The 105,660-nt window shown below is 43.4% G+C and overlaps 10 protein-coding genes across 17 annotated transcripts; 5 read left to right on the top strand and 5 right to left on the bottom strand.

The window, feature by feature from the left end:
- Positions 1-2,532: 2,532 nt before the first annotated feature.
- On the top strand, positions 2,533-3,474 carry LOC310746672 (olfactory receptor 5F1-like; the record flags this gene model as incomplete). Its single annotated transcript, XM_083580653.1, has 1 exon — positions 2,533-3,474. The coding sequence occupies one exon, from the start codon at positions 2,533-2,535 to the stop codon at positions 3,472-3,474; it is 942 nt and encodes a 313-aa protein (XP_083436779.1).
- An 11,808-nt stretch (positions 3,475-15,282) lies between these two features.
- LOC310746666 (olfactory receptor 5F1-like) lies at positions 15,283-16,368 on the top strand. The gene has a single exon (XM_083580647.1). It carries the CDS (start codon positions 15,332-15,334, stop codon positions 16,277-16,279), a length of 948 nt encoding a protein of 315 aa, XP_083436773.1. The 5' UTR covers positions 15,283-15,331; the 3' UTR covers positions 16,280-16,368.
- A 1,943-nt stretch (positions 16,369-18,311) lies between these two features.
- LOC310747401 (olfactory receptor 5AP2-like) lies at positions 18,312-19,247 on the top strand (the record flags this gene model as incomplete). The annotated part of the gene is made up of 1 exon (XM_083581764.1): positions 18,312-19,247. One exon carries the CDS (start codon positions 18,312-18,314, stop codon positions 19,245-19,247), a length of 936 nt encoding a protein of 311 aa, XP_083437890.1.
- Positions 19,248-23,359: 4,112 nt separating this feature from the next.
- LOC310746702 (olfactory receptor 5F1-like) lies at positions 23,360-24,286 on the top strand (the record flags this gene model as incomplete). The annotated part of the gene is made up of 1 exon (XM_083580683.1): positions 23,360-24,286. The coding sequence occupies one exon, from the start codon at positions 23,360-23,362 to the stop codon at positions 24,284-24,286; it is 927 nt and encodes a 308-aa protein (XP_083436809.1).
- A 4,925-nt stretch (positions 24,287-29,211) lies between these two features.
- On the top strand, positions 29,212-30,168 carry LOC310747400 (olfactory receptor 6M1-like; the record flags this gene model as incomplete). Its single annotated transcript, XM_083581763.1, has 1 exon — positions 29,212-30,168. One exon carries the CDS (start codon positions 29,212-29,214, stop codon positions 30,166-30,168), a length of 957 nt encoding a protein of 318 aa, XP_083437889.1.
- A 2,448-nt stretch (positions 30,169-32,616) lies between these two features.
- LOC310747399 (olfactory receptor 14A16-like) lies at positions 32,617-33,501 on the bottom strand (the record flags this gene model as incomplete). The annotated part of the gene is made up of 1 exon (XM_083581762.1): positions 32,617-33,501. The coding sequence occupies exon 1, from the start codon at positions 33,445-33,447 to the stop codon at positions 32,617-32,619; it is 831 nt and encodes a 276-aa protein (XP_083437888.1). The 5' UTR covers positions 33,448-33,501.
- A 2,730-nt stretch (positions 33,502-36,231) lies between these two features.
- On the bottom strand, positions 36,232-42,479 carry LOC310747398 (uncharacterized protein; the record flags this gene model as incomplete). Its single annotated transcript, XM_083581761.1, has 3 exons — positions 36,232-37,137; positions 37,196-37,802; positions 42,121-42,479. The coding sequence occupies 3 exons, from the start codon at positions 42,477-42,479 to the stop codon at positions 36,232-36,234; spliced, it is 1,872 nt and encodes a 623-aa protein (XP_083437887.1).
- A 6,719-nt stretch (positions 42,480-49,198) lies between these two features.
- Positions 49,199-51,987, bottom strand: LOC310747499 (olfactory receptor 14C36-like). The gene is made up of 3 exons (XM_083581939.1): positions 51,765-51,987; positions 51,587-51,677; positions 49,199-50,428 (listed from the first exon to the last, which is right to left on the bottom strand). Exon 3 carries the CDS (start codon positions 50,264-50,266, stop codon positions 49,409-49,411), a length of 858 nt encoding a protein of 285 aa, XP_083438065.1. The 5' UTR covers positions 50,267-50,428; positions 51,587-51,677; positions 51,765-51,987; the 3' UTR covers positions 49,199-49,408.
- Positions 51,988-52,685: 698 nt separating this feature from the next.
- LOC310747498 (olfactory receptor 14I1-like) lies at positions 52,686-69,231 on the bottom strand. Of its 6 annotated transcripts, none has more exons than XM_083581933.1 (5): positions 69,148-69,231; positions 65,348-65,639; positions 62,871-63,098; positions 61,480-61,606; positions 52,686-55,195 (listed from the first exon to the last, which is right to left on the bottom strand). In XM_083581933.1, exons 2-5 carry the CDS (start codon positions 65,507-65,509, stop codon positions 54,243-54,245), a joined length of 1,470 nt encoding a protein of 489 aa, XP_083438059.1. In that variant the 5' UTR covers positions 65,510-65,639; positions 69,148-69,231; the 3' UTR covers positions 52,686-54,242. The 6 variants fall into 6 exon arrangements, with proteins under 6 accessions (XP_083438059.1, XP_083438060.1, XP_083438064.1 ...); XM_083581934.1 differs by having other exon boundaries at positions 65,348-65,634; positions 69,148-69,193; XM_083581936.1 differs by lacking the exon at positions 52,686-55,195 and adding an exon at positions 59,703-61,016.
- A 2,407-nt stretch (positions 69,232-71,638) lies between these two features.
- On the bottom strand, positions 71,639-90,583 carry LOC310746608 (uncharacterized protein). 3 transcript variants are annotated; one of them, XM_083580534.1, is made up of 15 exons: positions 90,515-90,583; positions 88,518-88,875; positions 87,469-87,645; positions 87,135-87,188; positions 85,500-85,568; positions 84,964-85,191; positions 84,437-84,526; positions 83,671-83,760; positions 82,253-82,597; positions 81,384-81,494; positions 79,684-79,917; positions 78,455-78,499; positions 77,898-77,990; positions 75,547-76,200; positions 71,639-74,793 (listed from the first exon to the last, which is right to left on the bottom strand). In XM_083580534.1, the coding sequence occupies exons 2-15, from the start codon at positions 88,861-88,863 to the stop codon at positions 72,803-72,805; spliced, it is 4,527 nt and encodes a 1,508-aa protein (XP_083436660.1). In that variant the 5' UTR covers positions 88,864-88,875; positions 90,515-90,583; the 3' UTR covers positions 71,639-72,802. The 3 variants fall into 3 exon arrangements, with proteins under 3 accessions (XP_083436660.1, XP_083436662.1, XP_083436661.1); XM_083580536.1 differs by lacking the exon at positions 90,515-90,583 and having other exon boundaries at positions 87,469-87,551; positions 88,518-88,655; XM_083580535.1 differs by lacking the exons at positions 88,518-88,875; positions 90,515-90,583 and adding an exon at positions 88,109-88,474.
- Positions 90,584-105,660: the final 15,077 nt, after the last annotated feature.

Genomic DNA, 105,660 nt, shown 5'->3' with positions numbered 1-105,660 from the left:
TCAGAGCATATAGTTGCAGATGTGTTTTACTTCAGAAGTTGCCCATCTACTACTGTCTTTTAAGATAGTATTTCCAGTTCAAATTATCAGACGTAATGTGTGCTCCTGACTATTGAAATTAAGCTATCTTTGTTGCACACAATTCCCCTTGGGCATGCTTCACTGGAATATTTACCTAGCCTGGTGTACAAATGATTGGGGACTGTGACTTGAAGGGGGCAGAAGCAGAGCAGCCACGCAGGTCCGACTTTGTGAGCAATTTAACAATATTCCTCTGTATCAAGATCATTTTCCAGGATGGGGATTCAGAACGGATTACAGTCTGCAGTGAAATATAACAAGCAACACTGAACAGTAAGATTACAATGAATGCATGGTGTATAAAGAGCTTGATTCATTTTTTCTGGCACATAATATTATTTCATACATTTCTCAGTTGTCAAAAAGACACAATTGAGTCACATTCCAGTTTTAAAGATGAGGCATCTGAGATTGACAGATAGTGAGTTTCCCCATAGCCACTGTGTGAGTCCTTAAGCTCAAGACTGAATTTGGCTTCTCCTCAGTCCAAGCCAAATGTTTACTTCAGACATGCATTTTTCTCTAAATGATTCCACCATCAAGCACTGACTTGCCATATTCTGATTTTTAAAAAACAATCAAACTTGTTTTAAAGCTTTGGTTTTTACTGACAGTTCCAATGTGTTTAGAGGTTTTGTTTACAATTAAGCAGTGTGTGTGTGTGTGCGCGCACACGTGCATGTGTGTGCATTGTTAAAGAAATAAGTCACAATTCAAACACTAGAAACAGAACAATTGAACCTCCAGATGTATGGGCAGTATACTGCTTAATAACAAATGCTGGTAGCATAGAGCACCAGCTGTATCAAATCCTGTTTATGAATATCTGGCTGGCTGGGAACAGTGGGAGACTTAATGTTGAACGAAAGCACAACTAACTCAACTTTTCGTCTTGCTGCTTTCAAAATCCAAGGAGACTTTGGAATGTTTGCCTGTGCTCCATTTTTGTAAAAAGGGATTCATTACTGCTATATATTGGTCTTTCACACAAAAGGTAATGCCATTTACAATGTCACCCCCAAATTGTTTTCTATCGGCAGAAGGGGAGCTGTGACACTGCAGATGTTGCTGAACTACAACTTTCATCATTCCTGAACTTTGACCATCATAACTGGGGCTGATGTGAGTTGGAGTCCAATAACATTTGCAGGGTCACAGGTTCCCCACCCCTGTTTAAAATTCAAGTACAGTGGTACCTTGGGTTAAGTACTTAATTCGTTCCGGAGGTCCGTTCTTAACCTGAAACTGTTCTTAACCTGAAGCACCACTTTAGCTAGTGGGGCCTCCCGCTGCCACCGTGCCACCAGAGCACAATTTCTGTTCTCATCCTGAAGCAAAGTTCTTAACCCGAGATACTATTTCTGGGTTAGTGGAGTCTGTAACCTGAAGCGTCTGTAACCTGAAGTGTCTGTAATCCGAGGTACCACTGTATTTGAATTTAACTGAGTTGTGGATCATGCTAGTGGATTACATGATCTATTGCAAGAAATTAGACAGCAGCATACAGATAGACACTGAAATGATAGGTCTACTTCTTTCTTTCTTTCTTTCTTTCTTTCTTTCTTTCTTTCTCTTTCTTTTTTTGTTTGTTAACTTGGGTATTCAGAGAAAGCTGCAGTTAATTTGCTTTTGACTAACATGCAGTAGCCTTAGCAGCAAACTTCACAATGCTTCATTTTTAAATCAGAGAGAGGAGACAGACTGCATAATGAAGTCATCCTTGAAAAGCCAAGCTGCTCGGGAAAGTGGGATAAGAGGTCATGTTGCAACAGAATATTATGCTAGTGCTGTTGGATAAAAGGATAGTGCATGCCACAAAAAGTGGTGTAGAATATTTAGAGAAATTCTGCAATGGAGCCTTCTAGGGGATGTAACAGGTCAGGCATGGTGGGATGGGAGCCACTGCAGAAAGTGGGAGAACATTCAATGAACATTTTCCAAAATATTTTTTGGGAAGAGAAAATGAAAAAGATTATTGTTCTCAGAAATTTTCTCATTAAGAAATATCTCTTCGGGGAGATGTGAGGCAAACTCTTCCATCTGTGATTGTTCCTGTCCCCCTTCTGAACTTCTACTCCTTAAATGCCCTTTAATTCCCCAAGAACAAATATAGCCCCTTCCTTCCACAAACCCTCAGACTAGATCAGATATTCCTATGCTACTGAGATTTATTTGAGGCTTCTGAAAAGAAGTGTTCCATTTATTCATGGAACACTAAAGAAATAAAAGAGCTAAGAGTTTAGGATGGGGAAATGTGGCAGAGTTGGGAAAAGTGAAAGAGAATTGAAATCAGCCTCAAGGCTCCTGTGTATTAACTAATCAGAGCTGTAGTGCACTGAAAGTGCCTATACTTGTACAGGTAATTGTGTGGCTAAGTCTTACATTTCAGATCTCCAATTTGGAAGGAAAAACAAAATAGCTGAAAAATGCTACATCCATGTTTCTTCACAGATGACACTGCCACCACAGATGATCCTGAATGAAACAGCCGTCACAGAATTTATCCTTCTAGGACTCTCTGACAATCCTGAGATCCAGGTCCTTCTCTTTGGCTTCTTTCTTGTAATTTATCTGGTGGCTCTTATTGGAAACATTTTAATTTTTCTCATAATCAGTTTGGACAACAGACTTCACAACCCCATGTATTTCTTTCTGGCCAATCTTTCTGTAGTGGACATTGGGTACACAACTTCCACAGTTCCTAAGATGCTGATGAATTACCTCTCTCAGGACAAGAGTATTTCACTGGCTGGCTGCTTCTCTCAGATGTACTTCTTCATCTCCTTTGGTGGCATTGAGTGCCTTCTGCTGGGTGTCATGGCATATGACCGCTACGCAGCCATTTGCCACCCACTGCACTATAGTGTGCTCATGAGCCGAAAAGTGTGTGCCTGGCTCGCAGCAGCTGCTTGGATCCTTGGCTTGTCTAACTCAGGTGTGCACTCGGGCCTGATGTCCCATTTGTCCTTCTGTCGGGACAATGTCATCCAGCACTTTTTCTGTGACATCCCACCCCTATTCCAGCTCTCCTGTTCTGACACTCAGGTCAATCAGATTGCTACTTTTGTGGTGGGTGGAGGTGTGATCATGGGTTCCTTCCTGGTTACTCTGGTGTCTTATGTCTACATAGTCTTGACCATCCTAAGGATCCGCACCAAAGAAGGGCGGCTCAAGGCATTTTCCACCTGTGCTTCACACTTGACTGTAGTCAACATTTATTTTGGTACCATCATCTTCACATACATTCGTCCCAACTCCACTTACTCCCAGGAGCAGGACCGGGCATTGCCTGTGCTCTATGGGATCCTCACCCCAATGCTTAATCCAATCATCTACAGCTTAAGAAACAAGGATGTGCAAGGGGCTTTCCGAAAAGTCATGCAAAGGACTTGATAGAAGAAGGCGCTGAATTTTCAGAACCCACATGAATGTCAGTTTCCCATGCTTTTTTCTTTAGATAGGCCTTGGTTACACTTCACGACAAAAATACTGAGAAATCTGTTTTGCTTGGAATGCCAGTGAGTGGGCACATTAAAATATTAAGCAATATTTACAGTGTTCATAAATATTGTTGTCATTGACTAAAGCAGAGAAGCCATTTAGAAGTGTGAAAGTCTATTTTGCTCTTGGATCATTCCATACGAAATGCACACAAGCCTCCCTTTGTGAATAATGACTAGTGTGTAGACAGGTATGTGCACCCATGCAACTTACATCGAGTATAAACAAAAGAGAAAGAGAATGTGGAAAGATGAATTATGCCATAAGGATTTTTTAAAAAGATAGTTATCCATTTTAAGCAGATGTGAATGGGTATGGCCCAGCCAAAGTTAGCTACTTTAACATCTCATGGCTGTGAATAGGAAACTCAGATCTCTTGCTTAATTTTCCCCCTTTGAAATCAATATAATTTGCATGCTCCTCCAAAATTCTAAATGTCTTTGTAAAGGGCCCCTGAAGAGCTCCCTAGAGCATTCCTGCAATATTTTGCCAGCTTTCTTTTTTATATGTTGCACGTCAAGGTCCCCAAGACACCCCCCCCCAAAGAAAAACACAATTGACACTTAATTTTTGTTTAAGGTTTTTGGCATAATTTTGACCACAACTTTATTCAAATTACAGCAATGTGTGTGGTTGCTTAGGCATTGGTAGCACAAACTGACCCCGCCTGGCGACAGCTCTGACATTCGCACCCCCCACGAAGTCAGCAAGGGTAAGTCACCTGGGGAGAGAGACGGGACTGGGAACCATGCCTCACCTCTCCCCAGAATGCTCCCAGGGGCTTGCGTGGCCCTAGCCCCTTGCCAGGGGGTTTCGGACAAAAGCATGGGGAGCCCCTGGGTTCCTTTAACGGAAAACCCTTGAAGCAGCAGCAGCAGCAGCAGCATTTTGGAGGGGCAGGCACAGCCGAATCCATACCCCTCCACCAACCAATTCCAAGACCAATGCCTAATCGCAAACCTTACAAGTTGTGATGATTTGCTACACAGTAGGCAAAAACCAAGTGGCACACACTAATCAGCCAAATGGACAAAATTCCTACCGGGCCCCTGCCCCAAAGCAGACGACCCCATGACAGGCATAGCAAGGTCAAGAAAACAGCCTAAAATTAGGGAAGGGGGGGCGGGTGATCCGAAGTAAGCAGCGAAAAGAGGAAGTTCCTCGCTGCGAGCATTGTATTTAACAAATAGGGCTGTCAATCAACAAATGGCAACATCTAGATTTCCCCAGTAACAGTCCGCCCCTGTTTAAAGGATGGCCAAACCATTTGCCTAGTAACAGTGAGGTGTCTTGTCAGCCCCACCCGCAACCTGTGCTCTCCATGAGGGAGAACACACTTTCTCAGAATATAATGGGAAATCAAATGGATTTTCCACAACAAAAACATGCTTAGATTCAAGCTTTAATTAACCCAAGGTACCACTGTACCTGAAATACTATCCAGAATAATAGACACTGCTAAATTATGCTTCAGTTGCCATTTCCTGGTGTGGAACCAGAGGGTTGGGGTCTGTTTTCTAAGCCCATGCAGCTCAGTTACACGACGTGACAAGCTGGCATAGGACACTATTTGGAAAGGTTGTTTTCCCCTCTGCCAAGCTTTGGCAGAGCAGCAGCGACAACATCCCTGATGCTGAATGGGGTTTGGCTCTGCTGTAACTTTATGCCAGCTTCATTACACTGACTTGCTTTATGCTAGTAAAACTGTTGGCTACTAATGCAGTGTTAAATTAATTTATTTTAATACAGTTATACCTTGGGGTGAATACGCTTCGGGTTAGGCAAATTTGGGTTGCGCTCCGCGGTGACCCGGAAGTAACGGAGCGTGTTACTTCCGGGTTTCGCTGTGCACTCATGCGCAGACCATCAAAATGACGTCATGCGCACACGCAGGTGCGCCGTTGCGTCTTGCGTTCCATTCAGGATGCGAATGGGGCTCCGGAACGGATCCCGTTCGCATCCCGAGGTACCACTGTATTTAATATTGGAATGTAAACTTTTAAGTTTATTTTAATAGTTTATTATTATATGGCTGTAAACTTACCCTGGGATCTTATGGTGAAGGGTGGATAATAAATCCATTAAATTCATAGGTGTAAACTGTGTTCTGATTTCTGGTAAAATAAAATAAAAATAGCCTTACAAGACTTTATAATGAAGGGGCAAGAATCTGTGATCTCCAAATGTCATTGGACTCCAACTCCCATCAGCCCTAATGATCAGGAAAGCAACATCTGGTGGACCACAGGTCCTTGTCAGGGCCTTCACTGTATGGCTACTCTTGGTAGTGTATCATAAAACCCATGTGACACCATTGTGTTTGGAGTTTCTCCAAAACTGTATGCCCCTCTCCCATGCACAAGCTGTCACCAATACACGGAGATGGGATTGGGAGCCATTGAGCAAAATGACATCATAAGGCAGTGCTGATTTAAGTACATACTACTGTGACACCATGGGAGAAATCAGTGAGCAGCAGCCACACATTTAAAGGAAGATGTAGTCCTCTTTGATTCACAGTATCCCCCGGGAGCAATTATTGACAAACTCGGCAGCCCCAAGTCTAGTTTACTTCCAAGGCGACAAGCATTATTTATTATTATTTATTATTTCTGGATCAACTTATTTCTCCGTCTCCCAAGAGGCAGTGCTAATGATCATACATGTGCTCTCTTTTTCTTCATGCCCATTATACCTTGCAGCCCCAGAGGAAATAATCTTGGTTTTCAAAAAGAAAAACAGCAAAAGGATGGCTGTAGTAGATATTCAATGGCAGAAGGGAAGAGATGAAGGTTCTCAGATAATAGATAAAAGCTACCCCAGAACAACTGGGGCCTAGGGCAGGAAGAACTTCTCAAGGTGATGAGAATTTTATTGTTATTCATGTTTTTATACTGTATTTTATGCTGCTTTTACAATTAAGTATTTTAAATTTGTTGTTAGCCGCCCTGAGCCCAGTTTTCTGAACCAGGAAGGGTGGGGTATAAATAAAATATTATGATGATGATGATGATGATGATGATGATGATGAGATAATTCCAGTACCAAGAAAGAAGCACCCATTGGAAATGGCTGGCAACACTAGTATCTCTTTTACATTCTGAAGCAGCATACATAGTAACAGATAAGAAATGAGGCTCTTACCTGTTCAACTATGGCTCATGTTTTCTGGACTGTGAAAGCAGCTCAGTGGGCAGCTTCAGGGATTGTTCTGAGATATAAAATGTGATCCTGTTTAAGGTGTCTGTTTCTATTTTCACTCTTCTACAAATGCCACCTTTTGTCTTATTAATAAACATACTTCTTCTTTAACTAATGGCCAATATAACAGATATTTTAATAGTTGGAGACAGACTTCTTGTAGTGTGTACAGTCGTTTATGGGCAAAGGAAATAAAGGTCTACTCCAGAGATGGGAAACCTGTGGCCCTCTGGAGACTGCTGGACCACAACTCCCATCACCCTGACTAGGGCAGCAGATATAGGCTGTAGCCTGAGTCCAGTGCCAGATTAAACCCTGTGGAGGTCCCTAGGCAGTCAAAATCTCAGGGGCCCCACACAAATTATCTCCTAATATGTTTTTGATTTTACCAACCAACAATTTTAATAAACCAATTTCAAGATCAAATCAATATTATTTTGATCTGTTTTCGCTGAGCCCCTAACAAGCATGGCGCCCATAGACCGGCAGCTACTCTGCCTATTTGGTAATCCCGCACTGCCTGCACCATGAAAAGGAAGGGGAGAGGCAAGCTAACTAACCCTTCCTTCTTCTTAACTTCAGTGTTGTCACCAAGTAGACATACCCACTTGTCAGGGACTGGGCAGAGGAGGAATGGTGAAGACTGCCTCCCCTTCCTGACCCTTCCAGGGAGGAGGAAGGGGAAGACAGTATAGATTTACAACAGTGGTTTGCGGGAGGTCACAGCTCAGAGGCAGATGAGGGGGAAAGTTGGGAAATAATGGGAGAGGAGGAGGAGGAGGAGGAGCGAAGGGGAATGGCGGCTGGCTGACACAGTGTCATTAGAAAGCATCCCAGACCATCCATCTCTCAAAACCCGGTGAGCCTTGAAAGTAAGAGAGCAAAGAGCTCAAAGACAGAGGGCACATAGCAACACCCGTAGAAGTGCCGAATGGTGAAGTGAGAGAGACAGGGGGTGGAGATTCACTCAGGACAGTGCCATTATCCAAGAAGCTGGGTTCTATAGCCTCTCTCTGTAAATATTGAAATAAAAAAGGATGGTAAGAAACCTTTCCTTGTCTTTATACTTTCCTGGGCAACCAGCCAGGAGCTGCTGACAGCATCCGGACACCACACCACCCATTAACACTGGAGGGAGGGAGGTAGCATCGTGCTCTAAATAAAAGTTATGGAGTTCATACCAGAAAAGCTTATAGGTCTCATATGCACTTATCCAGGGAACTGCTCCTCTCCAGTCCTGTCCCCCCACCAAACCCTCATGAACAGCATATTCATGTAATTGTGGAAGTGGCCTGTCTTTGGGTTCCTGGAGAGGGACATATGGCATCTGTGTCAGAAATATGGAATGCCTTTTTGTTCTTGGTAACAACCGGTTGTGCATTTGTAGAAGTGGGTAGGAACCATGCAGAACTTGTTCTGAACATTTTAGCTGCATACCAACCCATGACTAGGAATGAAACCTGCCTCTACAAGTACCCTTTTAGCATCCTATGTAGCAGTGAAAGGGGAGTTGTTCAAATATGGCTTTCTGGCACTTAAGATTTTCTTAATAGCCTTGGAATCATGAATTGTTTATTGATTATTTTTTACATTTTAAATGTTTCCTTGTATTTCTAGTTTAAAGATTTGTAAATGTTTTAGGTTTGCTTTATAATATGCATAGATTTCTAAAGTAATTTTACAGAATTATCCTGTAATCATCTTTCCTGATTTATTTAGCATTAATACTTTTTATCCTATGGGGAAACTGCATTTTAATGCTCCTATCAGTACATTGCCATAGGCATACCTATCAGTACATAGTCATACCCAGAAAGCGTGTTCTCCCTAACAGAGAGCACGTGTTGCGGTTGGGGGAACAGGCCACCCTGCAGTGACTAGGCAAATTTGGTAAGGAACCCAAGCCTTTAAGTGGTTAAATTTGGGTTGCTGGGGAGTTTTGATTGTTGCCAATTTGGAGGAGGGGTCAGAGTCTTTAAATACAGGGGCCAGACGTTAGACGTCCTCTTGGCCGTTTTGCACCGGATCACATGGAGCACTTGGACAATCTTCTCATTGTCTGGTTACATTTCTTTATTTCTGTATTTCTCCTTTCTTTTTAATCCTCTCTAGTCACTTAAATAATTTAATTCCCCCCTTTTCCTGTTCGATTTCTCACCCCACCCCTTACCCTGCCCTGTGGGAAGATTCTCCCTGTATCTATGGCTTGCCTTTCCCAATAGGGAGAGAGCCCCCGTTAGGGGCTTTCTTTCGCAAAAAGGTTTCCCCCATTTCTCTTGTTGAAATTGTGGGGCTAGTTAGGGCTGTTCCCAGCTTAGCTGGAATCACTTTCGTTTATAGTATCCCCGAAGGTTGGCTTTATTTTGAGTGTGTGCAGCGCTGTTAGTCAAATTTTAAGCTAGCCTTGGGTGGGAGCACTAATTTGAGTTCTTTTAATATTGCTATGAGACTAAGATTCTCAAGAGCAGAAGCAGGGAGGCCTATTCGGCCTGCACATAACTTCCAAGCCTAAGTCTGCTACAGGTAGCAGTTAATTGTTAAGTATCTGACACGTGACTCATTCTCACTATAGGAATGTATCTGCTTGCAGGCCCAGTTGCTGCTAATGTATATCTGAGGCAGACAGAGGGCCCCAGAGGCTCCCTGTGCCTCCAAGGACTATGAGGACTCTGTATATGCTCTTAAACTACGCTGTTTCTGAACAAGTTTATTTTCTTAAGTTTGTTTTGCCCGGATAGTGGCGACTGCCATTTTAGAGACGAGCCATTGTGGCTTAGTGGCTAAAGTATAGGACTAGGACCTGGGAGACAGGGTTCATATCCCCCTCTTAGCCATTGTTATAACAAAACAAAACAAACTGCTCCTTTTGGGCTATTCTGTTGCTGGGTAGTTCGGCCCATTTGTGATAAAAGAACTTTGGGTTTCTTGAAGGGGTGCTTCCCTCTAAAAGGGCAAGCAGGGGTACCTGGACAAGCTGTGGGCTACCTCAACTCTGCTATTTCACTGGAAACATTTATGCCTGGCCTAGCAGGTGATCCTAGGGCTTTGCCCTAGAATTTAATGGCCTGGAAGCGTGTCCGGCCTGAATAGTGTCCCCATGTGGTCCATGAAGCATTGGTTTCACTGGGTCAGCGCATAGTGCCGGTAATGCCTAGGTTGCAGGATTGGTCCCCGTATGGGACAGCTGCATGCTCCCCCATTGCTCTACCTGGACACTTAGGTCCTTTTGGTGGTTACCTCACTGCGAGAGATGTAACGGGCGCCACGTTTGCAATATGCAAGTGGGAGAAAGCACCTTTGCGTGCCCGCATTACAGTTTGCTCTGTGTGTTGCAGGCCACGGCGCTGCACGGGCTGCAATTGCGTTGCATTGCATTGCGTGAGAGATTTGCAGTTGCATTGCACGGAGGGTGTGTGCATTGCACGGAGGGTGTGGGTGCATTGCACGGAGTGTGTTGTTGCATTGTACGGAAGGTGTAGTTGCATTGCACGGAGTGTGTGTGTGTGCATTGCACGGAGTGTGTGTGCATTGCATGGAGGGTGTAGTTGCATTGCACAGAGTGTTTTTTGCATTGCACGGAGTGTGTGTGCATTGCACGGAGTGTCTAGTTGCATTGAACGGAGGGTGTGTGCAGTGCACGGAGGGTGTAGTTACATTGCACGGAGTGTGTAGTTGTATTGCATGGAGTGTAGTTGCATTGGATGAAGTGTGTGTGCATTGCAGGGAGTGTGTTTTGCATTGCACGGAGTGTGTGTGCACTGCACGGAGTGTGCTTTGCATTGCATGGAGTGTGTAGTTGAATTGAACCAAGTGTGTAGTTGCATTGCACGGAGGGTTTGTGTGTGCATTGCACGGAGTGTGTAGTTGCATTGCACGGAGCGTGTTTTTTGCATTGCACGGAGTGTGTTTTTTGCATTGCATGGAGTGTGTAGTTGCATTGCATGGAGTGTGTGTGCACTGCATGGAGTGTGTTTTTGCATTGCACAGAGTGTGTGTCTGAAAAGGATGCCCAAGCGGGGGCTGGAAGCTGGCAAGCAATAGCTCAATACCTTTTGCCCATATTCCCATTTTATTTAGGGATCCAGTTGGATATCGTTGCTAAAACATACCACTTGCCTATGGAGAAGCTGTCTGCCTTGAAGGAAGTTATTTTGTAATACTTCCTCTGTAGCAAGTGATGCTTCATCAGATCCGATCTTGCTGGGTCACTTAATTAATCTTCCCACTAGGCCAGGCTGCCTGCGGCCTGAGGTCCCCTTACCTTTGTGTACGCCTACCAAGTGTGGTGAAGGCAGATATCAGGCGATAGTAGCAATTCCTGAATGTATGCAATAATAGTTCGCCATGGCAGGATACCTTGAACCCGCACAGGGATTTTCAGGTTCATGCTGGTGCTGCTGGATCTTTGCCCTTTGGTTTTTATTTCAAGGGCTGCTGGTGTGCAAAGCTATGGCCTCAAGCCCGGTGTGGTGAGGCAATCATGTGACATAACTTTTCTTGAGTTTTCCCCATTGTAGTAGCAGTTCACATGTGGCCCGAGGAGTTCAGTGACCATCGGATCTGCTTTTGGTTTGATAACCAGGTAGTGGTGAGCGTCTTGGCAAAACAGTCCTCACGCTCTAGCACAGTCTCTGCCCCTCCGCTCATGCTTTCGAGCTGCGCCGCTTAAGGTTTAATATTGTGCTTTCTACTCTCCAAATTACGGGATCCTCTAATGATGTCGCTGACACTCTATCCCATTTTCAGATGAAGCGCTTCAGATCCTGGGCTCCAGACTCAGCTATTGCCAGACTTTTCCAGACCACCTGTGGCATTTTGACAACAATTAGTAATTACAGAGAGCAGCAGCTTCCATTTCCCCTTCTGCTTTTCGCTCTTATGGGAAGGCCTGGATGGATTTCTTAGCCTTAAGCTGGCAGTCCTCGGCCATTCAGATGAATTGGCCCCCATCCTCTGAGCAGATCTGGCAGTATTTGGTCCACCTGCTGCAGATTGGGCATGCGGTTATAACTATCAGAATTCAGTCCGCTGCAATGTCTGTTACACTGAAGCTTTATTTTTCAGAGACCTTTGTATAAAGTTTGTAGTGCGCAGGGCCTTGGAAGGTTGGAAAAGGCTCCAACCTCATAGGACAGTGGGCAGAAAGTCGGTCAATTTACCTATGCAATATCTGCAACAAGTTAAAACTTGTCTGCTGGTTAAAGATCAAGGCGAGACTCCTTTCAGTAGTCCATTGCATTTTTGCGCTGAGGGTTGGGAAAATGGTTGTTGGAGCCAGCACAGGGCTGAGAGTCTGGAGGCTTATTGCTTCAGGACTTTTCCTTATCCTTTGGAGCTTGTCGTTAGAGTTGGGAACTCTAAAACATACTTAGTGGGCAGGAGTGCCACAATCAGGCTTCCCGCCACAGGTGAGGAGGGCCCTTGCCCGGTTATGGATAACAGAATATTTGGCTTTTCGTTCCCCTGGGGGCTGGCCTGCTCCTAGTGCATGAAAATGGGTTCCCGTTAGCCAGGCATCAATGTGCTTACGTCGTGCACCAGTTATTACAGCCTATGGCTTGCTTACCGCTGAACACACCTCATTCCTTACGATTAGGTGCTGCTGCAAAGGCTGCACACTGGGGGCCTGTCAGGAGACAGGATTGTGAATACGGGTCATTGGAAGTCTGACGCTGACAAGGGTTATATCAGGAAGTGTCACAATGATGTCTGTGCTGATGCTTGTCTGTTATTTCCTATTTTAAAAGGAGCAGCTGTGCACATTTGGGCCACAGCATTATACACTAGGCTGGCAAGCATGTTGACGAGTTTGGACTGGGGCGCCATCTCAGTCTTCCTGTCCATGTGAACATATGCTGGATGTCCAGATGGGGAATGCTTTGTGAGGAGATGCTTCCTTTGGTGCGGTCGAGGTGACCTGTGCAGGTCCTCCCGCAGTGCTGGTAGTACAGCTGGGCGAGAATGTTTGCTGTCTTCCTCCAGCATAAGTCTGCATCCCTGCATGCAAGAGGGCTTGGATTGAGTTGATGGCAGCTCTCCCTGGACTCAAAATAATTTAAGGCATTGGTTCAAGGTGGTCTGGAGGGGGGGCGGTTGGAGCACCTGTCCCCTCCAATGCGCAAAGATATTCCATTAAGGGAATCCAAGGATTCCCCATGCTTTTGTCGACCCCTTTCGAGGGGTGGGGCCACGCAAGAGTCCCTGGGAGCATTTGGGGTGAGCTTGAGTCTGATCCTGGTTCATTGCTCCCCCACGCTGTTTATTTGTACTGACGATATGGTGGGGCCCAGTCGTCAGTGCTGCCCTGCTGAGGTCAGGTGCAGCTAGTTGGGAACCAATGCCTAGACAAACTACCACCGAGCAGGCCAGAAAGCATGTTAATAAGGCGGTGGACAATAGAATAAAATAAATAAAGTAAATAAAATAAAATAAAATAAAATAACAAATAAAATAAAATAGGTCCTTGCTTTAGGTGGTTCTGTAATATTGCACCCTGCTATTTTTCTTCAAGGCTGTTGCCCTCTCTAGGGCAGATGGGGCGCATCTTTCCCCTATGGGGAATGACACCTGGTGGGATGCGATTGCCTTGGGATTCATTGCTCCCCCACAATGTTTGCTGGTACTGACAATATGGTGGGGCCCAGTCGTCAGTGCTGCCCTGCTGAGGTCAGGTGCAGCTGGTCGGGAACCAATGCCTAGACAAACTACCACCGAGAAGGCCGGAAAGCATGTTAATAAGGCAGTGGAAATAAAATACAGGTCGTTGGAAATTGAATGCATTCAAAGGTTATGTTCGTTAACATTATTGGTGTCTTACAATTTTTTGCTTGTTTTATCTTAGGTTTAGCAGCTGTCCACATCTGGATGGTGGAGCACAGCCTCATGCATTGGGCTGGCATCAGTGCACGGCAGTCCGGATTGGGACCGGGTCTTGGCCTTCCTCCACATGTGCAGTTGCCTTGGCTGTCCAGACGGGGAATGCGCCGGCCAGAATTCCTGCCACTGATTCGGAGGCAGGTGCTGCTGGAAGGGCCGCCCACTGCTGTTGGGGTGCAGCTGGGTGAGAACGACCTGGTTTCCATGGACTGTTTTTTCACCACGTGCTGCACTTTTGGGTGACCTGGAGAAGCTGCGGGCAGTGGTGCCGACAGCAAAAATATTTTGGTCAAAGCTTTTGCAACGATGTGTTTGGAAGGGTAGTCGTTGCCCAGCTGCCACTGAAAGGGCCAGGAAGCGCATCAATTCTGCTGTGTCTAAAAAGATTTTTGAGCTGGGTGGAGATGTGATTTCCCATCCTGAGATTCTTTTTCAGGCTGCATCCTTTTTCAGAGCTGATGGCGTGCATCTTTCTGCCTCAGGGAATGAGGCTTGGCTGGGTGCAGTGGTGGCCAAGCTGAGGGCTTGGTTGGGTCTGTGAGTGGTTTGGCGGTGAGCTGAAGGCTCCATGGCGGTTAGGCATTGGTTAAATTGGTTCTTGGAGGGGTAAGTGCCTATCCCTCCAAATGATGCGGAAAGGGAATTCCGTTAAAGGAATCCAGGGGCTTGCCATTCTTTTCGTCCTTGTCCCCGGAGTCGGACTTGGGCCGTGCAAGCCCCACAGGAACATGAGGGTGAGAAGTGAGGGTCTGTGGCTCAGCTCCATTTTCTCACCCAATACTTGTTTCCCACGCTGGCTTCCGTTGGTGTCCGGAAGGCCAGCTCTGTCCTTGAGGGCAAGGACAGATAGTCATAACCAATGCCTAAGCAACCACTCACATTTTTTGTATTTTGAATAAAGTTGTGGCCAAAATTATGCCAAAAACCTTAAACAAAAATTGATGTGTGAAGTGTGAATTTTTGGGGGGGTGGCATTGTGGGACTCGACACGCAATAGATCCATTGAGATCAAGGAATGAAGTTACTTAATGCCATTGATTTCAAGTAGTCTACTCTGCATTGATACAGCAGTTTATTTTATTTTCCCTTTGCTTCACTAACTATTAACTGCTACATTGTATTGGACATTTCACACAACATAACAGCCGCTTCTGGAAATATGGTGGAATATATTGCAGATTTAACACATATTTTCATGTTATTTGCCAACAGATTTTTTTTCTGGAAACAAATAACACCAGAAGAGTATACAAAAATAGTGATATAGTTCTAAGCACATGGTCTGAGTTTTTAGAGAGCAAGTTCAATCACATCCTATCTTGATGAATTCACATGGTGAAAGCAAGTGAAGAAGGAAGTTTCACTTCACCAGAGGTGAGGGGGTGTGACCTAACTGAGTCTAAGAATACAATTCTATGGTCTTAGTCCATTCATGCATTAACTAGCCCTAAGCTAGCTAGTTATATCTGACTGCAGTTACCCACAGGATGCCTTCTGCCCTGGCCTAGACATTCTGTGAAATTACAATGACAACTGTAGGTGAACAATAAAAGCTTATTTGCAAACAACCTAACTGACTCACTGCTTCTTATTTACAGAACTACCAGCATTAACAGATCAAACTGCTGTGACCTCCCCTCCCACTTAGGAAGGATCACTATCCTGACCAAAGATGGACTCCCTCAAATCTATGGGAAGACAGAATACAACAAGTGTCACAGAGTTTATCCTCATGGGATTCTCTATTGATGTGAAGAATCAGATGCTTCTCTTTGCCTTAGGACTTTCAGCCTATCTATTGACTTTGTCAGGGAATCTGGCCATCATTGTATTAATTCGGGTGGACCAAAGCCTCCATACACCCATGTACTTCCTCCTGGGAAACCTCTCTTTTATTGAGATCTGCTACACTTCCACCACAGTCCCCAAGATGCTGTGGGATCTCTTGTTGGGAGACAAGAAAATCTCCTTTGTAGGATGTGCACTGCAGATGTATTTCTTTGTCACGTTGGGGGGCACAGAGTGTGTGCTCCTCTCAGCCATGGCATATGACCGCTATGCAGCTATCTGCCACCCATTGCACTATACTCTGCTCATGAGCCCACCAGTACGTAGGAGTCTGCTGGCAGTTTCATGGGCTGTTGGCAACTTCAATTCCATGGTCAACACAGCAATGGTCTTTTCCTTAAATTTCTGTCACTCCCATGAGATTGACCACTTCTTCTGTGACATACCTCCCCTTCTGCACATCTCTTGTTCTGACACATTTGTCAGCCAGCTCATAACCTTCACCATCTCTGGGTGTGTTATCATTGTGCCATTCTGCCTGACCCTTCTCTCCTATGCCTTGATAGTCTCCTCGGTGCTCAAAATCCACACAGCTCATGGTAGAATCAAGGCATTCTCCACCTGTGCTTCCCACCTCACTGTGGTGAGCATCTTCTTTGGTACTATCATTTACACCTACATACGGCCCTCCTCCACTCATTCTATGGAACAAGACCGCCTAGTTTCTGTGCTGTATGCCATCATCACTCCCATGCTCAACCCCCTGATCTATAGCTTCAGGAACAAGGAAGTGCAGGGAGCACTTCAGAGAGCACTTGGGAAGAACAGATAATAGATATGGGACCAGTAAATTGAAAAGTTAAGATCCACCACAAAATTCATCAGATTAGTTTAAAAGACATTGGGTGATATCCTAAGTCAGGGGTGGCCAACATGGTGCTCTCCAGATATTGTTGGACTACAAGTCTCATCTCTGACTGTTGACCATGATGACTGTGGATTTTGGGAGTTGGATTCCAACAACACCATGATGACATCACTTTGACTACTCCTGTACCAAGTCCTACTGAAATCAAGGAACAAGATATTTTTATTAGATATGCCAAGTGTGACATGTAGAATAGTTAATAACATTTACAAATCAGAAGGTAGGTCTAAAAATTCAACGCAGTACAGAATTCCTTTTGCCATGAGCCTTATTGGACAAATTAGCCTAATGCTACTGAAGTTATATGTACAGGATATCCAGCTATATATCTTCCAATTGTTTCTACAACAACAAAGTTATCATGACGATACAGGCTGATGGAAAATCCCAATGTCAATTTTGTGTTTCGGTGGTTTGCAAAAGGTCTAATAAGATCCTCAGTGCTGATTGTACAGCATATTAAGCTGTCCTTAGAGGAAACCTTCCACGAGTAACTACTAATTCTGTCTGTAGAGATCAAGATCTTATGTGGTAGACATTCACACAATCCCCTAGGAACACCTCGCTGCATTATTTACTACACCTGGTGTAATGTAGTTTGCAGCTGCATCGTGGAGGAGGCAGAAGTAGACCAGCAAGCTACTGAAACTAGTCTGTGAGATTTAAGAAAATACTATCTTTATCTACATCTTTTTCTGGAATGAGATTACAAAAGGGATGACTCCTTGCAATTAAACAAAAGCATAAAGAGCATGGCACAGGTAAAGACGTACTTAAAGCTTGGTGAGATCTTTAGTATTGCACTTTGTTATTTATCATTTTTTGGTATTTACAAATGAAATCATTTTTTAAAAGTAACTCAGTATATGGTAAGTAATTTTAGATGACAACAGTATATCCACTTACCACAAAAGAATTTACTTCAGTGGAGACTTATATGAGGTTGCACTGTAACAGAGCACTCCTCTGTAGGAGGGGAGGGAGAATCTGTGATTCTGCCAAATCCTGAGCTCTACTGGTCTTGCATCAGTCATGACAGAAGATGGGTGGCTAGAGTGATGGGTGGCTCTCTCTCTCTCTCTCTCTCTCTCGCTCTCTCTCTCTCTCTCTCTCTCTCTCACACACACACACACACAGAGAGAGAGAGAGAGAGAGAGAGAGAGAGAGAGAGATATGGATGCACAAACACACACCAGAATGTTTCCTTTCCCCCTTCTCCACCATTAGTGCACCAACTGTGGCACTCTTTTCCACAGCAGCTAGGAACAGGCTTTCAAGGACAGACCTCTCTCTCTCTGCTCACAGAGGGAGGTGTGCAAAATCCAGTGATCCCTAAGATAGTCCTTGATTTTAGGGAGTTCTCTCTTTAAGAAGCTCTTTGATCCAAGTCTGGTTTAAAAATTTAAAGAACCATAATAAGAACAGCTAGGGGTCTTGGAATCATCTGGTCACAACCTCACTCGTTATGGTTCTATGTGACCTCTTTGCTTTACATGCTACAAGTCCCTTTTAAAGCAGCCTTGTTAGACAGGAATCTTAGATTTTCTAAAAAGGTGGGGCATTTATATATTTGGATGCTTTATGTTTCATTTCTTTTATGCTTAAAAAGATGCTTACAGGGCAAGTGGGCACACTGTAAAGAGCATTGCCAGTGAGATCCCAACAACCTATGATATTATTTTGCCCAGAGGTATTGTTTACATTTATGCAAAATGGTGTCACGGGTCTCTCTGTCCTTAGTGCTTTAAGTACCTAGCAATGCCCCTGCCGGCTACAATCAGTTCCATAATTCTCCAGAAATTTATTTGTTGAAACCTAGAAAATTCTAAATTAACTTCTCGATGTTGTTTCTCACTAATAGTGTACATTTATAACATCTGCTGTTGTGCTTCAGGTACAAGGAGTCTTACAGCCCTATCATAAAAGATGGTCAAAGATGAGCAGAATGAAGGTGAACCACACAGTTGTCACAGAGTTCATCCTCCTGGGCTTATCCAGTGATCCAGCCCAACAGAAACTTCTTTTTTCCTTAGTACTTTTAATCTATCTGCTAACTTTAGTAGGAAATCTAGCCATCATGACTTTGATTTGTGTGGACCGGTGCCTCCAGACACCAATGTACTTCCTCCTTGGCAACCTTTCATTCATTGAGATCTGCTACACCTCTTCCACTGTCCCAAAGATGCTCTGGAACCTCATGTCAGGAGACAGGACCATCTCCTTCACTGGCTGTGCTCTCCAGATGTATTTCTTTGTCACTTTAGGAGGCACAGAGTGTGTACTCCTCTCAGCCATGGCATATGACCGTTACGCAGCCATCTGCCACCCGTTGCGCTACACCGTTCTGATGAGCCAGCCAACCTGTAAAGGATTGCTAACAATTTCATGGACTGTTGGCAACTTCAACTCTATCATCAACACAGCCTTGGTTTTCTCCCTTGACTTCTGTAATTCAAACCAAATAGAGCACTTTTTCTGTGACATTCCTCCCCTTTTGCACCTCTCCTGCTCTGACACAAGACTGAGCAAACTGGTGACCTTTACAGTCTCTGGATGTGGCATTACCATGTCCTTCTTCCTAACTCTACTCTCCTACATCTTCATTGTCTTCACTGTGCTCAAAATACGTACATCTCAGGGTCGGATCAAAGCTTTCTCCACCTGTGCATCCCACCTCACTGTGGTGAGCATCTTCTATGGAACCATCATCTTCACTTACCTAACTCCATCCTCCAGCCATTCCACTGAACAGGAGCAGCTGGTCTCTGTGCTCTATGCCATCATCACCCCTCTGCTGAACCCTCTAATCTACAGCTTCAGGAACAAGGATGTGCAAAGTGCTCTTCGTAGACTGTTTGGAACAAACACATAGAGAAAATAGGCCTGGAATCTTGAACAATTCAGCAAAAGAAAATCAATAACACAGGTTGAAAAATATTTGAAATGTTTTAGCTGTGTGAACGTTTACACATTTTGTTATATTTATTTGTCGCCATTAATGCTCTTTTTTATTCCTATCAGTAACAAAAATAGATAACCCAACCCAGCAGAAGTGGGCAACCTGTGGCCCTACAGTTGTTTCTTGACTACAAATTCTATAGCCTTTTGATCATTCTATCTGGGACTGATGGAAGTTGGAGTCCAGTAACATCTGGAGAGTCGTAGGCTCCCCACCCCTGCAATACAGCTTAAGGTCCAGGATCATTGCCCATGGAAACATGAGGCAGTTTTCCTTTTCTGTGTGTCATGGGTTCTCCCACTCCTCCAACAACACTCCCAACAAGTCCAACAACCTTCTCATTTTTGAGGAGGAAAACCAGATAATAGAGTGCTTTGCATGTATAATCAGCGGCTTTGCATGTATAATCAGCGGAGTCAGCCCACCGTCCTCTATGGCTGAAAAAGCTGGAGAGCTATTAGCATGTGGAGAAGTTTGAACATTGGCTTTGGTATGTAGACCCAACAGAATCCACCCTGAACCACTAGATACAGGCATTGAAGAGTTGCTGGTTATCACTCTGAAATTGGGGTGGATGTTTCAGAAGAATTAAATCACTTTGAGCTTCCCCTGCCATCTCAAAAGGAAGGATTTTGCTGCAACTTTTCAATTTAGACCTACAAATGAAGAGGTGCATCCAGTGTTCGTCATATGTGGAACTGAGCCTTTGGGCTTAATTGATTTCAATGGGTCTGTGCTGACTGAGACTTGGCTGGATAACCTCAAAGATTGTGGACAAGCTCTCAAAACACCAAGAAAATAATATATTCAGCTCTTGAGATGCTTATTTTTATGGGGCATTTGAATTGTGAATTCCTTTGTAGCAGCTAAAATTGTATTAGCTCGTGAATAGAAATCTTTTTCACCTACATTGATGAAATGGTGGTTGAAAGCATTAGATATTGGAGATTAGAAATTGATAAAATTTGAAGACACAACGCTGGCTGATTTCTTTCAGAAATCTCTCTCATTTATTACACACTTTAATGTACAATGTACTAAAGAAATTTGTTTTGTTACATATTTCTCTATATATAATAAAAATGTAAGGCTGTCATCATTCACCCCTATTGGAGGATTTGTAGTACCTCTTCATAGTCCTGAATTTTCATGAAGGCAGAGTAGGATAGGGGAGCAAAAATGAAGGCAGATAGTACAACAGCAGTGGCTGTGGTACAGGAGCGAGAATGGAAGATCACTGAGAGGGGGGAAGTTGTGGTTTAAAACAGCAGAAGAATTTAAAGCAGGAATGTAGAGAACTTAGAGCAAAGTGTCAGTTTTAAGCAATGGCAGAGGTTTGAGTAAAGTACTATGGAATATTTGAGGGCTCCACATCCTTTATCTATCTCACATGAGGCAGCTGATAAATGGAAGAGGGAGAAGTTTGAGTACAGCAAGAAGGAAGGGACTCTGAAAGAAAAAAAAGTAGCCATTTTAAATAATGGCAGAGGTTTGAGTGGAGTTTACAGAGGATGACACTGAGAGGGGAAGTGGTTGTTTAAAACAACATTTCAGTACAGTAAGAAGGGTGTTTGGAAAGGCTCAGTTGTTTTCACTTTGTGGTGTTACCATTTGTGTTATACTTCTCATTGTTAAAAACTGTTATGTTTGGGGGGGGGGTTTCTAAAAAAAAAAGACAACCTCTCAATGTCCCTTCATCGCTCCTTTATTCAAACCTTTTGTGATTGTTTAAAACCACCATTTTCTTCTCAGTGTCCTCCACCCGTGCTTTACCCAAACTTCTGCCATGGCAATAAATGGCAGGAAGGAGAAAGCATTTTTGCTGCTCTACTTACATTACAGCATTCCAATTCCGCTTTTTAAAAACAATTCCGCTTTTAAAAACGAAAACAATTTAGGGACAAAAAGTATGAAAATACATGGCATGGCATATTTGCTCTTCAAACATATCATTAAGGATTTCTGAACTGGTCATAAACCACATTTTTGAATGTTTCTATTAGAATTTTGGCATGCTTTAAATTAAGATTGGGAAATGTAAAAACACAAAATTGTCTCATGCCCTTTCTGATAGATATCCACTGTACTTATTCCCTCAGCTCTTTGAGCTGCTCCCACTTGAGAATATTTTAATGACTCAAGTAGATTCTTTACATTCCTCAATGGGACTAATTTCAACAGCCCCACGGTGAAATAATCTGAAGTTAGCATAACACAAGCATCTTACTATGCAGTTGTCAACAAGAAGAGATGCTGGACAGCAAATAAAAAGGCACCCAAAATGAAATGTTGATTCGTTTACTGTATGACTTCAGAATTGACATCTTAGCAATGGAATGAGAAGGTTTGTTTCTCTTTCTCTTTTAACTCTCACAATTGGACTTCCTCCCCCTGCTTCATATGATTTTAGACAGACCCTTCCCCCACTGAAAGGGGTGGATCTGGAGCCTTCATGTCTAGTTTGAGCCTGAAGAGTTTATGAATAGGATCCAACCGGGTTATTTGGGCATGTTCAAGAACTTGGACACACTAAAGGGAATGTTGGCTTCTCCTCCCCCCCCCCTTTGAACAGTAGATGCACTGCTTTATCCCAATATGTGCTTGATGTGTAGTAAGGGCTCCTGGGATGCTCATGAAACTGAAATGAGTGTGGGTTAACTTGATCTGAGATGCTGTAGCTTCGAAACGTATAGCTTTCAAATGTGTGTAGGAGTTTCCACTGTCATAATTTGAAGTACATCAGTGTAACTGGTAAATCAAGAATATTACAACACATGGAATAGTAGGCTCATTAATAACTCAATATAGTGTTGAGTGAATCCCTGATAACTGTAGAATAACACGGATTTTAACAATAGTGGCTGGCTTGTGTAGCTGCAAAGTCCTTTGCTTTCATTCAGTGGCAGTTGTTAGGCCAAAGACAAACTAACAAAGGGGTCATTGGAGGAATTTATATGATATATGGGAAAATAGAATACAGAAGGGATAACCAATATATCAATACACATTTGTTCTATTTAATCCAAACATAGAGAGGTAGTGCTGAGGCAAATGGTCTGCTTCTCAACTGGTCAGTCAGGAAAGACCAGAAGTCGGAGGCCATGACATGGTAGAAGAGAGGGAAGGAACAAGAGGAGACTGGGAGAAGCAGAGCGGGCAGCCATTGCAATGGAGGGAAAGTAAGAAGACCGAGAAAAAGCTGGAGAAGTCTGATAATTGGTAAATAAAAAGCTGGTAATTGTCTGAGGCCAATTACCTCAGTGATGACTTACAGGGAGAAGGGAGAAATGCATAGCGCTAGGCTGGATGTAACAGTACAGCAAATAAACAAAACAGGATGAGATCTAATGATAGCAAAAGTCTGAAGCTCAAAGAGTAAGGGCTCACCAGGAGGTCTCTGACACTACATTTTTGAATCCATAGGTCTTCTCAGTTGGAAGGAGGGAAGTGACATCTCCTTTTGTGTTATACTCACACTAACCCTGATTTAGCTCCAGTAGCACAGTAGTTTGTCTCCACATAATTGACAGGCATAGAGGAAATGAACTTAGAGAGATTTGGCTTCCTATTTCCTTCTTTCAGAACCTCATAGATCAACACATAATGATGGAACACAAAGATAGAGAGACACAGGTGCAAGACAGCACAGTGCCTGGAGAACAAAGTGTTCACATGACACAAACAATTAAGCCACATCACTTGTTACAGGACAAGGATGTTTGATAAGTTGTTATCCATTCTGCTTTGGAGGGAAATATATCTAGCCCCCACAATCAATCACTCAGCATGATTGAAAACTATCCATGGAGTCTTCCCAATAGCCATTTTTATGAAGTGCAGTCAGTGCTACCTAACATTTTATCAGTAGCTGTGTCAGACTTTAAAGTCCTGTTAAACAGTTGTCAACACTTAACCCTTCTTATTATGTCCCCCCCCCCACTCTCCTGAATGTGCAGTTCTTTGTACAGTGAAGGAAGCCCTCTGAGGAGTCCTGATGCCTTCTGGAGATAGAAATCCATGGCAGAATGGAAAGGAAAAACCAAACCACTCTGAAAGAATTCACCTTTTTGGGACTGTCAGATGACCCTAAACTCCAGAGCCTCCTCTTTGCTATTGGACTGATGATCTACGTAATCACCTTAACAGGGAATCTAACCATCATTATTTTAATACAGGCTGACCAGCACCTCCACACTCCTATGTACTTCTTGCTGAGCAACTTGTCATTTACAGAGATCTGCTACATCACCACCACCGTGCCAAAGATGTTGTGGGACCTTCTGTCCAAGGACAAGACCATCTCCTTTGCAGGCTGTGTGATCCAGATGTATTTTTTTCTAACCACAGCTGCCACGGAAGGCGCCCTCCTTTCTGTCATGGCATATGATCGCTATGCCGCCATCTGCCACCCACTGCGCTACACTTTGCTCATGAGCCAGCCGATCCTCAGGTGGCTTTTGGCTGCTTCATGGACCATTGGAAATATCAATGCCATTGTCAACACATCTTTTATATTCTCCCTGAACTTCTGTGGCTCCAATAAGATTATGCATTTCTTTTGTGACATCCCACCTCTCCTGCACCTCTCCTGCTCGGATACCTCCCTTGCTGAGTTGGTGACTTTCATAATCTCCGGAAGCATAATGATAGCAACAGTCTCCTTGATTGTACTCTCCTACATCCTCATTGTCTCAGCTGTACTCAAAATTCATTCAGCACCGGGTAGGATCAAGACATTCTCAACCTGTGCTTCCCATCTTACTGTGGTGAGCATCTTCTACAGCACAGCCATCTTCACCTACATGTCTCCTTCCTCCAGCCGCTCCATGGAACAGGAGCGCTTGATCTCTGTGTTATACACCATCATCACTCCTTTTCTGAATCCCCTCATCTACAGCTTCAGAAACAGGGAAATGCAAGTTGCATTTCTGAATGTTCTTGGAAAGAAATAACACGTTGCATTCTGAAAGCTCAGATTTTTCTCTCCACAGACAAGTTGGGGATTGTGCTAAATTGCGAAACATCAAATAATCAGTTAATAAAGAAGATTTTCCATCTATTATTTAGCTCACTTTTCAAAGTAAAAAATGCTAAATTCTCCTGAACCACTATTCAATAGTGACTATAATATTAGTAACACCCCAAAACTGAGATCTGCAGATATTGTTAAATATTCAAAGAATGAGTGAAGATAGAGGGAGAGGAGCAATATTATTATATTCCTGTACTCCCATAACTCTTACCAAAGTGTCAACCATTCCTTGCTGTGGCTAGCAAGGGAAAGACGGAAAAATAAAAACTCAGCCAATAAATAACAAACCCCATCTTAGAGTTATCTTACTAAAGTCTGGGGAGTAGGGGAGTAGACAGCTAAGATCACTATCAGGGCTTATGTGTAACTTAAACATGTGATTTCACATCACATGCATCTATCTATATATCATCCATATCTACAGTGGTGCCTCGCAAGACGAAATTAATTCGTTCCGCAAGTTTTTTCTTCTTGCGAGTTTTTCGTCTTGCGAAGCACGGTTTCCCATAGGAATGCATTGAAAATCAATTAATGCGTTCCTATGGAGACCGCCTTCAGACCAGGTCCGGGGACAGTCTGTCCCCGGACCTCTTCTGAAGGCTGGCGGGGGGAGAAGGACTTTTCTCCCCACCACCAGCCTTCAGAACAGCCTTCTGAAGGCTGGCGGTGGGAAGAAAAGCCCTTCTCCCGCCGCCAGCCTTCAGAAGAGTTCCCCCAGGGCTGCCTAGGCTGCGGATAGCAGCCTGCTGCCCCGCGCGAGGGGCGCTCTGCTTAAGAGCGCCCCTCGCGCGGGGCAGACATTTGCAGCTTGGGGAGCCCTGCAGGAGTTCCCCGCAGGGCTCTCCAAGCTGCGGATAGCAGCCTGCTGCCCCGCGCGAGGGGTGCTCTTAAGACCTTGTGGTCTTAGCAGAACTTTGAAAGAGCAGCATTCAGAGGAGCAACAAGCAAGTTCATATTAGGCATAGGAACTTGTGACCATGGGTGTCTGCAATATTTTTCAAGTAGGGAGCAAGTTCTTCCAATTTTCAAATTATGCTCCCGTCCCAAGTACTATTCCATGGTGCCTTCAACTCCCTTCACCTTAATATTTTGTATCTGAGGGACCCACTCTAAACATAAATCCCAAACATGGTGCATTACAAGTGATTTAATTCCTCCCCCCCCCCCATTTTGCTATCATGGGGACTCTTATTTTAATTTTATTTTTTGCCCACCTGAGCCTTCCTGATAGGATATACATCATTAATTTAAAAATCAATAACCACAATCCATGACAAATGTGACAAAGGCTGTTGATCTCAGTGGGCTTAAGCACGCTTAACTCTGCTTTGGCCACTGAAAAAATAACGGGTTGCGTCCAGACTAAGGGCCCCTCCAGACTGGTCTTTTATTGCAGGTGTATTCTGCAACATATTCTTAACACAATAATTGTGCATTAGTGATAGAGCCATTCTGCTTTAGTTGGTTCTGCAATGCTCCCCAGTACTACCATATTAAGATTAATTAGGCTGTCTCTTTATGATGATATTTCAGCTGCATAGAATAAATGGATATGAAGTGCAATAAATACTAGGTGGAATTATATGGTAGACATGAGGATCTACAACTTAGGTTAAAAGGAGGTCCATGCTGCAGAAATATGTATAAATGAATAGAATCTATGTAACAGGCTTGGTCATTCATTTCTTTAATTCAAATTGTTTTTTGCTCTATACCAGTAGATAAGAATATTCAGACTTAGGGTCAATCACATCCAAACACATGCATTTTATTAATTTGATTTTCTTATAGGTAATAAGATACATTTACATTTATGTAACTAGTTTGTCTCCAGTCATTAGTTTGGGGTTTAGTCAATCAGCTAGCTACAAATCCACCTAACAGTTATGAGAAAGTTGCACTTCAGGTCACCACCTTTGTAGAATGTGGTCAAAGCAAGGAGCTGTGCAAAACTGAACTTTAGAAGGGAAAAGTCGAAACAATATTTTATGCATTATTTTGGATGCCTAAAGGGCTTTACAAATGTTATTCTTTTCCTTCACAATAAGCCCCATTTTACAGCTACTACAAATTGGAATTGCTCAAGGTCACAGTATGGGCCCTTGACAGTGATGGGTTTGAACCCATCAAAGTCTAAGTCCAACATCCTAACCCTATCCACTTCACTGTATCAGATCCAAAATAGCAGCTTGGGGTGTGTGTCTGCTATTGTTGTTCTTTTCTCCCCAGAAAGTTGGGAGATACCTATGTTTAAGGAGTCTCAATTGGGTTTCTCCCATAGGGCCATGATGCCACTGTACAAGTTTCCTGATCTCCCAACTTTAATTGGAATTGCTTCTGTAAACTAAATGAGGGTACTAACATACCAGGATGACTGCTAAATAAAATACATAGCACGTTAGGTGCATATAGCCCTACATATTTCACAGGATATATATTTGCTCAGGTTGCTTTCAATTTAATGTCCATTTAGCTTCACCACATACAAGCCTGAGTGAGCATGTCATGAGAAGATGGCTGAGGAGAGATTGCAACCAGAGACTTCCAATTATTATTGATGTTAAACTGAGGGAGACTGGTTCTTCTGTAAAAGTTATGTGATCCATCTACATCATTTAGCACAGCAGCTGACCTGACTGATTGACTGAAATTTCCCCAGCAGAGACAAAAAGATAGGATCCATTTCAGGGATAAAAAATCAGCTCTTCCATGACTGGCAAAGCATGTAACTACAGAAACACAGCATCTGCCTTTGACCTGGGACTCACCATAATGAAGGAAAAGTGTAAGTAGAATAGGAAATGCTACCATGGACACTCAATATGACATTGGAGAGAATCCTTTGGAAGGCAAAAGGGGCATTGCAGAATTAAGACTTTAATGAGCAAGGATTATGATATGGTGAGGGGAAAACATGACTGTAATGGGTATGAGTGTTGTGAAAATATGTTAAAAGAAGGAATAAAAATAAGGATGAACTATTAAAGCTAAAGAATAACCACAAATTTATTATGATCACAAAGTATAATGTTATCAGGGGCTACTAGTTGTGATTGCTATGATCTAGCTCCAGCGTTAGAGGCTTTTTTTAAAGCTGGAACACACCGGACCTCAGTTCTAGTACTTCTCAGGTGGGTGCCATTGCCACTATAAGAGAACAAAGGAGGCATTCATGGTGAGTTCTGGCACCTCTTTTTCTAGAAAAAATAGCACTGAGTTTGCCTTTGGATACCAGTTGCTAGGGTTCAAAATCAGAGAGAGCAATGTTGCACTCAGGTTCTGTTTGGGAGAACATAGTAGAAAAGGATGGTGGACTAGGTGAGCCTTTGGCCTTGGCCTGATTAACCAGGGCTAATCTATTGTTCTTATATTATTCAGAGTGCACTATTAATATATTGTACAAATCTGAAAAATAATAATAACCAATGATTGAATAAAAGTGTGTTTTGAAATAGAAAGTATATCATTGCCCTCTGATTACCTGTGCCTGCAACTATCTATTTAAAAATAATAAAACCTTGAGGCATTACTCCATGAAGACTAACTCAATTAAGATCATCTGCATGAGTAATGCATACTTCCAAAAATTAAGAGTGCTTTGAAAATTCTTGATTACTTATTGTTGGGAGTGTACACATTTACAATGGTACATTTTTCACCCATCAATTTTTTCCATCAAAATCAAATACTGACCTCGCTGATTGCACTGCAATCTGTGACAAGGAGAATAGGGCCATCTACCTTTGGGAGCTGAGCTCAGAAATTCTATTGTAGGTATCGGCTGGTGTGCTGATATGTATAAGCAATGATCTGGTGAGAGTTGGAAGGAAGAGGGCTCTGTTAAGAAGGGGACATTTTGATTTCATCAAATCAGATAAAAGATCACAATGATGTTTCTGGAGAATGTCCCAACAGACCAACTTGGAAGCCATAATTGGAGTAGATGTAGTAAAATAAACCATTTGAAAACAACTGAAAAGCTTCCCATTTCCATCTAGCTCCTGAATGAATATTTCAAGATTTGGAAATGTTTCAGCTGTTCTAGCAGCACATGTGTTTAGCAGTCTGACACCACAGTCAGTTATTGCTACTGTTCTAAAAGCCAATGTGGTGTCATAGTTAGACTGACATAGTTAGCGTTGGACTGATCCTTGGATAGCAGGATTAAAATCTCCACTCACCCGTGAAGCTGACTGAGTGACCTTAAGCCACCCACAGTCTCTTAGCCTCACCTGTCTCATGTGGTTGTTGTGTGGATAAGATGGGAACCATTTATGCCACCTGGAGTTCCCTAGAGGAAAGGTGGGATATAATTGCAGTAATAATATAAAATATAATGAGTAAAAGGAAAATTAACTAAACTAGTATATTTTTCTGTGGACTTATCATCTTTAAACTCTTTCCCCAAACTGCAACTCTTTCTTCATGCTACAAAGGAAAACTGAAATTAGGGGGGTTATAGCATTAGTTATATTTTTAGGAGCATCGGAAGGATGTGAGAAGTTGCCTTATTTTGAGTCAAACCACTAGTTCATCTAGCTCAGTGTTATATACATTTACTGTCAGTGGTTGTCCAGGATTTTTTGGGTAGGAAGACCTCCCCAGCCCTACTTGGTGATGCCAGTGACTGAATTTGGGAGCTTTTGCATGGAATACAGTTATTCCACTACTGAGCTTTGACTTTTCCTAGAAACCTAGGTCTTTAACTACTGGAGCTCTTACCAAAATAACAAATTAGTCGTTAAGGAAACATATCACTGATTTTTCTAGAATGATTTTTCTTAATTTATTTTAATTATATACTAAATATTCCACTTTCTTTCAGAAGGAACATACGTTGGTAAGATGACCTTCAGAAACATCTCTAAAACCATTGTTACTGAGGTTGTCCTACTTGGCTTCTCTAATCTCCATCAGTTTCAAAAACCACTCTTCTTCCTCTTCCTTGTCATGTACATACTGACTTTGATTGGGAACACTTTAGTCATCGTCATGATCCATGTGGACCACCGTTTGCATACACCAATGTACTATTTACTCAAGAACCTCTCCTGGCTGGAGATCATCATCACCACAACTGTCACTCCGAAGATGCTCACCCTACTTATCTCAAAGGAAAACACCATATCTTTTGTTGCCTGTGCCTTGCAAGGATATATCTACTTTGTTGCTGGTTCCACTGAAGTCCTCCTTTTGGCTGCTATGTCAGTGGATCGCTATGTGGCTATCTGCAACCCTCTGCGGTATACTGCTATCATGAACTCCCGTGTCTGTGTGCTAATGGTCCTGTCTTGTTGGTTCTGCAGCTTCTTTTCCATCTCTGCCTCCATGGTGCTGAAGGCAGGACTGCCTTTCTGTGGCTCCAATGTTATTGACCACTTTTTCTGTGACAGTGGCCCTCTTTTGGAAATGATCTGTGCTGATGTTCGCTTTCTCCAGGCCTTAGATTTGGCAGTTTCCTGCTTCATGCTTCTCAGCTCTGTATCTGTAACAACAATCTCTTATATCTGCATCATTGTCACTGTGATTAGGATACCCTCTGCTAAAGGCAGAAAGAAAGCCTTTAGCACATGCACTTCGCATATCACTGTGGCATCACTTTATTATGGCAGCTCCATCTTCATCTATATCAAGCCAGCTGGCAGCTCTTCAATGGAATTCAACAAAATAGCCACAGTATTCAACACAGTAGTGACCCCATTGCTAAACCCTATTATTTACAGCTTCAGGAACAAGACCGTGAAGGAAACACTGAGAGATGCATTGAGAAGACTGCAGGCCATTTTAAAAAGTGAGGCCTGAGATTGTTGAAGCATACTTGGAGAGATGGAATCTTGATTCATTTTTCCGAATTGCCCCTATATAGAAGAAGAAGAAGAAGAAGAAGAAGAAGAAGAAGAAGAAGAAGAAGAAGAAGAAGAATAGTAGTAGTAGTAGTAGTAGTAGTAGTAGTAGTAGTAGTAGTTTGGATTTGATATCCCGCTTTATCACTACCCTAAGGAGTCTCAAAGTGGCTAACAAACTCCTTTCCCTCCCTACCCCACAACAAACACTCTATGAGGTGAGTGAAGCTGAGAAACTTCAGAGAAGTGTGACTAGCCCAAGGTCACCCAGCAGCTGCATGAGAAGGAGTGGGGAATCAAACCTGGTTCACCAGATTATGAGTCCATTGCTCTTAACCACTACATCACACTGGCTCCTACATGGGGAGAAGGAGCGAGAGAGAGGTAGAGCTGTTCTGCTTGTCCCCCACTTCTAAACAAAGTATGCAGCAGACAGGAGAGGCCTATAATGGGTATGGGAATGAACAAAGGTTGAGTGGAAAGAAAGAGGTTGTTGATTAAACTAGTTTTCCTCATTATATTTCAGAAAGCAAAACCTGTTGTGGAGTGACATTGTGTGGGAATCCTGAATTCTTGCCTAATATCACACTGAGGTTCTATATCTAAGCTTTATGCAAGGAGCATATGTAAATCTATCCCTGACAGTCCCTTTACACATAAAAGGAATATGCCTAATTACAAATGTGTCAGGAAAAAGCAAATCTTTCTGTTTTTAGAGGTTTGCAGACCCTTATGTGTTCTGCAGAAGGTCGAGGAATGACCCGTCAAGTAAGACATTAAGCAAGTTGCAGTCAAAAACTTCTGCCACCACCACAGAGGAAGAAGAGACATTGGAGGAGGATGTGCCTGGTGCCTATCGCTGGGGCCATGCCCTCTGCACCAGCCCCTGAGGACTCCGGGGCAGCTTGTGTCTGAGTTTCCTACCTGCTCAATGCCTGCTTAGTACCTGTAGTTTTGTGCAACTTATAGGGTGCTTTCAATAAACTATCTTTAGGATTTCTCTGTGTGTGCTGTGCATTCTTGTGGAGTGGGATTGCAATGCTGGATAAGGTGGGTGTTTGGGGTCTGTGCAGTGGGTGCAATGTGGGTGCAACATGGGTGTTCTGGTGTGCTCCCATGTGCTTGCTTACCTGGCCACACTGTCCCATGCTGTTGGTGCACATACCTGTGTGATAAGAGCATGTGCTGATGTGTGGCACACACATTGTGCTGATTGCCTGCCCCAATGAGCACTGCTAGAGACTCTGTGTGCACTCTGTGCCCAGTTTGTTTGTATTCCTGTGCTAGCAATTATGAGCCATTGTCGGTGAGCTATCTGTACAGTTCATACACACCTGATCAGGAGACTTGAAAACTCTCCTTGTGTGTCACAAGTGCACCCCATTCCCTGGTAGGTAATGCCAGGTGAGCTGGCTCTCTGGGTTGTGGTACTTTCCTTTACCTCGACTAGGCTAGTGCTGGACATTTACAGGGTGTGAATCTGGCATAATTTATACAGGCTTAAGTTCCACCAGCTTGCTGCATTCAAGAATGCTCAGTTAAGTCTCATGTGCCACATATGTGACAAATAATAATGTATGGAATGAATAAAAAACAACATTCACTGAGATATATCCACTACCACACTGCACAAAACAAAATAAATTGAAGCAAGGGCTCATCCACACATCTGCTTGTCTCCTGTGCAGGTTAGAGTGGTTTTCCACTTGTCCCATGCTTTCGAGGATATAGGTCTAAGCAATTTTGCCATGGCGTGCTGCTTTCCCCCAGAAAAACCTTTCTTTAACAATAGACAAGAACAAAAACAAGAACAAACAGCCATCTGCAGAATGCACAGTTTCTGTTTGTTCCGATTCAGCTCTAAAGATTGGATTTTTCTAGGAGAATGTGGCAGGGCGAACAGAGGTGTGGCTGAGACCTGAAAGTATGTGCCTGTGTTGATGAAGGAAGGCAAAATATTCTGAATATTCTGAAGAAACAATATCTTATTTATTTCTTATGTTTGTATTCTAACTTTCCACCAAATATAAATTAAGTAGATGTCATCAATAATGCAAATACAATAAAATATAATAAAAGATGGCAGAACAGTAATAAAATACACAGCAAAATAAAGCCATAAAACAAGTTAGTTGAAACATTAATAAGCATCTAATTAAAATGCTTTAAGATGCCAAGAAGGTCATCAGAGATTAAAATAGCTAGGCCTCCCTGGACAAGGAATGCCTAAACTATTATAAACCAAACTATTGTAAAAAGTAGCAAAGTTTATTGTTACAGAAAACTATTATTATAGGGAAAAGCTATGTAAGGTGAGCTCAGTGCTTTTTTAAAAAAAGCTGTATTGCAAGAAGAGATGAAACAAAAACAGGCTTATAGGTGAACGGGAGGCCTCTTTTTATTATTCCTACAAAAAAATAAAACCCAGCAATTTCCACAAGGCAGTTTTGACATCTTTGTTTCTCATGCTGTAGATTATTGGGTTCATCAGTGGAGGCACCACAGTATATAACACAGCAAGCACTTCATCCAGATGGTATGGAGAATTAGAGGTTGGCATTAAGTAGGTGAAGACAGAAGTGAATAATAATATGCAGACAACTGTGATGTGGGGAATGCAAGTGGAGAAGGCTTTCTGCCTGTTTGCCATGGAGGGCATTCTAAACACTGCAGTAAAGATCTGCACATAGGACATGACAATGAACACAAAGCAACCAAGACTTAACACAGCAGTAAATAGAAGAGCCCAAATTTCATTGAGGTATGAATCAGAGCAGGAGATCTTAAGTAGGCGTGGAATTTCACAGAAGAACTGGTGGATGACATTGGAGCAGAAAGGAAGTGAAAAAACAATACCAGTGTGCAAAGCAGCATTGAACAAACCAAACATCCATGCTCCACCTGCCATTTGAATGCAGCTGCTCCATTTCATCATAGATGCATAGTGCAAAGGGTGACAAATAGCTACATATCGGTCATAGGCCATGGCAGTGAGGAGGAAGAAGTCTGATGATGCAAAAAGGATGAAGAGAAACGTTTGAGTAACGCACTGTGAATATGAAATCAGTCTTATGTTCATGAGAGAATTTGCCATGGATTTGGGAATGATGACGGAGATTGAGCCAACATCAAGGATTGATAAGTTGACAAGAAAAAAATACATTGGGGTGTGCAGATGACTGTTGACAGCAACCAGGGTAATGATCAGAAGATTTCCCACCAGGGCAGTCAGGTACATTGCAAAGAAGATCGCAAAGTGTAAAATCTGCAGATGTCGACCCCCAGAAAATCCTAGAAGTACGAAATTTTCAATCATTGTTATGTTGAGAATGACATGAATCATATTTTGACTGTTGGAAGAAGAGAAACAGTATTGATTAATTCATTTGCACATAGAAGAAGGTGTCTTTATTATAAATTCTGAAATGTCTCCCTGTAATTTGCTACTTACCCCATCCCACCCCCATTTCCTGGTTTTAGTTTGTTTTTGTTCGTTTTTTTTGTATTTTGCACCAGCAAGAAGGCACTTCCAACAAACAGCACCCTCAGATTCTAGTGATTCCTTCAAACAGCTGTAGCACGCTTGTTCCCCATCCCACCCAATGTCATTTCTTAATTGTCCTTCATCCTGAGATGTCAGGAGTTTGCCATGGGGAGAAGAAGCCCCACTATGCAACCAGTGTTTCATTCCCAATTCTCTGGGTCAAAACTCTTTAAGGCAAAACTCACAGTCCAGATTTGTGTAATTCTAACTCTGTGTTCTTGTGCTTAGAAAATAACCTAAATGTGTGTGATACAGCTCCATGCCTGAGGCTAAGCAGGTTTGGTCATGAATGTTATCATGATGGAAGAGTGCCAAGGAACCATAATCACTCTGAGATCTTTGGGGGGCAATCTGGGGCATACAGGTCAGAAATAAAATTATAATGCCTTGGATCCTATGATAACTTCATTTTGCCAGAGGAATTTTCCCATCCCTACCTCTCCCTAGCAGCCATCAATTTGTTAGCAGCCTCCTCCCCAAACTTCCAGAGAGGCATTTCAGGGGTTGCAAGTGTATATATTGGGAAGGATAGAAGGATAGATGCTGCTTCTCTGAACTTCAATTTATTTATCCATCTCAGAAGAAATAGATTGAAAATAAGAAAAGGTGCATGATTAAGCCACTATTCTAGTAGGATAGAGCAGGATTGGGGATACTGAACATACAAATGAGGGGATAATCACCTAGAAAAAGAAAACAACAACAGCAACAACAACATAATAACAATGTAATAGCAATGATATTTTAAAAAATAAAGATGGACAAAAGCAAAAAAGTGGAATAGAATTAAGTGGAAGGAATTAAAGGAATATCAAGAAAGGAGATCTGAGGACACAAGATTGAAGGACACAGATAAAATGGATACTGTATTTTTCTATATATTTCTTTGGCAATTCTGCTTCAAATGACTTATCAGCAAAATGGTTCCTATTTACCTTCGTTGGTCTAGGTGTCTCTCCCTTTTTCTGACACCTTTTAATCTTTCACTCAGTAAAGTGTGAACAAATCAGGTGTATATTTTCCATTTTTTCCTCAGATTTGCCATAATTCTTTCACATCCCATGCAATTGCGAGTGATTCCTCTCTTTTTTCTTCTATCAGATCACAGCAACTCATCTTGGGTTGACAGGTGTGTCTTGGAGAAAGAACTTGTTTCAAACAGCAGTAAAAGAGGCAGGTTTATGTGATAGGAGACATATCTACCTGAATCATTTTGTTCTCTAAAGATTTACTCCCTGTTTCCCTGAATAGCTCAGCATTAATGGCACAGAGTGGCTACAATGCTGACTTTTCTGACTACAACAGCCTACTTTCAAAGTTTGCAATCTAAGGCTATGTTGCATTGCATTTTCCAGTTGTCAATATTCAGTGAGACCCAGAGAGCTCCTCTTTTGAATTTCCAAACATCCCCACATGGAATAGGGAGGCAATGTTTAAGTCATCCACCCAAGGGAACAAATGTAATAGCTGAATTGTAGCAGAGGCTGAGGCAATGCCAGCTCTTTAGCATCATTCTAAGGAATGAAAGATTTTCCTTCATCATTAGGTAAATTGTTGTATACCCACAAATAATCAAAGATACTAGGTAACACCAAGAAAAATTCTGATAACCATTTAGTTTAAGGTTAGCAGATGTCCCTGTTTCCCGGGGACAGTCCCTGGATTTACAAATCAGTCCCCTGACAAAATCTTATCATTCCTACTGAAGTTGAAAAGTGTCCCCAGATTCATTGAAAAAAATCTGGTAACCTTAATTTAGTTGAAACACACACACACGCACTAAAGTAACTTGGGGTAATAGCATCAGAAATATCCTTCCCCTCAAGAGAATATAGGAGCAAAAGAAGATTTTATGTGGATGCAACCAAAAGTCTATTTAGGCCAGCATCCTATTTTCCAAAGCAGACAACCAGATGTTTTTGGAAACCCATAAACAGAACCCATTCATGCAACTGGTACTTGAAAGTATCTGAACATGCAAGTTGTGATGGACATCATTACTAGTAGCTATTGAGAGAAGCTATTGAGAATAAGAAGGGACAGCTTCTGCATCCAGAAAGACTAAAAGGGGATGGGAGTAAGCCCTGTTATAATCAGTTGGCCTGCTCTGAGGTAAATGAGGTTCTGATTGCAGCCATAGTCATGTGTAGAGTAGATACCGTATTTTTCCGTGTATTGGACGATGCTTTTTTGACACAAAAATCATGTCAAAAAACTGGGGTTGTCTACATATAGAGGTAGATAAAACATGTATAAGTCATAATGCTTTCCAGGGCACGAAATACAGAAAGAATGATCTCTCTCAGGTTTCTGTTTGCAAAATGGCAATATAATTTATTACTGCAGAAAACTGTTGTTACAGAGATAAGCTTCTATAGCAATAATAATATTGTATTATTATTATTATTATTATTATTATTATTATTATTATTATTATTTTAAATCTGCATTACAAGATAAGATCAAAGAGGAGCAGGATTAAAGGCAAATGGGAGGCATCTTTTTAGTTTTCTTACCAAAATTAAAACTCAGCAACTTCCACAAGGCAGTTTTGACATCTTTGTTCCTCATGCTGTAGATTATTGGGTTCATCAGTGGAGGCACCACAGTATATAACACAGCAAGCACTTCATCCAGATGGTATGGAGAATTAGAGGTTGGCATTAAGTAGGTGAAGACAGAAGTGAATAATAATATGCAGACAACTGTGATGTGGGGAATGCAAGTGGAGAAGGCTTTCTGCCTGTTTGCCATGGAGGGCATTCTAAACACTGCAGTAAAGATCTGCACATAGGACATGACAATGAACACAAAGCAACCAAGACAAATTGCTGTACTAAAAAGAAGGGCCCATATTTCATTGAGGTATGAATCAGAGCAGGAGATCTTAAGTAGGCATGGTATCTCACAGAAGAACTGGTGGATGACATTGGAGCAGAAGGGCATTGAAAAAACAGTACCAGTGTGCAAAGCAGCATTGAGCAAACAACACATTAATGTTCCACCTGCCATCTGGATGCAACTACTCCATTTCATCACGAATGCATAGTGCAAAGGGTGACAGATGGCCACATATCGGTCATAGGCCATGACAGTGAGGAGGAGGAGGTCTGATGACACAAAAAACACAAAGAAAAACACTTGTGCGACACATTGTGAATATGAAATCAGCCTTATGTTCATGATGGAATTAGCCAGAGATTTGGGAATGATGGTAGAGGTTGATCCAAGGTCCAGAATTGATAAGTTGAGAAGAAAGAAATACATTGGTGTGTGCAGGTGCCTGTTGACAGCTATCAGGATAATGATCAGAATATTTCCCATCAGAATAGCCAGGTACATTGCTAAGAAGATCAAAGATTGCAAAATTTGCCATTCTCGGTCCTCCAAAAATCCCAGAAGTTGAATAGCCAAGACCTATTGTGAAACTCAAAAGAAGAGCCCAAATCTCAGTGAGGTATGAATCAGAACAGGAGATCTTCAGTAGGTGTGGAATTTCACAGAAGAACTGGTGGATGACATTGGAGCAGAAAGGAAGTGAAAAAACAGTACCAGTGTTCAAAGCAGCATAAAGGAAGCCTGCCATCCAGGCTCCACTTGCCATCCAGATACAGCTACTCCATGTCATCATAGACGAATAGTGTAAAGGGTGACAAATGGCTACGTAATGGTCATATGCCATGACAGTGAGGAAGAAGAAGTCCGATGACAGGAAATGGATGAACAAAAACAGTTGTGTGACACACTGTGAATATGAAATCAGCTTTATGTTCATGAGGGAATTGGCCATTGATTTTGGAATAATGACAGTGGTTGATCCAACATCAAGCACTGATAGGTTGACAAGAAAGAAATACATGGGGGTGTGCAGGTGACTGTTGATGGCTACGAGGATAATGATAAGAAGATTTCCCATCAGAATAGCCAGGTATATTGCTAAGAAGATCACAAAGTGCAAAAATTGCCATTCTTGGTCCCCCGAAAATCCCATGAGTAGAAAATTGTCAATGATTGTTATGTTGGACATGTCATCTATAAGATTTTGGCTGCTGAAGGAAGAGCAGAAAAATAATGATCCCGTGCACATAAAACAATGTGTGCTCATTCTAAAGTCTTATCCCCCCCCCATTAATTTTACAATTATTTACTGCCATGTATGATGCTTTTTATTATTGTTAAATGAATGACCTCATAATTTCAGTTTTCCCAATACAGTATAGTATTTTACTGGACCCAAACAAATTTTGTGCCAACAGAAAGGCATTTCCACTAATAAGTCCCCAACCACCTGCAGCCTACTTGAGTCTCTTCAAATTGCATTTCTAAGGGTCCTTCAGTACAGAGAGTGTGGTGTTAACAGTGTGGAAAAAGGCATAGGAAAGCCCTATTGCACAGATCTCCTTGCACCTCAGAAAGCTGAACTGGTTTCGCTAGGAACACTACCTGGATGGAAGAGTGTCATTGAACCATGTGTTGCCCACCCAGAGTTCTTTCACAAAGGCAAAAGTGTCATGAATAAATAAAATTAGAAAGATGTGGGACCCATGTTGTTAGGGGCCCCTTCTACAAAATGGCGCAGAGGCTTCTCAGGGGTCACAGACAGATGCAAGGATAGCCATATATTTCTTATGAAAACATATTAATTTTATCTATCTTGAGGATCCAAGTCAATATGATTCTTGTGAGTTTACTTTACCATATGATCCTATGCTGCAGGTGATTCCTTAACCTCCTGACTCACAAGCCATTATCTCTGTCCCCAATCTTGCCTCATCTGCCTAACAGGGGATATTCAGTAGTACCTCAGGTTACAGAAACTTCAGGTTACAGACGCTTCAGGTTACAGACTCCACTAACCCAGAAATAGTACCTCGGGTTGAGAACTTTGCTTCAGGATGAGAACAGAAATTGTGTGGCGGTGGCAGCGGGAGGCCCCATTAGCTAAAGTGGTACCTCAGGTTAAGAACAGTTTCAGGTTAAGAACGGACCTCCAGAACGAATTAAGTACTTAACCCGAGATACCACTGTATCACATTTGGAAATAAATAGTAGAAATTCCATACTATGTACAGGGTTTAAAACAAAAGTAGTAGAAGTCGTGTGGTGTGTATGGGGTGTTTGGAGAGGGAGAATGTGTCTGGTGGGGGACACGTCATGCTCCTTTCTGGGGTAGTTTATCCTCCTTTGGTCCCCTCCATGTACTCAGCTCTCACCTGTGGCTCCTTGATGCTGTCTCATCACATTTCATTCCAGTATGAGAGATCCATCGCAATCTCTTCTCTGTTGGATTCACAGCTCCTTTTGCTTCACAGGTGCATGTTAGAGGAAAAGCTTCTTTTAAAAGCACTAAGAGGGGAGACTTATGTGATGGTGGAAGTATGTTGCTGACTTCTGTTGGTCGCTAAAGATTACCTCCTTCTTTCCCCGAATTGCACAGCACTAACTGCCCAGAGCTACTGCCAAAATAGGTCACTTTTCTGACAGCAATAGACCACCTTCAAAGTTTTCAGTCTTAGGCTATCTCTCATCATGAATTGCTACTGTCTACCTTTCCCAGGCTATCTTTCTCATGCTGCACATACAGTGAGACCCAGGCAAGGATTCCTCTTCTGTTTCTTATCATACCCATATGGAATTGGGGCGGGAGAACTGCAATGCTTAAGTAATTAAGGGAATTAATGCAACAGTAACATGGTTGCAGAGGCTGATGCAATGGCAGCTCTTCAGCATCCTTGCTAGGCATTGGGGAAATCCCTTCATCATTAGGGAAGCAATCATAGGCCTGTAAAACACCACCGTTGTAGGCAGGATCCCTCAAATTGCAGATAACCATAGAATTGCAACATGCATACACTACATGTCCAGCATATGGAAGAGCACCACTTAAAAGCAGTTTCCACCTATCCTACAGTATGTATCTCCCCACAGAGATATATGCCACAATAAATTTCTGAATGTTAAAAGTGCCAAGAGATTTTTGTAGGTGTGTGGGTGGATGAGATGCTCTTTGACAATGAAAATTATACACCATTATACGGGTGTGGGACTTGATATTAATGGGGAAAAATCACTCACAAGGATGAAAACCCAGGAAAGAACACAAAATCAGAAAAGTTTTGTAAAACATGTTTCAGCTTTATTTCCAATTCAACTTCAAAAAACATGGCTATAGTCCACCAGTCATGATAACATTTTGGAAGGTATTTGTATTTGAAAGAGAAATATTCATATATATTTTTAATTAGAGATTTCTTGGTTTACAAAGGTATGTGCAATGTCTCTTTTTCAAGTTACATTTTCTACAGATTAGTTTCATTTGTTGAGACATTAGTGTTATTTAAAAAGCACTGGGACTGTGCTCAGTGGAAGGCTCTTTTTTTCTTTCTTGTGTTTATTATGTAAATGATAGATGAACCCCTTTAAAAAGTCAATAAAAAACTCACACTAACTCTGTTTTGGTTCAGCTTTAGGCACTGCACGTGTCTGTCAATGTTCTTTCCTTCAGCAGAGCATTGTGATCTTTTTTTAAGATATAGGGGCACATCTTAACCTCACACAGGCACACTGTAATCCTTGGTTCTAGATTCAGGTAGGTAGCCGTGTTGGTCTGACATAGTAGAAATATATATTTTTAAAAAATTAAAAATTGTCCAGTAGCACCTTAGAGACCAACTAAGTTTGTTCTTGGTATGAGCTTTCATGTGCAGGCACATTTCTACAGAAGTGCAATCCTGTTGCAGATATAGCCAAAGGCAGCTCTGAAACCCCCAAAACAAATCCAGGCAACTAGCCATATGTTGTGTCATGCTATGTCATTCCCCACCATTGTCTAAGACCCAGGATAAATTGAAGGTTCCTCACATCCCTGGCTGGTGGGCAGAGTTCAGTTTCATAGGCCACAAATTGTGTGCAGAGCAGGTCTGATATAAGAAAGTCATGAAGCTAGATTTCTAGCACACCAGAAGACAGAAGAGGATATAGCTGGTTTAAAAACTACATTTTGACTATATAAAGGTACTATGTTGTACTCAATATATAAGGCATAAACCACACTAATAAAGATAAAACGAGGCCCAAGTAAACAATGTTAGAAAATAGAAATATAAATCTGAAGGTCGAACACCAGTTGAAAAAAATCTGTTTCAATGGCACAGTCTTTTTCAATTCTGTCAAACAGGAGACTGCATGCCAATAAGAACCACTATATGTATATATTTATGAATGAAATGCGGATGCAAGCAGGGGATGGTCACTACCATTACACTTAAATGTTGTCACATAGGGTTGCCACACTTACTATAGTAGGTGGAATGTGCCGGAAGCAGGGTGCCTTGTACGGATGTCAAAGGCAGAAATTCATCATCTACATCTGTAGCAAGGGATTGGGAAAGTGGCTAACCTGTAGAATTCTTGCCTGGAGATTCTCTACAATTGTGATTGTGGCAGGGAAGCGAAGTGCCTTAAACAGATGTGTTCAGGCAGGAATTCATCATGGCTATACGAAGCATGTGACTGAGGAAGCTGCTGCACCTGTGGATTTTTTTCTGGATACATGTCTCCTCCCCCATCCCAAAAGCCAGGACAAAGCATCGATGCATGGTACCAAGTTTGTAAGCAAGCATAATAGGCAACCCTTGAGAAAGTGTTCCCTGTTTAAGGGGTGTGTATTGTTAAGGGGTGTGCATTGCCTTAACCACCCATTTCCTTGATATTTTAAGCAGGTATAGAAAGGACATACACCTCAGTGGTAGTGGTGGCATGTGGTGGCAGTGGTAGTTTTTAAACTATGGAACTGATTTATTGTTTGGAAGTGTCTGGTAAAACAGCTTCCACAGGGCAGTTTTGACATCCTTATTCCTCATGCTGTAAATTAACGGATTCATCATTGGAGGAATCACTGAATATATCACAGCAAGCACTTCATCCAGATTATATGAAGGGCTGGAGGTTGGCATGACATAGGAGAAGATACCTGTACTAAGTAAGAGAGAGACAACAGTGAGGTGGGGAATGCAAGTAGAGAAGGCTTTCTGCCTGCTTGCCTTGGAGGACATTCTCAGCACTGCGGTAAAGATCTGCACGTAGGATGTGACAATGAGCACAAAGCAGCCAAGACCTAAGGCTGAACTAAAGAGAAGGGCCCACATTTCACTGAAGTATGGATCAGAGCAGGATATCTTCATCAGGTGTGGGATTTCACAGAAGAACTGAGTGATGATGTTGGAGCAGAAGGGCAGTGAAAAAATGGTACCTGTGTGCAGAGCAGCATTAAGGAAGCCTGCTGCCCATGCCCCACCTGCCAGCTGAATACACCTTCCCCACTTCATCACAGAGGTATAGTGCAGTGGGTGACAGATGGCCACATACCGGTCATAGGCCATGACAGCGAGGAGGAAAATGTCTGATGACATGAAGAAGAGGAACAATAGCATTTGTGCAACACATTCAGAATAAGGAATACGTGTTGTGTTCATCAGGGCATTAGCTATTGATCTGGGAATGGTGGCGGTTGTGGATCCAAGGTCAACAATTGATAAGTTGACAAGGAAGAAATACATTGGGGTCTGAAGGTGGGTAGTTCTAGCTACCAGAATGATGATGAGGAAGTTTCCAATGAGAATTGCCATGTACATTGCTGTGAAGACTGCAAGGTGTAAGATCTGGAGTTCCCTTTGCTCTGAAAATCCCAGTAGCAGGAAATCTCTTATGATGGTTACATTAGACATGTCTTCTCAGTCTGTTGGGGGAATAACAGAGACCATTATAAATGTTGCTTGTGCAAGAATATGGTTCCATCCAGTATCTAGCAATGGCCAACTCAATACCCACTGGAAGTCTCAATACCTATTGGAAGTCAAAAGCACAATACCATTGTACCACTCATGTTCTTCCACAACTGGTATTCAGAGACACATATCTTCCAACATTTCCCATTGAAAATAGTGACTTCCATCATCATCATTATTATTATTATTATTATTATTATTATTATTATTATTATTTTGTTATTTTGTTATTTTGTTATTTTGTTATGTATACTCTGCGCCTCTGACTGGGGTGTCCCAACCACTCTGGGCAGCTTCCCACATATATAAAAACATAATAAACTAGTAAATATAAAAATGACTTCCCTTTACAGGACTGCCTTCAGATCTCTTCTAAAAGTTGTATAGTTCATTATCTCCATGACTTGGTGGTCACATAATTCCATACCCCACAACATTTCTCCAATGAAAATAGGGATGTCCTAAGGAAAAGCAGGAGGGATGCAGGTGGCGCTGTGGGTTAAACCACAGAGCCTAGGACTTCGCCAGAAACGGCTTAGTCATGCTGGCCACATGACCCGGAAGCTGTACGCCGGCTCCCTCGGCCAATAAAGCGAGATGAGTGCCGCAATCTCAGAGTCAGTCACAACTGGACCTGATGGTAAGGGGTCCCTTTACCTTTACCTAAGGAAAAGCAGGACATTTCAGGATCAAATCAGAAACTGGGACAGCTTCTCTAAATCCAGTGTCACTGGAAAATATGGGCACTTGGAGGGTCTAGAGACATATTCTAACTTAGTGATATTTTTAGGGGCAACTGTAAGGTAGAGGTTGCAACATGCTCACCATTTGTGTAAAAAAAAAAATCCCTAAACTGAACAGCACAGCTAAATAACAAACAGTTTGACCCCCAATTTTCACATACTGTCTCTTCCTGAAATCTCCACTTTCTGTAGAGCAGTTTGAAAACCCTCACCACATCTACTCAGAAGTAAGACAACAGGGTTTATTCCCTGGTAAGTGGGGTTACTTCCTGAAAGCTAGGAATGATTTGCTTTATATTCAGAAGTAGTATAGATCTGACAGTCAGAATGAAACAAGAGGGAATATCCATGCCTTTCATAGTGTCTGTGTTCATTTCTCATCTGCATCAAGCTTGTTTGGGGCAGAGGAGAGACACTATGCTGAGCTGAAGGCATCACTGCTCTGACCCACCATCATTGTTCATATGCACCTGCAGTTTATCTCTCTTTCCTACTATCTGCCTCTGATTTAATGCTAATATATATATATATATATATATATATATATATATATATATATATATATTCTATTAAACACTGATTCAATCTAATATGTCGTTAAATCAGGGAAATCTATGAAAGGCTGCATAACAGCATTTGTTTAAATTCACATGGGAAATATTAAACTAAGGATTACTCAAAGCAGACTCACTGAAATTAATTCACCTAATTTGGTCATCCCACGCATTTCAGCAGGTCTAATCTGAGGAGGACTAATTTAGGCTTGTCATATTTCCAGAGGTAAAAATCAGGATACCCCATAGCCCCTCTGCCATGCCAGAACCAGAGCCAGAGCCCGGATTGCCTGCACCAGAGTCCCTGCCTGAACCAGAGCTGCCCAAGCACACACAAAAACCCCAAAAAATCCAGGACATTTGCTTTAAAATGTAAAATTACCTTGAGGGGGCATGTAGGACCCCAAAAAGTGAACATATCCAGGAATTCCCAGACATATGGTCAGCCTAATAAACATTGAATAATACCCATTGTTTCTGCTTCACTCGGGTGCAGTTTGGGATGAAAGAGACTATAGCCAGGATCCAACTAAAGTTATACAATAAGCAAAGGTAGCCATAGTTAACCATGAGAAAAATCCATACTAGGGTAATCATTATCATCATCATCATCATCATAATTTATTTATACCCCACCCATCTGACTGGGTCTCCCCAGCCACTCCAGGCGGCTTTGAGCGGCTTTGAGTAAAATATTAAAATACAATGATCTGTTAAACATTAAAAGCTTCCCTAAACAGGGCTGCCTTCAGATGTCTTCTAAGTCAGATGTTTATTTCTTTGACATCTGATGGGAGGGTATTCCACAGGGCGGGCACCACTACCAAGAAGGCCCTCTGCCTGGTTAATAATAATAATAATAATAATAATAATAATAATAATATTTTATTTATACCCCGCCCTCCCCGGCCAAGACTGGGCTCAGGGCAGCTAAGACTGACTAAAATACAGTAAAAATATTTTAAAAATAAAAAAGTTGATTAAAATATAACTTAGAATATAGTTTAAAATGCAGCTTAAAATGCAGCCTCATTTTAGTGGTAGCCTAGAGATCACTGCCATAAGAGGAGAAAAAATCAACTATTCACCAGAGCCAAACTATCCATGCTGGTCCTACATGGGCCAGCAAAAAGAGCGAGGAAAATTTTATATACAAATCCCATATAAGGGGTTCCATCAAAAATAAATAAATGAGGAGGGGGGTTAGACTGAATTCAGCCCAAAGGCCAGGCGGAACAGCTCCGTCTTGCAGGCCCTGGAGAAAGATGTCAAATCCCGCAGGGCCCTGATCTTTTTGGTAGGGCGTTCCACCAGGCTGGGGCCAGAGCTGAAAAGGCGCTAGCCCTGGTTGAGGCCAATCTAAACTCCTTGGGGCTCGGGACTACCAAAGTGTTGCTATTTATGGACCTTAAGGTCCTCCGCAGGGCATAGCAGGAGAGGCGGTCCCATAGGTACAAGGCTCCTAGGTTTCCTGTAACTTTACTTCTTGCAGTGAGGGAACCGCCAGGGTAATACCTTAGATCAGCCTTTCTCAACCTCTGGGTCCCCAGATGTTGTTGAACTACAACTCCCATCACCCCTAGCTAGCAAGGCCAGAGCTCAGGGATGATGGGAGTTGTAGTCCAACAACAAATGGGGACCCACAGGTTGAGAACCGCTGCCTTAGATGAACCAAAAGTTCACAAAATAGTTGCACTCAAGTTTCACTGTAACCAACAGTCCTGTTCAACTGTGACAGTATTAAACCTTGTGATTTCAATAGACGTAAATGACTGGTTCTTGCTGTATCAGAACTCTCACCTATAGTCAATTGGCAAATATTGCACCATGGAGAGCTGGACAGAAATAGCTCAGGATGCCTAAGAAAGGAAAACATGCTTAGCAGAAGTATGTATTGCTATCCATTACTATCCCCACAATATTTACACAATACATGTGGCCATGCTGAGGCATGAAAGGAAATTGCATGGTAAATGTCACATGGAGCATGATGTCTGCTTGGCTGCAGTTTGCAAACCCCACAAATAACATGCCGTCTGAGAACAGGCACTCACAAAGGAGTGAAAATACAATGTCAGCTAAATGCACTTATGTCTGAAGAAGATCAAAGTGCATGGCAGGGGATCACTAGGGGATTAGAATCACACAATACATTGATGTATACAGTGGATCTGGATTGATTAGAAGTGAGGGGGGTTTGCGGGGGATCAGAAATAGACATGTACAGAAATGCAAAAGTAAAATTAAATACTGAGGCAAAGGAAACCATAGAGAAAGAAAGAGAGAGGTTTGATAACAGTTTTAAATCTGTCTTTCCCTACAAATATTTTCCAGCTTGATGCTGGAAATTCTCCCTGAATCTTAACTTGCCATATAACATACTATTTATCATTTTTTCCATCCATCCACTCCTTCAAACATCCTTTCATCTACCATTCATCATTCAGGGCAGCAAACAGAATGTCCATATTTACTTCATGTACTTACATTAAATTCCTTTTTCTTTGAGATTTGAAGGAAGCAACCTGTCGTTGTACAAGCATAAGCTGTGTGCCTTGCTGGGTACAAGCAGAACTAGAAGTGCTAAGGGATGTGAGCAAAGGGATAAGAAGTGTAAGAATGGTTCCTAGGGATTAACTACCTGAAGGTTCTGTGCAACTCTGCAGCAAAGCCCCAGAGACAAAACAGTGTCACTCTTACCTGCACTCCTTTGAAACATTTTTCATCATACAAGGCCCTTATTCTTGCATTGTGCTGAAGGAGCGGAACCACTGTATAACGGTGCCCCCAGCTTCCAGCTGCTCTAGACTGTCCAGAAGGATGTTATGATTAATGGTATCAAAGGCTATTGAGCGAGCCAGCAGAACTAGGAAACAGCTTTCACCTTTGTCCCTAGGCTGCCAGAGATCATCAACCAGCGCGACCAAGGCAGTTTCAGTCCCCTGATGAGGCCTGAATCCTGACTGGAAGGGATCCAAATGGTCCACATCCTCCAGGCATGCCTGGAGTTGTTCAGCAACCACCTGCTTAATCACCTTGCCCAAGAATGGAAGATTTGAGACTGGGCGATAATTTGCCATATTGGCCAGGCTCAAAGATGTTTTTTTAAGAAGTGGCTTAATGACCGCCTCTTTCAGCGGGTCTGGGAGTCTCCCTCACAGAGGCAAGCATTCCCCACCCCATGGAGCCTATTGCCCAGCCCTTCCTGGCTTGCTTTTAAGAGCCAGGATGGGCAAGGATCAAGGAGACAGGTGGTCGGCTTCACTCGTCCAAGCAGCCTGTCCACATCCTTGGAGGTAACAGATTGGAATTGATCCCACGCAACTTAACTAGACAGAACTCTAGCACTCTTCCGCCCCGGCCCTGTTCCCATGGTGGAGTGTACCTCTTTCCAAATCTAAGTGACTTTATCTGCAAAAATCTTTGCAAAATCATTGCAGGAGATCTTGGGGTCCTTACCAGGCCCCGGTGGCAAAGATGGTTGTGAACCTCCTGCAAGAGTCTCCTGCTGCTGTTTTCTGCAGATACAATAGAGGCAGTGAAGAAGATCCTCTTCGCCGTTGCTATCGCCACTTGGTAGGCTCGATGTTGAGCTCTAACCTGTGTCCAGTCAGATTCAGAATGAATTTTCTGCCACCGGCACTCTAGCCGTCTCAGCAATTGTTTCATTGCCCTCAGCTCTGGGGGAAACCATGGAGCTGTCTGGGCTCCATGCAATCAGAGAGGGTGCTTCGGAGCCAAACAGTCGATAGCCCTGGTTAACTCCACATTCCAGCGGGCCACCAGGGAATCAGCTGAAAGGCTATTAACATGGGATAAAACATCCCCTACCTCTCTCTGGAAACCATTTGGATCCATTAAGTGGCAGAGGCAGACCATCTGAATCGAGCCCACCTCCCTGCAGAAGGGAAGGGTCATAGAGAAGTCCAGGTGCACCAGTAAGTGATCCGACCATGGCACTTCTTTTGTTTTGCTTTTATTTAGTGTCAGATCACCCACATCTATAGAGGTGAACACCAGGTATAAGGCATGTCTGCAACTATGAGTTGGGCCAAACTTATTCAGGGACAGCCCCATGGAGGCCATGCTTTCCACAAAGTCCCGAGGTGCCCCTTGTAAGGTTGTGTCGGCATGGATGCTAAAATCCCCCAGGACAACCAAACTAGGTGTCTCCAGGAGCACATCCACCACGACCTGAAGCAGCTCAGGCAAGGAATCCTTGGTGCAGTGGGGAGGTTGGTACACCAAAAGGAATCCTGTACTGCCCCTATTGCCCAACTTCCAGAACATGCACTCAGAAAACTGGGTCTTCCCAATAGGATGCCTGGTGCAAACTAATGACTTCCTAAAACTCACTGCAACCCCCACTCCCCGCCCATGTGATCTGGGTTTCTGTGTATAATAGAAACTTGGTGGACAAGCAGTGGCAAGAACAGGCCCTTCTGCTTCATTCAACCAAGTCTCTGTTACACATGCCAGGTCAAGTCCTCCATCCCCAATTAAGTCATTGATTCCGTTATCCTTCCGGTCAAGGCCAGACCTGGAGGCAGGGATAGTCTTCAAACAACGACTAAACCCGCCTCCTCGGTAATGACATCGTCTGGTCTTAGTATAGCTCCTCCTCCTAAGCATGATCACTGAGATCGGATGTCCCAGCGCATCCCCCCCCCCCCCCGTGGAACCTGCCCCAGCCATTCTGTTGGCTGGGGCCCACTCCCAGGCAGCCCTGACCCTCTCCCCTTAAAAGCAAAACACAAACGATACTGAATAATAATAATAATTAGAAACTAATAATAATAAGAAAAACAATTTACAATTACATTAAAACTAAACCTATTCCCAGTCCCACCCAAATGTCCACCCCACCCTGCAACAGAGAAAAACACACACACAAAAACCCCCACAGTTTAAAACACCACAGATAAAAATAAATTTAAAGGACGAGCCCTCTCTGCTGAGCAGCCGCCACAGTCCTTGTGAAGCCTATCTTGTTGTTGTTGTTGATAATGATGATGTCACCATAAATTTGTTCTTATGTGAACTTTCTGAAAACAATTTGAAAACTATATAACTAGGTAGAGCAACAAGGATACCTACCCCAGGGGCAGCATAGACTCAAAGGTTATGTATTATATTTCCATTTTTTAAAATAATATTGAAATTTCCCCCCAATAAAACAAAAAATCAGAAAACAATAAAAAGTGGCTTTTGCATGAAAGTGTTGTCCCAGGAACAAATGCTTGTCCAATATGGAAATATTTCTTCCACTTTAAGTGATTAAGGGGGGAAACTACACTGAAGCAGAGTTAGGGTTGTGTTCAGTTCAGTTTTATTTGGAGTAACTCATTAAAATCAATTATGTTTATTACTTTTAAGGTGTCAGTTCTAAGTAGGACTTACCATGCATACAACACAAACATTTTACATTCCCAGTGATATTAATAATAACTCACAATTTGAATTCGATATATTATGCAATGCTAAAATGCAATACAGTGAAAATAAAGCGGGAAATGATGTAAGTTTTATGTTAAATTATTCCATAATTTAACACAAGTAAGCAGCAGGGTTATCAGTGAAAAGGAAGCATGGTGTTCTTGCTTGAAATCTTCCAGTAAAACAGCTTCCCCAGGGCAGCTTTGACATCCTTATTCCTCATGCTGTAGATTACTGGGTTCATCATTGGAGGAACCACAGAATATATCACAGCAAGCATCTGGTCCAGCTTGTATGAAGAGATGGAGGCTGGCATGAGATAAGTAAAAAGAATGGTGCCAACTAAGACAGAGAGAACAATGAGATGGGGAATGCAAGTGGAGAAGGCTTTTTGCCTGTTTGCCATGGACTGCATGCTCAACACTGTGCTGAAGATCTGCACATAGGTCAAGATGATGAATACAAAGCAGCCAATACCTAATGCGCAACTGAAGAGCAGTGTCCAAATTTCATTGAGGTATGAATCAGCGCATGAGATCTTCATTAGGTGTGGGATTTCACAAAAGAACTGATTGATAACGTTGGAACAGAAGGGCAGTGAAAAAATAGTGCCAGTATGCACAGCAGCATTAAGCAAACCTGCCATCCACGATCCACCTGCCAGTTGGATGCATCTTCCCCACTTCATCACAGATGCATAATGTAGTGGGTGGCAGATGGCCACATATCGGTCATAGGCCATGACCGTGAGGAGGAAGACATCCGATGACAGGAAAAAAACAAAGGAAAGCATCTGTGTCACGCATTCAGAATATGAAATCAATGTTGAGTTCATGAGCGCATTGGCCATTGATTTGGGAATAATGACAGAGGTGGAGCCAAGTTCTCCTATCGATAAATTGACAAGGAAGAAATACATTGGGGTCTGAAGGTTGGTGTTGAGGGCTACTAGAATTATGAGAATCAGATTTCCTGTAAGGATAACCAGATACATTGCTGAGAAGATTGCAAACTGTAAAAGTTGAAACTCTCATTGGTTAGAAAATCCCAGAAGCAGGAAATCATTGATTATTGTTATATTAGACATTACTTCTCCCTCATGCTCAAGAGGTACAGTAGCACAGATTACCAGTCATCAGAAGCAAGGAATCGAAACCTATAGAATGGGGGGCGGGGAATACCATTAATCTTCATAAATATTAACTTATATTGCCTGAACATTCAATACTGCATTTCTTTAAAGTGTGTTCTCGCTACAAAACAGCAACATCAGAATAGTCAGGTATACTCCTAAGAAGCTCACAAAGTGCAAAACTTGCCATTCTTGGTCCCTCGAAATTTCCAGTAGTAGAAAATTGTTAATGTTCATTCTAAAGTCTTATTTTTTCATTAATGTTAGAATTATAGTTACTGCCATGTATGATATTTTTTATTACTTTATTGTTAAATGAATGATATCACAATTTCAGTTTTCCCGATGTAGTTTTTTACTGGATCCAAACAAATTTTGCACCAACAGAAAGGCACTTCCACTAATAAGTCCCCAACCACCTGCAGCCAACTTGAGTCTCTTCACATTTGATTTCTAAGGGTCCTTCAGTACAGAGAGTTCAGGGGCTTGCAGTGAGGAAAACAACCTAGGAAAGCCCTACTGTACAGGCACAGATCTCCTCACACTTTCCTGGTTTCAGACTTTAGTCTATAAAGCAATACTCAGACATCAGGTTAACAGAATGCCTGTTGTGTTTTGGTGCTAAGAAAATACCCTGAAGCTAAACTGGTTTCGCTATGAACACTACCTGGATGGCAGAGTGTCACTGAACCATATGTTTGCCACCCTGAGATCTTTTCAAAGGCAAAAGTGTCATGAATAAATAAAATTGCAAAGGCTTGGGACCCATGTTGTGAGGAGCCCCTTCCAACCAAGTGGCTTCTCAAGGGTCACAGACTGATACAAGGAGAATGGAAGGAGCGGAAACATTTATTCTGGAAACTTATTCATTTTATTTATCTTGGGGATCCAAGTCAATACGATTCTTGTGAGTTTACTTTACCATATTGTCCTAAGCTGCAGGTGATTCCTTAAACTCCTGACTCACTAGCTATTATCTCTGTTCCCATTCTTGCCTCATCAGTCTAACATGCAATGTATCAGCTTCGGAAAGAAATAGCATAAATCCCATACTGTGTACAGGGTTTAAAAGAACAGTAGAAGTTGTTCGGAGAGGAGGAGTATGTCTGGTGAGGGACACATCATGCTCCTTTCTGGAGTAGTTTCTCCACCTTTGGTCCCCACCATGCACTCAGTTCTCACCTGTGGCTCTTAGAAGCTGTCTCCTCACATTTCATGCTAGTATGAGAGATCCATCGCTGTCTCTCCTCTGTTAGATTCACAGCTCCTTTTGCTTCACAGGTGCATGTTAGAGGAAAAGGTTATTTAAAGAAGCACTGAGAGAGAAAGATGAATGTGATAGTGGAAATATATTGCTGACCTCTATTCGTTGCTAAAGATTAGCTCCCTCTTTCTCTGAATAGCATGGCACTAACAGCCCGGAGGCACTGCCAAAAAAACAGAAGCAAAAGACCAAAGTTTACAATCTAAGGCTCTCTCTCATCATGAATTGCTGATACTGTCTACTTTTCTCATACTATCTTTCTCATGCTGCATGCACAGTGAGACCCAAGCAAGGATTCCTCTTCTGTTTCTTATCATACCCATATGGAATGGGGGCAGGGTAACTGCAGTGTTTAAGTAATTGAGGGAATTAATTCAACAGTAACATTGTTGCAGAGGCTGATGCAATGGCAGCTCCTAAGAATCCTTGCTAGGCATTGGGGAAATCCCTTCACCATTAGGGAAGCATTGATAGGCAAAACACCACCGTTAGTAGGCAGGATCCCTCAAATTGTGGATAACCATATAATTGCAACATGCATACACTACATGTCCAGCATATGGAAGAGTCCCACTGCGAGGACAAAAAGGGGAGATCCCGGGGCCGCGCCGACCTTAAGTGACCCAGGCCATGCCCCCGGGGCCAGCCAATTGGCTGGCCCTGGGACTGATGCAGCCCGAGGATTCCCCAGGTCACGCAGGGCTGTAGCCAGCCCCGTGCAGTTGTTGGGGGCGTGAGCCCACAACTCCACCTCCTCCTTATGTCGGAAGTGGCTTTAAAAGCAGTTCCCACCCATTCTGTATATCTCTCCACGGAGGTTGACACTTCATGCAAGCTTATGCCACAATAAATTTCTGAATGTTAAAAGTGCCAAGAGATTTTTGTGGGTGTGTGGGCAGATGAGATGCTCCTTGACCATGAAAATTATATACCATTATACCGGTGCAGGACTTGGTATTAATGGAAAAGATTCACTCACAAGGTTGAAAACCAAAGAAATAACACAAATCAGAAAAGTTTTTAAAAACATGTTTCTTCTTTATTTTCTATTCAACTTCAAAAGAACATGGCTATAGCCCACCAGTCATGAAAACATTTTGGAAGGAATTTGTATTTGAAAGAGACATATTCATATCTGAAAAGCACTGGGACTGTTCTCAGTGGAAGGCTCTTTTTTTCCTTTCTTGTCTTTATTATGTAAATGATAGATGAATCTCTTTAAAAAGACAATAAAAAACTCACACTTAACTCTGATTTGGTTCAACTTTAGGCACTGCAGCCAAAGGCAGCTCTGAAACCCTCTAGACAAATCCAGCCAACTAGCCAAATGTTGTGTCATACTATGTCATTCCCCACCATTGTCTAAGACCCAGGATAAAATGGAAGTTTCTCACATCCCTGGCTAGTGGGCAGAGTTCAGTTTGGTAGGCCACAAATTGTGTGCAGAGCAGGTGTGCTATATGTAAGTCATGCAGCCAGATTTCTAGCAAACAGAAGATAGGATATAGCTGGTTTAAAAACTACATTTTGACTATATAAAGGTATTACATTGTACTCAGTATACATAGCATAAACTACACCAATAAAGATAAAAAGAGGTGCACTACAACCCTGTTGCAGATACAGCCAAATGCAGCTCTGAAACCCCCAAGCAAGCAATGTTAGAGAATAGAAATATAAATCTGAAAGCAGAACACCAGTTGGGGAAAAAATCTCTTTCAACGGCACAGTCTTTTTCAATTCTGTCAAACAGGAGACTGTCCCCTCTGGGGCACCATAGCTTTGCATCCAGCTCAATACTTCATTTTGCTACAAGACACTGTCTGCCATACTGCCCCGAATGGCAACCAACTTGTGTCCAGCCTGATGTTTTATTTATTCACAAGAGACTGTTGTGTGTGCTGCCCCTATACTGGTATTAGCTATGTGAGAAATAGTCTCCTGATTAGTCTCATTTGCATTAGTCCAAAGGTTTAAAATCCCCAGTTCATCCATGCAGACTATCTTTCTTCATCTCCTTCCCAGAAGGCTTCAACTTTTCTTGTTTGTTTGCTTGCTTGCTTGTAGTATGGACATTTTCAGGATAAACCTATTGACTGTCTGCCCAGACACTTACCATGGTAGCTGGTATTTGGTGGAAGAAATGTGCCTTGTACAGATGTCTCAGACAGAAATTCATCATCTACATCTGTAGCAAGGGATTAGGAAAGCGGCTAACCTGTAGAATTCTTGCCTGGAGATTCTCTCTAAATTGTGATTGTGGCAGGGAAGCAGAGTGCCTTAAACAGATGTGTTCAGGCAAAAATTCATCATGGCTACATGAAGCATGTGACTGAGGAAGCTGCTGCACCTGTTGAATGCCTCCTCCCCCATCCCAAAAGCCAGGGCAAAGTATGGATGCATGGAACCAAGTTTGCAAGCAAGCATAATAGACAACCCTTGACAAAGTATTCCCTCCTTAAATGGTGTGAACATTAAGGTACTTTAAATTTCCATTTCCTTGATATTTTAAGCAGGGGTAGAAATGGCAAACACCTCAAATCACATGTGGCAGTGGTGGTGGTGGTTTTTAAACTATGAAACTGATTTATTGTTTGGATGTTTCTGGTAAAACAGCTTCCGCAGGGCAGTTTTGACATCCTTATTCCTCATGCTGTAAATTAACGGATTCATCATTGGAGGAATCACTGAATATATCACAGCAAGCACTTCATCCAGATTATATGAAGGGCTGGAGGTTGGCATGACATAGGAGAAGATACCTGTACTAAGTAAGAGAGAGACAACAGTGAGGTGGGGAATGCAAGTAGAAAAGGCTTTCTGCCTGCTTGCCTTGGAGGACATTCTCAGCACTGCGGTAAAGATCTGCACGTAGGATGTGACAATGAGCACAAAGCAGTGAAGACCTAAGGCTGAACTAAAGAGAAGGGCCCACATTTCACTGAAGTATGGATCAGAGCAGGATATCTTCATCAGGTGTGGGATTTCACAGAAGAACTGAGTGATGATGTTGGAGCAGAAGGGCAGTGAAAAAATGGTACCTCTGTGCAGAGCAGCATTAAGGAAGCCTGCTGCCCATGCCCCACCTGCCAGCTGAATACACCTTCCCCACTTCATCACAGAGGTATAGTGCAGTGGATGACAGATGGCCACATACCGGTCATAGGCCATGACAGCGAGGAGGAAAATGTCTGATGACATGAAGACGACAAACAAAAGCATTTGTGCAGCACATTCAGAATAAGAAATACGTGTTGTGTTCATCAGGGCATTAGCTATTGATCTGGGAATGGTGACGGTTGTGGATCCAAGGTCAACAATTGATAAGTTGACAAGGAAGAAATACATTGGGGTCTGAAGGTGGGTAGTTCTAGCTACCAGAATGATGGTGAGGAAGTTTCCAATGAGAATTGCCATGTACATTGCTGTGAAGACTGCAAGGTGTAAGATCTGGAGTTCCCTTTGCTCTGAAAATCCCAGAAGCAGGAAATCTCTTACGATGGTTACATTAGACATGTCTTTGCAATCTGTTGGGGGAATAAGAGAGACCATTATAAAAATTTTGCTATTGCAAGAAAATTTTTCATCTAATACTTAAAAGAACAGGTTGGTTGGAGCAGAACAAAGGCCTATCTAGCAATGACCAACCCAATACCCATTGGAAGTTCACATGCAGGTCACAAGCACAATACCATTGTACCACTCATGTTCTTCAACAACTGGTATTCTGAGACACATATCTTCCAACGTTTCTCCATTTAAAATAGTGACATCCTATTTAATAATAATAATAATAATACTACGTCCATCTGACTTGGTTGCCCCAGCCACTCTGGACTGCTTCCTTCATATATAAAAATATAATAGAACAGTAAACATTTTTTAAAAACCTCCCTATACAGGGCTTCCTTCAGATGTCTTCTAAAGGTTGTATAGTTCCTTATCTCCTTGATTGGTGGTCGCATAACTCCAAGCCCTCCAACATTTCTCCAATAAAAATAGGGACGTCTTAAGGAAAATTGGGACATTCCAGGATCAAATCAGAAACTGGGACAGCTTCTGTAAATCCAGGACTGTCCCTGGAAAAAAGTGACACTTGGAAGGTCTGGAGACATATTCCAACTTAATGATATTTTTAGGGACAACTGTAATGTAGAGAGTGCAGCATTCTGACTGTTTGTGTAAAATAAAAATAAAAATCCCTACACTTAACATTACAGCTACGTAACAAACAGTTTGACCCTCAAGTTTCACATATCCCGTCCTTCTGAAATCTCCACTTTGTGTAGAGCAGCATGAAAACCCTAACCACATCTACTCAGAAGTATGTCAATAGGGCTTATTCCCTGGTAAGTTGCTCCATTAATCCCTCAGATGAGTACTTTCCTTAAAACTAGGAATGATTTGCTTTGTATTCAGAAGCAGTATAGATCTGACTGCCAGAATGAAGCAAGAGGCAATAGCCATGCCTTTCATAGTGTCTGTGTGCATTTCTCATCTGCATCAAGATCGTTTGGGGCAGAGGAGAGACACTATGCTGAGCTGCAGGCATCACTGCTCTGACCCACCATCACTGTTCATATGCACCCACTCTCTATCTCTCTTTCCAACTACCTGCCTCTTATCTTAAGGATGATATATCTATATTTTCTATTAAACCCTGATTCTATCTAATATGTTGTTAAATCAATGAGATCAATGACAGGCTGCATATCAACATTAGTTGGACTCCACATGGGATATATTCTACTAAGGTTTACTCAAAGCAGACTCACTGAACTCAATTCACCTAATTTAGTCATCCCACTCATTTCAACAGGCCTTCTCAGAGCAGGAATAATTTAGGCTTGCCATATTTCCAGAGGTAAAAATCCGCCGCCAAAGCCAGGGTCACCCACACCAGAGCCAGAGCCCGGATTGCCTGCGCCAGAGCCCCAGCCGGAACCATAGCTGCCTAGGCACAAAAAACCCCAAATCCCATACATTTTAAAGTGTAAGATTACCCCAGATGGGCATGTAAGACACCATAGCCAGGATCCAACTAAAGTTATACAGTAAGCAAAGGTAGCCTTAGTGACCCATGAGAAAAATCCATATTAGGGCAATAACTAAGATGAACGAAAATTTCACAAAATACTTGCATTCAAGTCTCATTGTAATTACAGTCCCATTTAGCTGTGACTGTTTTAAGCCTTGTGATTTCAATAGATTTAAATGACTGGTTTCTGCTGGATCAGAAATCTCACCAATAGTCGTTTGGCAAATATTGCACCATGGAGAGCTGGACAGAAATAGCTTAGGATGCCTAAGAAAGGAAAACGTGCTTAGCAGAAGTAAGTCTTGCTAACCATGGAGTCTTGCTATCACATGGAGCATGATGTCTGCTTGGCTGCAGTTTGCAAACCCCACAAATAACATGCCGTCTGAGAACAGGCACTCACTAAGGGGGAAAGAGTAAAAATACAATGTCAGCTTAGTGCACTTAGGTCAGAAGAAGATCAAAGTGCATGATGGGGGGATAACAAAGGGATTAGATCCACACCCTACCTTTTTGTATAGTGTGGATCTGGTTTGATTTAGAAGTGAGGGAGTTTCTTTTGAGGAGGGGGAATCAGAGACAGATGCATAGAGAAATACAAAAATAAAATAAAATACTGAGGCAAAGGAAACCAGAGAATGAGGGGGGGAGGGGGAGGGGGAGAGGGAGAGGGAGAGGAGAGAGAGAGAGAGAGATATTTGATAAGTTTAAAATGTTTTTCCTTACAAATATTTAACTTGCCATATAACATGATATTTATCACTTTTTCCATCCACCCACTCCTTCAATTTTCCTTTCATCTACCATTCATCATTCAGGGCAGCAAACAGAATGTCCATATTTACTTCATGTACTTACATTTAGCTTCCTGTTTCTTTGAGGTTTGAAGGAAGCAATCTGTGGTTCTTCAAGCATAAGCTGTGTGCCCTGCTGGGTACAAGCAGAACTAGAAGTGCTAGGGGGATGTGAGCAAGGGGATATAAAGTGTAAGAATGGTTCCTAGGGATTAATCAACTGAAAGTTCTGTGCATCTCTGCAGCAAAGCCCCAGAGACAAAACAGTGTCACTCTTACATGCCCCTTTCAAAGCATTTTTTATGATACATGGTTCTTTTTTTAAAAAAAAAATCATTTGTCTGTTAGTTTAGCCAATTCTGCATAGTTCATCAGTTTTTCTTGCCATTGTTCCTTTGCTGGTATTTCTTCCATCTTCCTGTATTGTGCAATCAAGATTCTTGCCACTGTTGTAGCATACATAAATAATGTCCATTTTTCTTTTGGTAGCTCTTGATTTGAGATACCTAACAAAAAGGCGTCTGGATGTTTAACAAAATTCATTAACATTTCAAAACTTGACTTCCTTCCCCCTCTTTCTGCAGTTCCTTAATTTTTAAAAAATATCTTCTGCATATCCATATTAACTTAATTTGTTCATTTATTCATCTGCTACAAATATTTACTCTTATGAAACTCTAGGTTATTACAATAATCCTGTCAATGTTCTTAAAGGTAAAGGTAAAGGTACCCCTGCCCATACGGGCCAGTTGTGTCCGACTCTAGGGTTGTGCGCCCATCTCACTTAAGAGGCCAGGGGCCAGCGCTGTCCGGAGACACTTCCGGTCACGTGGCCAGCATGACGAAGCTGCTCTGGCGAGCCAGCACCAGCGCAGCACACGGAAACACCGTTTACCTTCCCGCTATAAAGCGGTACCTATTTATCTACTTGCACTTAGGGGTGTTTTCGAACTGCTAGGTGGGCAGGAACTGCTAGGTGGGCAGTCCAATGTTCTTATCTGTTTACAATTTTTCTGTAAATATTCAATAAACCATTTCCATTCTTTTATAAAAGAATTGATTTCTTATTTTTTTCTGGTAAGTTTCACTATTTCTGCATATTCCAGAAGTTTTTGTATCCATTCTTCCTTCGCTGGGACTTCTACCTCTTTCTATTTTTCAGCGAGTAAAATTATTGTCACTGTAGTAGCATACATGAATCAGTTTTCGTATAGTTTGGGTTGTTCTGTCCCTATAATTTTCATAAGGAAACTTCTGGTTTTTGCACAAACATTATTTTATTATTTATACACTTATTTGATTTAGATTTATTCATTTTTGCCAATTTACTCAGTGTTAAATACAATCGATATATCATTTTCTTATAATTTTCTCTTAGACCATAACATGCTGTAAATTTTATATCCATTTTCCACAATTGTTCCCATGCTTCCATGTCTGTATTATGACCAACGTCTATTGCCCAATGTATCATTGAGGATTTTACTTGCTCATCCTTTGTCTCCCATTCCAATAATATTTTATACATTTTAGACAGCACTTTTACATTACAGTACACTGCAACAGGTCTCTCTCAGTTGTAACATTTGTTCCCCAAACCCTCATATCCTTCTTAAATATTTCATTCAAATAATGATACTGTATCCATGTTGTTAATTTTTCTGATAATTCCATAAATTCTTTTAAATTATTCTCTCCTCCCTCTTGTTTTAATAAATTTCTATAAGTTGTCCCCCTTCTATCATATTCTTTTGCTTCACTATACAGTGAGGGGGGAAAGTATTTGATCCCCTGCTAAATTTGCCCTTTTGCGCTCTGACGAAAAAATGACCATAATTTTAATGGTAGGTTTATTGTAGCTGTGAGAGACAGAATAACAACAGGAAAACTCCCAGAAAACCAGAATTGTCCGACACTCATTGCACTCATTTAAGTTGCAACCAAAGAGACCCACATATCCAAAATACCAACATGCTTAAAGTGATTGATTATATAAATGTGCAGGAAAATTTCCCAGCAAACAAAGCCACAATAAAGCTGGCAACAGAAATTTTATTTTATTCCGAAAGACAGCAGATATATTATATAAAAAATAAATAGCAATGAATCCTATATTACAAATGCATTTTAGAGCTGAACCATCTAGCTCAACTCTTTTGTTGGCCAAAGATAACAATTGTCTATTGAACAGTTTCCCTACAAAAAAAGGTATGAAATTTTATTATCGACATTTTTGCATTATGATGTTTTTTTAAAACCAGAAATAAGCATACATATACAGCTTTTAAAAATGAGCATGCCATTGAAACAATTTTCTAAAAACCTTTCCTCAGTGACATTGTCATGATAGAAATACATCAAATTATAGGGTTGTCAAACCCATTTACCTAGATATAAGCATCATTGTGCTCCCTAGAATTTATATTTGAGTAGACAATCATAGGACTGCACACTAAATAATATGTTTTAAACTCGGGCATTGTTTTCAGTTTTCTGCAGTTGCTACCTCTGTCACAATTAAAATATCATTTATAAATACAGCATCATTCTGCTCCACTATTGGGGCTTAAAACAATCAACAGCAGGACTTCTGCTTAGACCATTATAGACATGCTTACTTATTTCTTACTAACATTTGATCCTTGCTATTCAGCTTGGGCCTCAGAATAATTATATAGCATTTTGGAAAGAAAATACAACCCAGCAATCCTGCACTGGAAGCCAGGATAGAAAAGATCTCCACAGACACCATATATTTTCCCTTGGTGCTCAGGTAGGTTGGCACAAAGGTCACCCAAACACTGCAAAATAACAGCATGCTAAAAGTGATGAATTTGGCTTCGTTAAATGTGTTGGGCAACTTCCTTGCAAAGAAAGCCGCAACAAAGGTTACTAGTGCCATTAATCCCAAGTAGCCCAGAACACAGTAAAACATAGTCACAGACCCTTCATTGCATTCCACTACAATTTCTTCAACTAGAGAGTGCATGTCCAAATATGTAGACGGAGGAGCTGTGACTAACCACAGCATACAAATCCCCACTTGAAAAATAGAACAAGAAAGAACAACTGAGTTCGCCAGTTTTTTCCCTAGCCATTTCCTCGTTCTGCCTCCTGGCTTACTAGCCATGAATGCGAGAACCACCGTGATGGTTTTGGCCAACACAGAAGAAATTGCCACAGAGAAAATGAGTCCAAAAGCTGTTTGCCGTAGGAGGCAGGTCAGTGTCTGAGGTTGGCCTATGAACAGTAAGGAGCAGAGAAAACAGAGCAGGAGGGAAATGAGCAGAGAGTAGGTGAGATTCCTATTGTTGGCTTTGACAATAGGGGTGTTCCGGAACCTAATGAAGATTCCAAGCACCACAGACGTGATCAGAGACAAAAACAGTGCCAAGAAAGCTAAAATGATCCCCAAAGGCTCATCATAAGACAGAAAGTTTAGAATCTTAGGAAGGCATTGAGTCCTGTCCCTCTTTGGATACAGATGTTCTGGACATGTGACACAGTCATTCATATCTGCAAGAAGGGGGGAAATCATTTTTCACTCTTTTAAACATACTGGATGGTAATCAGAGTTGCATGGGCAGAGTTCCTCTGCTGCATATTTTCCTATGTATAATGCAATGTATAGACCTACATTTGGTACTTACGTAAAAGGGACATGTTTCAGTAGCGCTAGTCCTCATTGGCTGAAAAATTACTTTCACTGTCAAGTGCCCTCTTAGTCCAATTAAGTTCTGAGGTGATGACAATGAAGCAGAATTTTTAAGTATTTCATAGTACAAATATACCAAAAATTGTAATGTCAAATCAAGGCAAAATAATCACAAAAAGGGGTTCATAGAAGAAATATCTCCCTTGCATGAGAGAATAGTGGCAGCAGAGATTAAGAGGAACCTTTTCAATTATGTTTTCTATTGGTCTTTCCCAAGCCCCACTCCACTTTCTCATATGTATAATCAACCATTTTGTCTCCTACCACTCTGGTCTGAAATCTTCCCTTCTGGACATGGAGCACAATCATAGCAGCAAAACGGCTTGTCCTCCTTCCTTTTTCTGCTGTAGCCTGGATAGCAGTTGTCATTACACACGGCAAGTGGCAGGGCCTAGCCATATAAAATGAAAGTAATATGACTCAGTTTTCTTCTAACTGCCTCTATTCATCTTTGAGTAACAGGATGCTGACTTCAAATGGCTGCCTAACCGAGGAAGAGAATTTTGTAGGCAGAAAGCAGTTACATGGCTCATAAATATGAATGGGGGGAAATTAGATTCAATATGCATTTAAAGCCAAATTTATCAACTTTGCACTTTCTGAAAGAATATGTGAACAGATACACAGCTATTCTTCGAAATTTGCACTTAGCACTGCCCTCCAGGAAGAACGTAGGTAATTACTTTTGCTGTGTGCATACTCCCTTTTACTTTGCATCCAGGGTACTCCCAAAGCTGGTTTGGAAAGCGGTGTACACATGTTAGCTACAATCCATATTTATCATGTCATTTCTTACAACATACTGCATTTTGATATGTTTTCCTCCAAACCAGCTTCTAACTAAATTGAGAAGATTGACCTAGCTGTGCCTTAAGGTGGCAACATGTGCACAGCCTATCATAATTGGGTGTAAGATAAAGAAAACAAAAGGAAAATTCACTGCAGGGTTGGTAACACATCCTAGAATCAGAAGAGAGATTAGGGGCAGGGGATGCATGCTGTGGAGGCACGAATTCCCCAACCACAATACTCCCAACCATTTAGAAACATCTAAGAAATAGTCATATACCCCCACAGCTGACAATTTCAAGCTTGCTGAAAACCAGCAAATGGCTGGGTGAACTGGACTGTTGGTTGGTTGGTTGGTTGGTTGGTTGGTTGGTTGAAGCCCAGCCAGATGGGCAGGGTATAAATAATAAATTGTTGTTGTTGTTGTTTCAATTCTTCCTGGATGCCACTAATGAGGGAGACAGATACAACACAGCAGGAAGGATATTCCACAAATGGGAAACCACTAGCAAGAAAGCCCTTTCATGGGTCAACACCCAACGGTTGAACCACCAATAGAGCTTCCCCTGCTAATCATAGGGTCCAAGATGGTCTGAATGGTTTGATGAGGAGCTCATTGAAGGGTTCACTGACTAGATCACCTCTGCTTCTGTCACACCCAGTGTTACTTGTGTGTGTTTGTGTGAGGTGGTTTGGAAGGTGGGAAGGGAAATGATGAGAGAAGCACACCACAGTGCTTTCAGGACCAGGTAGCTTGGCAGGCCCCAACAAAGAAGAAGAAGGGAGAAACTGAAGGGGAGAAACTGGGGTTGGAGGGGCTCTCCTCGGTATGTTTTTTGATTCTGTTACATGCAACCAGATCCCACCTGATTAAAATTCTTGTGCCATGTGATGATGCTTTCATTAATGGTGAACTCGGTGCCTGGTGAAGCGTGTGGATCCATCCTTCCCAATTTCACTCTTATGAAGGATTTGTTTGGGAAAGTAATCCAGTTGGTAATATCAAATCCAGAAGCTAGTTCATTTTTCTCATTAAAATAAATGGTGTCCCCAGCACTGTTGTTGAATGAGATGCTCCTCAGAAAAGGGTGAAGCTGGATTGAAAGAGGCAAATCTCAGAAAACGAGACTAATAAATATAATTAATAAATAATAGTCTCCTGTGTGCAAGATGAGGTTAATTCTAGTAAAGGTAAAGGGACCCCTGACAGTTAAGTCCAGTCCCGAACGACTCTGGGGTTGCGGCACTCATCTCATTCTATAGGCCAAGGGAGCTGGCATTTGTCCGCAGATAGCTTCTGGATCATGTGGCCAGCATGACTAAGCCTCTTCTGGTGAACCAGAGTAGCGCACAGAAACACTTCCCGCCAGAGCGGTATCTATTTATCTACTTGCACTTTGACATGCTTTCGAACTGCTAGTTGGGCAGGAGCTGGGACCGAGCAACGGGAGCTCACCCCGTCGTGGGGATTCAAACTGCCAACCTTCTGATTGGCAAGCCCTAGGCTCTGTGGTTTAGACCACAGCGCCACCCGCGTCCCCTAGGTTAATTCTAGTCTACCTTAAAAGGTGAGATGATCAAACGAAGGTCATAAACATTACAAAGGTTCAAGGAAGAAGCAATGTTCTGGGGATAACCCTCCCTAGGCGAACCCTCAGACCCTTGAGCTTTATAACATTCACCAGCTCATGATATGCAAGCTGTTACCTGCCAAGGTTGCTGGTGGGGAGGCTCCAGACTGCCTCCATCCCCTGTCACTGTCCTATGATTCTCTATGGCTGAGTACCTGGCATGTAGAGCTTGTGCTATGGCATGGACAGCATTGTAGATACTGTAGCTTTGGGCAGTCATACTCATTTCAAAAAATATCCCAGGAAGGCTCTCCAGTTTCTCCTCCCCAGTACATATGTCAACGAGCTCCTTACCCAGTTTGGTACCTGGCCACAAACAGCCAAATGCCTGTTCCCAGAAGACCCTAATGAAGCCATCTCCTTTCGGCCAATGAAAATTTAGAACTTGAAGGAAATTTTGGAAGCCAAACACTTCATTGGAGTTCAATGTAAATGACAAAGCTCCATGGAAAAAGTCGATATCCAAATTCCTGTAATATATATGTGATGAGAATTCCCACTGGGCTGTCATAACCCATACCTTACCCATTACTGCCTCTGTCAAGTCTTCTGTTTGTGCCAGGTATAGAAACCATTTCAGCATTAATATGGTAAAAGTATCAGCATTTAAGACAAATACATTGACTTTGGTGTTGGTTAGGAAAAGGGCCATGCTCTCTCTAGGTCTCGACAAATAAAAAATTTCTATCATGTTATCCGTGGAGGTGATGAATGGAAGTCTATCAATGAAGGCAGAACACATGCCATTCTGTGAAAGCAGTGGCAGTAGGTTCTGCAGAAATCTGTCTCCTTTTTCATCATCCAGTGCAATGATCCCAATCCATTTCCACTGGAAATGCAGAAATAGATGGACAATTCCATTGTATTACTGTGCTTCATTGGGAACCATCTGATAGACAAAAGGGAACTCGGTTTTATCATTCATCAGTGGAGCAAAAAAACAGTAGGTGACCTAAGCAAAATGAATAACATTATAAATTAAATGGGATAGTTACATTCCCCAGAATGTATCCCTTCTAAATCAGCCCAGTTAGGACACAATGTGTTCATTGACTGTGGAATGCTGATTGTTGGGGAAGGGGCATAGAAATTGAATAGAATGTCTGGAGTTTAAGCAGCTGTCCTCTCTCTCTCTCTCCCTCTCTCTCTCTCTCTCTCTGTGTGTGTGTGAGAGAGAGTGAGTGTGTGTGTGTGTGTGTGTGTGTGTGTGTGTGTGAGAGAGAGAGAGAGAGAGAGAGAGAGAGAGAGAGAGAGAGAGATGCAGTGCTAGTTTTACATTTTAAAGCACTAAATCATAGGAACCCTACTTGGCTAAAGGAACCTAAAGCCTTTAATTCTTTAAACCCTGTCTCCAGAGCACAATGGGGAACTTTTTTTCCACACAGAATATCACAGGGCCAACTCCTCCTGTACTTTTAAAAGGTTAGCAAATATTATTCATTTGCAGGCGGCATTTTCTATAAAGTGTTAGAATTGATCCGTATACTGAAATTGAGGAGTTTCTGCATGCTATGGAGGGTATGTATAGATGTCCTTTTTAAATATGTATTTTTCTTGGGAAACAAACAAGGCTTGTATATTTTTTGCCAATCAAATTTGTAGCTATCTCTCTCTACCCCAAAACAATAATTTGCACATTGAAATGATGACATGTGTGCTAATTTTGTGACACAGTTACTCTTCCCGCCATGACACTAACAAGTGTATCCTACCTGTGGAATCTTGTAGATGCTTAAGAAGTTGGCTATATGGAGAGAGGTTTCAGAATCAAGTCCCCCAATAACAGCTATCAAATTCTTCTCAGTGTCACAGCTGTAGTTAGGTATGGCCTTTTTCAAATTAAAGAGAACATTCAAGGTGTTCTGATAAGTCATTTTTGCATTGAAGTAGCTGTCATAAATATGGAATCCCAGGCTGACATTTGGTAAAACTTTGGGGTCATCATTTACCTCCTTCACAGCAAATAGGAAAGCCAAGACGTGTTGATAGTTTTTTGGCACTGCTCTAAAATAAGCAAGAGGAGAAGAAGAAGAAGAAGAAGAAGAAGAAGAAGAAGAAGAAGAAGAAGAAGAAGAAGAAGAAGAAGAAGAAGAAGAAATTATATGAAGCATTAAATACCTATTATGAACTTCCCAAACAATTTGCAAGTCTTTATGACTACTTTTTGAAAACCAGTTTCATGGCATGATACTGTATAGCATCATCACAGTTAAGATATTTATGTAGCAGAGCTACCTGGAGCTACCCCCACACCTATCATCTGTCACATTCACACATCACTAGCATTATTATTTTCAAGTTAAAACACACAGGAACCATATACAATTCTGGGTGTATGTGGGTTGTTGTTCATTTGAATACCTTTCGTGTCCATTCATATATATGCACACGTTTTCATGACTCGCACACATTAAGTAAAACTTTGCACACATGCCATCCACATAATACTTCCAAAAATACACAACTGACCAACTGTTTGACAGTGTTCTTTTACCCTTTATTGCTGCATCCTCAGTTACGCTAGCCCTTTTGTGTTGACCAGGTTCTTTGTCGACATTTAGAAAATTAGAAGGTTAATAAATATTCCACATCAGCAACAAACTAATGACTAGGAACATGAGATGCCATTCAAATGAAGCAAGAACTCCTGTGGTCAACAGTACAGAGGTTTCAAAAGACAGCAGTTGTGGATGCTTTCATCTTTTGTTTTAATTTGGCTCGACTTTGAACAGGAGTTATAGAAAACAAGCCACAGTTCTCTGCCATCCTGTATTTTCTGTGCTGTAATTTTAATACCTCATACATTCTCCACAACTGCAGCATGGCTTTGACCTGAAACCAGTATATAGAGATCACAAGAACAAACTTGTTACTACATTGCCTAATTTTATGCCGTAGAAATAAAAGTATTTCCTTACAGGATTTGATCGATAAGCTTTGTCCTTGGGTGCTCCATGAAGAAAATGGGTTCAAACAATAAAAAGAACTGAGACGTAATCTCTCCAATGATGAAATCACCTCCCTGATTATACTCATGTGGGACATAGAGAGGTTCTCTCATGCTGCACATAATATTTGCCTTGCATTCAATTTGAAGCAACAGCAACAATAAGAGCAAAGAAAAACCATCCATTTCCATTTTGAAGGCAAATCCTATTGCCATGAAACAGAAGCCCCCATTTCCATCTTCTTTGTGATCCAGCACCCTCCCATCAAAGAACATTCATTGTTTAGATGCATCAACCCTGCCCTGCATTCTCCTCAAGGGAGAATTTCCTACCCCGACTTCTCCACTGCACTGAATAGTACTATGGTCTTTTATGTAAGCTTTGAATCACTTGTTTACTAATTGTGCAAAAGGCCCCTGGAAATCCACATTGCTCACAGTGATTTGAAATAATTACAGGGTACACAATCACTCTACAATTCTATTATTTCTTCCTCCCCACAGGACTACTCACTGTGGCACCATGTGCAAGAGAGTCAGAAACAACCTGTTTGCCTGATCTGACCATGACTCTTTGCTGCTCCTTAGTGGAAGAGGGTATAGTTATCATATGCAGACTCAATGATATAGATTAATGCAACACCAAGGGGAGGAAATAGAATCTAGGCAACAGTAGAGTAGAAGCAAGGAAGTAGTAGTAGTGGAAATGTTTTGTATTGAAATGCTAATGCCCTGGACTCCTATCACATATTCTATGTAGAGTGATATGGCTGCAGTCACACAAAGTATTCTGTATAGACATGCTTTACAATAAGTATTCGGTTTTTGTAGGGGTATAACTCAATAGTTATATAACTCTGCAGCAGACAAATTCTGCTGAATCATGTGATGATGCATTTTAGTCAACGCACTAAGGCTGCAAACCTGGAAGTAAGCATTATTGAACTTAATAGGATTTACTTCTGAGTAGATACATAAAAGCATGTACTGCCATACCACCAAATCTTCATCTGCTCCAGCCATCACTTTAGGCCAGATGTGGAGACCTTTGCCCCTCCAGATGTTGCTGAATTGTAACTCCCATCATACCTGGCCATTGGTCATGTTTGTTGGGCCTTATGGAAGTTTACCAGCAACATCTGGAGGGCCAAAAGTACGTCACACCTGCTTTAGGCACTTAAACTGGAACAAATTTTAAAACATTTTCCCTGCGTACTTTGGGGTCAAAAGCATATTGGCATAATTAACACGCTTTTTTAAAAAAAGACACCATGGACTGGTCTTTAGTGCAAGCCAGTGGGAAAGAGTGCTAAGTATGGAGTTTCAAGGCTCCATACAGAAAGTATGAAAGGAGACAACAGAGTTGAGAAAGTGGATCCTCCGTGTTGAAAGTACTATGATAAAGTATTGGTACATTTGCTCAAATCCTGATTTGTGGGTTTCCCACAAGCATCTGGTTGGCCTCTGTGAGAACACGTTGCTAGACTAGGTGGCCCATTGGCCTGATCCAGCAGCCTCTTATGTTCTTACTAAAATTCTTCTATCACATCTTCTATTAGGGGCCATCCAGAGGCACTTTTCCTAAACAGAAGCCATATAATAGTTACTGTGCCTACTTACTAGCTCCCCTTCTTTCCTTGCCTGAAGCTTCTGTGCCCATGCTCTGCTGCCCAGACCTGCAGGGCCCATTGATGAGGCAGGGTGAGGAGCCTGCCTCGGGTGGCAAAAGTACAAGACGCAGCACTCACCTTGCCTCTTCTGGCTTCTCCGTGCCAGAAGTGTCAGCAAGATCTCACCTCAATCTTATGAGATCTCACCTGCTTTGCAGGTGCCACCGCCACTACCAAGCAAACAACACAGGTAAGAGAGACACAGTGCCATCAGCAGAGGGGTGACAGCACATTCCTGTGCCAAAACAGGATGTGACCCCCCCCCTGCAGCTTCCCATTTCAATAAGACACTGGTGGCTGTACACTGTTTACTGCCCAGCATAACAACAGAAAGTGGGTGTGGCGTTTGCCCTTCTAGGTGGGTCATAAGGAAAGGGTTAAATGAGTGGGAAGTGATTGGCCAGTGGGAACCCAAGGGGAGGGGTTAGAGTTGGAGATAGAGTTAGTGTTGTTAAAGAGTCAGTCGGGTGTTAGAGAAGAGAGAGTGAGGATAAGTCTGTGGGTTGGGATAGTTTGATGTGAGAGAGTGAGAGAATCTGTTAAGAGGAGTCAGATAGACAGTTGGGATAATCAGTTAGTCATTATTAGGAAGGTATAGGCCGATAAAGAAACTAAGATTAAGAAACTAACAAGAAAAATAATCTGAAACCATAAACTTGTTAAAGCTTATCAAATAAACTTGTTTGTTTGGATTAATGTTGGATTAATGTCTGGACTCCGTGTGTAGCTGAGAGAAACGGGTTGGTGGCAGCGGGGAAGCAATCACAGTGGTGGCACAGGGATAAATAGACCGTCAAACATCCAGGGACCCTGTGTGATCCCCACAGTGGGTCTGTCCTCAAGCTCCAGCATTTGCTCCTCTATGAGAAAAAAGTTGGGTTCACACACTTCTTACCTTTGCCTTCCGCACTGTTTGGGATGGGATGGGAGACATCACTGCTGCCTTCTTCAGTGATAAAGTGGTCAAGGTACTGCAGATTTCTGCCTTAAGAGAGGCTGGCCATTGTGACCTCACAATGAGTCTCCCTTCCCAGCCAAGTTGACCACTGAGAGTAGTTGACTCAAAACGTTGCTTAGCAACTTGGTGAGTAGGGGCTGGAATCACTTTACTTCTACATGGAAGAAGTTGGCCCCCCAGTGCCCCAGCTTTTCGGCTTTGCAAAGTCTGCCTACCCTCCACTTTCCCAACATTATCCCCCACACTGAAGGGGCAATGTTTTTTATTCCACTTCCTTAGAATCATTTTTTTAAAAAGCTAGTTTGTAATCAAAGGCTTTATTTCCACCACATATTACCCGAGAGCACAAGGGCTTGTTTTCTTCAGCTCTCCTTTGGATTGGGAACTATGAATTCCTCTTTTACTAAATGCTACCCTATTTGCATTAAATTCAAGAGAAGCTAAGGCAAAAGAGTTGCAGGAAACAGGCTCAGGGTAGAAAATTGGATGTATAAAGCTCTGCTGAGAAACTTAAGCTGCAATCCTGTGTGCATTTGGATACAAATGAGTCTCAATTCCATTACTCTGAATGATTTTAAACCAGTATGAGCTGGAAAAGGTTTCGAGGGTTAAAATCAGGGGATAGTAATATATTATTTCTTGCCTCGGTCACAAAGGTAACCTGTGACATCTCCCGTTTCCACGGGGTGTATGGGGTGTTAGGGGAGGGGTAGTATATCTGTGGGAGGCAGTGGATGACAGGAGTGCCTGGTGTGCTCTGGTCCATGGGGTCACGAAGACTCGGACACGACTAAACAACAACAAAAGTATCTCTAGTGGGGGACACACCATGGTCCTTCTGAGGTAGTTTCTCCACCTTTATTCCCCATCCTGCACTTGGCTCTCACCTGCAGCTCAGAGACAGCATCTACACCCTGGGAGAAAAGCTTTGACTGGCCAGCTAAACCAGATGAGGGTAGCCAATGGGTCTCCAACCCTCAGCAGCTTTCTCCTGAATGAAGTACAGTGTTTGAGGACCGCGACATTTGCTGGGAAATGCTCAAACTCAGGATAAAAGGGAGAAACATGCTAAGGGGAAGGCACACTTCGCAAACTCTCACCATGTCCCCACTGTGGAAGCACGTGTGGATCCAGAATTGGCCTCCAGTCACTTACGGACTCACTGTTAAAACCATGTTCATGGAAGACAATCTTACTTGGCTATGAGTAATCGCCAAAGAAACCCTCAGTGAGTTAGGAGCTTCCCTTGGACGCTAAGACAGGCTCCAACGGATTGAGTAGAGGAGGCCAATAGTGGGTCCAATGGTCAAGAAATGATGGGCATATGGGGCTCACCAACCTGGGAAGGTAGCCCATCCAGAAGGAAAACTGATCCTAAACCTCTGCTGCCTTGCAGCTATACTCATTCATGAGAAAGACTTCCCGAGTAAATCCTGAGGAAAAATCTGTACCTGTTGCATTGCAGGACATCTTTGGGTGAGGAAAAGGCTAAGGAGTAAACCCTACACAAATCTGGAGTGGAGTCCCTAAAATGATTGGGTGGGGCCTTGTATGCCTCCTTCAGGCAACTCCTGCAGCCAAGCTGATGCCAAATGCATTGCTCTGCTTTCCTTTGGACCAAACCAGTGAAGTCGAGGGGTATGTCTTGTGGTCTGGGCATCCCAGGACCTCCATACACAGCAGCAAAAACATAATGTAAGCAGCAGTTACAAGCTACTGGTCTCTGAAGCCACAGCAGGAGCTGTGATTCTCCAGCAGTTGGACTTCATCCCCAGCAGCACACCCCACTGTCCCTTGAGAAAAGACGGTGGCCAACAATTGGTAACTACCTACTTGGTTTCTTTGTGTCAATTATGGTGCTTTTCTTTTTATAGACTACTCTGTTTCATTTATATATTTTTATTTTGTTCTTAGCTATTGCGGAGTCTGCATACTTCCATCATTTCTTTAGTGATTGTAATTAAGCTTTCCAATTTATTTTACTCCTGGTCTGTTCCTAGTTCTTTCTGGTTAGCATTAGCTCAATGGAGTAAGCGTCATAGACCTAAAAGCTACAGCCTATTTTCAGAGTGTAGATGAAATTGTTGGCCATAATGATGGGAGTGTGCTAGTATTAATATTGCATTAAATTTGTGCACACAAGGGGGAGGGGTAATAAGCTAAACTGATCCTCATAATTTCATGCATAAAAGTGGTTTATCTGGAGTAAGTTCAAGTCTTTCTAAATATTTCCTGTGTACGCACATCTTAACCCACCAATCTTTTATGAGGCAGTTTCTCAAGGTTTACTAAGTGGTAAACTTTGACTCAGAAGAGGATCACTTAATAACCAGAACAGCCCTTGTTGCAGTTAACAAATAAATAGCAGTATCTCTTATACCTAATGAAGACATTGTTTTCAAAGTTGTTTATTTAAAGTACCACTTAATTCTCAGCAGTATTTCACTCTTTTATTCTTTCCCATCTACATTCCAAGATATTATTTATTTATGGTTGATACAAGTATTTCAAATTACTTCAGTTATTAAAATATGCATCAATGATACACCACTACCACCACTTCTTCCAGTGATTAGAACAGTTAATTGATGCTGCAATCTCTTTGTTTCCAGTAATAGGGTTTGAAGACGACCTAGTAGACATGCCTTTCAGCCAGGCTGTATATTGAAGACAGCATTTCATACCCTAAAAATCGAAAGTGGCGGTGTTGTTTTTAAAAAAAGAGAAGTTTGTAGTCCATATTGCTGTAAAAATAATATGGGAGAGGTGCAGGCAATGCCAGATAAAATCTCAGAAGCCTAAAGGGAGCTGACAAGCGTTTCAAGGGATCAGTACTCTGTTTCTTGTCCTTCCCCATCAACTGAGAAATTATGCAACATAAGCAACTCTGTGCTGTTTGCTTCATCCGCATAATGTATAGTCACGGAATTGAAATTCAGAGCACATTATTAAAAAACTTTTCTTATTTGATTTTTACCTTGCCTTTCCTCCAACTCAGGGCAGCACAGATATTCCCATTTTTAAAAAATCCTCACAACCATACTGTGAGGAGGAATGACTGGCCCAAGAGATTGTAACAACCTACATAGATGATTGGCAACTTGATCCTCGGTCTTTGTAGTTTAGTGGCAATTTGAACCTAGTCTGAAACTTTGAACATTGCATTATGTTGGTCAAGAAAGGAATACACACTGGCCTATCTATAAGACATTGTTTGTAAAAGAAGCCTGTGTCAGCCTTTCATCATTTTGGGGTTCAAGGTCACTCTGTCCCCATAGGCTCTTCCTGCACTCCCATTTTATGCTTGAGCACAGGATGCAGATAGGAAAAGCTGTGTCACAGGATGGCATTTCAGGAATTGAAATTGCAATTCCCTGGGAACAGATTGCCAACATTCAGGCACAAGCCAAGATTCCCTACACCTGGCATTTACTAGGTAGGCAAACAGGGCACAAGAGGTTTTTGCTTGCGGGTTCTGAATGCACTCAGCCCACCTGGTATGTCATTCCTACCATCCACCCTGGGGAAGGAGGGGGAGAAAAACACCTCTGGGTGTGAATGATTCCACAGAACACTTCCTTAATGCTTGCTATTACAGGAGAATGCATTTATCAAAGTTTTTGGGAGGAGGACTGCTTGGGGGAGTAAATGAATAAGTTGTTGGTTTTCCTAGCAAAGAGGCACGAGGACTGCCCTGCTTCTGCTCAGCTTCTTTGGAAACCATGGGCAGATTTTGGCTAGGAGAACCATAATCCATGCTGGCATGAAGAGCATAGGAGGGCTGCAGGGATGGGGTGCTGGTTTCTTGAGGGGAAGGTGGTGATTTCGCTGATTGCGGGCTTGCAGTGGTCACGGAGGAGCTCACACTAGCATGCTGGTGCTGGTGCATGAGGGCCTGAGACTTTGATGCATCCAAATTTCTGTTTGTTCCAGGTGAAGTATATGATGAGGGCTGCCAGGATAGGGTGGTCATAGTTTCCAGAGGGGAAGGGGATGGGTGTGCTGATCTTGTGCTTGAGGTCACACTAACATACCGTTGCTGGCTAATGAGGGCCCAAGACTCGGAGCACAGAGCATCAGAATTACCGTTGATCCAAGAAGAGGTGCCCAGTGGCTGCAGAGGTGGCGTGGCGGTGGTTTCTAGAGGGGAAGGTGGTGAGCTTGCAGGTCCTGTGCTTGAGGAGCTTATGGCATAGTTCTTGCTAACAATTTTTTGCTGATGCACCAAGGGCCAAGAGTCAGAAGGCAGAGTGTCAGAATTACTGCTGGGACTAACAGCAGCATAAGATCCAGAGGACCACTGGGTTGCGTTGGTAGAAGCAGACTGCGAACTGAGCGGCTGCATGCTTGAGGTTACAGGAGAGTCCACACCATCATACTTCCCCCAATGTGTGGATGTTGGAGACTTAGAAGGTACTTTGTCTGAGGGCGCAGAAACAATATTTTGATCTGCCACAGGGACAGAACTGTGCTGCAGACCATCTAGCCATGTATGGTGGTGGCATTCTGATTGGTAGACAGTCCGAGATTTGGGCGAGTGGAGGCTAGCTGTGTTTTGAGAAGGTAAGGAAGTAGGAAACGTCCCTGTGGGAGTCAAACTATGGGGGAGTCCTGCGGTTCTGGGTGGTACCTGCTCCTGAAAAATGGAATCTTGTCCCGAAACTGCAGAAGAATAGGACCTCTGCTGCTGAATTTGGATGGGAGGCTGAGTCTGGCTGGCTGGAGGCACAGGTTGGACAGGCAGCGTCTGTGGTGGAGTCTTCTGAAACTGTATCCCAGAGGGTTTTACAGAAACTGGTATGAATGGTGCTGGGTAGAGAGGAGGCATCTCTGGAATAAATGTGACAGGCGGGTATACAACTGGCTGAGCCCATGCTCCAGGACCCGTAGAGACAGGCTGAAAGATGGAGGGGGGTGGTGTAGTATTGTTAAAAAACCAATGGTTAACCAGATGTGCAGGCCTGGAGCCAATGCTGTCAGATTTCAAATTCTCATCCCTTCTGGTGGCTTGGGAATCCACTGGGTAAACTACAGGAGAGTTGGGAGTGTCTATCAGCTTGAGTGTCATCTCTCCCACAGGAGCTACTGGTTTGGGAGTCCCAGGTAAAGTACTAATTTCCTTGTTGGCTGGTGGTCCAAGACATTCAGAAGGCTGGAGGAGAGAGAGATGGGGCTGAGGCTTGCGAAGTGCAGTATTTAGAGAGAACTTGGGAACAACCAAAGGCTTGTTTTTAGGTGGGGAGTGGTCAGGAGTCACTGCAGAGTCTTGCACTTTGGACAAATCAGGATGGCCTGAAAGGTCTCTCGAATTGGCTGTGGCCCTATCATGCTCTTGCAAAGGAGATACTGTTTTTGGTATCCCCTTGAGATGGCCCTTGGGTAGAATGCAGGACTCCTTATCACCTTGCTTTTCGAGGGGGTCTGAAGCCCGGAGGAAAGTGGAGTGGGGCTGTGGTACCCCTGGAGCCTTGGGAAGAGGGGCAGGCTTGGGACTTACTACAGGTTCAGCTGCAGCCATCGTTTGGGGCAGCGACTGACAAGGAGCCACTGCAGCATTTTCCACTTCAGATGGGACAGGCTGATCTGAAACAACAACAATATTTACTGTTAAGAGAGAAGGGTCACAACTGCAGTTAGAAACAGGAGGAGGAAAACAGAAAGGTCAAGTGGTTCTTTCTTGAAGCCTCATATGGAAAACCTGGAGTAAGCTAGATCTAGATGCTGTTAGCAGGGGAACTGTTTGTTCATTTTTAAACTAAATATTTCTTTCTCTTTGGTGATCACTCCTAGCCAAGCAAGAGTGTCTTCCATGAATGTGGTCTTAACGGTGTATCAGTAAGTGACTGTGGAGGCCAATTCACTCACGGGATCATCACCTTTGTCATGCTGAGTGGGGCTTGCACGTTCCCATGATCCTTGTGAGCAATGCCATTGGGAGTCGCACTCCCAGTTGGGTCACCCAACGTGGTCAAAGGGGAGAAGCTAGACAAAGAATGATCCAAGAAGTCTTCGGCAGCAGAACAGGCAGAAGATAACAAGCAGTATGTTACAATGGCTGTGAAGGCGGATGAAGGCTGCAGCAGATAATAAGAATCTGCCAGTCATCATGATACTCATGCCATCGGAATAGAGCCTTACTGCGAAGACAGTGCGTTGATCAGCGGGAACTGATCTCCACACACCAAACAAATTCACACACAGATGTCTTCCGAAAACCCATCCCAAACCCACCCCCCAAAAGTCTCATGGCGATTGGCAAAAATTAGATCTATATTGCAAACAATATGAAAATCATAATAAAGAGAGCAAAAGACGCTGCAAATGAAAAGCACTTACTGGATTTGACAGGTGACGCTTTAGCAGACACAGGTAGTAGCAATGTTTGGACTCCACAGCCCTCCAGGCGAACAATATCAGGCATCTCCAGCAGGCACTGTTTGGCAGAGGAAGCATTGCCAAGCGGCAGGTGCTGCTGATAGGCAGTGCTGTAGGCAGCACGGAACTGGAAGAGCGACATGCCCTCGGGGTGCATGGCCAGGATGTGGGCCACCCGCTGTTTCAGTTCTTCCAGGTCCTTAGAAGGCTGTGAGTTCCTCAAGTTGGATTCTCTGGGCAGCTGGTTATCCCGTGAGTGTACCTCTTTGGCTAGTGGTGATGGCCCACCAGACTGCCATGCACTTGGCTGATGGAGAAGAATGCGGGAGGGAGGTGGCTGATGTGGAAGAATGCCAGAGGGAGGTGGGTGATGTGGAAGAAAGCTGGAGGGAGCCTGGAAGGAACTGTTGGCCTTGCTTGACAAAGCACTACGAGGCTCCTGGGAGGGTGGAAAAAATGGAAAAGTGGCAGGTGGGACATGCATGCTGCTGTTGCTGAGCCAGTTCTGCACTCCTGGGGACACAAAAGCAGCTGGAACAGGTGGGCTCCAATTCTGTGATTTATTTCCAGAGGGATTGCAGACGTTGAACGAAGACTTAAAGATGCTACCAAAGTCTAAGAAAAAAGCGAAGGAGGCCATTACTGCTGGGTCAGTTGACAGACGATGTTTATTTGTTAAAAAATATTTGTAACTCATGTCTCTGCCGCAAGCCCCCAAGGTAGTACGACATATATCTATCTATATGGTTTTAAAGACACCCTGCTGATATCAGCAACACCACCAATCAGAACACAAGGCGCAAGAGCAGACAACTGCTGTGACTTGGGATCAAAAAGTCAGTAAAGAGAAAGGTGAACTGCTGAAGGGGAGAAAATTCTACAGCTTTGATGCCGCTCCAAAGAAGCTTGTTGGTACCAACGGTGCTTCATAGGATGGGAGCACACAAAGAAGAGCCTTCACAGGTAGGTTTACAAGAGAGTTGGCAGCCCTGAAGGGATTCAGTGCTTTCCAGATGTTGTGGATTACAATTCCCGTCAGATCCAGCCAGTTTTGCTGCTGGCCAGGGATGATGGGAGCTGTAGCTCAAAACATATGCATGGCACCACATTGGGTACTCCTGAATTTGTGTTTTTATATTGTAACCCACCCTGTGATCCTTAGATGAAGGGCAGTACAATAATAATAATCCCCAGCATATTCAGGAAGCCTGGAAAAATACTCCTGCCTGAAATCCTGGAGAACTGATGGATCGGTAGACAATACTGAACGAGATGGTCCAAATGATCGGTCTTGGTAGAGGACAGCTTCCAATGTTTCTATGTAACCTTGCCAAAAAATCATTGACGTGAAGAAATTTGAACAAACCACTGAACTGTGCGCATCTTAGTCCTCCTGTGTTAACTATCTATTTCCTAGTTTCCCCCTTGGTCTTCTGTCATCTCTCTGTTATTTGCCTATGGAATCTCCATGTTTCAAGGTCAGCTAAGACTCTGAGAAGGACAGTTTGACCACAAAGGAATCCATCAGCAAAAACATTGTATTTGTTCTAGCCAGACAAATGGAGAGAACAAACAAGAATGGTTTGTTCTGGCAACCTTTTAATGAGTTACCAGCTACAACAGAATCCTGCCCTGTGCCTCGATTAATGCCAATATATTACAAAACCCTTTCAATACCCGAATGGCAGCTGCAACCATCCTTAAAAGAAAGTCCACTGTAAGTTTAAATGGCATAGAGACAGCTGCATAGAGACGGTGGTTTTACTCAAAGCTGACTCGCTGAAATTAATGGATGTAACTTAGTCGTGATCATTAATTTCCATGGCTCTACCCTGAATAAAACTTGCCTGAATACCACTCTGAGATAGTATCCCATTGATCTCCTTGCATTGACTGGATCCAATTATAAGTTATGTTGTATCCTGCCTAGTTTTTCTTACTATGTGTGGTCACATTAATGACCACCATAATAATGTGAATTATGGTGTCCTTTGGTCGTTAAGGAACCATTCTTTAAGCATTATAGAATGATGCTAGTGCTATGTCTAAGGATGACTAAGACTTATTAGGAAGCGGCAACTGTTTCATCTTTTGAAGACCTCGTAACAGTCAACAAATGCCCTAGCAAGCAAGATGGATTTCCAGATTACTTACCATCTACAGAAAATAAATCATCTCTGTAAACCATCTTAGGAAGTTAGCTCAATTTGTCTGTCAGTACAAACTGTGCTCTCTGTGACTTAAACTATTGTTCTCCTGCATCACCATCCCTGCATGGGTGAGAACAGAAAGGAGTCACCTTGGAGATTTACCTGGTGCACAGTTTGCTTGCTGGACCACTTTTGCTGGATGCAAGAGAGGCACAGGGGCAACAAGCAGAGGAGGGGCAGTCTTAACACCAGGACCTAAACAAGAAGAGAGGAAAAGAAATAGTCATATTAACCAGGAGGGATGTTTACATAGTCCAAGCAGTAATATTTCTCTTTCTCTAATGAAGCAGAGGCTGGATGGCCACATTATCAGGACTACTGTAGTTGATTTCCTGCACTGACAAGCGGTTGGTTTCCTTCCAACCCAAAAGATTCCATGACCAGTGAAGGGCTCAGCAAAGTTGTGTGTCTAAAGTCAGGTACAGGCCACAACCGGTTTACGCCTATCCAATAAGTGTGCGACCGCACACACATGCAATGGACCAAACCCAGAAGTTACCCAAAAACAACAAAAAGAAAAAATGTCCAGGTTTGAGGCGAAACACAGAACAGAACAGATACTTAAGTGGTTGTTCCATGAACTAGCCATTACTGGGAGGCAAGCAAAAATTATGCTGAATTGGACAGTAGCATTGCAGACTTTTCTGACTTCGACTTACATTTTGCCGTTTTCTTTTTCTGCTTCTTTTTCGTTTTGCTTTTTCCTAAGTTGGAGAAAGGGAAGGGGGAGGAAGCCAGTGTTGATTCTGGAGCCTTTTTAACAACCTGAGGTTAGGCTTACTCATGCCTGATTTCAGACAAACAGGACTTTCCCAATGCAACTGAGAGACCAACTGAGAGCTAACGATTATTGGTTCAATTTGAAGGGAGTTACTTCACCAGATGACCAAAGCTGACAAATTAAATCAACTCTATGAATAGATGAGCAAAAGTACCGTATTTTTCGCTCTATAGGACGCACCCGAGCAAAGGACGCACCTAGTTTTTAGAGGAGGAAAACAAGTAAAAGATATTCTGAATCAAATCAGTGTTGGGGCTGAAGGGGGAAGCCCGGGGTTTCCCCATAAAGCCCCGGCATCCCCAAGCTAGAACAGCGAGACGCTGCGCAGTGCTCCATCTCTCTGTTCTGGCTTCGGGGACAGCCTTTCAAGCCTCCGCAGGGCAGCGGGGTGCCTTCACCCCGCTGCCCTGCGGAGGCTTTGCGCAGCTAACCCCGAAGCCTTTGGAGCGCAGCGCGAGGTCCCGCTGCGCTCCAAAGGCTTCAGGCAGCTATCCCTGAAGCCTGGAGAGTGAGAGGGGTCAGTGCACACCGACCCCTCTCACTCTCCAGGCTTCAGCGAAAGCAACACGTAGCCTCCGGAGCGCAGAGGGAGCGCTCCCTCTGCGCTTTGGAGGCTTCGCATTGCTTTCACTGAAGACAAGGAGCCTGCATTCGCTTCATAGGACGCACACACATTTCCCCTTCATTTTTGGAGGAGAAAAAGTGCATCCTATAGAGCAAAAAATACGGTAAGTTGCTGGTGGTGATAATGACTGAATCAGATATTGGAATAATATATCTGCTTATGGAATAATATATCATTTGGCAATTTGTTGGTTTTTAAAAAATAAACCCCATGGCTGCAATGGTATATAATTCTTGTGACTTACATCTGAGTCATTTGAATTGCACTGTGAAGTCCCACTATATTCAGTAAGTCCCAGGAAAGAATGCAACTTTAGAGCAAAGGAGCATTGAGTCTCATCTCCTGTTTGGTTCTGGCTCAGGAAAGAATTCAGATTTGGTGGTTACGAGACCAGGGACCAAAATGCAATCTAGCTTTGCTGGCTATCCCAGACAACATGGGAGTGGAATGTTGCAGTCAATCTTTCCCCCTCCAAAATTCACCTGATCCAATCGAAACAACACATTTAAGTCTGTCCTCTCGGTATCTGATGTTTAAGTTAGGCATTTGACGCTCCAAAAACTCCAGTGTGTCCTTGTGGCCTTGGTTGATGCTGAACTTCTCCAGGTCAATTTTTTTCTTGGCCAGCAGGAGCTCCTGCACTTTCTCAACCCTCAGACCTTCGCTGTATGTGCTTATGAGGTTGGTGAGTAATGCCAAGACATCTGTCAGTGAAGCTAGAGGAGGGGAAAAGCATATTAGCATGAAGACTAGGGTGAGGTAGCAGCAGCAAGCAAAGATGGGGCAAAGAAAGGAAAAGCAACTGGGAAGAAATATATGGTGCTGCTCCTGCTCCAGCCAAGCTTGCTGTTTTGTTTCACTTTAGTTCTTAGGATTCCTGGCATATTGGTTGTATTTTATAAAATGCCACAAACTACTTTGAGAAATCTAATCCTGTTAAATAAACCTCAGAAAAAATCTGCGCACCGCGTCAAATATTAACACAATGTTTTCTTTAAAATGTCAATACACTTTGGGAGTGTTACAGATCAGGAAGAGGCCAATATTCTTCTACAATTGAAGGACTAAGCCATCATCAGACCTGTGCCATTGATTTCAGGGAGAAGAAAAGGCTAAGGAGTAAACCCTACACAAATCTGGAGTCGCTAAGATGGTTGGATGGCGTCTTTTATGCTTCATTCTGGCAACTCCTGCAACCAAGCTGGTGTCAAACGTTTTGCTCTGCTTTCCTATGGACCATATCAGCAAGGCCAAGGGGGTGGGGGTCTTGTCATCTGGGTATCCCAGGTGCACTCCGTTGTCTCTCGAGACAGACGGATGCCAACAACTCCAAGAATAACTAAATCTCCAAGGATCTCTCACCATTTTCAACCTTACAGGAACCTTGTGAGGTCACAGTTACTGTAAGGCTGAGAAACTGACCAAAGTCACACAGTGAGTTTCATGACTGGGTGGGGAAATGAACCTGGGACTCCTCAATCCTACTCTGACATTCTGACTACAATGGTACCTTGGTTCTCGAACTTAATCCATTTTGGGAGTCTGTTCAACTCCTGAAACTGTTCAAAAACCAAAGTGCAGCTTCCAATTGGCTGCAGAAGCTTCCTGCACTCAAATGGAAGCCACGTCGGACGTTCGGTTTCCAAAAAATGTTCGCAAACTGGAAAATTTACTACCAGGTTTGCGGCATTGAGGAGCCAATTTGTTTGGCAACAAAGCTGTACTACCAGGTTTGCGGCATTGAGGAGCCAATTTGTTTGGCAACAAAGCTGTTTGGGAACCAAGGTTTGACCGTACTCTACTTCACCAGTAAATCAAGCCAGAACACTGCGTACCACGGATTCTATGATTCTATAAAGCATGAGGAATCTTACAACTAAAAACGCAAAAGGTTTCTAGTCTTTACGGTTGCAAGAGTAAGTAGAAAGTGTCTATTTCTGAATAAACATGCCTGGGACTGTACTCACAATTGTGTTCCTGCACAAACACCAATATGCACAGAATACAGAAGCAAGTCCCACGACTACAGAGAGATACTTCACCCAATGCCAAGGCATACAAATCAATGGTGAATGTGATACAAATACTCTAGCTGGCCTTTACACTCCCACTCCCTCTGTCAGGCCTCTGTGCTCCTTCTGCACCTGGACCCAGAATCCTCCAGAGTTAAATGCAGTCTTACCAGGCTTTTTTTTAAGCACATTTTGGTTCACAGGTTTTGATTTCCCAGCAGGCCGTTGCACATTTAAGGGGACAGAAGCACAGGACTGGGGCACAGTGGAAAGGCAGGAAGCTGGAAGAGAAAGGAAGATGGAAATCCATTTGTTCTGCTTTCTTTCAAATTTCAAAAAAACCCTACACCATTTGATAGAAATATGCCAGTTTGGTCCCATGCCCTGTCTCCTTCTGCACCTGGACCCAGGGTGTTGGACCTGGGAGACCTGGGTTCAAATCCCTCTCAGCCTAACCTACTTCACAGGGTTGTTGTGATGATACAAGTGAGAAGGAAGAGAACCATGACACCTTAAGCTCCCTGGAGGAAAGGTGTGATATCAACTTAGTAAGATATATAGTGGGATATAAAGTAAGTTAGTCACAGTTTGGCCAGAAAGAAAAAAAGCAAAGAAACCCTTGGGATCAGTATAACGGCAATTTACAGAAAGTTATGAGCATGACTACAATATACTTCAGTACATAAGCTCCAAAGAACTACGGTTGCCATATCTTGAAAAGCAAAAAAAGAGGACAGCCCAAGCCGGGGAAATAGGCTCTTTTCCTGCTCAGGCTGGCAGCAGCTGCGGCGTGCGGAGCAGCCTGTGCCCAAGCCACACAACCCCAAAAATAAAATAAAAATACCCCCACCAAAAAAACTATGCATTTCCTTTGAAATGTAAAAATCCCCCCAGATAGGCATGTTGGTCCCCCAAAAGAGGGCATGTCCAGGATTTCCCGGACGTATGGCAACCATACCACAAATTTTAAAATGTCTATGGTTTGAGGTTTTTTTAAAGGAATGTGTTATTAGGCCTCACCGTCACAGAGACATCTCACCTGGCTTTGTTTCCTTTAAGTCTTGAGACAGGGTGTTTGATCCTTTGGAAGATGGAGATTTATCCAAAGAGGGACCAGCACCGAATGAGACAGGGGGGAGGCCAAGACTACCGGAGAGAAGTTGAACCACACAGTTGTGGGGCCACTTGCCATTTGTGAAAGAGTAGCGAAGGCCCGGCACATCCAGGAGGAAAGACATTAGGTCTTTATACCCCAAATCTTGGCTGAAAGTCTCTAGGTCAAACCCATGCTTCTTCTCTAGGTTTTCCTTCAGTGTCTTTATATTCAGACCAGCAGGATGGTTTCCAAGAACATCGAGGATTGGCACCAAGGCAGCAGCCAGGTCTGAAAAGGAAGGATGTACTATTTCAACCTGGTGAATCATGTTGATACTACTTATCTCCACATTGGAAAATTGGGGATCAGACTGCAAGAAACTTAGGCTGCAGGACACTTAGTTAACACATGACCAGGGTGAGATTTGCTTAGGCTGCCAATTGTCATCCTATACTAGTTCTCTATAGCTACTATGTAGCTGTACTCGGTATAGAGAATGGAGAATGCAGTCCCCCTTCTCATCAAGTGGACAGAAGTGGAAGACTCCTTCCAGTTGCCCCAGCAGATATCGTATACAGACTAGCCTCTTAATCCTCACCTCTGGCAACTGGAAAAATAACAGCCCTCCTATTCTATGCTACCTGCTCTGCAGCATCAGTGCTTTTGAGGAGCTCTGGCTGATACTTGGGCTTTTCAGGGGCGGAGGTGGAATGGATGGGGCAACTTTTTCTCCCTAACTGAAGCTTAGTTAGGTAGCCTGGGTGGGAAAGGCACCGTAGACCCATCAGAGTGTGGAGTTCCCCACTGCTGAAAGTGCTTCATCTGTTGCCTCTGGTTTTCAAAAATGGCCCAGGGTCATGTGCTAAGAGTTGCATCTCTGAGAGGTAATTTGACTGAAAGCTGCAATGGGCTAGAAAAGGCAGAGCCCTAGAGACATACCTGAAATGGGAGACTTGTTACATCTCTAACATGGAGGTGTTTACCCCCAGGTGGGTATATCTGTATGTCTCCTCTGATAGAAAAAACTCCCAAGTGCTTGACTATTGGTGCCAAGTCTTCCCCCAACAGGGTGGCCATTTTGAGACACCATGTTTCAGGTTGCTGCAATTTCTGGAATTCCCTCTGTAAACTAGGAGTTCCATGAAGAGAAGCAAAGTACTATCCACACTTAGAGTGCTTAAGATCTACATTAAATAGACATGGGATTGAAGTAGTGGAGATAAGATTAAGCATAGGTGGGGTGGTGGTTGGGGTTGAGTGGAGTCACAATTCAAAATGAAGAGGACAAGCCACCCGTGTACCACATTCCAGATGCTACCTGCAGTACCAAAGAAACCTCAGGGTTCAAAACAAAAACTTACCAGATTTCTTTCCCATCAGTGTCTGGGGCACAGAATTTGAGTTGAAGGCAGAGAAACCAGCATCAAGCGAAGGAACGGGGCTAGGGGAACCTACCAGAGGAGAAAACAAAGGTATTGCTGAGGTGGGTCTTGAAGAAAAGAATAGGGACCCAACAGATTTAAACATGGCAGAAGGCCATGGGACAGAGTGAGGATGAAAGTGGTCACACGTAGGCCTACAGTTTAACTCCCCTTGATAAACCATGAGCAATAAGCCACTGTACAAACCTTAACTGAACTGAGAGACTGAAAAGGAAGTCTCTGATCACATTTGGCAGAATGGGCCACATCAACAACAACTCTTGTCATTGAAAAGGTGGGATACTCCTGTCAGGCCAGGATGCTGCAGCCTTGAATATTGTTCCCCAACCACCTCCCAGGGGTGAACTAGGCTACTTTGCAGGTCAGGCATTTTTCTGTTACATTTTCTTGAGACCGCCATATACTAATGCAATCTATGGCAGACTATCTAGCATCCCGCTTTTGGAAAATCTTCAAGCAAAGATTTGAAGTGTCTGTGTATGGGGGAGGGGGGGAGAGAGTCCTCCCTGCATAGGTCAGCTGCATGCCTCCCCCCCCCCATTCAAACCCAGCCCTTTCAAACTAACTGCTTTTGAAGGGCACCAGAGTCTATCTTTGGCCCCATATGGGGCTTTAGTACCCATAGAGCAATTAATGGATCAAGTGTAGATACAGCTCTGCATCCAGAATTCCTAGGCAGCCTTACCGGAGTTATTTCTCATTAGCCCATCAGTTGTGGTATGTGAGCTGCATACAGAGAAATCCGAGTCCAAGGAAGGAGCTGAGCTAGAGGGACCTGGGACGTGATATAAAAAGACAGGTTATGAAACATACCTTCTTTGTTCAGAGTAACATGACATAAGCCAATCACGTGTCACAGCCTGCACACTTTCTGCAGCCTTTACAAGTAGTTCTTTGCTTATCAAGAGAGAAATCCAGCTTGCACATCACCAGCAAGCCCAGGTTAAAAGATGGGAATTGCAGAAAGAAAAAGAAGGCACATGAGACAGCCAAAATACCAGGCAGACTGGAGAGCCTCATGTGACAAAACCTACCTCATTGCTGTTACTTCTGAAGACTATCTTACCGAGCCCAGCCTTGCCCTCGTACTCTCCCTGAAGCCAATTCATACACCCTTACCCAGGCCAACAATGAGGCTGGCACTCTAAAACAGTCACAGAATTGGGGTGTGTGTTGAACTCACAAGTGATAACATTTCAATCTTTGCCTTACGCAATTCGAGCTGGATGATGCAATTCCGGGTCCTATTGCTGTTTCTGAGAATCAGACCAGGAATATCCTGCAGGCAGGACACTGTGTCATTGTAGCCCAGATCACGGCGGAACATCTCCAGGTCAAATCCACAATTCTCTAGCAGGGCCTTTTTCAGCTTCTTCACCTTCAGACCCTCAGGGTGGCATTCAAGGACGGCCCGGATTGGCACCAAGGCAGCTGACAGATCTGAAATGAAAGCAGTGGATTCACTTCTCACGTCTATTGTACCCTGCACTATGACAGCACTCTCAGGATTATGCAGGTGTGGTAAGCAGAAAGGCTTGGCTAGAAAGAAACCTATAATGGATACCCCATGAACAACAATGAGTTCAGGAACTTGCTTTTAGCAAGGAGTTTGACGGAACTACTGCAGAATCAGAGATTGAAGCCATGGCCTAGGAACCACAGGACATACGATCCGGTCTCCTGCCAAGTGTAAGTCATTTGTCGCTTACACACACAGCAACATTACTCAAAGCAGCTCACTGTTTTACCTGGTGTCTGGCTTGCTGGTTCTTCCACAAGGTTCTCAGTACTGACAGAAGAAAAAGTAGCACAGGTATCTATAGGAGAAAAATCAAATCAGTCAGGAATCAGTTTCAGAATCAGTTTCTCAGCATGTGCGTAATAACTGGAAATGGGGAAGCACAGGAATTTGTTCTCAGTGGAGAAAAGATTACTCAATATAACGCTCAGAGAACTCTTTTAATCATGCTGAACGGTCAAGGCCTAGTATTCAGCGTCTCAGTTCTAAGACTAGTTCTACTTTTGAGTTTCCTTCATATTTCACTCTGTTAGTCTGGCCTCTTCCCTCTCCACCCCTCTTTGACTCTTGTCCTTAACAAAAATTTAACCTGTGAACTCTCTGGGACAGGGAGCTGTAATTATTGCTTAAGAAACTCTGTAAAGTGTACTTTGACTCGTCTACAAATAACAGCAACAAGTCTTCATAATATGGCTTCACTCCACTTAATAAATCTTAGGAGTGGGGATGAATTCTGTATCAATAAGTGCTGTAATTTTGGACAATAACAACATGGATGGGAAAATCCAACACAGCAACAGCTGGAACCACCCCCTCAGATTTTAAATTGTTTGTCTGTGCTGTGGTTAACACACAGCTCTCAAGGAAGCAGGATGATGATAGTTAAAGGAAAGGGTAATACAAATTCAAGTTGACAACTATTAACTATGAAAACTAAACCGAACCTAAAGGTTTAGAAGTGCTATACCTCTAAATACCAGTTGTGGGTGAGCGAGGGGAACTGTCAACATCTGAAAAGGGCTACTGCCTTCATAACCTGTTCATGGGCTTCCTAAAAACACCTGGTAGGCCAAGATGTGAAACAGGACATTATACTAAATTGAGGGTAGAAAAATCTGTGGCCTTCCAGGTGTTGCTGGACTACAATTCTCATTATTTTATGGTCATTAGTCCTGCTGGCTGGGTTGCTGAGAGCTGGAAGTCCAACCATATCTAGAGGGCCACAGCTTCCTTAACCCGGCTTACTGAGCTTATGCTGGATCCAGTGTTAGAAAGTGGGATAGGAAAGCTAGGAGCCAAATGGCTTCTGGGGCCTGGATTGTGGGCGACCAAAACAGAATGTCTAGTCACAACGGGGAGGGGGGGTCGGCAACACTTTTTATTTATTAATTTGATATGCATGAATTAATACGCAATTCACATAAGTGATACATTGTTAATATCATATTTTTAGCATAAATGGTTAATACTGTACACGTTTAATTTGCTGTTTACAATATTGGTACCATACTTTAGTTTTCAAAACGCTCTACTCTTTATTGTTAACATATTGTCTCTTTAAACATATACTTCCAAGGCTTTAAAACACATACATTTTAATAATCCTTGAGTGTCAGCCAGGCACAAAAAATGTTACCCAGACTTTTGGATCTGTTCGCAAACGGAGAATCTTTAGGCGCAAAATGTGCCTGGTGCTCTGCTAATGTCGAACCTGGCTGGATCTTACATGAAGTGGGCAGTCAAAACTTTCAACTGCGACCCCACCTCAAGTTGCTTTTTTAACGTAATTATGATCGAGAAGATCAGAAGCAACCCCATCTCTCCCCACCAAAAAAAAAATCAAATTCAGCTTCTTGCCTTGTACCTTCAAAAAGCTGAACCATGCAGTTGAGTCTGTTCTGTTGGTATGTGATGTTTATTTATTTTTTTAAAAAAAGATATTTTTTGAGGTTTTACAAAAACATAGGTTTACAAAATAGAAAAAAGTCATATAGAAAGAAAAAGATACAAAAACGAGAGCATACATAAAAAAGAAAAAAGAAGAAAAAAATACGAATTACAAAAAACAAATAGATAAAAAAGAATTAAAAACAAATCCGTTTTTTGTAACTTTAAACTCATTTGCTTGTTTCCTTGGCCTCCTCACACCTCCCCTTTTTGTATTCCCATTTAAATAATCAAATGGTATGTGATGTTTAAATTCAGCATTCGCTGTTCCAAAAATTCCAGTGTGTCTGTGTAGCCTCGACAAACGCTGAGCTTCTCTAGGTCAATTCCAGCACTAGCAAGAAACAATTTCTGTAGTTTCTTAATCCTCAAACCCGAGTGATACCTCTTTAGAAGACTGAAGAGCAACCCCAAGACTCCTGCCAGAGCTGCCAAACAATGCAGATTGCAAATCAAAATTCCTTCAGACAGTGATATGATGCAGAGTAATCCAGATCTCAACTCAGTTATTTTTAGAAAGACATCTTTAAGAACCCAGAATGCTCAACCTTAAAATGAGCTAAGCACTATAACCATTCCCCCCTCTGGCTCCAGTCTATTCCATGCCCCCCTCCCATTCACTTACCTATCTGCTGCCGCTACACCCTTCCACACCCATTCACATATAATCCCCCAAACTCCATTACCTCATGAAAGTGGTAACTGTTGCCACTGGCAAAAAGGCTAGACAGAAAGCTTCTCCCCAGCCCCCTCTTCCCCCTCTATGCCACCTCCCTGATGCTTGGAACGCTGCTATGGCAGTACCTGGGCTCAGGACCCCTATCCTGAAAGCTAAGAACAGATTGCCCACATCCTTATATGAGTCTCAGCATTAAGGCTCCTCAGAACCACCTTGAAAGCCTCCTGGACATTGCCAATTCTCATCCAGCAACGTTGTACTGTATTTGGTTGTCTGAATCTATCTTTCATGGAAGATTTTGCAGGACAGCCCAAGTTTGCATGATACTGAGCTTCCCATGTTCCTCTGTGGATGAGTTTTAGTGCAGATGTGAGTCCTAGGGCCAACCAGAATTGTATTTACTTATTAACTCAGAAAGACAGCTAATATTTGTATTGGAGAATTAAATTTGGCTGCCAGTCTCCAACAACATAGACTTGGATTTTTCTGTTTTGTTTGGAGCTGGTTTTAATGTGCATGCTATTTATTTCCGTAAGCCCCTTTGAGTTACTTTTGTGTTGTTAAAGAAGTGACTAATAAGCTTAATAAATAATGGTTTTAATACGTAAGGTATACATTCACCCGTTTCTCCTCCAGGGTCTTCTTCATCCGTTGACCTCAAAGCGGGCACTTCAGAGATGTCCACCCCATTCTCTTTTCCTTCAGCCCATTGGCCAATATGGAATCCATTCGCTAGCTTTACAACTGGGACCTTTGAGTCACCATCTTCCACAACCACAAAGTCCTTCATTTCAGCCAGAAACTGCTTGAGCGAGCTGTACCCATAACGAGTGATTTGAAGCTGGTAGCCATGCAGCCGGTGAAAGGCCCCAGCGAAGTCCCCAAAACTGAGCCCCAGGGGGTTCCTGAGCAGTAGGTGCAGCACATTGCGCTTCAGGGCATTGGGGTCCCCCTCTTCCAAGGCCATGAGCCCTGAAGTCTGGTGGAAACATCAAAGAAAAAATAGTACCAGGTGATTCACTTCTCTGGAGATCCTCCCTGCCTTACATCATTTGTTTTCTGTGGCTCTGAAAGAGTTACGACACCATCGGTGTGCTTCATCTGCATGATGGGAAAACTCAGAGACACTGTAGCTTGGGCATTTCCTGAAGAGCTTTAGGCCAGACTGGCTTTTGGTGGCATTATTTTGATATAAGAGAGGTTCGCACACTCTTTGTAGTAAAATGGGGGAGGAGGAGACCTGGGCTATCCCTGCCCCCACAATAAACACCACAGCCATTCTTCCTGCCTGCAGTGCATGTTCAGACAGCATGGAAAAGGATTACAGCTCCTCCATTACCTGAGGGATAGCTCAGTTGGTAGAGCAGGAGACTCTTAATCTCTGGGTTGTGGGTTCAAGCCCCACACTGGGTGAAAGAGTCCTCCATTTCCGGGGGTTGGACTCTAGATTATCATCATGGTCCTTTCCAACTCTATGTGGGGAGGGACTCCAGTCAGGGTCCCGCTCTGCACGCTGGAGCTCTTTTCACATGCAACAGCCCTATTGGCTGTTATTTACTCTGAGCTTCAAGGGGGAAGTCAATGCGGCTTACCTCCAGGCAAGTATTGCAGCCTTAAATCGCAGCCCTAGGTAAAGGTAAAGGGACCCCTGACCATTAGGTCCAGTCGTGACCGACTCTGGGGTTGCGGCACTCATCTCGCTTTACTGGCCGAGGGAGCCGGCGTTTATCCACAGACAGCTTCCAGGTCATGTGGCCAGCATGACTAAGCCGCTTCTGGCGAACCAGAGCAGCGCACAGAAACGCCGTTTACCTTCCTGCCGGAGCAGTACCTATTTATCTACTTGCACTTTGACGTGCTTTCGAACTGCTAGGTTGGCAGGAGCAGGGACCGAGCAACAGGCTCTCACCCCGTCGCAGGGATTCGAACCACCGACCTTCTGATCGGCAAGTCCTAAGTTCTGTGGTTTAACCCACAGCGCCACCCGCGCCCCCCAAAAATCGCAGCCCTAACCCTGTCTAAATCCCATTTAATTAAATAAGGCCTTCCTCCAAGTGAGGTTAGGATTGCAGCTTTAGCCTAGATCCAGCCAACTTTGGTTACTGAATGGAGTAGGAATAACATAGTTTACTTTGTTGCTCAGGGCAGGAGGGATCTCTCAGCAGTGTAAACTGCTTCTGCCAGAATCTGGGGCTAAATTTATCAACTCCGGCACAGATTAACCACCCAGCCTACCCTTCGTTTACTCAAGATAAGCCTCTCCCAAGTCGGTCGTGGTAACTTCTTAGTAAACACTGTGAACAGTCCTATGCGATGTTTCTTGGGGCTGAGACGGAATTCGTGTACCCATCGAACCGACGGGGATTCGATTCTGAGCAGGCACTACCACAGATCGCTTCGGATTTCATTTTTATATTTCAGTTTTAATTACACGGTAAGGGGAAGAGCCGAGCACCGCTAACGCGCTGATCGCAACCCTGCAGCAAACTGCTGATTAAGAGGGGGCGTGGAGAGGGGCTGCGGGGGAGGGGGACAAAAGCCCACGTGAGTTAAAATGCAACAACAACCCTCTCCCACCCGCCAGGAACAGGACATTTATTCAGAGTTTAAGTCCTCACCTAGTTCCGGTTCTTCCTCCTGCAGCTGAATTGGGGAAATGAGGCAGAAACAGGAAGCGTTCAGCAACTCTGCAGGAAACAATAAGAGCCGGCTGCTTTAGTTTCTATTTCTCTTCGTCACATGATCGCGCCTCTTGCCGCATGGGATTTGAGTCACAGCATCCTCCCTAGTTTGGGAGGGTAAGAAAGATGCCTTGGGAGACCGGCGTCTCCCTTTTCTATCACCCAGGGTCTCGTTTCGTTTTTATAGTACAGTAGAAGCCTAGACATTGTCTACTCAGAAGTCAAAACCACTGGGCTTTACTCCCGGGTAAAGTAAGTATCAGCCCCAGTTGCTTGGGGGGGGGGAGGAAATGTGGGGGATGCAAGTGATTTGAGCACATGCTGTGATGTGGGAACTGAATGCCTGCGGATGTGGGTTGAACTTTCAGCTCGCATGACAACCTTATTGTAGCTCGAGGTGAGGACTTAAAAGGGGAGGGTTAAGCATGCAATGGTACACGGGTGGCGCTCTGGGTTAAACCACAGAGCCTAGGACGTGCCAATCAGAAGGTCGGCGGTTCGAATCCCCGCGATGGGGTGAGCTCCCGTTGTTCGGTCCCTGCTCCTGCCAACCTAGCAGTTCGAAAGCACGTCAAGTGCAAGTAGATAAATAGGTACTGCTCCGGCAGGAAGGTAAACGGCGTTTCCATGCGCTGCTCTGGTTTGCCAGAAGCGGCTTGGTCATGCTGGCCACATGACCTGGAAGCTGTATGCCGGCTCCCTCGGCCAATAAAGCGAGATGCGCACCGCAACCCCAGAGTCAGTCACGACTGGACCTAATGGTCAGGGGTCCCTTTACCTTTACCTTTAAGCATGCAAATGCCATCAAACATCCCCTCGCATATGACTGCTCTTCAGATCTTGAGTAAGCTTAGAAGCCTCCCTTTGGCTGCACATCCATTTAAAAAGCATATGACTTCCTCCAAATGATTCTGGGAACTGTAGTTTACCCCTCACAGAGCTACAATTCCCAGGATTCTCTGGGGAAAGTCGTCTGCTTTAAATGTGTGGTGGGTAGGCTTTGCATGTTCATTCCTGACCACTGGTCCTGCTAGTTAGGGATGGTGGGAGTTGTAGTCCCCCCCCCAAAGGAAACCAACAACGCACCAGCTGGAGACCTAAGTTTGGGAAACACTGCTGTAGACCAGGCTTCCTCAAACTCGGCCCTCCAGGTGTTTTTGGCCTACAACTCCCATGATCCCTAGCTAGCGGGGCCAGTGGTCAGGGATGATGGGAATTGTAGTCTCAAAATATCTGGAGGGTCGAGTTTGAGGAAGCCTGCTGTAGACAAAAGTATCTGACAGTTGTTTCATAATTCCCAGGTTTCCCCACCACCCTTCTTTTTGCATCCAAGCCCCACAAATTCTAAGCCTAGCTCTGGCTTCAGATTTAGGATGCTCACCTCTTTAAAATGACTGATCTTTAGGGCTCCTCCGTGACAAGTATCTTATAGTGCAAGAAATGGCAGTTCTATTTCCACCACGCCAGGGCACACAGAGGACAGCAGTTCTTTATCTGCTCAGACCAGAGGTGCCACAAAGGCAACTGACTTGTTGGAATTTGCCCTGCATATCAGAATTTCATCTTCTGGTTGGTGAATGGCATAGGGAGTTACGCTGAACTTTGGGTTATGGTTTCCATTCTTCAGATCCCAATAATGAAACTTATCCAGATCAGTGATGATCAAGGAAAGGGAATTTGACTGACTGAGTTCTTCTTGGCTAATCTAACCTACTCACTCTACCCTTCCCTTTAAGCTGGAGCAGGTAGACCAGGAGAATCAAAACTCCCAAGTCCCTTTGGGGTGCCACCATTTTATTTAGACCTGAGCTGAAAATTCTATAAAACACAATTTCCTGACAAATTTTTGAATTTCTTTTCTGAGATCTTCAAAAACTCACAAATAATTTCAAATAATGTTTAGCAAAACAGCATCGCCAATATCACCAGTTATGTGAATTTTGGATGCAATTTTGGATCCAGTTTTAATACCGGTCCTGAAAGACCTACATTGGCTCCCAGTACGTTTCGGAGCACAAGTCAAAGCATTGGTGCTGACCTTTAAAGCCCTAAACAGCCTCGGCCCAGTATACCTGAAGGAGCGTCTCCACCCCTGTTGTTCAGCCCGCACACTGAGGTCCAGCTCCGAGGGCCTTCTGGTGGTTCCCTCACTGTGAGATGTGAGGTTACAAGGAACCAGGCAGAGGGCCTTCTTGGTGGTGGCGCCTGCCCTGTGGAATGCCCCCCCCCATCAGATGTCAAGGAAATAAACAACTATCTGACTTTTAGAAGACATCTGAAGGCAGCCCTGTTCAGGGAAGTTTTTAATGTGTGATGTTTTATTCTGTTTTTAATCTGTTGGCAGCCGCCCAGAGTAGCTGGGGATACCCAGCCAGATGGACGGGGTATAAATAAATGATGATGATGATGATTACTGTTTAATTATAAAATTAATATTTTTGAAGGAAGTAATGGACTTTACTCCTACTTCTTCCAGTCTTCCTCTCTTAGCCAGTTGGTTCCAAAAGTCTGTTTAAAAACACCATCTATAATATTTGGCAAAATACACTCCCAATTTGCTGTGCACAGAAAGTGTAGAGAATTTTAGGAGGCCCTTTAAAATTAGGGTGGAATTAATTGTTTCTGCTTCTGTGGCTTGTAAGAGCAGCCAACTGAAACACATTCTCTTAGCAAGTAACTTTTTATTTGGCATGGAGGTAAGTGATGAGAAAAGCTTCACCATCCAATTTCCTTGATATGAGATGGCTGCTAGGAGTGCAAAAGCAACCCCACCCCTGGTAGCCCAAATTTATTTCTTAAGAAAATTGTGGATTGGGAAGAAATTGCTACTGTGAATAAATGAGACTGAAATAACTGCTTTTTCATGAGTTGGCCACTGGCTGGCAGCAGAGAGAGTTATATGGAAATAAAACCTGATTTTGCATAGAGGGGTTTTATAGTGTATGACCACATCTGTTGAAACTGATTTAAAAATGTTTAGCAATAGTTACTCCTAAGGTATGAGGGCCTTCTGAAATAGAAAATCAGAAACAAGGTTATATAAATAAAGAGTCTTGGGGTACCATAAAGACTAACAATTTTATTTAGCCTCCCTTGGCTAGTGTTTATTTATTTTATTGATTTATTTATAGAAATATTTATATACCACTGTGTCCTAAAAATAATGACACTGAAACACCGAAAGTGTACACTGAAAATCTCAGTTTAAGTTTAAGTGTATGTGAAATAAGCACAGTGACTATTTATAACACAATCATCCTGGCATTACTAAGTTAATGAACAACAGTTGGGCATATAAATTTAATTGTTCTTGAATTTATAAAGATCAAAAGCAGCACACACCAAACTCTGCATGTCCAAGAGGACTTCAATAGGATTGCCAACTTTTCATCCAGCTTCTTCTATAGCCTTCCATTAACAGCGACTTGATATGGAGGAATAATGACCGTAATCACCTGCCAATTGATGCAACTCAAACCACTGTTAGAAGACAGCTGAAAATTTTATAACCCTCTGTTTTGACATAGTGGTAAACCTGTGGTCCTCCAGATTGCAGAGTTGGAAGAGACCCCAAGGGTTATCTAGCCCAACCTCCTGCAGTTCAGGAATCCTGCTCACAGCCATCCCTGGGTGGGCTCGAACCACCAGCCTTCTGGTTAACAGCCAGATGCACTGACCCATGGCACCACAGATGTTGCTGGACTCCAGCTCCCATCAGACCCAGCCACCATGGCCAATGGTCAGAGATAATAGGGGTTGTAAGCAGCATCTGGAGGACTATAGGCTCCTTGCCTCAGTCCAATTGTTTCTTAAACAGCTAGTTTCCATTTTGGTGTAAGCAAGCACCTTTTATGCATTCCCTTATAAGATAGCATTATATCTGGTTATTCAGCACATAACATCCAGTGCCCACCATCTGTCACCATGCAATACAGCTAACCAATTCTGAAGGAAAGAGTTACGGTATTTCTAAAAGCAGGTGTGCATCATGGTCTGTGATGAAAATGAAGTAAGGGTCATAAATTCCAGCAGGCGTACAAAAAGCCAATAGGTATGCCTGATGTAGCTCTCTGGCTCCTGGACATATGCATTTGTATGTAGAAGTATATATAAGCATGCAGGGGCTGTTATATTTCATCTGTAAGCCACAGTATCCAGACATTGGCTGAATTGCTGTGATGTCATAGAATGCTTATCTTTTACTGCTCGGGGGGAAAGAGCCGGTCACAGAATATTTGACCCAAAGTGCAGCTGCTGTGCAAGGAAGCAAGTGACAGGGGAGGTGGGGGTGAGGCTTATAGGAGCACAGGGACTGCAGGAGCTGCTGTTGTGGGGAAGCTTGACAAGAGAATAAAGTGGGCATCATATTGAGAAAGGGAAAGAACAAGGAAGCCTTCCTAAGGGCAGGAGGAGCTGCGTCTTCTGGCCAAAAAAGGAGGTGGAATGGCTGAAGAAGGCTCATGGATAGGTAGGCTTGCCAATTCTTCAACTGGCCTCTATATAGCTATATTGTTATGGTTAATAAGCAGGTGTTAGCAGGTAAAACTTCACAGCCTAGAACTGAATATTATGCACTCTGTGAGTGTATAGAGGAGTAGCTTGTCAGCTAGCTAGGAGTCAAGGCTCTCCCTCCCATTAGAATTACCTTCCTTTTAATGAACTGAGTGACAAGAGAGTGCATAGCGCAGACTGGGTATGCCTGAGCAGGGCAAAAGCAGAATCATCACGTTAATCAGCAGTGCTGCGCATACTAATAGGATATTGAGTACCTAGATTTAGTAACTGTATTCTGATTTCTGAAAGGGAAACTCGCAGTAACATGATGACAACTGGCATTTAACATGTCAGAGTAAATGAAGCCTTCAGAGATTCACTCTGGCGTGGTCAGTCACAGCTCCTTGCAGTATGAAGACATATTCAGACAAACTGCACAATCGCCATTTACAGTGATTTAAGCACGGCTGAGGCAGGAGGCGGACAGATGGTTTTTAAGAGCATGGTTTAAGAGAGGTACTGCTTCCTGTGTGCATTTCTTTTTGTCTTACAATCCTTTCTGATTAAAAAAAGGTTTTTGAAATAAAACCAAAGCCAAAAAAACCCTCATTTATTTATTTTTAGCAGTGAATGTGGGATAGGTGCATAATACCATTAGATTATCCTAATGAGTTAAGAACCTATGAAAAACCCTACCAGATCAGATTAGGAGCATCTAGTCCAGCGTTTTTGCAGCCAGATGTCTCCAAAATGACCAAGCGTAGTTCACGAAGGCATCAGTTCTTCCGTTCTTTGTCCCCCGTATCTGAGACTCAGAGATACACTTTCCCTGAACGCAGAGCTTCCATTTAGCAATTGTGCCTTATCGTTGTGAGTTGCCATTCAGTAGCTTGCGCTGAATGGGTTCATTCAAGACCTGCAACAAGTTCCTTGCCATTTATTTATAAGAAAGGATAAAGGGCATAAATAATAAAATCAACCAGAGTTCATACTCTGTGGTGTTAATTGCACCAGGGTTATATGGTCTTGTATATGGGGCTTTGGTATGACAGGCAGGTGTTTACAGGGCTGCAAATCATTTCTGACACCTGCTGTTAAAACAAATATACGCCTTTGAAGAATACCCAAAACAAACACAAGCGTTTCTTGAGAAAAGTTGGGGGGCACCGATTATTAATTTTTTATAACTTTTATATTCTTGCCCAATAATATTCTCTGGGCAGCCTGAAATTTCAATACAATATAAAAATACAGCTAAGCATAAGAGAGAGAAAAGGTTTCAACTTAAGCGTGAAACCCTTGGTGGTGGAAACAGAATAAAGTTGTGTTTATGGAAATGGTCTCAGTTTTTAAATATATATATATAATGAAACAAACCTTATGACGCTGGGGATTTGCTCTTTAAATAGGCCATTATTCAGGATAATCCAGGGAAAACACTTTAACAACCCTATTTACTTCAGTTACAGACCACAAATTACACACTTTTTTGCCTAATTTCATGCTTTGTAGCAGGTGATTGTGCTTCTCTCCATGGCATCTAAGGCTTCACTTTCCAATTTCTGCAGATCGAGCTGCTATTAAAAGGCACAAGAGAAGGCCAGGCTGTTTTCCGATCAGTTGGAAACCCTATGAGAAACAGGCCACAAGGGGAAAGAGAACTGTGCATGTTAATACACGGTCGAGGAAAAGTCTGAAAAGCCAATTGGAGAGAGAGTGGCGGAGCCAAGCTCAGCGAGAAAAGCAGCATGTATATACTGTGGTAGAGATGAGGTAAGAAAGAAGAGACTGCTGTGGCCTCTCATCTCGGGTGTCAGAGCTCTCCTCAGGATATGGACTTGCAATGTCCCCGGGAAGGCTTAGCACTACCCAGGCGGGTAACACGGCTGCAGGGCTATTTTGGATCCTGGGATATGTCATGGTAATTATTAAAGCACCTTCTGTCACCACTTTTGGGGCTGTCGGTCTCTTTCTCCAAGCTTGTACCCCCCAACCCTTGACACAGATGGCCAAGTTGTCTTGGAAATATGACGAGTGTTGAACACAGTCTCTGCCTGCAAGATAGCAACCTACACATGAGGTGGGGTAATGCCAGGAAAATCTTAAGAGCTAGAAAGTCCAATTCTCTCTCTCTTGGGTGTTCAGAGCTTGGGTGTTCTAGGGACCGATGAGAACGAGAAGAATAGCTCCCACAATCTCTGTGGACACCTGGAAGTTCCTTTGCCACTACTGTCAGAACCATAAAGCACACCATGGTGGCAGAGAGAGATACAGTTGTGCCTTGGTTCCCAAATGAAATCCATTCTGGAAGTCAGTTTGACTTCTGAAAACGTTTGAAAACCAAGGCGCGGCTTCTGATTAGCTGCAGGAGCTTCCTGCACTCAACAGGACATTTGGGTTCCAAAGAATGTTCGCAAACCAGAACACTCACATCCGAGTTTGCAGCATTCGGGAGCCAAAACATTCGAGTCGCAAGGCATTCGAGAACCAAGGTACGACTGAATATCTATTGTGGTGTTTTGAAACCTTTCAAACATACCCATGGACTGCCTGATCTACAGGGGCTCTGGGTTTTCTGGTGCTCCTTAGTGGAAGCTGCCAATGTGTCACATTCCTCTTTCTATTACCCTCAGGCCTCACTTGCTTCTTTATAAAGTTGGTCTTTGTTCCAGTTGCTGGTTGTCCGGACATTGGTTGCTGTTTATGTGGCCTTTCCACCGTGAGCCTTCGCTGTGCATTTGTCATTGGCCTTGTATGGTCAAGTCTCAAGATGTGTGCCTGTACCCTTATCCTTCGGCCAACCACTCAAGTATCAGTGTCCAGAAATAGCCATGGGAAATTTTGGGGACTTGCTGAATTCTTGTTTCAGTTTAACCTGGTCAGGAAAGCATGGTGCTGGCATCCTGGGTAGGACAGATCGACTAGCTGATGGCAGCTTTCTGTGGAATAAAAAAAAACCCCAAATGTAACTACACACAAGTTGCAAGCCCATCGCAATGAGGATTTGAAACATGGTCTCCCAAGTCCTAGCACTGTACCCTAACTCAGGGTTTGCCAACCGATGGGGGCCAGTGGGCAAATTTTGAATTTTAAGGAATTTGTAGGAGCCAGTCATAATATGGCTGCCACATCTGAAAGAGCAGTGATAGAGGAGTGTGCCAAATTGAATAAAATGGGGGGGGAGTAAACAACGCCCTGCATAATCACTCACAAGATGTGGCACATGCACACCATTTGAATGGCAATGTCCATCAACTCGCAGGGGGCTAGTCCCCTCAAATATTTTAGGGGGGGCCAAGGGACCTTAGCCCCTGGGAGTTGGTGCCTAATCACAGTTCTTTCCATGAGGAAAAAGGCACCTGCATCAGCCACCACAACGCCCACTCACAAAGAGAACTTCTTTGCATTTCTCCTCTTTTCAGAACAGATGGCAAGGGTGTCCAGTTCTGGCATCCTATGAAATGTGGGCATGCTTAAGGAATGGGGGAGGGGGCTCTCCATTTACTTGGATGTCAAGAAAGCTACGAATATGAGGTGGAGCCAAGATTCATACATTGATTCGAAATGCAGTAAGCCCACAACTTACATGGGGGTTGTGTTCCGGGGATCGTGCCGAAAGCCAAAATCACAGATAGTTAAAGCATACTGGGTTCACTGGGGCTGGGATTGCCAAAGTCCCCTCCCCCCCAACACCCACCCCCTATCTTATTTCTAAATTTTTGGCCAAGCACGTAAAGCTGGATGTGCACAAGTTTAATGTGTGTACAGACGATGACTGTAGGTTTCTAGACTGTTGAGGCCTCTGTTGTCAGTCCTGGGCCATTACCACACTGCCCTAGCAATCCACATTACAGCTGTCTACAATTATCACCCTGGCCACTTGCTCTCAACCCAGCAGCTTTTTCTGCTGCCACCAAACATTCTTAGCACTTCTGCACACAGTGCTGCACATGCCATCATTTGTGGAGTGCCCGTTGCAAAGGGAGTTAACCCCCCGTTCAAGACGTCAAATTTTTCTGGCCTCCAAGACTCAGTGCTGTGAGTTTGGGGGTGGCAGGTGGCTAAACCATAGAAATTAATAAACGGGATTTTTATTATTTGGAGTAATGAAGGGAAGATTGCAGGCTAGTGGAAAATTACAGGCAAAGCTTCATTTCCAAGCCAGGGCCTCACCTGGGATACAGGTGTTAACATGACAAAAGGTGTTGGTGGCCCACCTGAGAGGAATCTTGAGCCTGGACAGGCATAAGGTTGCCATTCTGATGGGGGAGTGTTTGAGGGGACAGGAAAAGACAGTCTGGAAAGCAAAGTGTGCTGGGAAGAAGAAGGGACGGGGAGGACACACATATCCATCTTGGGCTGGTTGGCTGCAGGCTGGCTGAGAGAGATGCCTTTGACCAGGGTTGCCAACTTGCCCCCCCCCCCACATTAAGAGGGCCCAGTGACACATTATGCATCCTGCCCCCACCCGGGTTGGGGAACACAGAGGGTGATCGCCCCCTATAGTTGGTGCCCCTGCCTTTGACTCCAGTTCTGCACTGCTGTGGGGAATTAGCCTCTCTTGAAGTGACCATGTTGTAAGATCTATACTCTTTCCACACAGACAGAAGGTGTAAATATGTGAATAAAACGTATTTCTTAAAGCTATGACAGTCTCTGCCATGTCTTCCATTCTCCAAAGGAGCACAGACCCTAGGTGAGTGCCTGGAACCCCCTGGAATCTTGCTACCATCCAACAGAGAGTGAGGGTGTCACCCAACTTTTGTAACCATACTTTAAAGTAGATACGGTGTTGGGGTGGGCAAAGCAAATTGCTCCCTTTCCAGTAATCGAGTCAATCATTTTAAAAGAGAGAGAGAGAGAGAGAGAGAGCGCACCATACAGAGGAAGGTACAAAAATCCAATTAAAATTATCTGTTCCATCTTCCTTATGAATTTCCAAAGGTGTAGCCATGTTAGCCTCTTGTAGTGAAAATGACACAGAGACTTGTGACACCTTAAAAACAAACAAATTTATGTCATGAGCTTTTGCTGGGGTGTGGAGAGGTGAGACTCAAGCATGCCAGACTGAAAATGTTCCCCACCCTTAGATTATTTTCTGTTCTGTGGGTGTGCAGGAAATCAACAATTCTACCAGTTGCTGTGGAACACAAGTGGGGGAAAGATACTGCAGTCAAATCCTGCTTACAGGCTTCTCATAGCCATTGTGGGAAGTGAATTTTGGACTGACCTTTGACATGATCCAGCAGGTCTCTTCTTATGTTAATATGTACAAAGGCTAGTTTGCGAAACTCAGAAGCCAAAGAGTAAACATCCAGAAAACATCCAGCAATCGGATTCTATTTTGCATTTTGGTTTACTGACAAATCAAATGGTTTGTTTGCAATCCCCTAAGGCTTAGAAATCCTGACAAAATCCCATGACTTCAAGCGCGTTTGTGACTAAAAGAGACTGAGGGGCTTGATCATCCTAGCAGACTAGTAGTCTCGGTTAAGTGAAACAGGAGTTGTCAGCGGCCCCTGGAATCTGTTGCATTTATGGAAATAATGCTAACTATGTGCAATGAGAACATGCAAATAAACTCTGGCTCCCAGCGCATCTCCCAGCAAGTCCATCAATGCCAGAGAAGCAGTCTTTCCCCTGGGGTTGAGTTCTTTCTATACAGGAACATCGTTTCGCGCTGATTAAGAGTGCAAGGGACTCTGGGCACATTGGCAGTGCTTTGTTCTTAATCAGGTGAGAGCCAGTGTGGTGTAGTGGTGAGCGTGTTGGACTAGGACCTGAGAGACTAGGGTTCAAATCCCTGCTCAGCCATGAAGCCCACAGGGTAATTCTGCATCAGTCACTATTTCTTAGCCTAACAGGGTTGTCGAGAAGGCAAAATGGAGAAAAAGGTGTTTGCCACCTTTTGAACTCCTCGGGGAAAAGCCAAAGTATAAAAGTAATCTTAAAATAATTAAATGAATCTGGGTGGAATCTTTGCTCTCTCAAGCAGAGAGGCCCTGGTATAGAACTGGCAGTGTCGCCTAGTGGTGAGAAAACATCCTGACAGCCGACAATCCTTGGCATTAAAATATAAATTATTGGTGTGTTTTGCCTTTTGTGCTCTTGGCCTGATTGACGTACCGGTATATCATGGTGGCCAGTATTAAATTCACTTTTTGTTCTGTTTGTTGATTTAATGTTACAATGTTATCTGCTTCATAGCATGCCATTTTTGTTTTAAATTGCTTAGTGTTCATTTCGTAGAGAATTTGGGTTATGAGACAATTAAAATATGCAATAAATACTGAGTGTTCAATGCACTTCTCATTTATTATCTCAGTCATCCTTTCAGCTGCCTATAAGGTAGGCCAGTATCATTGTCCCCATACTGCACATTAGAAATGGAAATACATTAACTTGCCTAAGGCCTCTAGGACATTCACATGGCGGACATAATATATGAACTGAGGAATTCCCAGCTCACTGAACAAAACTTACATATACTTATTGCATTTATACCCCACCTTTTTCTAGGATTGTCATACATCCAGAATTTCCCTTACATACCCAGAATATTGCAGTCTAAAGCAGTGCAGCTCAACAACTTCTTTTTTCACTTTTTGAAATATGGTAACCCTAATTTTTTTCTCTATAGCTCAAGGTGGTTTGCATGTTCCCCCTCTCCTCATTTACTCCTCACAACAACCTTGTGAGGTTGGTTAGGCTGAGAGTGAGTGACGGGCCCACCATCACCCAGTGAGCTTCGTGGCCAAGTGAGGATCGAAACCTGGTCTCCCAGGTCCGAGTCTGACACTCTAAGCACCACACCTCACTGGCTCTCACTTGCCACACGGACACTATATAGTTCCCTCTTCTGTCAGTCAGGAGAGGATAAAATAGCAGAGGTTTTTGAGGGCAGGGTGAAGGGATGGGACAAGGAACTAAGAGTTTCCTTAAACATCTGTAGGAGCTTTGTTTGTACATGGGCTGGATTGGGCTCAGTTACCAGAGCTCTTGCTCCTTTTGCTCTTTTTCACTTTCCTTTCCTCACAGCCCCTTTTTCAGATAAATAGATGACACATAGTCTACACATCTATGCAACAGCTCCCTAATACTATAATAGCATAAACACAAAGGATCCTTTACATCCGTGGGGAGAGGGGCCCACATTACAAACATTAGGAGTATCCCCCATTGAAAATACTGGGACTCTAACCTCTGAGTAATTGTGCATAGGATTGGGCTATAAAGATTAACATCAGTAGCTTTCCCCAGGGAACTCCAGAATTGTAGTTCTGTAAAGCGCTCGGGTTTTACCACAGATGTCACTGCTTCCTTTCAAAATGACGTTTCCCAGGATTACTTGGTGGAAGGGAACCAGGGTATAAATTATGTCAGGTTTACATATAAGTGTACGCACGCCCATAGCCTGTTCCGCCTTTCAGTTACACGCACTTTGAAAGGGGAGAAATAGGATCCATTACAAAGCAAAGACCATCTCTGAAGACACCAGCAGCATCAAAGGCAGCTCCGCCTAGAGTGCATTGCAGTAATCTTGTCTTATCGGAGCTGTACTGTGACCATGCCCATCCAAAAATGGCATAATTGACAAACCAACTCTAGCTGGAAATAGGCACCAAGGCCACCTGGGCCTCAAGTGACAATGTTGGCTCCAGGACTACTCCCAAACTATGAACCTGCTCCTTCCAGGAGCGCACAACCTCACTCAGAACAGGCTGTCTTCACACCTCCTGGTCTCAAGAACCTGGAACATGTAACACTTCTGTCTTTCAGGATTCGATTTCCACTTCCACATCCAGCCCATCCCTGACTCCAAAAGCCTGTTTAGCACCTCACCCATCTCTCCTGATTTGGCCTAACAGTTTTTACAAACTTGCCAACATAAAAAGAGTGGTTTGAATTTTAAGGTAGTGACAGTTCCTTCACCTTGGTTAAGAAGATCTGGGCTCACATGTAACACTAAGGTTGTGTCACATTACTGTTTACTCAGGCTTCGCTGGTGTTTGAAGCTGCATATGCATGATGTTAGCCACAATTCATGTGTATCCTGTAGTTTCTTGAGAAACCGTGCTGTTTGTTGTATTTAATGTGTTTTCCCTCAAAGCAGCTTCTGCCTGATTTGAAAACATAAGCTGTGGTGTTTACATTGGAGGTAACTGTAATGGTTCTAGGGGTTGCTCGTGCATAAGCCAGTGCAAACACCTGGCTGGGTTGCCTGAGTGAACCTTTTCTGTCCAGACAGCCACTCACCCGTGGCTGTCTCAATCGCTGGCAGAATCCGTCAGTGGCCATTTCTTAAACTTCTTCCAGCAAAGAAACTCTTTGACGCCTAGTCTCCTCCTACTCTCCCTGCGCGGAAGCCTTCTGCGCAAGGAGGGCGTAGGCAGCGGAGGACCCTTACTCTCCCCGCTGGTCCCCGGCAAGGAGTCATGGGACCGCCTCGCCGCTTCCCCCATCTGCCCCCGTTCTCCACTGGTGCTACGCTGATTCTCTTCCCCAGAAGCTGGGCTGCCTCTCCCCATCCCGGGACGCTCTCTGGAATCCCTCCGGCACTGATGGCAGTTCCCTGACATCCACCTCCTCCTCAGGACCCCCACCCCCATCCCTGGCACGATCTTCCGATACCACCTCCTCTCTCTCCTCGGTCGACAATGCGGGGAATCCCCTGAAGGAACTGTCATCATCTTCTGAGGATTCAAAACCAGCCTCCCGTCTGCTCGGATCTCTTCCCGCTGGTTGAACCTCCCAGTCTGATCCTTCTCCCTCGGACACCTCCCCTCCCTCCTCTTCGGAGGCAGGAAAACCCACAAAGTCCCCTTCGTCATCTGTAGGTCCAAATTCTTCCTCCCAGAATCTAGCTAATGATTTGGGCTTATCCGGGAACAAACCGTGGAATTCTTCCACCAGATACCCGTCAGTGATTGATTCAGCAGGGACCCAAGTGTTTTCAGACCTGGGTTCCCCCTCCCAGGCTACCAAGTACTCTACCTGGCGACCTCGCCACCTTGAATCGAGTATTTCCATGGCTTCGTTACAGTGTTCCCTCTCCTCTACCCGCGGGTGGGTGGTAGCCCCTCCCTCCCGCCCCGGGAATTCCCGCCCCTCCCTGTAAGGTGAAAGTAGGGACCTATGGAACACCGGATGTATCTTCATGCTGTCAGGCAACTTGAGTTTAAATGCCACTGGGTTAACCTGCTGTATTACCTCAAAAGGCCCCAGTTGCCTAGGCTGCAATTTCTTGCACCCTCCCTTTAGGGGCAACCCTTGGAATGACAACCACACCCGGTCTCCCACCCGTATGGCCTCCACCTCCCGACGGTGCCTGTCCGCCTGCCTCTTGTACACTTCCTTGGCCCGCTCCAAGTTCAGCCTGAGTTGCTGGTGTAAGGCCTCCATTTCCTCCACAAATTGCTCAGCCGCAGGTACACTCCATTCTTCCCCCGCCCCGGGAAGGCCCTGGGGTGACACCCGTAATTGGCCATGAAAGGGCTCATTCCCATGGACACGTGTTCAGCGTTATTGTACGCAAATTCAGCCAAAGCTAATTTCTCCACCCAATCGTTCTGTCTCTCGCTGACATAGCAGCGTAGGTACTGCTGGTGTATACCGTTCGCTCTTTCGGCTTGTCCGTTGGTTTCTGGGTGCCTCGAGACAGTCATTCGCATTGGCGGTGTCTGGTGTGTCACTTCCCCTCTCAGGAGTTCCCTGCCATCGATGGTGGTCACCTGCAAGGGAAAATCTAGTGGCAACAGGTGGAGCTGGTGCTCCAGAGCGAAGTCTCTGCTGAAGAAATTACACAAGCTTCCAGAATCTAGCAGCCCCTCCACTTTTACGGGGTGCCCATTTGGGAGTTCTAGCACCACCTCTATGGCTATAGCTGCCTTGGGAGGGTCAGGCTGGGGCACTTCTATTGGTTGCTGGCCTGGCTGCTGCCCCTGCTGGTTAGCAGCCAGGCTTCGTCGTTTCCCTGCACCGGCCCTTCCTCCCCCTTCTTGTCGTGGCCTGCAGCCCCCATCATGCCTTGCCAGGCTTTTCGTTGAGGGCAGACCTTTGCAAAATGTCCCGGTCGCTGACAGAGGAAACACTTCTTGGTAGTTTTCCACTCCTTCCCCTCCCTTTTCCGGCCTTCGCCAGCGTTTGAAACTTCGCGCACACGCGCTCCATCAATTTCCATCGGCTCCGCCGCCTGGGAAGGCTCCCTCGGCATCTCCGGAATGCGGTTGCCATGGTAACGTTCCGCCCTTATCTCCCGCTTCTCCTGAGCCCGCGCTTCCTGGTGTACACCAATCTCAAGCACAGCCTTTGTGAGTTCATCCATCGACCGCGGACGGGGCACTCGGGACAACTCGTCTTTCACTTCGGGGTCCAAACCCGCTTCAAACAACATTTGTACTGGTTCAGAGTCCAGATCCCACCCGAGCTTGTGGACTAACATCGCAAAACGTGACCAGTAGTCTCTGACGGACAGGCTCCCCTGCTTGCACCCCATCAGCTCCCTCCGTGTCACGCTTTGCTCCACCTCGCTGGAGAACATCGCGTCCATTGCCTGGTAGAATTTCTTAAGATCTTTCAATGCATCATTC

This window comes from Podarcis filfolensis (genome assembly GCF_964270895.1).
Source record: "Podarcis filfolensis genome assembly, chromosome: 13".
NCBI lineage: Eukaryota > Metazoa > Chordata > Lepidosauria > Squamata > Lacertidae > Podarcis > Podarcis filfolensis.
Note: the sequence above shows the minus strand (reverse complement) of the source record. Positions and strands in the feature narration are given on the sequence as shown.

What these genes read in the sequence shown, in the direction of transcription:
- LOC310746666 (XM_083580647.1), top strand. Translation starts at nt 15,332, where the DNA reads ATGGACTCCCTCAAATCTATGGGAAGACAGAATACAACAAGTGTCACA.
- LOC310747499 (XM_083581939.1), bottom strand. Translation starts at nt 50,266, where the DNA reads ATGTATCTGGTTATCCTTACAGGAAATCTGATTCTCATAATTCTAGTA.
- LOC310747498 (XM_083581933.1), bottom strand. Translation starts at nt 65,509, where the DNA reads ATGACTTATCAGAACACCTTGAATGTTCTCTTTAATTTGAAAAAGGCC. An exon ending in GGCACAAGAATTTTAATCAG is followed by an intron (nt 61,607 to 62,870) that starts GTGGGATCTGGT and finishes TTATATGGCTAG; the next exon opens with GCCCTGCCACTTGCCGTGTG. An exon ending in GAAGATTTCAGACCAGAGTG is followed by an intron (nt 55,196 to 61,479) that starts GTAGGAGACAAA and finishes TTCCCCCAACAG; the next exon opens with ATTGCAAAGACATGTCTAAT.
- LOC310746608 (XM_083580534.1), bottom strand. Translation starts at nt 88,863, where the DNA reads ATGGCCTTGGAAGAGGGGGACCCCAATGCCCTGAAGCGCAATGTGCTG. An exon ending in AGACCCTGGAGGAGAAACGG is followed by an intron (nt 87,646 to 88,517) that starts GTGAATGTATAC and finishes ATTGTTTGGCAG; the next exon opens with CTCTGGCAGGAGTCTTGGGG. An exon ending in TGTGCTTAAAAAAAAGCCTG is followed by an intron (nt 79,918 to 81,383) that starts GTAAGACTGCAT and finishes CCCCTCCTCTAG; the next exon opens with CTTCACTGACAGATGTCTTG.